At 41.0% G+C, this 144,179-nt stretch overlaps 1 protein-coding gene across 1 annotated transcript; it reads right to left on the bottom strand.

Annotated features, from left to right (window-relative positions):
- Positions 1–8,654: 8,654 nt before the first annotated feature.
- On the bottom strand, positions 8,655–96,806 carry APOB (apolipoprotein B). The gene is made up of 29 exons (XM_029595996.1): positions 96,683–96,806; positions 95,695–95,733; positions 93,812–93,927; positions 91,043–91,188; positions 87,873–88,026; positions 86,339–86,494; positions 81,119–81,243; positions 80,932–81,017; positions 80,396–80,618; positions 79,438–79,665; positions 78,509–78,626; positions 78,063–78,209; positions 75,134–75,345; positions 74,040–74,277; positions 73,546–73,722; positions 66,168–66,359; positions 65,544–65,711; positions 65,109–65,320; positions 63,805–63,987; positions 53,996–54,117; positions 52,640–52,850; positions 39,725–39,900; positions 35,562–35,761; positions 31,491–31,636; positions 30,130–30,506; positions 18,568–26,046; positions 15,395–15,509; positions 14,281–14,464; positions 8,655–10,635 (listed from the first exon to the last, which is right to left on the bottom strand). The coding sequence occupies exons 1-29, from the start codon at positions 96,738–96,740 to the stop codon at positions 8,812–8,814; spliced, it is 13,812 nt and encodes a 4,603-aa protein (XP_029451856.1). The 5' UTR covers positions 96,741–96,806; the 3' UTR covers positions 8,655–8,811.
- Between the last annotated feature and the right edge of the window lie 47,373 nt (positions 96,807–144,179).

Here is a 144,179-nt window from a genome sequence, read left to right on the forward strand (position 1 = left end):
TTCTCAAAACTGGCTATACAATTTTTTTGAAATACATAACCTCTTGCCTGTCTACAATGGTCATTTATATGATCCGCTGTCCTTGCGATCTGCTATACATCGGAAAGACTAAGCATCTTTTAAAGACTCGGATGATCGAGCATCGGTCTAATATCAAGCATTCTCAGGTTGATGAACCCCAGGTTTCACATTGCATTGCATTTAAACATCAGTTTGCAGACCTTTCTTTCTGTGCGATTGATCACGTACCTGAACACTGGCGCAGTGGTGATCAAGAACTAAAACTTTTGAAATCTGAACAGCGCTGGTTATTCAGGCTTGGCACTGTTAGTCCCATGGGTCTCAATACAGATCTTGATCTATATATGTTTTGGGGGTAAAAGATCCTTGATACAATCAGTCTGATAGGTCCAGGAACAGATCATTATTCATTAACGTTTTTCCTTTAAAATAACTATTTAACAATTCCTGATTTTTTGTGATTTTCTAATTCATTTATGAACTGTTTATATATGATTTGCATTTTTAAGGATGTCACTGTCTGACATCAAGTCTGTCTGGGTATTTAATGAGAAATTCACATCAGCCTCATTTCCTCTTTCCTATGAATAAGATAGTAGAGATGCCAAGTCCATTTTGAAATGGTAGCCTGCGGTGCCAAGGTAAGTACTTGTTCTTCCTTCTATTATTCAGAGCATATTATTAAGATTATGTTTTGTTGATACTTTCAGGCAAATACTCTTGAATCACCTTTTCTCATATGCTCCTGAGAAAGCATTACCATGAAACGCAGGCCGTGAAGGGCTGTGTTTATACTTCATAACAAAGAGATTGCTGCCAAAACCTTCTTCATGGATTTATATTGGAATTTAATGTCTATTTAGACTTTTAATGAAAATGATAATAATTTAGATATAAAAACATTTTTTTGATTTACCAATAAAAGATTTTTGATAGTGATGGTGAATGATTAAAAGACCGGTTGGGTTCTTTTTGAGAAATCACAATGTCAGGCTTGCTGACACCGTCACTTAGGCAATAATTAAAACAAATTTGGTTTCCCTCATTGTTTACAGGTAATTGAAATTTCCCATTATTATTGCACTGCCAAATAGGTTAGCTTCCCCGATTTCTCTTAGCATTTCATCATCTGTCTGACCATTTTGTCCAGGTGAATGGTAGTATACTCCTATCATTATACTCTTACCCAACACACATGGGATTTCTACCCATATAGTTTACCCTGTTCCAAGTTCCGTAACCCTGTTCTATGTAATGCCTCTAGGCGAAATTTATGTTCTGTTTCAATGTAAACCGATGTGATCTGTATTTCATACAGGAACACCGGTATAAAAAATCTATAAATAAATAAATAAATAAATAAATAAATATAGATTCTACTGAGCATTTAGTCTCCTGTATGATCTTTATCCTGTTGGACTCTATACCCTCCCGGACATAAAGTGCCACACCCCCACCAAGTTGATCCTCTCTATCATTGCGATATAATTTGTACCCTATATAGCACTGTCCCATTGGTTATCCTCCTTCCACCAGGTCTCTGTGATGCCAATTATGTCAATCTCATCATTTACTGCTATACACTCTAACTCTCCCATCTTACTTCTTAGATTTCTGGCATTGGTATACAAACATTTCAAAGTGTGTTTTTTGTTTGTATTAACAACATGCTTTTCAGTTCTTAAGGATAAATTGGAAATCATTAGCTCAGGTGACTTTTTACATATAGGCACCTGGACTATATTTGCTTTTATTGGAACCTCTTTGTTGGGATTCTTAACTCTCCTGTTTCATTAGTATCCTTCAAAGATAAATTTCTCTGAACCATGCACTGCTGAGTGACTGTCTGCTTTCCCCCTTGTTCTAGTTTAAAAACTGCTCTATCTCCTTTTTGAAAGTTAGTGCCAGCAGCTTGGTTCCACTATGGTTAAGGTGGAGCCCATCCTTTCGGAAAAGTCTCCCCCTTCCCCAAAAGTTTCCCCAGTTCCTTACAAAACTGAATCCCTCTTCCCTGCACCATCGTCTCATCCCTGCATTGAAACTCTGGAGCTCTGCCTGTCTCTGGTGACCTGCACATGGAACAGGAAGCATTTCAGACAATGCCACCCTGGAAGTTCTGGATTTCAGCTTTCTACCTAAAATCCTAAATTTGCCTTCCAAAACCTCTCTCCCACATTTTCCTATGTCATTGGTGCCCATGTGTACCACGATAACCAGCTCCTCCCCAGCACTGTCTATAATCCTATCTAGGGATGGGCTCCACCTTAACCAGGGTGGATCCAGGCTGCTGGAGCTAATCTTTAAAAAGGAAGAGTAGATTTTAAACTAGAACAAAGGGGAAAGCAGACAGTCACTCAGCAGGGTAAGGTTCAGAGGAAGGTATCCTCAAAGAATACTAATGAAGCATTAGAGTTAGGGGATTCTAACAGAGAGGTTCCACTAATAACAAAAGTAGTCCAAGTGTCTATAATTAAAAACTCACCTGAGTTAAAAGATTCCAATTTATTCCTGACAAATGAAAAGCAGAAATTAAATACAAACAAAAAACATGCTTTGAAATGTTCATAGGCTAATGCCAGAAGTCTAAGAAGTAAGATGGGAGTATTAGAGTGTACAGCAGTGAATGATGACATAGACTTAATTGGCATACCAGAGACAATGTGGAAAGAGGATAATGAATGGGATAGTGCTATACCGGAGTACAAATTATGGGCCAGATTTTAGTAGGTACGTGTGGGCATAGATTTGTGCGCGCAACCCGGCGCACACAAATCCACGCCCAATTTTATAACATGTGCACGCAGCTGCGTGCATGTTATAAAATCCAGGGTCAGCATGCACAAGGGGGTGTCCACTTGTGCACCTTGCACGCACTGAGTCCTAGGGGAGCCCCAATGGCTTTCTCCATTCCCTCCAAGGCCGCTCCAAAATCGGAGTGACTTCGGAGGGAACTTTCCTTCTGCTCCCCCCACCTTCCCCTCCCTTCCACTATCTAACCCGCCCCCAGCCCTTCCTAAACCCCCCACCTTTATTTTTTTATTTACGCCTGCCCAGTTGCATGCGCCGGCCAAGTGCCGGCACGTGATCCCCTGGCACAGTCGCTGTGCTGGAGACCTTGGTCCCGCCCCCACCCAACACCCAGACCGCCCCCCCACTCCCCGCTCCTTTTTTCAAGCCCCGGGACATACCCACATCCCGGGGCTTGCGCACGTCGCCGGGCCTATGCAAAATAGGCTTGGCGCGTGCAGGAGCAGCTTTTAAACTTTTAAAATCCACCCCTATATTGCAATGACAGTGAGGAGCATCTTGGTGGCGGACTGGTGCTTTATGTCCAGGATGGCATAGTCTCGAAAGAGGATAAAGATCATGCATGAGACTAAATGTGCAATCGAATCTTTATGGGTAGAAATCTCTTGTGTGTTGGGAAAGAGAATAGTGATAGGAGTATACTATCGTCCATCTGGCCAAAATGGTGAGACGGACAGTAAAATGCTAAGAGAAATTAGGGCAGCTAACCAAACTGGTAGTGCACTGAATGCAGTAATAATGGGAGATTTCAATCACCACCATTTTGAATATTTGCTTTTCTGTGCTGTTGATCGCGTTAAAGAACACTGGCGTGGAGGGAATCGTGAGTTACAATTGCTGAGACTTGAATAGCGTTGGATCCACAGACTGACACTTTCTCCTTCCTCATCCAATATCCATTCTTCTAGCATAGCTTCTACCATATACATTCTCCCATAACCCCTTCCCACTAACATACCAAGCCCCATAATCCCTCTTTCTCTATCTCAAACCCAGTTCCTTCCTCCTCCCAGTCAGTACCTCTGGATCCTCTCTCAGCTCCGTTTTACCCCATCGTACCTCTCTCTCACACCCCCTCCCATTACATTTCTGGCGTCCTTCTCCTTTCCATCACCACTTCTACTCCCCCCCCCCTGGTTCTTTTACCCTACATCCCATTCCTTACCTCTGGCTTTTTTCTCACACCCATCCTCAATTATCACCTCCTACCCCACCCCTACCTTAACACTATTTTGGCTTTCTTTACCCCATCACCACTTCTGGCTTTCTTTCACAGATACCCTGCCCTCTTTCTCTTGCATCCATTATCACCAGTTCTTTTGCACCCTCTCCCAAAATATTGTGCCCCTGCATTACTCTAAACTTCCCCTCCCTACTATATGGTTCCCATATAATCCCCATACCCTGCCTCTCTCTCATCACCACCATGCAGCTCAAGTTTGCATTGCTGATTTCAGGGAGATGCGTGGAGGAAATCAAATTCACTTTCCCTTCTCATGCTCCCCCCATATTTACACCTTTTCATCTATCAAACATTCATCCCCTTTTGTGCCACCTCCTGCTCATTTTTCCCCAACATTAGGTCTCTCACCCATCCCCCAAGAATTCACCCCTCCTCACTTCCCTCAACATTCATCCCCTCTAACACCACCAACTCCTCAAACCACCAGCCTTCAATCACTCTTCACCTCATCCCTTTTTAGTTTTTATCTCCTCTTCCTCCCCTCCTCCCCGTCAATAATTTACAGCTCCCTAATTGTGCTGTAGGATGTCTCATCTCTCACCCTGCCTTCATCTGAGGCCTGAGATCATAGGCTTTAGCTGTGTCTGGTCCAGCCCCCCCCCCCTCCCCCTCCCGTTAATACAAGAGGACAGGGTTGGAGAAGGTGAGACCAGTGCTGACTCAGAAGAACAGAAAACAACTTCTTATCTCCCTTATCCAGATCTTCCTCTTTCTTTTTCTCCTCACATCCTGCCTACAGTGTCTGGTCTAGTCTCTCTGTACTTTTCTCCCGTCCTACTGGAGACAGAAGTGGGTGGGTGTCTGGAGGATATACCAGAGAGAAGATGAAAATAATTACTTTGCTCCCTGTTCCAGTTCTTCTAACCTTCCTGTCTCTTGCAGACTATCATGAGGGGAGCTGTAAACAGAACAGCTGAGATTCACGGAATTAGCCAACAGAATTGGGGCACGAACCCTGCGTGTCCCTGGCTCAAAGTGCCTCTGGTCTTGGCAGAAGAAACAGCTTTCCTGCTTCTGCTAGACTGATGAAAGTGTTGGGAATGGAATGGTATATAAAGAATTAGCTGCTGCCAAAGAAACATAAGAACATAAAAAGTTGCCATACTGGGCCAGACCAGGGGTCCATCAAGCCCAATATCCTGTCTCCAACAGTGGCCAATCCAAGTCACAAGTACCTAGCAAGACCCAAACACTGAATACATCTCAAGCTACCATTGCTTATTAATTAATAGCAGTTTATGGATTTTTCCTCTAGGAGCTTATCCAAACATTTTTTAAACCCAGTAACCACTAACTGCTGTAACCACATCCTCTGGCAATGAATTCCAGAGCTTAACTATGTGTTTATTTCATCTGCGGCTCTAGAACTCTTTACAAACATGCTTTCATGTTGATTTTACTAGAATTCAACTTTATAAAATAAGCTGGTGCATTATTATTTTGGAATTGCATCAGAAGTAACATTATGTTAGTCAGCAAATACACGCACATGTTACACTAATTTTCAAAGCAGACTTGCTGTATGCACATAAGTCTGCTTTGAAATTTTTAAACCAAATCTACCAGCACACAATTGCACTTGCTAAACTGTACATGTAGATTTATCAGGAAACTTTATGAGAATTCTTTTGTAAATCCAATAAAGTATGTATGTAAATGTAAACGCCTCCCTGACTCCGCCCACCCCACTCAGTACAGCTAAATAGAATATATGCATCTGAGTTGACTTGCATATCAGGTGGGCAATTAAAAAAAAAATTTCTGCGGGTCAAAACACTTTTACTTGCAGAAATACTGTATGAGCGCTGGTATCTGCCTGCATCTGTATCTGCTAGCAATTCTTTTTCTTTAGCTTGTTTTAGCTCAAGGCACATTACATTCACAAGTTGCAATGGATTTGGTTTACCAAGAGTTTTCCCAAAGGCAACATACAGAAGAAAATCATTGATAGATCAGTCCACATGCATGCAAATTAAAGGACACTGTGTTTACCCAGGAGGTGAGATAGGATATGCCGCAGAGGAGGAGAGTAGCAGTACTATGAGACTACGGAACATCTTACAGGAAAGAAAAATATAAAGAAGGAAGGATATATTAGAAGCATAAGAGATGAAAATAAAGGGATTTGAAAAGGTGAAATGGAGAGAAATAAGCCATTTACAGGCATTGGTATCTACAGTATAAGATGAAAATGGCAACTGACTACTGTAATTAAAGGTAAAAGAGAGGAGGCATGTGCGTGGAAGAAGTAGTATCTGGCAGGATAAAAACAATCTCATAGCTAGTCAGTGAGAGAGCGTATACTGCCGAGCATGCAAGCCAAACTGGTAGACTCAAAGGTGAATTTTTAAAGCCTGACACGCACCAAAACCAGGAAATAAGCAAATATGTTTTGCCGGCACACGCCGAGCGCATTTTAAAAGACGCCCGAGTCCACATTTATCTCCTGCTGCGCACACAAATGAAAAGTTCTAAAGAAAGGACAGGGGCAAGGGCGAGGCATGGGTATTCCTGGATTTCTCAATGGAATCCGTGTGTTAATGCTTTACACATCCAAGTGCGCGCTGGGGTTCCCTACCCTTTAACTTTACTTCTGCTGTGGATGCTATGAAAGCCATAGAACAAAAAAATATAGGCATGTCAGCAGGGTTTTAAGGGTCAGGGTTAACTGGGGAAAGGGGAGGCTATTAAGCTAGGGGATTTGGAAGTCCTGTCCCTTGCCTGGGTGAACTGGGAACAAACTGGTGAAAATGGCATGCGCGCACCTTTTAAATCCCCCCCCCCCCCATTATGTGGTGGAAGTGGGATTTGCGCACACATGCGTGCACCCACTTAAAATTGTGCGCTATTAGCCTATTATATAACATGCACACATATATGCGCGTAGGTTATAAGCTAGCTATGTCCACGGGCGTGAGCCGGCAAACGTGAACACATGTGCACCCGCGCGCCTGTTTAAAAGTTACCGTCCCTGGGTTAGAAAATAAATAGAATACATCCTGAAAGGAAGTTAGTAATAGGGGTCCATTTTCTGATACCATCCATTCAGCAAAGTTAGCCATATAAACTTATTTTGCTAAGTTTGGCCTGATATTTGGTGGTGCAGCCACACAGCTAAATATCCCCAACTAGGTTAAAGTTAGCCAACTAAGGGGGTCATTTATCAAAGGCTTATCGCAAGCAATATGTCCGTATCGCATGCAATAAGCCTCTATCGCATGCGAAAAGGGTCTTTTCGCATGCGATAGAATGCAAATTAGGGGGAGGGGAGGAGCGGAGTCGGCGGTGTCTTCGCTGCTGGCGCTAATGTTACTAACATTATCGTCGGCAGTAGCACACCGAATAGCACCATCTTTCACGGTGGCCTATTCGGTGCGAAAGCTGGCAGCCGGTGCACCACCATGGTACAAAGGCTGCAGGCGTTCGCAGGCCCGCCCCCCCTTGTTCTTAGGATTCATCATTCTGTGAGGAATGATGAATCCAGGCCTTAGTTTATCTGGCTAACATTAGGACTGCTCTACAAGATAACTTATCTTGCTAACTTGACTTCTCCCAGAAACACCTCTGGTATGCCTCCAAGTTATCCTTATAAGTTTTATCTGACTAACTAAACCGGATAACCTGGGGGCGGTCAGCTAGCTGGAATTTACAAATCTTGCCATTTGTTCGGTTAAATCCAAACTTAACCAGGCAAATGGCACTGTAATTCGTGCACGTAAAAAAGAAAGTGAAGAGTAAAATGGAAAGGAGATGAGATGAAAAGAAGAAAGTGCAAAAGAAATCTACAGGCAGCAATTAGAGATTGAATAAATTAGAATAACTCCAACCTTTCCTACCAGCACATTGTCTCTCTAGTTTTCTTTTTTTTTTTATCACTAACACGCTCAATAAAATAATATTGAAAAAAGTAACTTCCACAGAAGGGAGATAAGCATGTAAACATGGGGAGGGTAACTTTCAAAGGCATTTCCATGGATAAAATGGTCCTTTACCCCCAGAAGTGACCTGTTATAAAACTGCCCGCTCAATATGCATGTAAACTTACGTATCTAAGTGTTTCCAGTGTATTTCTGGGGGCAGGTTGGGGGGGGGGGGGGGAGGGATTGCAATTACATGTATACTTTTGTATTTTTAAAAGTATGTTCAAAAGATTTCAAGACACTTCAGCATGCTTAGCAGCAGGTGTAATTGTATGCAGATAAATCTGGTGGAAGCATTTTTAAAGCAAACTTATGCGCAGGTCCCACTGCGTGTATTTTCAGGCTGCTAGAAAACTTACCCCCTTAGAAATCAAAACGAGCAAGACTATTAGGATGATTATGTTTAATGGCTAAAGTTTCATCCCATAAGATATGAGTCTTATCTTCATATGTAACTCATCTTTGCTGGGTTATGCTGATTATTTTTCATACCCACGATGGATGGAGACTCCCCTTCATGAGTGAAAGATTTTGCTGCTCCTGGGAATACTGCAAATGCTTTCTCTCTCTCTTACTTTCTGAAGTGATTTTTTTTTTTTAGTTCCACACATTGCAAGAAATAAACTATATGAAGTATTCACCATAACAGTTAAGAACAACACAAAAATATAAGACTCTTTTTATTTTTACTGAAATAATATGATTCTTTCTTTGTTAGAAACAGAAATTCATATGTAGCACAACTTTCAGTATGTTGATGTTAGCTATCTTTAAATATGGTTTTGTAAAAATAAGCAATTTGGTCTTGACCGTGTCCTTTCAGTTTTGTATGCGCTTCTGGATATTTTCAATGATTTGTTGCACATTTAATTTGCCTTCTGCAAGTTGTTTATCAATATAATTCTGTATTTCACTCCATTTCTCTGAACTTTTGTCAATCCCATCCTTTATCAAAGTGTGTACTATTTGCATTTTTTTGCTAAATTCATCATCCTTTAACCTGGGCATTTCATCAAACGACTGCCAGTCAAATGGATGAGGCATATCTATTTTGAGCTCCCCTTTGCGAAATGCTATGTTTGGTTGTAGGTTGCTGGTTTGAATGTTTGGGATCAGCTGCATGATAAAGTCAAGAATTGAATTGTACTTTTCAATGAATAGATCAATTATTCTTCTTATTTCAGCAATAAATTGTTCATATGAATCATAAAGCAGAACATAAGTATCCTGTATTCTTACTTTGATAAAATCACTGTATTGTGCTGCATTCATTTTGACAGCTGTAGACCAATCTTGGATTTTTTCTTGAGCCATGGAAGATAGCTCTGTCATTCTCTGTTTTCCTTTTCCTTCAGCATCTGCCAACATACCACCAACAAGGTTATAATATTCCTGTCCGTGATTTCCTATAAGTTCCTTAGTTTTCTTTCCTAGATTTGACACAAATGTTGCACTATCCCCAATATATTTAGTATGCAAGTCCTTCACAGCCTCTATTATGTTCTTCAGCAATTCAATTATCTTGTCTTCAATTTCATAATATTTCACTGTCCATCCAACCACATTAGGATCCAAATATTCCTCGCGCAAAGCTTTTACATATATTAGTGTCTGCTGAAGTTTTTCTGAGAGATCCTGAAACCAGTTCTGGCTAAATCCTTGCAAATGTGATGCATATTCTTGCACTTCCTCCGCAAAAGATTCTAGTTGTTTGGCATAAGCTGAGTTGAAAGCATCACTGTAAATCTGATTTGTTTGGGCATAAATGTCTTCATAGCTTGTTTGCAAGGTGTTCATTATTTTTTCTGCTCTTAGAAAATAATCTTGCACCAAGCCTTGGAGCTCCTTCAGCTTTTCTTCAAAATTGACTTTCTGAATATCATTAAATATCTTCTTAATTCTCTGCTGTAATTCTTTTAGTAAATTTTTAATTTGACGAAGCACCTGCTTGCCCTTGACATTTGTGTTGGTCCCAGGAACTTTTACCTCCAAATTATTAATATACTGAATCAAACTATCATAATATTGTTGAAGTTTTTCAAGGAACAGTTCTGTAGCTGTTTCTACTTGTTTTGTGGCCATGGAATATAGCTCTTCACCAGTGTATCGCTTAGTGTCACCGGGTAACTGAAACTGCATGACCTTCAATAACTCGATGGTTGCATCAAGCAGGGCCTTCACTTTCTTTTGGTATTCTCTTATGGCATCAACAGAAGCATCAAAAAACCTTTTCCTGTACTGACTGTAGTCTGTAACTGCTTGATCTGCTGCATCTTGATACATCTCTTGTGCTTTGTTCTTCATCTCTTGATACTTCTCATTTGCATCACTGGAAGCTTTGCGAAGTTGCTTATCTATTTGATCAATCTTTTTAGTGGCCTCTTCGTATGCTTTGTCCACATTGTTTTGCATGCTGTCCTTGATTTTCAGAGAGGCAGTTTTCATATCCATTCCAAAATGTTCACGGTGATAATTGTTAATACATTTATAGAGAGCATCAGATATTGCAGGTATCCTGTCTTTCAAGCCTGTAAGAATTTCTTCAGCAGCTTCATCTTTCCAATAGGTTTTAATTTGGATTTGCTCTGGGTTCTTCAGGGATATTTCACCTTTCAGTATAATCACATCTTTTTCAGGTGAGCTCTGTAGAAACAAGCAAAATATCAGTGGAAAAATAAATTATAAACTAGATAGTAGATGATAGCAGATAAAGAACAATTCTGCCCAATAGTCCATCCAACCCAGTCTGTCCAATAGTCTTCTTTTTCCTTTGTTTAATTGTTTTAAACACTATTGCTAGATTAATCAGTTAATAGCGAGGAGAGCATAATAGCAGATTTATCAGTCATCAGAAACTATAGGATTAATGGTTTATTTTCTCTAAGGGGCCTCTGTGTAAACATTTTCCAAATATTTTTATTCCAGTTTTTAAATTGGTGATTCTAACCCGAATTACTATAAAACGGTTTGCTTTAAATCTGAAGGTGCCTGGGTTCCTGCTGACTAGAAAGTCACAGTGGGTTCTGATTGCACTTTTACAGAATAGCTATTTTTGGAATGATAATCAGAATAATAATAATTGGTTTGCCCCATCCCCCCCATCTTCGGTAGACATTGTGTGAGGGGCTATTATAGGTACTCTTCATGCAACCTCTCCTTTGTGGTCTTCTATTTTCACTTAGATTAGATTGCCAATAACTTTCCAAAGCTCAGTGTAAAAGCGCATTGCCAGCATACCTTTATCTTTGAGCATTACATACAAAAAAACATGTTCCGTGCTGACTAAGCACTGGATTTCTTCTTGTGACTGACACTTGCAGACTGCCCAGATGCAAAAGGATCAGATGACTTCCCTGGCCCCTTTCAGGGGAAGGCTGCCTGAGGGAAAGTTATAACATTCTGGTGAAGAGAGAGAGGTGGAGCAGTTAGAGCAGCCTCTCAGACAGTCACCTGCACCTCTGTGTCCATGCAGTGGCGGAGCGAGGGGGGAGGCCAGGGGGGGCCAAGGCCCCCGGGCGCTAGGCTGCAGGGGACTCCAAGGGGGCAGGGGATCCCAACCCGGCCAAAGAAGAAAAGCTCTACATCCGCTGGGAGTGCCTATCCCACCCAGCGGCAGAAAAGGAGGAGGCCTGCGGCCACCGGGGGAGCTGCTGAAGAGAGGCAGCACTGGTGGCCAGGCCGTGCGGCTAAAGAAAGGAGCAACAGCAAAAGGCCTGTGTGGTCAAGGACAAGAGCCATGTTTGCTCACAAGGAAGAGAGTAGAGGCCTCCTGCTGCATGGAAGTCCAAGAAGAAACATGCAGCTGCCTGCATCTAGAAAGAGAGAAAAAAAGAGTGTATGCGTGTGAGCATGTGTGAGTGCATGTGTGTGTGTGTGTGTGTGTGAGAGCATATGGGGAGGGAGAGCATGTATGTGTGTGAGCGTGTGTGGGAAAGAGAAAGCATGTGTTTGTCTGTGTGTGTGTGTGTGTGCGAAAGCATGCAAGGGATCGAGCATGTGAGGGAAAATGAGTCTGTCTATGACTGTGGGTGAGTTTTGAAAGAGTGTTTGGGTATGTCTGTATGAGCATGAGGATGAATGTGTGTAAGGAGGAAGGAGAATGTTTGTGCACCTCTCTTCCCTTCCCACTTCTCCATAATAATCTCAGGTAAACCGGAAGTCAAAACTTCCCAGCTATGGAGAATGGATGATTTTTTTTTTAAACCTTATTGATTTTAATTAATCTGGTGTTATTTGATGTATATGCTGTTTTGAAATTTTGTATTGGTGTTTAGGAAATAAAAAAAATATATGAGTTTTTAATTATTAGATGTTATTCCGTTCATCTTCTGTTTTGAAATATTAATTATTTTTATTAGTATGGTTTTATTATTATGATTGATGCTTTATATTTCTTGATTTTATTGTTGATGTTTTCTGAGGAATGATGATGCTTTTGTTTTTCCTTTGTGCACTACATACGGAGTCTGACCTGTTGTGGTTTCTAGTTCAGTTTATTACTGAACTTTTCCATTTATACTTTTTGACAATTTATTCTATTTTTGGCGAGGGTTTGTCTGTGTTCTGCATGGGTGATTGAGGTTAATTATTCTGCTAATGTGTCGTTTCAATATATGGATCTGTAGAAGTTTGGTTTGTTCTGTTTTCCTTATAGGAGGTATATTGGTTTTTAGGGCCTGGTGTAATGTTTGCAGGGTCACCTTTTCATAGGGTTGTAACAGTTTGAGTGCTGGCAGCTAGTGCTCTTTTGGAATGCAAGGTTTATTATATTGTAATTGTAATTCAGTTCGCTCATTTATGGCTTTCTGAAGAACAAGCCCATACCCAACATGCGTTACAATAGTCCACTATCATATGTGTTCCAAGGGTCTTTAGCTTTTATGCAGGGTTTTCTGCTTGACACCACAGAAGCGCATGTAAATATAGGGGCAGATTTTATAAAACTACGCGCGCACGTACTTTTGTTCACGCACCAGGCGTAAACAAAAGTATGCTGGATTTCAATAGATACGCATGTAGCCGCGCGTATCTGTTAAAATCTGGGGTCAGTGTGCAAAAGGCTGCCCAAAATCGGCAGCCTGCACGCGCCGAGCTGCGCAGCCTGCCTCCGTTCCCTCCACCCCCCCCCTCACCTTCCCCTCCCTTCCCCTACCTAACCCACCCCCCCTACCTTTGTTGCACAATTTACGCCTGCCCAAGGCAGGCGTAACTTGCGCACGCCGGGCCGGCCGCCAGCACACCATGGTCCGGTCCAGGGGCTGGTCCGGAGGCCGTGGCCATGCCCCTGGAACGACCCAGGTGACACGCCGGCCGCGACATGCCCCCGACATGCCCCCCAATACGCCCCCGATGACGCGCCGACCGCAACGTGCCCCCCCCGGCACGCCCCTGGCACGCCCCCCCAGGAAAGCCCCGGGACTTACGTGCGTCCCGGGGCTTTGCAAGTGATAGGCTGGGCGCGCACAGTGGGGTTTGGGGTAGGTTTTCGGGGGTTACGCGTGTAACCCTTTGAAAATCTACCCCATAATATACATGTTGCTGTGATATTTTTCTTTCAAAAGATTGTACTTTGAGTGTCCTTTTTCACGTAATACCTTTTATTATAAATGCATAATTTGAAATTGTGTGGAGAGGGCCGTGATGGGGGGAAGGTGAGGCATAAAGCTTTAAGATTCACTTAGGATGCCTAATACCCTTGCACTGACCTTGATTAGAAAAAGAATACAAATAAAATGTAAAATATAAAAAAAAAACTGAATGTGGAAGGGCCAGCACTTTAATTGTTCACACAGGGCTGCAAAAAAGTTAGCACTGGCCCTGCCCAGCGGCACACTGTGGTAATGTGCTGGTTGGATTCCCACCCTTCTCCAGTGAAGAGAGACCCCACAGAGTGGTGCCATGTGGTGATATGCTGACAGGTGATGGTGGGGGACAAAGGGGGGAATAGGGGAGACAACACAAATGCATTGGCCCCCAGGCACTGGAGACCCTCTGTCCATGCAGCTCAGAAACCCAAAGTATTGGAATTAAAAACAAACACTGATTGAAGTTTTACTGAATGCATACTGGATGACTTTTTATCTGGAATGCTCAAAGGTATAGAAATTGCTGTGAATGTACTTTTCTATCATTGTGAACTTTAGAAAGAAAATTTGAATGATAATAAAAAAAAAAAAAGAGTTTGTCCCCCACCACCCAGAGAGTGTGTCCCGAAAGGTTTATTAGAACTGTCCTGACCCCCTCATAACATTGTTCATAATATTTTGAAGGGCACCGTACATTACTTACTGGGTATTGCATGTACAATTTTCCTTGGATAATACTAGCATCCTTTTCAATAAGCAGACCTAGCAGACCAGTAGATGGGGAAGATACATAAGACGAGATCTTCTTTTTATCATGTTGACTATGTATTTGAGCATTTACAAAAGTTGGGCTGGTGATAGCTACCATTATATTGTAGCTTGGCAACCTAAAATAGATAAAATGCATGGTGATATAGTACAATATACAGAAACAAATTTATTATTAATAAACAGTTCTTACAGAATTAGAAATAACTTTTTGTCTAAGTAATTTGCATGAGTGCCTAATCACCAGTATTCCAGTTTTATGGTATTTTTTTATTTATTATTTTTAAACATCATAATTTTATAGAATTCATTGGAATGTAGTTTTAAGATTAACTATTGTATGTGATTCATTAATTTAGCCAGATCCATCCTTCTCTGCTGCTTATAGTCCCAATAAGGACATCCCTCAGTTTCACATAACTACCTTAAAATTCAGGTAGGCAGGCAGGGGAGAAGAAGGAAAGTATTTGGGACAGAAGCATCATGGGACCCTCATTTAAAGTGCCAAATAGTCAATTCCATTTTGGTTCCCAATGTATACGCTCTTATTTTGACCATGAGCTATGAACTGGCCCATATTGAATTGTGAAGTACGGTATATTGTAACATTGTTATAGTAATTTTGTAAAGATTGATTTTGATATATTGGTTTTTTTTATTGCATGTGTGAATGAGTGAATGTGGCATAGTGATTGTAATGAGTGTTGGTAATGTATGACAGGACGTTTTTTAATGTATATAGGTATGATGACACTTAAATTGGTTTTGTATGACTCATATATATATGTACAATTTAATAAAAAAAAAAGAGGTTTCATTATTTAAATGATTAATTTCTCTTTTGGTATATTTACTATATTTGTATGTGAGAAAATACAATTTGTGCCTTCACTGTATTTGTGTCAATTTTAGAACTGCCATTTACATGCATAAAATGTAGTTTTATGTGTGAAAATGGCTTTGAATTTTCCCTTCTTAAGGCATCCAGGGACTCTGTCTAGATTAAGATCTTTAGCAGTTTCAGATCTGGAATCAGTATAAAACTTTACCTAGGTCCACTGAAACTGAAATCATCTTGCCATTCCATACTCAGATCAGGATGTGAAAAGCTGCCCTTTCCATTCAGTTTAAATGTGCTGTCTTGGAATGCACCGGTGGATAACGCTGAAAAAGAAATATTTCAGTTTTTATTAATTTGACAACGTTATCTAACAGAATAGAAAGAACAATTCTACTTAAGTCATTTACTAGATAAAATATCAAACTACTGAGTAAAGGGGCCAATTTTCAGTCCCCTGCTGGTGGTTGCAAAGTCCATGGGCACCAGCACCAATTCTCACAAGGAAAGTACGTGCTGCACACTTCCCCTTTGATAACTGCTGAGGGTGTAAAACTCTACTTTGTCTGTGGATGCTTTTACTCTGAAAAACTACCTGTATAGTTTTGAAAATGCAAAACAACAGATGTCATCTCCCCCATCCTAATCGCCATCCCACCTACCTTTCCCACTGGTAAAAGCATATTCTGCACTTCATTTTATTTGCATAATGGGTGGGCAATTTTCAAAATTTCAATTTTCATGCAACCATGTCTGAAAATGTCCCCCATATTCACCTATAAGACCACACTTTTCAAAATTTCATGGTATTTGTAAATTGGAAAGCTAATGTCTAATAAAATAAGCTATTGATGACCCTCATACTGTAAATTAACATTTGTGGTTACTTGTACTTTATAAACATCTATTTTTTAATTATTAGATAGCTATTGAAACAAAATGCCCTCAGTATCAGCCCCTTATTTTAGGTCTCTTTGTACAGTAAAATAAGGAAGTTGACATAACAGACAGGGTTAGGAACTTGGAGCCTATTGTTCAAATCCTGCTTCCCCCCTACTAACACTATGTGCGACCTTTCAGCAAGACACTTTAAGGAGTCATTTTACCCATATTGATCAGTTAATTGATAATTGTCCTATCATACGGGCTGATACAGTACAGTGCTCTCCGACGGAGAGCACTGTTAACCCACCATTGGACGTGCGTTTTCCCTTACCCCTTATTTAATAAGGGGCCGAAAATGCGCGTCCAACCCGCCAAACCTAATAGCGCCCTCAACATGCAAATGCATGTTGAAGGCCCTATTAGGTATTCCCACGCGATTCAGAAAACAAAATGTACAGCCAAGCCGCACATTTTGCATTCAGAAATTAGCGCCTACCCAAAGGTAGGCGCTAATTTCTTTGGGTACCGGGAAAGTGCACAGAAAAGCAGTAAAAACTGCTTTTCTGTGCACCCTCTGATTTAATATCATGGCGATATTAAGTCGGAGGTCCCGAAGGGTAAAAAATGTAAAAAAGAAAATTTGAAGTCGGCCCGCGGCTGTCGGGTCGAAAACCGGATGCTCAATTTTGCCGGCGTCTGGTTTCCGAGCCCGTGGCTGTCAGTGGGCTCGAGAACCGATGCCAGCAAAATTGAGCGTCGGCTGTCAAACCCGCTGACAGCCGCCGCTCTGGGCCAAAAGGAGGCGCTAGAGATGCGCTAGTGTCCCTAGCGCCTCCTTTTGCCTGTTTCTACTGCCGGGTCTCATTTAAATACAGAATTGCGCGCATAGGCGAATGGCCTTTGCGCGCGCCGGGAGAGTGGGCGTTCGCCCGCTCTCCCGCGGACTTTACTGAATCGGCCCGATGATTTGGCTACAGGTCTATGCATTATAGGACAACATGCAGACTTTTAGATAGATTGAGATGAGACATTCTCCGAAATATGTTTAGAATGGGGGAAGAAAAGTGCAAGCATAGCTTGCATGTTCAAATCTTTGCCCATATCTTTCCAATAAAATTCTAATCACAGAATAAACAGGTACAAGTAACAAGTGTGTACTTCTTCCCGTGTTGAGTTTCAAAGTGAAAGCACGTATGTACTTTTGCTTTGAGAATTGGTGCAAAGCCTGTAGTTAAAATGTACTCTCAGGAGGGAATTGTCAAAGGAGTTGCGTACATAAAAGTAGCATATATCATAGCAATCTTCATAGGCCCATTTACGCACATAAAACCTTTTGAAAATTTTCTATGGAGCGAATTTTCAAAGGAGTTATGTGTGTAATTTTCAAATTCACATTTATGTATGTAAATGGAATTTATGTGCATAAAAAAGCACAGTTTTATAAGTGAAAATTCTTTTGAATATTACCTCCAGAGTCTTTGTCAATGTGGATAGTTTAAAAATTAGCTTCTGTACCTTCTGTTGCCTCAAGGTCTTGCAATAGCTGTGTAGAATACGTTTTAAAGCAATGTAGGTTAGAGTTCTATATAATTAGCAAAAAAGATAAATTGAGTGATCTGATTGGTTTGCTGTCCCTGATACATGATAATATGCTGTAAGTAATGTGTTGGGATTTTTTGTGGCTAAGCTTGTGAAACATTTTGTTTACCTGTTAATGATTTTGGTTCAAAATTTCAATGGAACACAGAATGAATACAATCAGCATAGAACTAGGAGCTAAGGAGATCTCTGCGTCAACTCCCTCATTCATATCTTCTAAAGTAACATTATAAAAGCCACTTTCCTATGCACTGTTTTAAAACAATAATCCCTTTGAAGCAGGGATGTTACAACTACATGGATCGCCATATACATATATAAATATTACTATAGGGACCAATATTAAAATGAAACCAGCCAGATAAGGAGTTAGCCAACTAGATCCATCAAAGTGAAAATTCCACCCCCTCCCACAAAGCAGCCATATATTGCTCCTTAGTTTTACTATGTAGGCCCAGGGATGTCATTAAGTCAGAGGTACCTAGTTAGTTAAGTAGCACTAATTTTCAGCACTAACCAGGTAACTTTGCTTGCTATCTCTGTGCACAGACACAGCTAAGTTAGATCTAGCTGGCTAAATTTTAGCCAGTTAGATTTAAGCATTTTTATTCACAGACTAGCTGGCTAGGTTGCAATTGAAAATTTGTCTAAAGATACCTGGCTAAACATTATCAGTTATCTTGGTATTTCAGCTCTGCTTTGAATATATACTTTGCAGTAATGCTTTGGTACTGATGTTTTAACTCAAATTTATGGCAGTGGAACCTCATATATATAGTATCATTTTTATACTGCATTACAAATTATAAGCATTAGTAGTCAAAATGTATAATACATTAGACAACTATATTTAATGTTAGCCTATATACATGGAAGTAAAGATCATAAATTATCTCTTACCATCAAGATCGTATTCCAGAAACCGCAAGGTAGAACTGCAGCTGGCATCAATGGATGATTCAAAAGCATTTGTTATATTTTTAAGGGTTGTAGACCAGGTGATATTATATATTGGTGAGGCAATTTTGACAGATCCAGAAAAAGCACCAAATGCTGGGATGAAAAGTCCTCCTGGCAAGCTAATTTTTAGGGGTGGAATCTTGATTTTCTGTTCAGGTATTGTAATAGTTGGTAAATCAAAATCCGCAATCTTATTAGCTATGGCATTGAAATTCAAATTAGAAATACTTTTTGGAAGGGTGAACTGAGAAAGCATTATTTCAAATTTATGCATTGTAACTTCAAAGAATGGGATATTGTCTTCCTCTAGGATAGTATATTTGGTGCCAATGTCAACTTTCGGAAATGTCACTTTTGGCAGTAATGGCACAGTGAAATCGAATGGCAAACTACTTATCTTTTTTGGAATTTTTATCAGATTTAGTTCCGGAATGACCATAAATCCATCTGCAAGCTCATTCACTGGAATAGGGAACAAGAAACCATCTTTGTTTTTTGTGTAGACAATAGTTGTGGAAACAGTTAAGTAGTGCTTCTCTTTATAACTAGTGGTACTGTCAAATTTCAAGATGTCCCATACACTCTTGTCATAAATAGGTAGTACAATTAATGTGAGGAAATCCGCATGTCCTTGTAAAGATCCAGTAATGCTAAATTGTACATCTTTCTTGCCATTTTCAAACTGCATGTCATGACTGATGGCCAGTGAGTGAATATGTCCTTCACCCTTCCATCCAAGTTCCTGTTTTTCCATGTTCAGTTTAAGTGAAACAGCTTGACTTATGGAGACCTCATCTTGGAAGCGGTTTGATTGGTTAACTTGTAGCTCGAGTTGTGTCCACAGATTCCATGGAGTTACTTCTAATTTCAGTTTGCAGTTCTGATTTCCCTTGGTTCTTAAATTTGGAGGATACCATATGGAGTAGAAAACACTGTTTCCCCCATTGTGTTCCCATATAGCATAAAGGCGTTGAGTAGATACCTGAAGGGCAAGATTTTCTTTTATGTCCACGTTTAAAAATTCACCAACTTTAGAATTACCCTCAAATTTTACAGAGGAACGAACACCATCGGCATTAAGATAAGTATTTGCTTCATTAGTTAGTTTTCCAGAAAATTCATTATCGGATAAAAAGACTCCACTGATGTCTCCTTTGGTGGTTGTTTCCAAGGAAAAATATGATGTTAGACCTTCCAATTTCATTTTGTGATCAACTAATCCTTTGGCTTTGTTGTTATATATGGAATCAGTAAACTCATAATTTAGTGAAAATTCTGAAGACACAATAGGCTTGGATTTAGTATTTCCAGAAATTTTCTGCACAATGTTCATTTTCAAAATTGGCATATTAATTCTGGCATTTGTTGTTGCTGAAGCTTCCATGTTTTTCTTTGTGAGGGTCAGAGAGCTATCATGATTTCCTTCTGCATATACATTCTTCAGTGATAAACCTGTAGCTAGCTTCAATCCTCTTTTCCTTGTTAAGCTTGTTGTGCCATCCAAAGTAAACTGTAGAGCCTCAAAAATAGAAGTAGAAGAGGCACTAAAGCGTGCAGAAATATCTGACTGATTATATAGCCCAGCATTTATATTCAAATAAATCACATTTGATTTAAATGAAAAATCACATGTAAAGTTTCCCATTGCTGGAATCAAAATACTGTTTTGCATGTTAGGCATCTTAAATTTAGGTAGAGAAAGCCTACGAAGATTGTTGGGGACATGAAGTACTGGTAGCTCCATTGAAGGTAGAACTAAAGTATAAGATGGCACGGAAAAGCCTACACCTGGAACCATGAAGCTTGGAGTACTTATTTCCTTAGGGATAACATAGCCAAATTCTGGAAGCTCAGCTGTTAATGGAGAAACCTCAATATTAGCAACTGGTATGGTGTATCCAGGAATTCTGAAATGCCGTGGAAGTTTGCCAGCTGAAGCTTCTACTTTGTAATTGTCGAACTTTGCTTTGGCTTTGTTGTATGAATCCATAAGAAAATCCAATGTATAATCTCTTCCTCTCTCAAAATGATTATTAAATGATTTTATGTTCTGGTTAAGTGATTCATAAACTGTGGCTAATGGAAGAACCAAAGCATGACTGTCTTTATTTTTCTGGTATTGGAGTTTTACATTCAGATCATAAGATTGCTTAGTAGTTCTCAAAAAATTCTTCAAACCTGTCTCTTCCCACAAAGAAATATCTTTTATTTCTACAGTTTCAACTGTAATAAAAGGAATTTGAAAAGCAGGAATAGTTACAGGATGTGTTAGAAAATCAAGATTTGCTTCACCATTCATTTCAACCTGTGCTTCAATTTTTTCTTCATTGTTACCTGCAGAAATTATATGGGAGTATTTGTACTGGTTAAATCTGCCAGTAGCTTGCCATTTGACTTGCTGAACAGCTGAGTTGAGTGTGCAATCATAATTGTTTGCAAATTCAATTTTTCCTATCAGTTTCATTGGGAAACTAACTTTCAAGTTTCCATTATTATTAGTTGATAAATTGATCCCAGATAGCTGCATGAGGAATGAAACTGTATTATCAATTGTTCCAATAGCTCGTCCTACAAGTTCTGCCTTATGAGTTCCTTCTAATCCAACAGTCAATTCAATAAAATCTCCTTTTGCCTTTACATTTAAAACACTAAGGCCTACATACTGAGATTCTGCTTTAGAATTTATTTCAAGGGTACCATAAGTTGTGGAAGACTCATAATTCAAACTCTGCTCAAGTTTCAAGTATTTGTCAAGGATCTTATTTGAACCAGAAAATTCAATCACAGGTCCTTTGATAGTGAATTTGATGTTTGATTCATGGGTTCCTTCATCAGAAAAGGAAGGGTAAGTCCATTTCCAGTTTCCTTTACCAGATGAAGTATATGCTATCTTCCCTCCTTCTATTAAAACATTTGCTTCATTCTGAAATTCAAGCTGGCTTGAGAGTTCAGCCTGTGGAATATTCAATTTATGAATATATTTTGTATTCATGTCTACAGTGATTTTCTTTTCCAGTTTCACAGTCATATCATTTTGCAATTCAACCAAATTTTTTTCAGTATTCAAACTTGCCAGTGTTTTTGCTTTCCCAATGACATCTGTATCTGAAAAGGTTGTTTCACTATTATGTTCTATTCTAACAAATCTATGTGAGACCTTAAGAGATTCTTTAAGAAGCAACTGAGCCATATTTGGTGCTGAAATGCGAGCATCTGCATCAATAGTGAAGGCTAGCAGTTCTACTTTAGATATTGTTTGAGCTGACAGCGATGCCACAAATTCGGGACTCCTTTCAGAAATTGTAGCATTTTGAACAATTGAAGTGGACATCAATGTAAAAAAGGGGGATGCTACTTTAAGAGTTCCAGTAAATTTACCAAATGTAGGGAGAGACACTGTGTGTGCTATACGTGGAAGCTGGAATTCTGGTATCTGAATGTTAGGTATTTGGAAGTCATCTAAATTTAGCTTGGGAATAATTACAGAAGGCACTTGTAAGTCTGGAATGTATATCTCTGGAAATGAAATGTCAGCAAAAGGCATATCATTTATCTTCAAATCTCTGAAATATACTTCTGATGAAGGCCACTGGAATTCACTAGAGATCATTTGATCCATTATATTCACAATCTTCTGTTTGATCTCATTCAAGTCAATTGTATATGCACGAATTTTAAATGTATTTAGTACAGTAAATTCTGGAGTAGTAAACCTGGTTGGGATTTTCATGTCTTTTAGCTTCTTCATATTTATTGTCACTGATTTAATATGCAAGTCAGTTAGTGGAACTATAAAATCTGGTGTCTGAAATGTTGCTTCTCTGAGAGCTCGAAGACTTACTTCAAAGGAAGGAATATTAATAATACCAGTCTTTATTTCTGGAATAATCAATCCATTTTCAACAAATGTTTTCACATTTTCAGCCCAGTCATTTATATCAAATTTTTCAGCAAAAATAGTAATTTCCTCTGCAGCAGTGTTCCATAAGTCAGAAATGTATGAAACAAGCTGAATGTAGACACGACTCACTTGCTGTAAATACCTTTGAAATTCCTTTTGAATATCCATTGTATAAATTGTGTCTCGCGTGTGTTCAAGGTTTTCCAATATCCTTTTCTTTAATTCATTTAATGCTGTTGAATTTAAAAGATCCTTAAACCATTCTATAATTGTTGCAAGCTTGGTAGTTTTTATTTGGTCAATGTAATTTAAAGTTGCTAGCCAAACTTCCTTTATATACTGCTTTAAGGCTTCTGCTTTTTGTGGTATTTCAAATGTCTTGATTTCATCATTGATTTTCTGAGTTAGTTCTCTCATGTTTTGATTAATGTAATCTACAGATTCATTATAATCAAATGATTTCAGTTTCTTTATTACCATATTGAGGAATCTGTTCACTTCATCCAGCAACTTCTTGAAGTCATATGACTTTACTTGTTTAATGGCATCATCAACAAAGTTCACAATTTTGCCAAAATATGATTTGACATTTACGTTTTTTAGCCAATTTGTTAGGTTTTTGATTGTTTCCTTTACTCTGTATTGGTTAACCAGTTCTACAAACTTATCCATGAAAACTTGAACCTGCTTATCAATTTCAAACTTCACAATCAGATCCTGAATTCTGTCTCCAACAGCATTGATCTTCTCAATCACTTCATAATCTTCAAGCAGTGCTATAACAAAATCCTTAACTTGGTCAATAATATTACTTAATTTTTTAGTTGGAAATGTAGCAATTATAGTTTTTATATGATCTTGTATTTTGATGGCCTGGATCTGATTTTTCAAATTTTCAGCAAAACTCTGGATATCAATGTCCTGAAGCTGATTCTTTAGTTGTTGTAACTTTTCTTTTACCTTAGCTTTTATTTCATACTGGTTGTCCATATTTTGCACCCAAACTGCAGCACTGCTTCCTATCTCATTAACATCAAACTGATCCACAAATTGCTGAAGGTCTTGAATAGTATTAATTGTATTTTTGCTGATATTATACTTTTCATCTAAAGTCTTTAAACCTTCTACAATTTGGTTAATAATATTTTGAATGGCGGTCTGTAGGTCATTCAGATCATAATTATCTTTGATGTATTTTTCCAGTTCTGTCAGAAACTCTTGCAGTTTAGAAAGAATAGTTGTAAAATGGACTTTGGCATTATTCAGTACATTCTGGAGATCTTCTGCTGTTATTCTATATTCCTTTATTAAGGCTATAAATTTTTCTTTTGCACTGTGAACCTTGCCTTCTAAATCAAATTTATGTATATAGTCATTCATTTGATGAGGAATTTTATCCAGGGTAGATTTGTACTTCTTTATATACTGATCAATATTGATGCTTTTTAAGTACTTTTGAATAGCCTGCAATGATGATAAAACAAATCTTCTGATCTGTTCAAAATACACTGGTAGGTTTTCCAAAAATGGTAGGTTGATGACATGTACATCTTGGTTCTTATCATATGTCACTGAGCCAGAAATACTGAATTCTTGAAGTTGGCCTATACTGTCCCTTAGATCTAAAGCATCAATTATATTAAGGTGTGCAAACAGCAGATCAATTGGTGAATCCAGCATAGAGAGATCTACTTGTGCTACGCCATTCAGTTCCATACCAATTTTTTCTGCATTGTTGTAAGCACTAGCATCTTGATTGTATGCAGTTTTGTCTAATTGGCTCTTTAATTTCCAAGATCCAGATTGCTCAGCTGGACTAAACAATGCATTAACTTTGTTATCAATTAATGTATTGTGTATATTTCCATTGTCAAAGGTATGCTCAGTAGATCCTCGGTAATCATGGGAGAAAGTAAAAGCAAGTGGTTCTGCCTTCAAAAGAAATTTGCTATAAAGCTGACCTGCATGATCACCCTGGGTCCTAAATCTTCCATCCCCAGTGGTATGAGCATCAAAAGTGACAGAAAATGGGATAATAACTGAGGTTACTATATGACTGAAACGCAGAGATTTGGCTTCACAATTTGTACTGCTGCTAAATGCGGCAGAAAGCCCAGCAATCTCTGCATTAACTCTGTGATTGAGTGCTATGTCTTTAATATTTGCAACTGTATTGGTTTTAAAATTTGTAGTCAGGTCAGCATAGGTGATAGTGTAAGTATGCTTTATTTCATCTGCTCTATAGGCTCCTCTCATATTACCATTAAGGTTCATCTTAAATAGCTCAAGTTGCAACTGTCCTTTATTGGCAAAATGAATATCACCATATACTAAGTCATTGTTTAAGTTTGATGATAGCATGTAAGGCTGTATTTGAAAATCAAAATTGTATTTGTTAAAATGGGAATTACTAATTCTGTTTTCGAACTTTGAGGAGAAAACCATTGTGGAACCAACAATACTCAGATCATTGTTGTGCTCGAGTTTCATGTCATCATATGATCCCACCAAGTTGTTTGAAAACTTCAGTCCATCTTTATTCATTTTAAAATTTAATATATTTTTGCTATCCAGATGTAAAATTGTACTCTGATATACGCTACCCAAGGATATTTCCATAAGAGCCACTTTTCCATCCATGTTGAATTTTGCATTGTGTTCTTGATAATGTCCATTAGCAGAAATTTTCATAATGGCTCCAGACATATCAATTCCAGCATTAAATTCATTTCCAAAGATTAGTGGACTATAATTTATATTTGTAGTTGCACTGGTCGATAAACCATTTAGATTCACTCTTAATGTAGCTTTGTGAGCAGCCCGATTTGCTTGATTGTTAAAATTGATGTCAGTATTTAATTCCAGACCTTTGGAATTAAGTGAACCAGAAAGCAAGGTATAATATCGGATATGCTTATAGTCAGCCTGGTATTCAGAGCGTAATGAAGCCCTCTGTTTTGATATAGATAGATCAATTTTGTTAAGAGCCACCACATTCTGATATTTTCCCTTGGTGTTGGATTTAAAAGTCAACTGGTTACCTCTGTAATTTAATATAATTTCATTTAATAAAGTATCACTCTGTACATCAGTATTTGAAATAATTTCCAGTGCCTCATTAGCATATCTGCCTGTTATTTTGTTGGTGGCTTGAAGGTAAGATGATTCAAACTTTAGATTGGATTCAATTGTTCTATCCAAGCTGTTGATATCAAGCTCCTGTTTCATGTCGAATACACTTCTGGCAAATAAAGATGCGAATTTCAATTGTCCATCCATATTAGTTTCCGTAATGAATAAATTACTTCTTGTTGTTCCTTGTACAGAAGAGGAAAATGAGACCTGTGCTCCCAAAATGCTTGATGCATCAAATGCATAGGATCCTCTTACAATAGGATTATTTATAAAGTTGTATAATTCACTGAGCTTTATACTTGAGTCAAGGAGACTGTGATGTAGAGAGCCTTCAAATGACCAAGAGAATGCATTCTTTGGATCATAGGATGCTGCTGAATTACCTAAAACAAAAAGACAGAAAACATATTCAGTAGAATGTAAATATAAATATAAAATAGAAAAGGATTTTATCCATTATGGAACTCACTACCTTAGTACCTTGCTGGTCAAGAAAACTCTAAATCTTTTAAAAAAGACCTAAAATCCTGGCGTCTAAGCCAATCTCTTACTGACAGCTCAAACTCTTGATCTCATAACTATCAGTCTGCTGATTGGACAATTTGTCATACTTCCTAACTATAGATATCTCTTATTATCTATGAACCCTGTTTTTCAGTATACCTAAATTTTGGTATATCCTGTTTTTGTTTAGACTAATTTTATATGTCAGTTCTCAGTCTGTTTATTGTAATCTCAAAATTTCAATGTAACAGTTTGTTATAATGTAAACCGGAGTGAAGGCAACTCTGCTAAACCTCGGTATATAAAAAACGCTAAATAAATAAATAAATAAACCTGGGTCTGCTATGAATGATGGGGAACAATTAAAATAATTGTTGCACACTGATACTTTAAACCTTACATATTTTTTTGCAAAATTCACAGATAGAAATTGCTGCCAGGGCTACCCTGCTTGATAAATATGCATTAGAGCCTGACATGATTTGGACTTCTAAATTGTTTTTTCATATTAGAAAGTCCTTTTTTTAGGCCTGAAAATATCTTTGTTCCCTGGTGTTTCTAGGCTTACCCAGCAAAGATGTAAGTTATTTTTGGCAAAGAAACAGAAAGTATTGGATTGTGGTGCTATTTTTGTATTTAAATTACTGTATAGATGTTTGATTACATTTGCTGGTTCTAAATTTCTTTTTTTTTTTTTAACCTGAGCAGTAAGAGGGTTCTCTGCAAAATAGAATTCAACCAAATACCATCTTAGCTTGCAGTTTAAGGTATAGTTTATTGTTTTTGGTAGAACTTTTCTTAGAAATTTCATTCCTCTTTAATCTCCCCCAAATTTGAGGTCTAAATATGGGGATTGCACTGGTAATGTTTTTCTTTTTAAATTTTTCTTGTTTTTTAATGTTTATGCATATATAGTCATCTATGTTGCTTCTAATATCAAGAGCACTTGAATTTTATATTTGAAAATTAATAAAGAGAAAATGTTAATAAAATAGAGAAGAACATGTTAATTAATGTGCAACAAAAAAATCACTGTACTTCACTCACTCATCAGCAACTGAACTACTATTTTTACTTTATGAAATTGAATGATTTCAAGTTGATTACAATCCTTGTGACTTTGCATTATTTTCTGCAAAGAAGTGCCTTTTAGAAAATTGCCTGCCCGATAAGCAGCTAAATGCATGCACAAAATTACATGTTGTGTTCACTTGTAATTTTACCTGGCCTAAACAGAGATGTTTCTGGGGCAGAGTTGGAGTGGGGTTTGGATTATGTACATAACAGTGGCACGCCATAGCCTTCCACTTGCTGATAGCCCACACTGGCAACCCCCCTCCCAATCTAATCCCTACATGTCACCTAAAAGCTACATTGCAAGGATAATCATTCAAAGCTGTTTTAGTAGAACAAATATTTGAACACAGCTTTATTAAACAGTTACAATAAAAAAAGTACAAGATCATAGTGGCAAATACCCTTATCTAACATTCCTTCTATATATCCCAGACTCGGCTAAATCAGTATTAGTTATTAAAGTCCATTTGTCCAATCACCAAGACCAGTTTGCCAGACAGACCCAGATAGCATGACAAATCTGTGGCCTGCCAGACAGATCCCGTTACTTAATTCTACAACAGCACGCCACCTGCCAGACAGACCTGATGGGTATGCCACAGAGTTAGTATTCACCCCTAGCTCTTATCATCTGCTAACTGCTGAGCTTGCTGAAAAAGGGGGCTCCATGCTAGATGACCCCTCAAAAATTGGAGTCCTCCTTAATGGACAACCTGGGATGAGGTCTCCCATCTCTGCTGATCCTTTTTACAGCTGCTGCAACAAGCTGCTCCAAGACCCTTATTAGATGGGTGGGCAGTAAGGTCACAGACCTCTGGATCAAAGAGGGCTGCATGCCTCACCATTTATCCCGCCTAAGCTGGACAGTTTCATGCCCTTCGCCAAAGGTTTTGAGGCAACCCCCCTACTCACCCAGTTGCTTTCATTTTGGCCATGCAGTCGGTTGCTATGTGACTGCCATCATGCCCTTCTGCCTGAGCTGCTCAGAGGCAACTTACTGCTTAAAATGCAAGCATATACATGAAAAACTTTCAGAAAATGTTGTGCATGCCAAATAGCAGGTGTAACTTGGGCAGCGTAAATTTAGAGGGATAATTCTCAAAGCGCATATGCACATAAGTTCACTTTGAAAACTGGTATAACTTATAAGCGTATTTGCAGCACAAGTTATGCAGGATGTTTAAAAATGACTCTTCTTTTCAAACACATTTCTGTGGGAATAACAGTGCTTTACTTGCAGAAATAGCTTGTTATAAAATTGCAGGAAGACTTACATATGTAGAAAATGTACTTGCATTGAGTGGAGGTGTTCCCTGGGGCAGAACTGGGGAAGACCCTGGACATATGAGCATCTTTTTTTGGATTTCCTCAAATTTTTCCTGCGCACAAGCTAGCAAGTGTAAATTGTGTGCGGGTAGCTTTGCTGCAATAATTTTCAAAGTGAATGTAAGTGCGTAAGTGTGTTTTGAAAATTGGTGTAAATTGTGTTCATGTTTGCACAGGAGGTAATTTTCAAAGGAGTTACGTGTGTAAATGTAACATACTATCGTAGCAATTTTTGAAAGCCCATTCACATGCTTAAATTACACTTACATGCATAAAACCTATTGACAATTCAATGGCATATATTGTAGCAATTTTCAAAAGCCCACTTACATGCATAAAGGGGAATTTTAAAAGTCCAGCACGTGCATCAGTTAAGGGATTTGTGCACAAGTAGAGCTTACTCTTGCTGACCGAATTTTAAAAGCCATCCAGATGCGCATGCATCTCCAGCTGTATGCATATCTCACTTGGATTCAAAAAGGGGCATGGTCTGGGCGGGGTGTGGACACTTTGGGGTGCGGTCAAGAGATGTGTGGGTAAATATTTACTCACCTGGGCGCGTGCCCAGGTCCAGTGCTCCTTAATTTTACGTCCGCTATTGACGAGGTGCAAGCCTGAATAAAAGTATTTCCAGGCAACTCGGAAAGTTTGAGAAGTCTGGGTTAACTGAGGACAATGCAGGTATTAAACCTTGAGGGTTTGAAGGCCCTACCTCTAAACTGGGTGAACTGGTGGACAAACTGGTGAAACTGGTCATGATGTGGACGTGCACTGGTCACAAAATTCCCCGACTTACACAGCCGAAACATGACTTTATGCAGCTGGGTGCACACGAGTTTAAAAATGAGATCACATGTGCATGCGCCTAGGGTATTTCATAACATGCACGCATATTTGCATGCATGTATGCAGTTTTACACATACAAATCCTTTTGAAAATCACCCCTAACTTTCTTATGTGGCCTGTTAATAATTTTAAAGGTAATTCTGCAGGTAAAATAGCACTTTTACTCAGAGAATGGACTTTTACAAAATTGCCTGCCCAATACTGAGGTAAAATTAATTGCATATGCAGTGGCAATTGTCTAAATACAAAAGGTACCAGGTTGCTTCTGGTGATGGCATTCACCTTCCACTTTTTTCCCAAAGGGGAAAAGAAAGCAAGTTCAAATAGGTTCTGGGTTGATGACCTGGGAGAAAATTGCCACTGTGCATATGTCCTATATATCTGCAGGTTTATCTATACTGAAGAAGAGGTATTCCTGGGGGCAGATTTCGGGTGGATTCTGAATTTGAACACAAGCGTCTGTTTGGCCATATGCACCAGTGTTCATGCTGGAAGTCTGTTATCATGTGCTCTGTATCCAGACTCCAGGTCTGATTTTATTGATCACAATTCCATTTCCCTCCTCCCTCCCCCAAAAAGCTGTGAATGCTGCTTTCACAGCATCACCAGACCCAGCTGATCCCAGATGTTGACCATCTGATCCTGGAATCGAAACATGTCATCAGACCAGCTCAAAAACATTTAAAAATCTGTATCATTAAAATATTCTTACCATCCAGGCTATACGAAAGAAGATCCAAGACTGAGTCAGCCTTCATTTGATAATTTGAAATGAAACTATCAACATCGCCCTTTGTAGTATTGCCCCCTGTGTAAGAAGCAGACCAATTGTAGTAATTGCTGTGTACATTTGTGGAGAGGTCCAGAACGCCAAGTAAAGGTATGCGCAATTTGTAATACTCTGGAATAGTGAAGAATGGAATTTGGAATTGTTGAGGTTCTATCCTTATGTTGGTTAATGCCAAATCCATTGATGGTGTCTTTATAGTTCTTGGAATATTCAGTTCTTCTGAGGATTTTCCACCAAATGGTAGAGGAACATCAATTATGATACTATCCTTGTTAAGCAAGTACCTGACACTGCCATCACTAAAATAAATAAAACACAAAAAATGTGATTTTTTGATAAGATTATATATGTATGAAGCTTTCAGGAGTCAAAAAGGACATATATTTAACATTCTAATGCTATGAATTTTTGCAAGTCATAAACACATAAACAAGAGAAAGTAGTTTCTGGATTGGTGTATGGCCTAGTTCTATAAAGTCTCATCTCCAGATTTCATTACTTGAATCATACCTGTATTAACAGCAAATTATTGTTGTGTTGAAAATGGTTTATGACCTATCCCATATGAATTGAGCATTTTCATCCTACAGAAAAGATGTCTATGCTGGTAAAATCATATATAGATGTCTATTTAATAAAGTGTATTAGCGCTAATGCAAATGATAGCACGTTAAACACCTGTATTAGATAACAAAGGCATCTAATGCATATGAAATCAGTATTAACTTTAATTCTGAAATTAAAGAGGTTATGAGGTGCAAAACTATGTAAATTATCTCATTTATTATAGTGAGGAATCAGACATGTGTTAACTAGCACAAATGTTAACACAGAGATGTTAACACATGCATGTTAATTTGCAAAACACAGTTTTGTATATCATTGTTTTGTAAATACTATGTTAACATGCTCATTAACATGCATATTAAAATTGTGCATTAATATGCCTATTTTAATGCAGTTAGTATATAGATCCCATAATTTATCAGAGGCACTATGACTGACATGTTTAACAAGGAAACCACTATGAAAGTAGAAATGTTTTATCAACCTTCAGCAATGTTCACTTCACAAAAAAGGCTGAAAAAAATTAACAGGGGAGAGTGGAAAATCTTGCATGTTGCCAACTGAAATGTGATTTTTCCACAATTAAATACGAGGCTTATTGGTCAATGCTCTACATATGGTACTTTATACATCAGTATGTAAGGAAGTAAAAAGAAAATAAGAAACATCTAACAAGTATGAAGACATTTTAATTTCTATTGCATTGGCTTGCTTACCTTTTTAAGAACAGCTGCATGGGAAGTATGATAGGAGGTAGTCCTAGTTTCTGCAAATTCAGCTCTTGCAATGCATGCAATTTTTCTTGTAGTGTTGTTGCATAAGGAGCATCCTTGAATGCCCTTTCTATCCATTTATTGACTGCCTGCAATAAAAACAGATACATACTTTGGATTCATGAGAAATGTGCAAAGGAACATTCTGGTATAAATAGCAGGTGTATATTAAGGATTTTTAAATTATTATTGTATTTGTTATATTGAGGTCAATGAATGTAATCTGCTTTGAAGTGTCAAAAAAGCAGATTATATAAATCTAAATAAATAAATACTGAGTGGGGCAGTGACTGGCGAGTTACTTGCATAAATTTAGCCGAGATATTCAGCGGGTTCTGAAAGGAGCCCGGTTGCAGGGCCCCCAGCTCAGGACCATCACTGCAGTGACAGACTGCTGTAGCACTTCTCTCCGGGTATAAGTGTATCTGGCTGCCAAGGGAGAGAGAGGGCTGAACAGAGGACCCCTCCCCACCAACAACATCACCACCACTTAAGACTTGTGAGCATGAGCAGACAGGGTGGTGGCAGGTTGCGGGTTACCAGACAAGCCCTGTGCTGCCCACGTACACTGTCCTCCTCACACTCCCTGTTCGGTGGTGTAGAACACTACTGGCAAGAATCACCAAACGAGGGAAGAACAGTGAACTATTATTTACCAGTGAATAAATATTAGAGCAAGAAACATTAGTTGGTGAAAATATAATGTGGTTAAATCATATAACATAAGACATGGATGACATCCAAAAGGGCACAAATATGGCAAGTCTCTATATAACAAGTATATGACAATATTATATTATGCAGATCTCTATGTCATTACCCTACAATGAAACTATATGGAAAAAAAAAATGAATACATGTAGTACTGCAGGCTCCTTGTATCTGTAGCAACCTATGAAACCTGTTCCCCCCTGAGGAACTGATGTCCCCATTCACAGTCCCCGAAGTAGGCAGCATACCACTCTGTGGGTCCTTGAAGATTGGGCTAACCCAGATAGGAGGGACAATCCAATGGTTGTTTTCCATTGTGGGGTGGCAAGCTGCTTTTGCTGGCTCAGCTGTCCCCTCATTCCCTCTGTTGAGATGGGTACAGACCAAGGCCTTGGTGCCAGAAAGCCAGGATTTATCTTGCCTGCTCTGCACAGAAGGGAAGTCTTCTAACTGCAAATTAACTCAACAAGTCTGTGATCCACATAGGTAGCGGTCATCTCAACCGTGAAGATACAGGGGAAAAACCTCCTACCCCTTTGAAATGAAGGGTGTTTTGTTCCTGGACTTAACTTAAGATAAGAAACTGAAGTTTACCTAGCTTTTGTCCTGTGGCCTGCAGATCACTCCAGCCAACCTGGGGGCTGGGGATTTGCTGTGAAAGCCTTCTGTCACAGGCTGCAGTCTCCTGTTTTTCCTCCACAGCTCTAACCTCTGTCTCCTCCACAGAAAAAATATGCCTTCATGTGGACTTGGATGCAGGAACCTATGCCGTCTTCATAGAGTCAACTTATGCACCTATTTTCCCAATGCCACAGAACTTACACTTAGAAGGCCTTATTTTGAAAAGCATTTACTTTCTTAAAAATAGGTTTTATACAAGTAAATGCACTTTACCCATAAATGGAGTTTTTGAAAATTGCTACAATATATGTCATTGAATTGTCCATAGGATTTACCCACGCAACTGCACTTTACGCTGGTAAATGGCTTTCAAAAATTGCTACAATAGTAGTTACATTTATGTATGTAAATTCTTTTGAAAGTTACCTCCGTAACTTTCAAAGTTACGCACATATGTTGAAAATCGACATCGACATAAGGCATTCTTCAGCACTTCCTGTAAAGAACGACTATAGAGCTAACAATTCCAGATCAAATTTCCACTTCCTCTGTTCATATTTTAAGCTTGGGGTGGCGAGTGGCTTGTTCAGGTTTATAATACTAATGTAGGGCTTGATTTTCACAAGGATCAATGCAGTTTGATGTAAATAAATGAGCTTTTGAAAATTGTCCGGGGGATTGTGCTTGTAAAAATACCTGAAGAAGCGATTTCATGCAAACATTTACACACACTAGAGTCATTCTGAGGAGTGCACTTGGGGTGAAGAAACTATGTAGGCGCATACTTTCAATTTTCAAAAGTGTGCAAGTAAATCTACAGGTATATGTTTATATCTACTAACAAGGTAGATTGGGTTGATAGTAACAAAGTAATACACAGCAGATAAAGACCAAATGGACCAAGTCTGCCCAGCAAGTTTATGGTAGTAACTGCTGCTCCATGCATGTTCCCCCCCCCTCCCATCTTCTTTTAAGGGTAGTAACTCCCACTCCATGCACGTTACCCCTTTATGCAGAAATTCAGCACATAAAGGGGTAGATATTAAAAGGAGCGCACGCATGTCCATGTGCGTGTGGTTCCTGGCGTGTGCACATGGACCCGCGGGTTTTATAACATGTGCGCGCAGGTGCACGCATACTATAAAATCCATGGGCCGCGCGCACATGAGCCGGATTTTAAAAACCACGCACGCATGTGCGGGTGGCACGCGCCGGGGGGGGGGGGGGCGGGTTTTAGTAGGTTTTGTGCGGTGACGAAATCAGGCCTTCCCCCGTTCCCTACCTAAATCCCCTCTCCTCTTCCCCTCTCCATCCCACCCCCTTAACCCTTCACAGAAACTTACTTTTTTTTTTTGTTACACTACTTACTGCTCCCCTGGCCTCTGTCCTGCCCCGTCCCTCCCCACCCAGACCACATCCCCGGCCCATCCCCTTTTCAGGGCCTGGCAATTGTGTGCATGGCCGGGCCTTTTTAAAAATGCACGCAGCAGGGCTGAAGATCCTGGAAGGCATTTAACTATTGTGTCTTCTTCAAAATGAGTTCCAAAATTAGTTGCTCTGATGACCGAGCCTTGAGCAGAAGGAGCTTTCTTTTTTGACATTTGATAGTATTAAAGGGCTTCTGGGTACATTAGTTGTCCTCTTCATTTTCTATTGCTGGAGCATCTTCATTTTTCAGTGCAGAAAAGGCGTTTTGTAAGGGTATTATTGTGGAGAGTGGGTATCTCTTCTATACAGGTTTTGCTCTAACAGAGCCCAGAGTAATCCATTTATTCCTGAATTTCTGACTCCTCTGTGTGAGTAGGGGAGAATATCCTGGATGCTACACGCTTGAGGAAACTGGGTGTCTATGTGTCACAAGTTTTATTCTACCGGAGCCCACCATAAGCCATTTATTCCATGCTCTCACACTAATTTTCAAAATTGCCTTCTGTATGCTTTATATTCACAAACTTTAAACCTATGTGGGCCACTGAAAATTACCCGCCTAATAAGAACATAAGAACATGCCTATACTGGGTCAGACTAAGGGTCTATCAAGCCCAGCATCCTGTTTCCTACAGTGGCCAATCCAGGCCATAAGAACCTGGCAAGTACCAAAAAACTAAGAGGTAGATTTTAAAAACATACGTGTGCGCGTACTTTTGTTCGCGCACCAGGCGCGAACAAAAGTACGCTGAATTTTATAAGATATACGCGTGGCTACGCACGTATTTTTTAAAATCCAGCATACTTATAAAATCCGGGGTCGGCACGCACAAGGGGGTGCACATTTGTGCAACTTGCGCGCACTGTATCTTACGCGCGTACCCCTTTGAAAATCTACCCCAAGTCTATTCCATATTACTGTTGATAGTAATAGCAGTGGCTATTTTCTAAGTCAACTTAATTAATAGCAGGTAATGGACTTCTCCTCCAAGAACGTATCCAATCTTTTTTAAACACAGCTACACTAACTGCACTAACTACATACCCTGGCAACAAATTCCAGAGTTTAATTGATGGAGTAACTTAAAATCTTTAAATGTTTATTTTATTATGCCAGTAGTACGGAAGAAAAAAATATGAAATGCTTTATTGACTTTTCTTTCTAATAAGCAATTACATTATTATTTTTTTAATTTTGATAATAATGCTAATTGAAGTCTGAATTTATTTTTTTTCAAAATAAGTATTACTTACCACTATTGATTGTGAAGCAATGTGTCTTAAAGTCATATCAGTATTGGCAACATTGTGGTCCAGAATGTAATCGGAATACTCCTGAACATTCAGAGGTTTCCTGAACAGAGCGTGGAGTCCAAAATGATTAGGAAGATTGGCAATGCGTTTCAGGTCAGAGCTGGTGCCAGAGTTCCATTCTATTTCAATCTTGTCAGAATCTGAAAACCATAATGAATACATAAAGAACAAAATGTGGATTTTCTCATATATACAAGCACTTCAATAATTAGCAATATCAATTTGCATACAGTTTTACGATTGGTAGGATTATAGATAATCTATTGTCATGAAAGTAAGTTTACTGATTTCAGTAGGGGCGAAACTACTAAATATAATTCATAAAAATAACTTAATTCGAAGTCTGACACCATTTAGGTTTGCTTATATTCAGTGATAATTCTGGTAGGGGAAGGTAGATAAACATAATTTAGTTATAATTAGGTTTTCTGACTTTAGTTTCTAACCGAGAAACTCCGACAAATCACCCCCAATGTGAAAAATAAAATTGGTTTTTCTTATGTAAACACCAGAAAAACACCACTTCCCCTGGTATTCTGTCACCTCTCCTTTGCCTACCCTGGGTCCTTCACTTTGTTTTTGTGCCTTTTCCAAACTAATGACTCTTCAGCTGCAGAAATGATTGTATTTGATTCAACCGGAAAAGGTACCCAACAATAGTACCTGCACTGAGAAAACATTGATAAACACAGATTTTTGGTACCCCCAAAAAACCCCAGTTAGCTGGAAATAAACACCTATTATTTATTTATTTATTATGTAAAATCTTTTCTATACCGTCATGAAGTTAAGTACCATCACAACGGTTTACAGGAAGGCACATAAAATAATGATGATAAATGTATAGGAACATACATTCTAGACAGGTGCCATTAAGATTTGGTTACATAGTTTTATGATCAATACTATTTGGTGAATGTGATAAATGTCCTTTTATACAGGTATCATTTTATTTACAAGTATAATTTTATAAGCTGTATATTTTATTTTCGCAGTGAGGTAAAATAATAAAGTGCGCACAAATTAGGTGCTGTGTGCAGATGTTCTACTGCCCATCCCCTTCTACTTTCTATTCCCCATTCTCTTTGTGATAAGCTTGTTTAAAAAGCCAAGTTTTTAAACTTTTTTTTTAATTTGATGTCTCTTTGTAATCTGATCTCTAGTGGCATGGTATTCCATAGAATAGGTCCTACTAATGATAATGCCCGTTCTCTAACTTGGGTTAGTCTTGCTGTTCTGATAGAAGGGACAGTTACAAGTGCTTTGTTAGCTGATCTCAGGTTTCTATGTGGGACATGTACACGTAGTGCTGTGTTCAGCCATTCTGTTTTTTCATTCTGTATTACTTTGTGTATGGTGCATTGTATTTTGTACAGTATTCTTTGCTCAATGGGTAACCAGTGTAATTCTGCTAGAGTTTCGGTAATGTGGTCACTTTTTCTTTTACCCGTCAGAATTCTTGCTGCCGTGTTTTGTAGTATTTGTAGTATTTAAAATTTAGCAACACCTCAGAAGCCCTAGGTGTAATGAATTTTCAACAGCTAGTGGAAATGGACTTAGATCAAAAGCAATCTTGAACACTGAAGTGTAAGGGAAAGATGAAAGGACTGGTCCCTTGTATATACATGATCTGTATGCTTCATCTAGGGGTGAATTTTCAAAGACTTACATGGGGATTGTGCGTATAAAATTGGCATATGCATGTGCAAATAGCCTCTATGCATGGTAAACACATTTTCAGAAGGGCAAGAGTACAGACATATTCTCACAGCCACAAAGAAATGTACTGTATGTTCATACAAAGAGCATTTCAGAGTGGGGGGGGGGGTTTGAAATACATGCACATTTAGGTATTTTATAAATGAAGTAACATGCTTTTACACCTTTTAATCAAGTCGCAGATTTTAAATCGGACTTCTCTTTTCTCTGCAGTTTTTGGGTGGGGGGGGGGGATCTGGAGCAAATGGTGGAGGATGTTGATGAACTGGTGAAGGTCTTGGCAAACTGGTACTTGAAAGTACCCGCACAAGTACGTTCATAAAAAAGATATGTACATACATCAGCTCGCTTAATAAAATACTTGCCTCCCCACACAAACTGAGGGTTGTTATATGCACGTTACAGTTATTTAATATATAAAATATATGTGCAAACATTTAAAAAAGAGGTGTACAATGTGGATCCTTGCATTAAAAAAAATGTGTGTGTACAGAAAGTGAAACATGCACGTGTACATCTGGGATGGAGATGCACAATATCTACTAGATAAGGGAGCCCTGACCGACGTGCCGCAAATGCGCAGTAGAGAGCAGCTCTACCGCGCATGCGCGGGCGAGCACGTCAGTCAGTCAGAGCGGAGCGTGCCTGAAAAAATGGCGCTGGGAGGAGCAGTAGCGGCGGCTGTGGCAGCGGCGCTCGCGAGGGATGGAACCCCCCCCCCCCGGAGATCGTCCGTCTATGCCATCCGAGGGAAGGGGTTGTGTTTGAGCTGAAAGGGGAGGGGATTGAGAGAGGGGGAGTGACTGAGGGGAGAGTGAGGGTTGGGGGGGAGGGGAGTGACTGAGGGGAGGGAGGAGAGAGTGAGGGGAGAGGGGAAGGTGAGAGGGAGGGAGACTAGAGGAGGGAGGTGAGAGGGACTAGAGGAGGGAGGTGAGAGGGAGGGAGAATAGAGGTAGGAGGGAGAATGGGGAGGGAAGGTGGAAGGGAGAATGAGGGGAAGGGAGTGGGAAGGAGAATGAGTGGGAAGGAAATGGACCAAAAAATTTTTTAAATGTAGCCCGTTGTTATGGGCTTAATGGCTAGTTTTATAATATTTGATGCTCAATTTATAAAACACAGGCATAACTCAGACACTTATGATACATGCATGTGCTGAGTTATGAGTGAAGTAGCCTAGTGGTTAAGGTAACAAACTGCAAATGAGGGAAGCCAGGGTTGAAATCTCTCTAACCCTCTCTGTGATTTTGTACAAGTCACTTCACCCTCTGTTACCTCACGTACAAGCTGAGGGACCTATGTACTAAGCTGTGGTACTTGGTACAGTAGCTTAATAAGCCCCACAGTAAAATAGCATGGCAAAAAATACCTCAGCTTAGGCTCCTGTTGAGGTCATGGCTGAGATCTTCTTAAAGGGCTCCAGCAGACCAACACAACTCTATCCCATATGTTTGAGATCCCTTGCCCCACAAATTAAATGTGTGATGCATTGCCCCACTTTATCCTCCAAATCCCCCCTTCCCTGGAAATTCACAGCCCACACCCCAACTCCCCCCCCCCCCCCTCCCCCAGGTCCTTACCACTGAAGCCCTGGTGGTCTAAAGAGGCCTAGAAATGCTCATAGATCTGAGTCAGATCCATCATATTTCAAAATGGCAGCATCCGTCTGAGGTCCTATGAAGGGGCAAAGGCAGGACTTGGAACAGATGTCATCATTTTGAAAATCTGGCGGCTCCTGGTCTAGAGCTATAAAGGGCTCACTGGGCCCCAGTAGACTACCATGGTTTCAGTGGGGTGCTGGGAGGGGGATAGGACACAGATTCTCGAAAAAACCCCTGGGGATTTTGAGACACTTGGGGGAGGGGAGGATTGTGTAGGGCTGTTTGGGCCCTTCAAAAAGATGGATCCTGAATCACTGGGACATGCATTAGTGTCCGGATGCTCCCAGGGGAAAGTTGGCGACAACTGAGGATTTGTTGTTAAATTTAAGTTAAATAACACGACTTGCAATTTTGGAGGCAAGCAGTGTTATTTGGTTTACATCATTTTGCCTAGTAATAAGCAGATCTGCATGCTAATTGGGTCATTACCATACTCACGATAGTGTGGGGGGTGGAGGGGAATAGTGCAAGGTATTTAAAATACTACGTGTTATTACTGCATTAAGGCATTTACCATGCAGTATACACAGTTTATCATGCGGTAAATGCTCAGCATGGCATTGTAAATGACTCCCTAAAACTGTAAACCCTCTGGATACAGGGAAATGCCTACAGTACTTGAGTGTAATTTGCTTTGAAATGGCTGACCAGTCAAGAAAGGCTGAACATAAACTGAAAAAAAAAATACTATTCAGAATTACCCTCCCAAAGAGTAAACTGACATACCATATGTGAAAGCAGTCTTCTGTGAGACAGAAAAATCACCAACAGCGGCTGATGAATCAAGCTGAAAGGTTATGCTGCTGGTGGAATGCTGAAGCACAGTCTGAGTTTTAGCTTCAGTTTCTAGGCGAGGAACTGAAAGTGTGCCTCTAAGCATGGCTTCTCTCTTTCCATCATATCTGTGATAAAATCAAAGAAGAAAAATTAGATCTTTGCTTATGAGCAGTGCATGCTCAGATAATATATATTTTTAAAAATTTCTTAGCCGCAATTAGTTTCTATAGAAAATGTTTTTTACATGTCATTATGAGCAAATAAGGTAAAAGGCAATTAACTATGGAAAGGGGTGGGAGCCGGCATTTGCCATGGTGTTGTTTTATGAACATAAGAACCATGCTGACTCAGAGCAAAGGTCCATAAAGCCAAAGCATATTGCCTCCGACAGTGGCCAATCTGGGTTAAAAGTACCTGGCAGGTTCCAAAGAGTAGATCCATTCCTTGATCACTCCAGGGATCAGCAGTGGCTTTCCCAAGTCTACCCAGCTAATAATGATTATGGACTTTTTCCTCCAGGAACTTGTTCAAACCATTTTTAAACCCCCACTACACAAAATACTGTGACTATATTCTCTGGCAGAAAATTCTACAACTCAATTGTGCATAGAGTGAAAAAAAAAATGGGCGGCTGCTGCCTGCTCTGACATGGCGTGGATAAACCAATGCCGAAGATCCCCAGTATGGGACCGAGGAGACTTTGGACCTGCCAGAGCTAGAGAATGAACATCTTCATGAACATAATAGGGTGATTGGAAAGCCCATCCACCATGGACTGCAAACCTCCTCCGACTTCCTCCTTTATCCCATAATCACCTGGCTTTTGTGCAGCCCGGCCACGTCAATTCACTCACTGAGAGGAGTTGGGGGAGGAGATGGGCGCCCTCTTCGCCCAGCAGATGGCATCACAGGCAGCAGGAGGGGAAAGGAATGGCAGATTGAGCGCCCCGCTGAGCCCAGCGCCATAGTGGCTGCCGCGTGGGCTGCCACAGTCCATGACAGGATTTCCCAGCAGCACACGTGGCTGTGTGATGACACTTGGCACCGTCGGGGAGGACAGCGATTGGTCGGCCAGCAGCATCGGAGGGGGGTCAAGCAGGGGCTTTAAACCCTGTTGGTGGCAGCAATTGGCCCGTCTGTGATCGCTGCCACCAGCAGGCTCTCGTGTCACCAGCCAGCACTCATTTCTAAGTGCATCCTGTACTCAAAGAGAATGTTACTCAACTCCCCCCTTCCTAATTGGGCTTCCTATTTTGTGAACAGCCCTTTAAGAATTTCCTGAAGTGACTGCATAAAAAAATAAAATAACATTTTTAAAGCCTGTCAGTGGAATCAGAGCAAGGATTTGCTTGCCCCAGGGTAGTCTTAAAGCCAGTTCAGCACAAGGGCATCGTGATCAGAATGGCCCCATCATCACGTGACCATGGTAACTACCTCTCATTACTCCCCCCCCCCCCCAGCTCTATGACCCATAAGTCAGTGACCATGGCATAGGCCTGTCATGCCCCCATGCAGAGCTCGGTTGCCCCATCAGTAGGAGCTACCCTTGTGGGGGAGAGTGGATATGAGACAGGCATTCCCCAACCTTGCCACCGTGGAACACATGGGTACATAAGAACATAAGAACATAAGAAAATGCCATACTGGGTCAGACCAAGGGTCCATCAAGCCCAGCATCCTGTTTCCAACAGTGGCCAATCCAGGCCATAAGAACCTGGCAAGTACCCAAAAACTAAGTCTATTCCATGTAGCCATTGCTAATGGCAGTGGCTACTAGGGATGTGAATCGTTTTAGGACGATTAAAATTATCGTCCGATAATTTTAATATCGTCTTAAACCGTTATGGAACACAATACAATACAGATTCTAACGATTTATCGTTATAAATCGTTAGAATCGTGAGCCGGCACACTAAAACCCCCTAAAACCCACCCCCGACCCTTTAAATTAAATCCCCCACCCTCCCAAACCCCCCCCAAATAACTTAAATAACCTGCGGGTCCAGCGGCGGTCCAGAACGGCAGCGGTCCGGAACGGGCTCCTGCTCTGAATCTTGTCGTCTTCAGCCGGCGCCATTTTCCAAAATGGCGCCGAAAAAATGGCGGCGGCCATAGACGAAAAAGATTGGACGGCAGGAGGTCCTTCCGGACCCCCGCTGGACTTTTGGCAAGTCTCGTGGGGGTCAGGAGGCCCCCCACAAGCTGGCCAAAAGTTCCTGGAGGTCCAGCGGGGGTCAGGGAGCGATTTCCCGCCGCGAATCGTTTTCGTACGGAAAATGGCGCCGGCAGGAGATCGACTGCAGGAGGTCGTTCAGCGAGGGTTCCGGCGCCTCGCTGAACGACCTCCTGCAGTCGATCTCCTGCCGGCGCCATTTTCCGTACGAAAACGATTCGCGGCGGGAAATCGCTCCCTGACCCCCGCTGGACCTCCAGGAACTTTTGGCCAGCTTGTGGGGGGCCTCCTGACCCCCACGAGACTTGCCAAAAGTCCAGCGGGGGTCCGGAAGGACCTCCTGCCGTCCAATCTTTTTCGTCTATGGCCGCCGCCATTTTTCGGCGCCATTTTGGAAAATGGCGCCGGCTGAAGACGACAAGATTCAGAGCAGGAGCCCGTTCCGGACCGCTGCCGTTCCGGACCGCCGCTGGACCCGCAGGTTATTTAAGTTATTTGGGGGGGGGGTTCGGGAGGGTGGGGGATTTAATTTAAAGGGTCGGGGGTGGGTTTTAGGGGGTTTTAATGTGCCGGTTTTTCGATTTTTCAATTTTTCGATTTTTAACGATTTTTAACGATTTTTCACGATATTTTACCCCCCCAAACGGCAACAATACGCTTCCCTCCCCCTCCCAGCCAAAATCGATCGTTAAGACGATCGAGGACACGATTCACATCCCTAGTGGCTACTCTCTAAGTGAACTTAATAGCAGGTAATGGACTTCTCCTCCAAGAACTTATCCAATCCTTTTTTAAACACAGCTATACTAACTGCACTAACCACATCCTCTGGCAACAAATTCCAGAGTTTAATTGTGCGCTGAGTAAAAAAGAACTTTCTCCGATTAGTTTTAAATGTGCCCCATGCTAACTTCATGGAGTGCCCCCTAGTCTTTCTACTATCCGAAAGAGTAAATAACCGATTCACATCTACCCGTTCTAGACCTCTCATGATTTTAAACACCTCTTTCATATCCCCCCTCAGTCGTCTCTTCTCCAAGCTGAAAAGTCCTAACCTCTTTAGTCTTTCCTCATAGGGGAGCTATTCCATTCCCCTTATCATTTTGGTAGCCCTTCTCTGTACCTTCTCCATCACAATTATATCTTTTTTGAGATGCGGCGGCCAGAATTGTACACAGTATTCAAGGTGCGTTCTCACCATGGAGCGATACAGAGGCATTATGACATTTTCTGTTTTATTCACCATTCCCTTCCTAATAATTCCCAACATTCTGTTTGCTTTTTTGACTGCCACAGCACACTGTACTGACGTTTTCAATGTGTTATCCACTATGACACCTAGATCTCTTTCTTGGGTTGTAGCACCTAATATGGAACCTAACATTGTGTAATTATAGCATGGGTTATTTTTCCCTATATGCATCACCTTGCACTTATCCACATTAAATTTCATCTGCCATTTGGATGCCCAATTTTCCAGTCTCACAAGGTCTTCCTGCAATTTATCACAATCTGCTTGTGATTTAACTACTCTGAACAATTTTGTGTCATCTGCAAATTTGATTATCTCACTCATCGTATTTCTTTCCAGATCATTTATAAATATATTGAAAAGTAAGGGTCCCAATACAGATCCCTGAGGCACTCCACTGTCCACTCCCTTCCACTGAGAAAATTGCCCATTTAATCCTACTCTCTGTTTCCTGTCTTTTAGCCAGTTTGCAATCCACGAAAGGACATCGCCACCTATCCCATGACTTTTTACTTTTCCTAGAAGCCTCTCATGAGGAACCTTTTCAAACGCTTTCTGAAAATCCAAGTATACTATATCTACCGGTTCTCCTTTATCCACATGTTTATTAACTCCTTCAAAAAAGTGAAGCAGATTTGTGAGGCAAGACTTGCCCTGGGTAAAGCCATGCTGACTTTGTTCCATTAAACCATGTCTTTCTATATGTTCTGTGATTTTGATGTTTAGAACACTTTCCACTATTTTTCCTGGCACTGAAGTCAAGCTAACCGGTCTGTAGTTTCCCAGATTGACCCTGGAGCCCTTTTTAAATATTGGGGTTACATTTGCTATCCTCCAGTCTTCAGGTACAATGGATGATTTTAATGATAAGTTACAAATTTTTACTAATAGGTCTGAAATTTCATTTTTTAGTTCCTTCAGAACTCTGGGGTGTATACCATCCGGTCCAGGTGATTTACTACTCTTCAGTTTGTCTAGGTTCACCGTGATTTGATTCAGTCCATCTGAATCATTACCCATGAAAACCTTCTCCATTACGGGTACCTCCCCAACATCCTCTTCAGTAAACACCGAAGCAAAGAAATCATTTAATCTTTCCGTGATGGCCTTATCTTCTCTAAGTGCCCCTTTAACCCCTCGATCATCTAACGGTCCAACTGACTCCCTCACAGGCTTTCTGCTTCGGATATATTTAAAAACGTTTTTACTGTGAGTTTTTGCCTCTACAGCCAACTTCTTTTCAAATTCTCTCTTAGCCTGTCTTATCAATGTCTTACATTTAACTTGCCAATGTTTATGCTTTATCCTATTTTCTTCTGTTGGATCCTTCTTCCAATTTTTGAATGAAGATCTTTTGGCTAAAATAGCTTCTTTCACCTCCCCTTTTAACCATGCCGGTAATTAGTGTAGCTGGGTTCAAAAAAGGTTTGGATAAGTTCTTGGAGGAGAAGTCCATTAACTGCTATTAATCAAGTTGACTTAGGGAATAGCCACTGCTATTAATTGCATCAATAGCATGGGATCTTCTTAGTGTTTGGGTAATTGCCAGGTTCTTGTGGCCTGGTTTGGCCTCTGTTGGAAACAGGATGCTGGACTTGATGGACCCTTGGTCTGACCCAGCATGGCAATTTCTTATGTTCTTATGTAATAGGAACAATTGTTCCTTGCCTGATTGCAAATTCAGGCATCTATGCTCCAAGGGATTTGGTCCTCACCCCTTCCTGAGATGCCCTAAAAAGCAGGGCGCCACTAAGGGCAAATAATGAAGAAGTGATTTCTAGAGCACCCACTTCTGAGTGCTGGGATGCTATGGAACCCTGGCTGGACATGTATCTCAACAAGAAGGCAGCAACTTCTCTGCTGGCGGGTTTCAAAGTAGGCTTCATGATTCCCTACAGCAGTCCTCTCACATGGCCTGACCTGCCCAATTTCTGATTTGCCAGTCACCTAGCCAATATCATCTGAGAGAAGCTGGATAAAGAAATGCAGTTGGGCCACATAAGAGGTAGTTATGCCATGGACCCGTTTCAGCAGATGATCATCTCCCCACTCTCAGTTCTTCTCAAAAAGGAAGCAGGGAAATACAGGCTGATACTCAACCTGTCTTACCCTGAGGGTTCCTCTGTTAATTACTTCATCCTGCAGGATGATTGCTCAGTAACATATGCTTCCTTTGATAGAGGTCTGCATATTTTGAGGAAGTGTGGCCAAATTCATGGGATCATACTGCTATGATAGGTGCATGCCAGTGGGCTGCTCCATCTAGTGTGCTTATTTTGAGATGTTCAGCTCATTCTTGCACTGGATGGTAGCCTGTCATGAAACGTCAGACTCAATAGTCCATTACCTGGATGAATTTTTGTTTATGGGTCTAGACGAGTCTTTGATTTGTGATGGGCTATTTCGGCTTTTCCAAACAATTGCAGAGGAATTTGGTATACCCCTGGCCACTGATAAATCAAAGACCCCTTCAACCACACTGACATTCCTGGGGATAGCCCTGAATTCTGTGGGCATGGTATGCAGGCTCCCACAGGAGAAACTGATGGCCCTGGTGGGCCTTCTAGAGGACATGTCCCGGGCTCCTATGCTCTTTCTGAAGCACTGACATAGTGAGGGCAAAAGTAGCGCCAGCGCCATTTTGACTTTTTAAAAGAAATGGCGCCGGTGGCCCTTTGCCCTTACCATATGACAGGGCAAAGGTAGCGCCGGCGCCATTTTGGTTCCTGTCACCCAACGTCACGAGTGCAGGAGATCGCTCCCGGACCCCCGCTGGACCCCCAGGGACTTTTGGCCAGCTTGGGGGGGCCTCCTGACCCCCACAAGACTTGCCAAAAGTCCAGCTGGGGTCCGAGAGCGGGTTTTAGGGTGCCGGTTTTCCCGCCCTCCCCTGATTTACGATTTTTTACGATTTAAAAAAAACAAAAACCATGACGATCAGATTTACCTCCCCCCCCCAGCCAAAATCGATCGTTAAGATGATTGATCACCCGATTCACATCCCTAATTGTCTCTTTTGCAGCAGGTATCTGAGCTCTAGAGAGGGGAGATCATTCTGTCCAGGCTGATATAGTGTCTATTTAGATCAACTTTACTAAGAGCACAAGCAAGAGGTAGGCTCAGCAAACCACCAGCAGGGGCTAGCAAGACACAGCAGGCCCTGTAAGTTCTGCCTAGGGGCAGATTCAACCCCATTGCTAGATATGGGGCTGATGAGAGCTCACAAATGGTGGTTAAGGGCTAATGGTCCTGATAGTGTCTGGGAGACCAGGCAAGGGTCTTAGCTCACTCCCGGCCCAATGTGGGGGGAGGTCAAGAGAGGGTGGGGCATAAAGGAAGGAGATTATTGAAGCTCAGTACCGGGTTTCTCAGTTGTACTATTGTTTGTTAAGATAATAAAACTACAGCCATACTATTCCAAAGTGACTCTAGTGTCCGCTCATCCTTGTTGAGGGAAGAGGAGCAGTATCCAGCTGGGATGGCTGTCCTTGTGCTCCGGTTATATATTCTCCAATTTCTTTTAAATCTGCTACCTGTTAGTTTCATGGAGTACCCCCTTGTCTTAGCACTATTTGAAAGAGTAAGAGGTCAATATTCAAAACTAAACATTTAAATGGCTAACTTGGATTTAGATATCCATCTAAATGGCTTTGAATACTGACCTCTCTATATCCTTCCTCTATTTATGTGTTATACCTCACTAGTGATTTTATAAATCTCTATAATGCATAGTAACATATGTAGTTACACTATATTTGTATAATTACCACACTATAGTAAGTTATTCCTATATCAAAGAGAACACTAGCTATATAAAACTACAATATCATAGCTAGTTGTGCTGAAATATGCCAGGCTTATACAAAGGGCTTCTAATTTTAGGAGTTTCTAAATTGTAAAGTTAGGTGTTTATTTTCCAGCTATTTAGAGGTTCTTTGTAGATCCCAAAAATCAGTTTTTTTGCAGCACGGTTGAATCAAATACATACATTTGTGCAACTGAAGAGTTGCTAGCATGCAAAAGGCACAAAAACAAATTGGAGAATCCAGGGTAGGAAAAGGAGAGGTAAGAATGTATTAGGGGAAGAAGTGGTTTCAAGCATTTATCTAGTAAACTATTTGATTTTTTCTGCATCTGGGGATTTTATTAAGGTTTAAGGGTTAAAACCTAAAATCAGAAGCCTTAATTATACATAACTGTAGCAACACAGACAAAATTAATATTATAAGCTATTAAAACTTAATCAGGAACTATTACTGGTAATACAGATTTGCATTATTTTCTGTATGGAGCTTCATTACTTTAATGGAATTAATACACAATAATTACTATAGTTACCCTGTTCAATGAAAAGAAAATGTCTGGATAGCTTTTTCTAAGGCTAGTCAATAGTTTTCTAGTTTGGATAAAAAGTTCAGTTTTATCATACTTAAATATTTGTCAAACTTTATGGTAGTGAGTTTCTTCTAAATATACAGTAGGGAAATAATTTAATAACTGACATATCATTAGGGATGTGCATTCATTTGTGACGAAATAGGAAATATAGATGATATTTCCTATTTCGTCATGTTTCGGGAGTCCCTGAAACGATAGGGAAACCCACAAAATTTCATGTGGTTTTCTTATCATTTTTTTTTTGGGGGGGGGGGAGAGAAAGGGCCCATAAAAAAAACAAACCCAAACCCACCCCAACCCTTCAGATTTAATTAATTACAATCCCCCACCCTCCCGACCCCCTCAAAACTTGCCTAAAGTCCCTAGTGGTCCAGTGAGGGTCCTGGGAGCAATCTCCCCCTCTTGGGCCGTCGGCTGCCTCTAATCAAAATGGCACCAATGGCCCTTTGCCCTTACCATGTGACAGGGGCTATCAGGGCCATTGGCCGGCCCCTGTCACATGGTAGGAGCAATGGATGGCCCACATCATTTTTTAAGATGGCGCTGGCCATCCATTGCTCCTACCTTGTGACAGAGACTGGTCAATGGCACCGATAGCCCCGTCACATGGTAAGGGCAAAAGGCCACCGGCACCATTTTATTTACTGGCAGCCGATGGCCCTTAGATTGGGAGAACTTTAGGCAAGTTTTGGGGGGGTCAGGAGGGGGGGATTGTAATTAATTAAATCTGAAAGTTTGGGGTGGGGTTTTTTTTGTTTTGGGACAGCCGAAAAAAAAAAAACGGCATGAACTGCGGGAAATGAAATTTCCTGCAGTGGGCCAATAACAAAGGCCGAACCAAAAGGTTTGGCCGAATCACATCTCTACATATCATTATAAACCTAATCTACTAAAGTAGTTGAGCGGCTAGATGATAGAGGAGCAATAGGGCTCCTGAAGGATCAGGAAATAGTAGAAAAACTGAATGAAATCTTTGCCTTGGTCTTTACTTAGGTAGATCTTGGGAACATACCCTCACCTGAAACATTCTTTATTGATAGAGATTCTGAGCAATTAAAACAAATATCTGTGACTATGGAGGATGTATTAAATCAGATTGACAAGCAGAAGTGTAATAAATCACTGGAACCAGATAGCATCTACACCAAAGTTCTAAAAGAACTAAAACATGAAATTGCTAACTGGTTACTAGTAATCTGTAACCTATCATTTGAAACAGCCATGATTCCTTAAGATTGAAAGGTGGCCAATGTGATGCCGATTTTTTACAATGACTCCAAGGGTGATCTGCGAAATTATAGTCTGGAGAGTTCGACATCGGTGCTGGGGAAAATGGTAGAAGCCATTCTCAAAAACAAAATCCCTGCCCATATAGATAGACATGGCTTAATGGGGATGTCGAGGATATATACAAAAGGTATCGTGCCAACTAAACCAATGCTCTTCACCAACTCAACAGATGAATATAATACTGTATATATCAGAACCGCATCAGCAAGCCTGACGACGTACTTAGTGTGAATCTAAGCCGCCCGGTCTTTTCTATCATTTGCGGTTCGATAGATGGTACAGAATCACCAACCGGTGCTTAAGAGTAATCTTGAATGAACTTATTTGTCTGTGCCCATCAGATGAAATTCTACAGTCTTTTTATAATTGACTCAGCGTTACTTCATCAGGAGTCAATGTCAAATCAAAAATATATAATTTTGTATGATAATCTTTTCTTCAAGGACGCCAGGTCTCAAATTATTCTCCAAAGTGCACCGGTTGGTAAATCTGTACCATCTATCGAACTGCAAATGATAGAAAAGACCGGACGGCTTAGATTCACACTAAGCATGTCATCAGGCTTGCTGATGCGGTTCTGATATATACAGTATTATATTCATCTGTTGAGTTGGTGAAGAGCATTGGTTTAGTTGGCACGAGACCTTCTGTATATATCCTCAGCAATTTGCATACAGGATCGTATAGTGGCTCTTTGTTTTTGTATTTTTTAATGGGAATGTCAACATGGTTTTAGTAAGGGGAAGTCTTGCATTTACCAAGCTTCTAGATTTTTTGAAGGTGTAAATAAACATATAGATAAAAGGTGAGCCAGTTGATATAGTATTTTTGGATTTTCAGAAGGCATTTGACAAAGACCCCCATAAGAGACTTCTCAGGAAATTAAAAAGTCATGAAATAGGAAGCAGTGTTCTAATGTAGATTGGTAACTGGTTAAAAGGTCAGAAACAGAGGGTAGAACTAAATGGTCAGTTTTATAAATGGAGAAAGGTTGTTAGTGCAGTACCACAGTCATCAGTACTTGGACCTGTGCTGTTCAACATATTCATCAATGATCTGGAAAAGGAAATGATGAGATTAAATTTGCAAAAGACACAAAATTATTCAAATTTGTTAAAACAGCAGAGGGTGGAGAACTACAAAGGACCTTGTGAGACTAGGAGACTGGGTAACTGAATAACAGATGAAATTCAATATGGAAAAATGCAAAGTGAAGCACACAGAAAAATCAACCTTGCTACAGGTACACTATGCTGGATTATGTATTGGGAACCACTAACCAAGAAAAGGACCTTAGAGACCTTGAGGACAACACATTGAAATCCTTGGCTCAGTGCATGGTGGCACTCAAAAAAGCAAATAGAATGTTAGGAATGATTAGAAAAGGAATGGAGAATAAAATGGAAAAGTTCATATTGCCTCTGTATCGAGTCATGCTACAATGACATAGTGCAAAGACAGTGGAACTAGAAAATGTGCAGAGGAGGTCAACAAAGTAAAAAGGGGGATGGAACATCTCTCCTATGATGAGTGGTATTGCAGACTAGGGTTCTTCAGTTTGGGAAAGAGACAGCTGAGAGGAGACATACTAGAAGTTTATCAATACCTATAAACGAAGCTTGACCGACGTGCCGCAAATGCGCAGTAGAGACCAGCTCTACCGCGCATGTGCGGGCGAGCACGCGGCAGGTCTGTCAAGCTTCGTTTATAGGTATTGAAGAAAAAAAATGGCGGCGTCCAGTGGCAGCAGCGGGCGGCGGCGGTACCGGCAGCGGGCGGCGACGGCGGTAGCGAGCGGCGGCGGTGGCGACGGTGGTAGCGAGCGGCGGCGGCGGTAGCGGACGGCGGTAGCGAGCGGCGGCGGCGGTAGCGGACGGCGGTAGCGACGGCGGTAGCGAGCGACGGCGGTAGCGGGCGGCGGTAGCGGCCAATAGCGAGGGAGGGAGAAGAGAGAGAGAGGGAGGGACGGAGAGAGAGAGTGGGAGGGAGGGAGTGGGACTGAGGGAGAGGGAGAGGGGGGACTGAGTGAGAGGGAGGGAGTGAGAGGGAGAGGGGGGACTGAGTGAGAGGGAGAGGGGGGACTGAGTGAGAGGGAGGGAGTGAGAGGGAGAGGGGGGACTGAGGGAGAGTGAGTGGGACTGAGTGAGTGAGAGGGAGAGAGGGGGAGGGAGTGACTGAGTGGGAGGGAGGGATTGAGTGAGGGGGAGGGACTGGGGGGAGGGACTGAGTGAGAGGGAGGGACTGAGTGGGAGGGAGGGATTGAGTGAGGGGGAGGGACTGAGAGAGAGGGAGGGAGGGAGTGGGACAGTGAGTGAGAGGGAGGGAGAGAGGGGGGAGTGAGTGAGACTGAGTGGGAGGGAGGGACTGAGTGAGAGGAGAGGGAGGGTGGGGAGGAGTGGGTGAGGGAGGGAGGTAGGGGGTGGTGAAGAGTGAGAGGAGAGGGAGGGTGGGGAGGAGTGGGTGAGGGAGGGAGGTAGGGGGTGGTGAAGAGTGAGGGGAGAGAGAATGAGGGGGAGGTGAGAGACAGAGGGATGTAGCCCGTTTTAACGGGCTTAACGGCTTGTATAATCATAAGTGGGATGGAATGGGTAAATAAAGGATGGTTATTTACCCTTTCAAATAATATTAAAACAATCAGAAGATTCAAAACAAATTGTAGCAAATACTTTTTCATTCAGCACATTATCAAGCTGTGGAATCTGTTGCTAGAGGATATGATCAAAATGACTAGCATAGTGGGGTTTAAAAGAGGTTTGGACAAGTTCCTGGATGAAAAGTCCAAAGCACATTATTAGCCAAGTAGACTAAAGAAAGCTATTACTATCCCTGGGAATGAGTAACAAGAATAAGATCTACTTTATGGGATCTTCCAGGTACTTGTAGCCTGGATTGGCCACTGTTGGAAACAGGATGCTGGACTTGATGGACCTTGATCTGACACAGAATGGCAATTGTTATGTTTTTAGTAAGTTATCTGGTGTCATATGTCACAATACATATGAAAAAGAACACATGTTTTATACTGTACACAGTGAGGATAAATGTCATGTGACTTCTATTGGTAAAACAGTGTTCTAGTGCAGAAATTACCTTTTCAAAATTGTCTGATATGCGGGAAAACTTATGTGAATATGTTATATATGCATGAAAGTTTACCTGGACTGAGCAAAGGCGTTCCTGGGAATGGGTTTTGGGGGGGGGGGGGGGGGGTTGGACTTACATATATATGTTCGGATTTTTAAATGTGCATAGATTTTCAAGATAAAATTCTACTCACATTTTAGCAGGTATGTATAAAGGTAGATTTGATGCAATAATTTTCAAAGTGCACATATAGGCATAATTCTGCTTTGAAAATTGGTGTTAGTATTTGCGTTAATTGCCAGTTAACTTATGCATGATGCTATGAAATGTACCCTTAAAGTACTATATCAAATCTATGTATTTCATTTTAGCCATTTTTAAGGATAAAGGAATTGTGTTTAATTCTCCTTGTTGGCTCTGCTATTTCATTCAGTGTAACATTTATAGTTAGCTGGCAAAAACTATTTCCAAAAAAAAAAAGTATTTAGATGCATATAACATAAGTAAGTTTATTTGGCATGAATGAAAAGTTAAAAATGATCTATGAATAGTTCATATATATTTATTGATCCCATATTAATTTCATAATGTAACACGTATTTTCATATATATAATTTCAAGTAGGTTTAAGAAAATAGTTTTCCATACATATTATTGGTAGACTTACCTTATATGTCCAGTGAGTGTAACTTCAGGAATTTTATTTTTGTAGACCTCTAAGATAACGGCATATGACTTCTTTCCTCGACTAGATTCATCATTAACTCTAAAATTGGTACCATAATCGATGTACAAATCTGGAACCTCAAAATCACTGGAGAATATCATCTTATTTCTGTTGTATTTAAATATGAGTGTGGCTTCAGATGGATTGGTACCTGAATAAGGAAAAATTAAAATTAATAAAAAATAAGCCAACAAAGTAGAGATGATGTCATTTTAAGTCTGGCAAATTCCTAAAAATGTACCATCTTCGGGGAGAAAATGTAGTGTTAATCTTAGTAAGTAGTATATAAAATTAGATATAACTCCTTAGATAAATCTTTAATACAAAAATATAACAGCTATTAGAAAGCGGATATTTGATTTTTGTGAGTGCACTGTAAGATGGCCTGTTGAGTTTCTGTTGAGATTTTTATGTTTATAATTAATTCTGTTAAGTTATTTAAATGTTGCTTGTGATTTGATGTACATGAGAGTGTGGAAAAATTTTAAATAGAGCATATTTTTATTAAGATGGTACAGACATTTTAATAAACTATAGCTAAACTAAACTATTATTTAAAGCAAAAAGCTAACATTATTATCTACAGAATGCATAAAATGATATAAATTAAAATATTATTTTGTGAAGAGACAAATTATGAACTTTATTATATTAGAATATGGCAGTCATATTTGTTATATCCACTATCACTTCCACCCTCTTAGCCAATCCTGTCCCCACCCACCCCCAAATTCACAATATCAGAATTAAATAGGAGTGAAACCAAATTATGGAACAATAATGAGCCATAATTTTATTTCCATTTAAAAAAAAAAACAGTTTAGGGAAAAATATATTTTGGACAATAAAGGATCATGAAATAGTTCTTTCTGTACAGACCTAAGTTTAGGTAGTTTGCTGCATTCCCCCAGTGGCGGGTGTTTGATGACTTACCTGCTGCCAATATTTTCCTGCTGCACAGGGCCAAACATCCACTGATGACTCAGTTTTCAGAGCTGCAAACTGGATGGCTATCCCTAAAATATGACACTGACCACAAGTTTGTGATTTGTCTTTTCTAACCTAATCTCCTTGAAGATATTGCATTTTTGGAAGTTGCCATTAAGGCTGCTGCCTCTTTCTGTTTCTTTTTCAGCTAGGTGGGTAGCTACTGCTCTGCTTCACTCTGTGGTTTGCATGGGCTTCCAACCACAAACCTGCTTGATAACTGCATTGGGCAGGTGCCATGTTTACTGCAAACCGTACATCACACCCACAAAAAGTCATTGGGGTCTTTTATAGTTGTTGAGCACTTACCATCTGCTTGAGCTGCAAATTTCAAGATGTCAATCAGATCACCTTCTTGTTTCTGTAATTTATAGCTAGCACTTGCAGAGTACTCCTGTACTTCTCCAGTGGGCTGAAGCTCAACTTCAAACCTAATGAGTAAATAGAAGAGAAATGGCAATATATAATTAAATGAGGTACACCACAGTGCAATAATTAAACATAAAGAGGATTGCTTTGTAACTGCCTATAGACTTTGTAGCCATTTTCAAAAGGACAGTACAAGTGGGTTCAGCTCACCAGAGCCTCATGTGAATGTGCAAAGATGAGTATTGTTTATTTTGTTAGAATAATTCATAAGGATACTTTGTTTAGCATTTGAATTTATATTTAATGCTCACAGAGTGGCAAATGTTTGAAAGATAGATGTTCATGATTCTATCTAAAGCCTATCGGGTGAATTTTTAAAGCCCTACATGCGCCAAAGCTGGAAGTAAATACATGTATGAGCCCAGTGCAGATGTTAAGGGGTGCCTGGGTACCCGCGTATCTCCCAGTACGTGTGTAAACATTTTTTTCATAAAAGGGGTGAGGAATGGGCATGGTCTAGACAGGGAATGGGCATTCCAGGAAATATGAATGAAACCAATGTGTAAGTATTTATGCACTCCAGGGCACGCCAGGATCCCTATCCACATAACTTTACTTCTTCTATGGATGGCATATAAGTCATGAAACAAAAAAAACTAGGTTAGTCAGCAGGGTTTTAAGGTCGAGCTAATAGGGTAAAAGGGAGGCAAGTTAAGTAAGTAGGGGTTTAGGAAGTCCTCTCCTTTACTGGGGCAAACTGGGAATGAACTGGGGAAACAGGTAATTGCGTCAGCGCGTGTATCTACTAAAATCCCCCCCCCCCCCACACACACACTTATGCGATCGATGTGGCATTTGCACGCACATACGCACATCAATGTTAAAATGTGCACAAATGTACGCACGTATAGCCGACTTTATAACAGGCGGGCATATGCATGTGTATGCAATAAAATCGCTGTGTCCATGTGCATGAGCTGGCAAATGCGCAACCATTTCCTCCCATGTGCAGGTCTTAAAACTCAACTTTATGGTGGGCATAGGACAGCAGATTTTATTGTCAGCATTTTCCATTGTTCTGATACAATTTTTGGATAATGCTGCTAATATTTTTGGAGTAATTTATGAGTATTCTATATTTTGTTTTCCCCCTTACTTTTTCGTTCTTGATTATAGCTTATGTGAGAGATTGAGCTCTTTTTTTTTACTTATGTGTTATAGATAATTGTGTATAAGGCCATTTCTGTGCATAAACGTTGTACCCACAGAAGTTCCTTTAAAAATTATTTCTCATATATACTTTTAAATTTTCAGAGAGGGAGACCAACTTTCAAGCAACCTCAGGAGGCCCCATATATGCAAGTATATAGCCGCACAGAGATCTACAATAGTATTTTATAACCTGCGCTTATGAGGTACACGCAGAGTATAAAATGTGTGTATGTCTACCCCCAAACATACATGTATATATATGGTTACACGTAAATACCTGCAATGCATTGAAAGCACATATTTCAATGCATTGAATGCACATACTTTTCTTACCTATTTTAAAAATGTATGTATGTATATTTTGCGTGCAAAAAAAATTGCGACTTGCTCACATAAAACCTTGTTCATGTGTGGAAGCTGGTATATTTTAAAACATGTGCACATAATTGAAATCACCAGTTTACAGAACCCTCCACCAGTTCAACCAGTCCTTTTCCAGGACATTAAGACCCTCCTAGTTTTTCACTGTGAACTTCCCCCCCCACCCCAGTTCACCCTGACCTCCCAACCAACTAATAGTGAACAATAAACAAGTCTGATATCAATTGCACAAGATAATTAGCAGAAGTGAAATTATGCAAATAAATTGACAAATGTATGCATGTAAGTGTCTTATAAAATAGAAACTTGCATGCATAGCTCTTGGCTGTGCTCTGGAACACCCCTAGACTGCCCCTTTTTTCGGCATGTAAATGTGCACACAAGATTGAAAATAAGCATGCACGTTTGATGTTTTTAAAATAGTATGTACACAAGTACAGACTACTTACATTCATATATGCTAATTTTAACCACGTAAATGTTTTGAAAATTCACCTCTATGTGGGCAAAAAAGAAGGAGGATAACTTTCAAACAATTGCACTTAGCAGCATATACTCATGTATGTGGCTGCACACATATTTGCTAATATTTTATAATATTCGCATATGACATGTGCATGTTTTATAAAATACATGTTTTATAAAATACAGCCATTAGCCGCTGTCTCAGGGAAGCGCATGCCAGCAGTCAGCTGGTGCACATAAATTACTTCAGCTTGGGAGCTGAAGTAAATTGAAAAACAAAGAACAAAAAAACAAAAACATAGGGGCGGATTTTCAGAGCCCTGCTCGCCTAAATCCGCCCGGATTTAGGCGAGCAGGGCCCTGCGCGCTGGTGCGCCTATGTTCAATAGGCCTACCGGCGCGCGCAGACCCCGGGACTCGCGTAAGTCCCGGGGTTTTCCGAGGGGGGCGTGTCGGGGGCGTGTTGAGGGGGCGGGCCCGATCCGCGCGGCGTTTTCGGGGCGGGACGTAGCGTTTCGGGGGCGCGCCTGGGGCGTGGTTACAGCCCAGGGCGGTCCGGGGGCATGGCCACGCCCTCCAGACCCGCCCCAGGTCGCGTCCCGGCGCGCTAGCGGCCCGCTGGCGCGCGGGGATTTACGTCTCCCTCCGGGAGGCATAAATCCCCTGACAAAGGTAAGGGGGGGGTTTAGACAGGGCCGGGCGGGTGGGTTAGGTAGGGGAAGGGAGGGGAAGGTGAGGGGAGGGCAAAAGAAAGTTCCCTCCAAGGCCGCTCCGATTTCGGAGCGGCCTCGGAGGGAACGGAGGTAGGCTGCGCGGCTCGGCGCACGCCGGCTATACAGAATCGATAGCCTTGCGCGCGCTGATCCCGGATTTTAGCGGATACACGCGTATCTACTAAAATCCAGCGTACTTTTGTTGGCACCTGATGCACCAACAAAAGTACACCAAATCGCGCTATTTGAAAATCTACCCCATAGGGTTTAAGGGTGGGGAGGAGAGGGGAAGAGGGAGAAGGTTTAGATTGGGGGGGGGGTAGGGAAGTTCCCTCTCAGTCCATTCCTAAATTGGAGCAGACTGGGAGGGAACAGGGGAAGACATGATTTTGTCACTGCTTGTACTTTTACAAAATTAGGCCACTCTGAGCGTGCCGTCCACACATGCGCATGTGGATTATAAAATCTGGCGCACATGTGTGCATGGCCCATGGATTTTATAACATGCACACACTAGCATGCACATCTTATAAAATTGGCACGTCCATGTGTGTGCACTGGGAAGCACATGCAAATGGATACACGTGCGCACCTTTTAAAATCTACCCTTAAAAAATTCCTGCCAGAAAACCTGTGTTTGAACCAAGAATACTGCTCTAGAGTATGTGGAACTAAAAGGGAATTTTTGTTGAGGGGTTTATTAAGAGCAATTGTACGGTTAAACCAAGAGTACTGCTCCAGGCTGCTTGAAACTAACAAGGATGTGTTGAAGGATAATTTATTAAGAGAAACTGCATATTTAAACCCAGAACACTTCTGCAGGAAGGTTGCAGTTTGCAGAATTGCACTAATTGGTAGTCTGCTAGGAAAAACCCAGAGTGGGGAATGGAAAGAGCTAATTAAAATACCTTCATGTTTGATTAAAGAAGTACACTGGAATAAACCCACAGGGTGGGGCATGTTTGTGAAATCTTAATCTGTGAAGGCAGTTTTAGAAGGAACTGTGAGTTTGATTAAAGAAGTACACTGGAAAAAGAAAGATTGGGGAATGTTGGTGGAATCTTAATCTGTGAATACAGGTACCAAAGATTAATGGAAATTGTTTGTAGAAAACTTAAATGTTTCTTTCAGCTGCTAACTCTGTCTCCGGCCCTAACAAACAGTAAAGCCTTGTATTGAAGCCAAACCCTGTGATATGTTGAGATAAATTCTTAACCCAGTTGTGGAGGCAAAAGACAAGGAAATAAAAGTTGTGTTTTAATATATTGGAGAGGATGTGTGATTACTGGGAGAACCCAAGGATTGATAAAAGGGTTTAGAGCTATAGGACCAGATTTTAAAAGGGATACGCGCGCCGGGCCTATTTTAAAAAGGCCCGGAGACGCGCATAAAGCCCCGGGACGCCAGTAAGTCCCAGGGCTTGCAAAAAGGGGCGGGGCCAGGGCATTGGCAGGGTGGGGCAGTCTGGGGGCGAGGTGGGGCAGGGTCAGGTTCCCGGCATGGCAGCCATATTTCCTGCTGGGCCGGGGATCGCGTGCTGGCAGTCAGCCGGCGTGCACAACTTACTTCAGCCCCAGCGCTGAAGTAAGTTTTACAACAAGACCCAAAAAAAGAAAAGGTAGGGGGGAAAGGGCGGAGGAGGTAGGGGAAGGGAAGGTGGGGTGGGGGGGTAGGGAAGTTCCCTCCGAGGCCACTCCGATTTCAAAGCGGCCTCAGAGGGAACGGGGGAAAGCAGCGTGGCTTGGCACAGGCTTGGCGCATGCAAGGTGCACGATTGTGCTCCCCCTTGCACGTGCCAACCCCCGATTTTATAACAGGCAGATGCAGCAGAGCTTCGCCACAGTAAGTTCACATGAAACTGCGTATATCAATGCATTGAACAAACATACTTTATCCACCTATTTTAAATATATATGTGTATTAGGGATGTGAATCGTTTTTTGACGATTTAAAATATCGTCCGATATATTTTAAATCGTCAAAAATCATTAGGGCCACGATACAATACCAATTCCCCCGATTTATCGTCAAAAAATCGTAAATCGGGGGAAGGGGGAGGGCAGGAAAACCGGCACACTAAAACCCCCTAAAACCGACCCCCGACCCTTTAAATTAAATCCCCCACCCTCCCGAACCCCCCCCCCATGCCTTAAATTACCTGGGGGTCCAGCGGCGGTCCGGAACGGCAGCGGTCCGGAACGGCCTCCTGCAATTGAATCGTGTTGTCTTCAGCCGGCGCCATTTTTCAAAATGGCGGCGCAAAATGGCGGCGGCCATAGACCAACAGGATTCGACTGCAGGAGGTCGTTCCGGACCCCCGCTGGACTTTTGGCAAGTCTTGTGGGGGTCAGGAGGCCCCCCCAAGCTGGCCAAAAGTCCCTGGGGGTCCAGCGGGGGTCCGGAAAATGATCTCCTGCCGCAAATCGTTTTCTGTACGGAAAATGGCGCCGGCAGGAGATCGACTGCAGGAGGTCGTTCAGCAGGAACCCCTGCTGAACGACCTCCTGCAGTCGATCTCCTGCCGGCGCCATTTTCCGTACGGAAAACGATTCGCGGCAGGAGATCGTTTTCCGGACCCCCGCTGGACCCCCAGAGACTTTTGGCCAGCTTGGGGGGGCCTCCTGACCCCCACAAGACTTGCCAAAAGTCCAGCGGGGGTCCGGAACGACCTCCTGCAGTCGAATCCTGTTGGTCTATGGCCGCCGCCATTTTGCGCCGCCATTTTGAAAAATGGCGCCGGCTGAAGACAACACGATTCAATTGTAGGAGGTCGTTCCGGACCGCTGCCGTTCCGGACCGCCGCTGGACCCCCAGGTAATTTAAGGCATGGGGGGGGGGTTCGGGAGGGTGGGGGATTTAATTTAAAGGGTCGGGGATGGGTTTTAGGGGGTTTTAGTGTGCCGGCTCACGATTTTCACGATACTCACGATACTTTAAACACCCAAACGGCAACAATACAATTCCCTCCCCCTCCCAGCCGAAATCGATTGTTAAGACGATCGAGGACACGATTCACATCTCTAATGTGTATATATTTAGAGACCTTCATTTTTTATTTTATTTTTTTTTAATTTACAAAGAAATTTAGCAGGGTTTATTATGACAAGAACAAAAACAGGAGAAAGTCAGTGGAAAAATGCAAAATTATTTTGGGGGGTAAATATTGGAGTTCATTTTGGTGGACAGAAGCCAAGGCAATAAAAGAACATTAAGCAGATTCTCCCACTCAACAGCATCCCTATCTCTATCCCCATCACCTACCTAGCATGTCCTTTTCTTTCTCCTCACCCCCAACAAGAACCTCTCTCTTTCCCTCGGAGGGAACAGGGAAAGCCATCAGGGCTCCCCTAGGGCTTGACGCGTGCAAGGTGCACAAGTGTGCACCCCCCTTGCCGCGCTGACCCTGGATTTTATAACGTGCGCGCGACTGTGCGCGCACATTATAAAATCGGGCGTACCTCTTAAAATCCGGCCCTATGTGTGTAACTGTTTGCTCTGCCCCCAAAAGCCCAGAGACTTCCTTATTTTTCACATGCATATGTGTGCGTGTGAAAGTAAACACATGCATGTATGTTCTATTTTTATAATGAACCCACACCAAATCGGTTATATAAGGCTTCAAGATCCTCCTTATATGAATCTATCAATCAAACAAATCTCAATCAAGGAGGAATTGCATTTTACCAATACTATTTCAAAAACGATTTTTGGGAAATTGTATCAGAATAAATGTGCTTTCACAGTCGCCTGGCTCTTGCCCACATAGGGCTACAACCAGTATCGTGTATATAGCACACACAGTCACCTCATTTACTCTTTCCCAAAAAACACTATTTTTTGTTTTTTTAAAACCCCATCACGTGATCCACTACTTCTCACTCCATGAGAAGCGCCATTTTTGAAATAGTGCCGGGGAGAGGAGCCGGGTACGGCCAACACTGAAAGAAAAATCCCCTGAAGAAGGCGGGTGTCACCGCCGAAACATCGTCGATGTTGAGAGGCACAGGAGTGTATATATGACAGCGGCACCGTGAAACAACGAGTTAAATGAATAGTGGGAGTGAAGGAGAAAAAGAAAAAAGATAAGGATTTAAACATGTCAATGATAAAAAAAGATGTGATAAACATACTGTGAGAATTAATTTGGAGCACTTAGGTGTTGGGAAAGAGTCTAGTGAAGTGAAAAGTGATTGGTTTTTAGAAAGTAGTGGATCACGTGATGGGGTTTTAAAAAAACAAAAAATAGTGTTTGTTGGGAAAGAGTAAATGAGGTGACTGTGTGTGCTATATACACGATACTGGTTATAGCCCTTTGTGGGCAAGAGCCAGGCGACTGTGAAAGCACATTTATTCTGATACAATTTCCCAAAAATCATTTTTTAAATAGTATTGGTAAAATACAATTCCTCTTTGATTGAGATTTCTTCTATTTTTATAAAATATGGAATATGCAAGTTGAGGCTACTTATGTGCCTATATGATATATTTTATGTGTACAATGTTTTGTAAACTCACCTTTATGTAAAGAAAAAGTATCTGCACAAATAGGAGGTGGACAGTTGTGTAGATAGGTAATTTTCAAAGAGAAAGATTCAAAGTGCAAATTTGCTGATTTTGCAATGCCGCAGGCAGCTTGAAATTTGCCCTCATAGAGGTCAATATTCAAAGTGTTTCTCCAAGTAACATTTGGAGTTACCCAGACAAAACCTGAGATTTGAATATTTATCCCCATTCCCTGTCTGGATAACTTATTACCCACACAAAATTTACCCAGCTACAAAGCAGTATCGCTCTGGGCATTCCTGGAACATTTTACTTTGTATGGGCAGTGCTTCCTATCAGCGCCAATTATTTGTTTGCATGCTGCCCAGACAAAATTAGATGGGGATGTCTGGTCAGAAAAATACCTGTTCTAAATTTATCCACATAATCTTATCAGGGTAAATTCAGCAGAATACATATCTGGGTATGTTCTGCTGACTATCCAGATAAAGTTATCTGGCCGACTTTACTCAAATAACTTTGCACTCTCTGGCTTACTAAGGGCCTCATTTTCAAAGCACTTTACCGCGTGCGATAAATTCGCGAATCGCGTTAACAGCTGTTAACGCGATTCGCGAATGCAAATTAGTCATTTGGTATTCAGGGGGCGGAGTTGGGGCGGAGCATATGTAAAGCGGGAACCTGTGTATCGTGTGCGGCGAAACAACTGCAGTGGTAGTGCGGCTGCTATCGCGGATTTTAACTACAACTCCAACTTCGCGTTATGGACTGCCCTACGGGCCAGAAAAGGATTATCGCCATCCACGATAGTTCCGGACAGCCTGTTTCAGGAGAGAGAGAGAGAGCCTTACTATAGTGCCTATGCCCTACATAGGTATTTGAATCCCTATGGGAGGGCTACCTACTAACTCGGGGTGGGGATTAGGTATGAGCGTCGGGGGTTGGGGGCCACTTTTGCATTCCACATGAGACCTACGGACAGAACAGTGGTCTCTAGTGCAGATTTGCTGGCCGTCAGAGTGAGGACGCTCACTCCAAGAAGTGGTTTGGGCAACGTTCTCTCTACCTAGCTTGATGGACACTCTACCTGGGCAACAACATGCTAGGTGGAGAGAATGTTAGCCAAATCTCCGCTTGGAGTGAGCGTCCTCACTCCGACGGCCAGCAAATCTGCACTAGAGACCACTGTTCTGTCCGTAGGTCTCATGTGGAATGCAAAAGTGGCCCCCAACCCCCGACGCTCATACCTAATCCCCACCCCGAGTTAGTAGGTAGCCCTCCCATAGGGATTCAAATACCTATGTAGGGCATAGGCACTATAGTAAGGTTCTCTCTCTCTCTCTCTCTCTCTCTCTCTCTCTCTCTCTCTCTCTCTCAAAAACATTGCCACACACTGCACGAAAGAAGCCTCATTTGCATTGGTAATGCCCCCTAATGTGATATTGGAAAATAAGGCCCTAAATGTCCACCTATTACATATCCTAAGCTTATGGAAATATTTCTTGAGCTTGATTAAAACTTGATAGGACAACTTAAAATGGATTTATTCTCTAGAAAAGAGTAAAATCAACCAATCTATGCAAGAGATACTATTTTGCCAAACAATTTTGAATCCGCTCAAATTTATAAGAATGTATTTTAGGGATATGCTTAAAAGAGGAATCTACTATAATACCAAAAGCAAAATAGCAAATTAAAACTAAGTCATATTTATTTATTTATTTATTTCACATTTTTCTATACCGAGCTTCATGGTTGAATACCATATCAGATCGGTTTACATCGAACGAGGGATAGAAACTTGTAACAAAAAACGGAGCAATAAGTTATAATCAGAAAGAGAGCAAGAAAGTTACATTGAACAAGGACTATAAACTTGGAGGCTTTACAGCTTGGAAGTAAATAGAGTAAAAAAGGCCCGAGTAGGGCCATAACTTAAAATCAAAAGTCATAAGATAGTTTAATTGCGGAGGTATTGGATAAGAGGCATCTCACAAAGAAGGCATGGTTCATATAATCTTTTTAAATCTTATTATAACTTAATATCCATGCCCCTATTAACAAAACTGAATTAATTCAAAGGACAATTGTCAAAGCCATTTACCCAGAGAAATAGGCCATCTGAAAACTACCCCCACTCAGTCCATCTTACTGCACAAGTGGGGTTCCATAGCACACTTAATTTGAGCTGGATTGATGCAAGGTGTTCCTGCGGATGTCTTTTGCATGATGCTGGAAAGCAATGCACATAGGTGGGACTTTCATATCTATATTTGCTGTCTTCCAGCAAAAGTCTGCCTGCTGAAAAAGCAGGGGCAAAGTCCGCAGATCCATGTACCCATAAGCAATTTTGAAAGGAAAAGCTGGTTAGGTGGACTGCTTGAAAATTGCCACCTTCCCCCCCTCCAAAAAAAATAGAAAAAAATATGGAGAAAATTAAATGCAAAAACTTAAGCCTAAAGTGTTATTACTGACCTGGTTTCTCCAGTCAATGGATAATAAGGTGCTGAATCTGAAGAGCTGGCATTAGAGTAGCCTATATTGGTGCAGTAATTTATACCAATTAACAAAGGGCTGCAAGATGTTGATGACTCCCTGTTCTCAATGATAGATGCCATTGCTTCAGTCTTCAATGTAGAGACCAAATTCAGTTTATTACTGTTAAAAAAAAAAAAGTGCATTTAATAATTGATAAGGATGTATTTTGCCTGTGTCCTAAGTTCCATGGATTGATCTGTGCTCTTTGACCTTGTATGTTTCATTATAGGAATCTTTGTAGGTTCAGCTAAAGGAACTTCTATAGTCTTGAAAGCATAGGAAATACATCTTTTATGATGTTTGTTTAAAAGAATTCACAATCTGCAAAGACTCCAGTTTTCTCCAGGACCAATAAGGTTGCTAAAATTCTCAGGCCAATGCAATAAAGTGCACCCAGCTTAGCGCACAGGTAAGCGATCGGTTGGACATGCTCCATTAGCCCCCAATGCAATAAGGGGGTCAGCACATCCAAAATGCATGCTCAAACACTGGCTTAGCTAACACTGCTTATCACATATAAATGCTATGTAGATGAGGCTATTAGCATAAAATCGCCATGCGCCCAAGGTGCACTTTTTAACCCGTCAAATTTTATGCCTGCCCAGAACAGGTGTAAAGTTTTGCTGCTCATCAAAAGATGTGTTTAAAAACAAAAAATATTGCTTTTCTGGGGTTCCTCCTACTTTTCAGCATCATAAAAAAAAAAAGGCTTGACAGGAAAAAAATAATTCTTGGTGCAAAATATACACACTCCAGGCCATGTATATTGTGCATGTATATTGTGCCGTTAAATTCACTGCCGCGGGTTAAAACGGACACTCATATTTTGAGCGTCCATTTTGGTAACCCGCACACAACTATGTCTCCTGGGCACTCGATGCCAAGGACACGCTAAGTATGTACAATATATTCTTAGCACATCCAGCAAATTTGGTTTCTCATTGGGCACCTAGGAGAGATGGATGTGTGCATGTTCAAAAAATGGGCTCCCAATATGGACGCATGTCTTTATGTGCATGATATTGCATTGGTCCGTCTGTACTTAGGTTATAGGCAAACAAACCTTTATTAATGATTTAGACAATAATCTGAAAATTCTTTCAAAAGTGTGAATACGTTTTCTTTACTCACAGAAACTTATTCTAAAACCGATCAAAACATACAAGTTCATCAAATAAATTCTCTGAAAACAGGGACTTATAGACATTTTTAGAACAAACCAACAAGATCTATTCTTATACCTGATGCTGAAAAGTTTGATTGGCTTTTTAGGAGCTGGAATAGTAAACTTGAAAAGGCCTTCTTTAACAGAAATTCGAGCTTCGAGTCCAGACTCATGGTAGATATTGGAATTCATCTGGATACCAGTTCTTGTGACTTCAGGTATGTGAATGCCCATATGAGTCACAAATTCCACTGCTACTGCTGGTTTTACAGCAACTTCTGCTTGCAACTAAAAAAACACACAATTATGTACTATTTACAGTGAGGAACCATCCACCCCCCACCCCCACCCCCCCACATTAGACACCAGACAAACAACATTTCTCTTGATTTCATCAGAATATTTTTGTTGTTTGATATCTACTGGTAACAAAAATATAATACTGATCTAATCTCTTACACTAGAGCTGTAAGAAGTAAAATGTTAAAAAAATATGCAGTTAATTACTTACATTCTTTGTTTGAATCTTTAACCCAGTTTTGGCTCCAGGTGTCACTATTCCAGATAAAGAGACCTGAAGCTGGAAACCTGCTCCAGTTGGGAGATTAAATTCATTGTCCATAAAGATATAGTGAACAAACAGGTCATGCTCAGTGCCTTTAGACAGAGCCTTCATAATCTAAACATTAAGTAAAGGAAAACCATAAGTAAAATGCAACAATCAGAGAACAAACCCTAATATTTTAACACAAGTTGTATGAATATAAAATGTCTAAAAGTAAAATTAGAAAAATTATATAAATTTCCTTATTTGCTAAAATAAAGCTATCAATAGTTATGATATGTGGTTTCACTGGTACTGCAATCATGCAAAGACCAAGCAAATGCAGTTAATTATTACTTTGGTTGAATTATTACTGCATGCAAAAATATTTTATAGTATATAGTAAAAGAAAATATATTTAAAACGTTCCTTGTTAAATATTAATATTCAGAAGAATCAATTAATTCAATTAGTTTCAGGATGCTGAATTTAGTTTTTACTTCTAAGATTTTTTAGATAAGAATGGGTTAAGACCATGGCTTTATTAAAAATAAATGTGGAAAACACAGCATGCTCATTTGAAACACATACCTGTCCAGGAAGCTCCTGTGAAGCATGTAGGCTTTTGAAAAACATTTGTCCTAGCATGTAAAAATCCATAAGTTGAATGTACCCAAGCTCTTCTCCCAGAATTCTCATATAGGCCTTAGCTTCAGGGGCATCACTGGACCTTACTTCTTTCATCAGTTTTTCTACATTAAACATGATTTCTCTCATCAGATCCTGGGGATTAATTAAAAAAAACTCCAAATAAGAACAAAATCAGTAAGAGCCAGATGCACTAAGCATTTCCCAATGGATGCAAAACAACATGAACCTGTAGAACATCTGGTCCTAAATTCAGATAACAAAGTAATACATAAAATGGTTAAAAATAAAAGGGAAAAAATATACAAAATAGTGATAATAACAGTTTGATAAAATTACAGGTTACAAAAAGGTATAATTAGGTTCCTTACCTGCTTATTTTCTTTCCTGGATTCCTATCAGAGCAGTCCAGTTACATGGGTTTTTCTCCCCTGCCAGCAGTAGGAGACAGAGAATGAAAGCTTTGCTGAAAACAGCCTTATAAGGAACAATGCCATCTGCAGCCTTCCGGTATGAATTTCATAAAGCAATCCCTCCTTGTGAGCAGGGGTAAACCAGTAAAATGAAACATCCAAAACTGATGAACCTTTCAAAATGTTGAACCCCCACCCCAGACCAAGAGAGCTCGCAAGCCCAGATAATACTCTGAAGCAATACACTGAATAAAACTGTACAGGTGGGTCTCTGGAGTAGTCTGGAAGGACTACAGGAAAGAAAATTAGCAGATAAAGAATCTAATGGAACCTTCCTTATTATCCTTACTAGACCAGTCCAGATGTGTAGGATATTCCCAAGCCAGCCCTAGACTGGGACTTTTCCTGAAAGTCTTGCTCTCAAGACACTCACCCCAAAGGCAGCAGCATTTCAAGCCTGCAAATCCAAACAATAATGTCTGGAAAAGGAATGCAACGAGGATCACACAACAGTCCTACAAATCTCTTGTGGTGACACAAAATGACACTCTGCCCATAAAGTCGCCTGGGCCCTAGAGAATGAGCTCTATACCTTTACATATGTACACAGATGCTATGGCTTCTTTAATCTATCTAGCGATCATATCCTTTGAAGCCATTTACCTGTTTTTAAGCCCACTAAACATCACAAACAAATGATCCAACAAGTGGAAATGGTTAGTAACTTTCAAAGACCATAACAGCTTTCTAAGAACATCCAGAACATGGAGCTCTCTTGCACACACTCTCAGAACCACACTGTCTGAAACCTGACAATTCCACTAACTGCTCCACATGAAAAGAAGATACCACTTTTGGCAAAAAAAGAGAACACCATGTGAATGGAGACACCTTCCAAAGTAATCTGTAAAACGGATCCCTGCAGGATAAAGCCTGCAGTTCCAAAACATGCCTCACCGAACAAATTGCCACAATAAAAATCACTTTCAGCATAAGATCTTTCAGCAACACCCTCTTAAGGGGTTCAAATGGAGCTGTTCCCAACACCTTTAAGAACCAGATTAAGATTCCAAGAAGGGAATCAACCCTCTAACCAGAGGACACAGTTGTTTAACTCCTCAGAGAAAACAAGTCACCTCAGGATGAGATGCCAAGGAATTACCCCAAATGTTACCTCAGTAATAATCCAATGCCATCGTATGCTCTTTGAGAGAATTCAGAGCCAGACCCCTTTGTAGCCTCTCTTCTGCAAAACGGAAAGGATGTCTGTACTTGATGCTTGTAATGGGACTAATCCTGCATCTTAACATTAAACTTCGAAGACTTTCCAGAATCTGACTTAAGCTAAGGAAGATGAACATTTCTGAGCCTGAAGTAATGTCGCAACCACCTCCGATGAATAACCCTTACTTCTCAATCTTCTCCTCTCAAAAACCAGGCCATGACACAGAAGAGAACCTTCTGCTTGCAAACCACTGGTCCCTGACACAACTCCCACATGTGATTGAATCTCAAGGGCCTCTACACCCTGAGCCATACAAAATCCACAAGCCATAGTCTCCTGAAGCACCACCAATTTTAAGGCCTCTGAATCCATCATATAAACTGGCCTACTAATGGCTAAGGAGAGAACACATCAAGCATCATTCCCTGTGAGCACTCCTGAGACAAAGCATCGAGTCCTCCCAACCCTAATTCCCTTCTCGTGATAAAAAACTATAGACACGTGGAATTCTAGCTATAGACATCAAATTCATCTGAGGAACCCTCCATCAGGTCTGAATCAAGGCAAACGCATTCAATGGGATGCAAGACATGCCTGCTCAAAAAACCCACCTGAATATTCTCCACTTCAGCAATGTGTGCCACTGAGATCTTCTGCCCACCAGAATAACAGCTTGAACTCCACAAAGACTGCTACACTCTTGTTTCCCCTTGACAGTTTATGTAGGCTACTGCTGTAGCATTGTCTGAAAACACTCTCACCACTTTCCACTGCAATAGAGGAAGAAATTCCAGCAAGGCTATCCTGATAGCTTTTGTATCTAGACAATTGATGGGCCATGACTTTTCCACTAGATTCCAGAAACCCTATGCCATTCACAACTGGCAATAAGACTTACATTTGTCATAATCACTGCCCACTCTGGAGCATCTAGCTCCATTCTCTTGAACAAGTTGCAAATCAAGAGTCACCAGGTCAACCTGCACCTGGTCTCCAAGGATAGGGCTAAGCGGACCTCTTAGTCTTGAGACTGAGAATTCCAGTGAGAAAGAAGAGCCTTTTGCAATGGGCATGTAAGCCGCCCTTATGGAACCAAATCCAGGGTTGATGCCATCGAACCTAGGACCTGATGATAATCCCATGCTCTGGGCACTGGTATCTGAAGAAACAGATGCAACTGAGACTGAGGTCTGGCCATCCTGAACATCATAAGAAATACTTTACCCTGCAAAGTGTTGAAGCGGGCCCTTAGATATTCCAGGACCTGAGAGAGCTGGAGCTTGTGTAAGCTTGCAATATATATATGTGATATGAGTTTCTGGTTGTAGGTTATTACTCCAGAGTTCACCAACTTCAGACTATGCAAGGTTAAGGCTGTAGAGACCTACATTTCTTCTGGTCCAACACTAATAATGAAACTACATACCTTATTAGCACGTAACAGCATTTGCTGAATAATTAGCAAACTTGATCAATCTGTTCACTACACAACACATGAATTCTGTAGAGGTTTAGGCATAAAATCCTGCTCAAAGATTTCAAATTGGTATTAAATCTGCAGCTAGCTCCAAACTTTACACAGTCCGTGCGCTGCTAACAAAGTCCCAGCTTGTGGCCTACTGTGGAGCTGTTTGAATGCTGAAGGGTGGGAGATGATATCAGTGTTGCTCATGTTGCTAATGGCTGAATCCATGTTACAGCAGCTTCTAGCCAAGGGAACCCTCGATCTCCAGCAAAGCAAATGGCTCTAAGTCCTTCACAGCATGGATCCTTAATTGTAAACAAACAACAAATATTTTAGCTTCAGGGCAGAGCAGGGGACCTCCTCCGTATTGGGCAAAGAAAACAGTGATCTGCCTGCATTTGCTCCATACTGACCACAGCTCTGCAGTAATTTTTGCAGCCCTTAAAGAGACAGCATCCAATTGGCAGTCCTTCAGTGTCACAAGGGATAGCTTTGATATTGTTATTGTCTTCTTACTAAAGGTGGTTTACACTTGCTTTGAGAAAATGAGTCACCCAACCCAGCCTCTGAAATAGCTGAATCACCCTGGAGGTAACCAAGTGACTTTCATCCTCAGACTTTGCTCAAGTCCACCAGTCATCGAGATATAGATGGACTAGTACTCCTTCCTTCTGAAGCACCACTGCTACCACTGTCATCACCTTGGAAAAGGTTCTGGGAGCCATCATGAGTCCAAAAGGTAGAGCTTGAAACTGAAAATATTTTCCCAGGACTGCAAAATGGAGGAAACTTGGGTCCTTTCAGATTGGAATATGGAAAAATGCCTCAAAAAGATCAAGTGATGTAAGACACTCTCCTTTGTGAATTACCACAATCACTGAGTGGAGAGTCTCCATATGAAAATGAGGAACTTTCAAGGCCACATTCACATTCTACAGATCTAGAATAGGCCTGAATTACCCTGACCCCATTCTTTCCTTGGAAATCAGAAGAACTGCCTCCAACTGAAGAAGATGGTGCAAGGTATCTTGTACCACAGCCTTTTTTCCTTTCAAATAACAAAGGGAAACCATGAAAGTGTCCAATACCAGGTAAGCGAAGTATAAAATGTAACCATCTCTTATCAACAGAACCCACTGATCTGCCATAATGCAGGTCCATTCTTTGTAAAATTGAGCCAACCATCATCCTATTCTCTGAAGCGAGGAGTGGACCCACTAACCTTCATTGCGAAGATTTGCCTCCCCCTGAGGCTTTGTCAATGCCAACACCCTCTTGAGCACATTTCTGCTTAAGAAAAAGGATGTGACCTGTTCCCCACTTGTTTCTGAGAATAAGGAATAAACCTCCCTGGACAATAGTTTCACATGTCTCTAAATCTTGGTCTGCTAGGAAGCCCTTTCCAAGAAACCATGAGTTTATCCTCTGGAAGCTTAAGAGGCTTGGAATCACCATAATGCTTCACCAGCCTTCTTCCAATCCTCCCCAAATAGAAGTTTTCCTTTGAAGGGTAATTTTCCCATGCAAAACTTATTCCAAATATCTGATGACCAGTTATGCAGCCACAGAAGAAGCCTGGCTGACAGTGAAACAGCCATTCTCTAGCCAAAGTCCAGATGAGATCATTAAAGGGTATCAGCAAGGAAATCAAGACCAGACTCCAACTTTCCACCTCTTTTTCCATGAGACTCTCCTCTGAAAGTCCCACCAGCACCTGCTGTACCCAGAGCAATCAGGCCTAGCCATATAGCTGCCATAGACCAGCGCCCAAAGAGCTAAAGCAGATGCCTCAAAATTCTGCTTAAGGAAAACCTCAATCTTTCTATCTTGACCATCCTTCATAGCAGCTGCACCCGCCATAGGAATGGTGGATATTTTTAATGACCGCTGAAACCAATAGATCCTTCTTTGGATATTTCAACACCTCCAAGGCTTCTTCCGACAGAGGATACAGCTCAGCCACAGCTCAGGCCACTCTAAGACCTGCCTCCGGAGTATCCCATTCCACAGAGACTAGAACTTTTGGGACTCTATGGAAAGGAAAGGTCTGTGCCAGGCACTGAAAGCCTCTAAATTGTGTCCTCATCCTCTGGCAAAGGTTCCTAATTCTATCAGAACCTGTATAATCAATACTGACAGTTCCTCCCTTTTGAAGAGCCAAATCACCCCGAGATCATCCCCTTCTGCCACCAGAATCTCCTCCTCCTCTAAATCAGCTTGTATCTCCTTCTCTGGTCCAAACCCCCTCAATGAACCATCCCTAAACCTGCTAATCTGGCAACCCAGTTCAGGCCAAGCTCTTTCTAGTCCTCTTCAGCTGGCACAGCACTGTCAAAGGAGCAGTGTGGGGAGTCCTCTTGGAGCACCTCGCTTCATCAAGTATTTCTGGTGCAATAATAGAACAAACTCTGGGGGAAAGGGCTCCTCTGGAGAGAAGTCCCAATTCCCCAGAGCTGCCAACTTTCCCCCAGGATCTTCAATCTGAGAAGAGCCTGCTCCAATGGGGATGGCACCGGAGGATCCTCGGAGTCCTCCCTAACATCTGAGATATTGCTCTGAGGTGCATGAAATAAGGAGCTATCGGAAGCCTGCAAATGATCCTCTCCCGATGTCACTACCATAGATTTCAGCTTTGTACTCCTCTTTTCAGCACCTGGAAATTCTCCAGAATGACTTCCGTCCTGCCCCCCTCCAGTACATGCATGACAAAGCTCAGACACTGACACGTCACCATAGTGGACCCCAAATGCAGGACATTTTTCCTGCATTCTGGTACAGCCACAATCTTCTCCATGCCATGAGGCCCTGAGACATCCTGCCACAAGCTAAATAGCTTCTGCTTTGCTGTGACTGCAAAATACTAGCCTGACTCACCTCCCCACACCTCAGGGCTTCCAGGCCTCATCACAATTGCCCTGATGCTGCCGACGTAAGCCCTCACTGATCGCTAATCAAGTTCTAACTTCATTCCTTTTCTTTTTTTCTTAAAGGTATAGGAGGCCAGGAAAATCAAGAGCTAGTAACAGCCCAGAAAGAAAAAAATGGTTATTTTCCTTAATAAAGTTTTCATCCAGAGGTCCTGGGGCCAGGGCACAAGGAGGGAGGAGGAGGGAGAAAAAAACAACCAGCACTACTTGTTTTCAAAGCCCCTCCAGTACCAGAACTCAGCCAAAAGAAAGGATCACCGTCCCACCCTCCCTGTTCACCATTTCACTCTATGAGAAGGTGTGGGGGGGGGGAGGGGGGAGAACAATCACCACCATGCTACTCCCTGAGACTCTGTCCACCAAAACTACTGAATTGAGTATTGTGTGCAATTCTGGTCACATATCTAAAAAAAGATATAGCAGAATTAGAATAGGTAAGAGAAGGGTGACCAAAGTGATACAAGTGTTGGAACAATTTCCCTATAATAGGTTTGCAAAAGAGGTTTGCTAAAGAGGTTAGAGCTCTTCGGCTTGGAGAAGAGATGGCTGAGGGAAGATATCATAGAGGTCTATATAAATAATGAGCAGAATGGGTGAACACAAATTAGCTGTTTACTCTTTCAAAAACTACAAAGACTAGGGGACATGCAATGAAGTTACTAAATAATACATTTAAAACTAATAGGAGAAAATATGTTTTACTCAACAAATAATTAAGCTCTGGAATTCATTACCAGAGGACATGGCAAAAGCTGTTAGTGTAGCTGGGTTTTAAAAAGGATTGGACAAATTCTCTAGAGGAAAAGTCCATAAATCATTATTAAGGTGGACCTGGTGAAAATGTACTGCTTATCCCTGGGATAAGCAGCATGGAATCTATTTACCTTTTGGGATCCTGCCAGGTACTTGTGACCTGGATTGGCCACTTTTGGAAACAGGATGCTGGGATTAAAGGACCTTTGGTCTGACCCAGTATGGTAAATCTTATGTTTTATGACTTCAGGTTTGGCACCTCTACCATCTGCAGGAGAGAGAGATGGTACTGCAGGTGTCAATGCTCTTTATAAGGCTGCTTGTAGCAAAATTTTCAATCTGTCTCTCTGTGCTGGTAGGGGAGAAAAAAACATGTGTCTGGACAGGTCTAGTAAGGACAATAAGGAAGGACAATTTTACTACCTCTAGATATAAAGCAATAAATACAGGAAAACAATATATATATGCCCTGTAGAAATATCTAGAAGAAATTATTCAGTACTATAACATGCAAAATCATAAATTTCAGTAGATATACCTGATTCTTGTTGTTCTTCCTGGAGACTCCAAACCAACTGTAGAGAATTTCTGAGACTTCTTCAGGAACTTTACCATCAGTCCAGTACAATGCTTTCATGGCACTGTTGGGAAAGAAGCCTTGCTGTCCAAATAAAGCTTCCAGAGTGGGCTCTAAACCCTTTCCTTCCCAACCAAACTGCAAAGAATAAAAATAAGATTTATAAAAAATTTCTCATCAAATATGCTTAAGAATAAAACAGCTTCCGACAAATCTGTAGTACAGAAATATTTCCATTTCAAGTATTCTGGACATTGCCTTGTTTTACAAATATAAGAAATGCAATTCAAGTTATAAACTAAACTAAACTAAACTAAAGAGAGAGCACATAAAATAGAGCCTAAAATACTGTTGATGAAACTACTAGTATAATACATTGCACTCTTTACAGACTGCTATAAATTATCTAAGATATGCAAAAATATTTTAATGAGATAGGTTTGCAAAGCACATACCTCAAACATATCAAAAGCTTCTCCAAAGATACTGAGGGTGGCCTTCAGCATAGCGTCTTCGGGCATATAACTGCCAGAATCAAATATCAGATTCCCTTCTGCTTTGGCTGCCACTGATTCGTCTAAGCCTGGAATGGCAATGCTTTTAGAAATCTGATAGTTGCGTGAAAGCTTTCTGAAGTCAATGGCTGTTGGAACTGAAGATCCTTTAAGAGCTTCTTCTACTTTGCCTTTTAGTCTGAACAGACAGAAAGTTAGTTTTATTAACAAAATACTGTCTTCCAATCATGAGATTAAATCTAATTCAAGAAATCCCTTTTCAAGAAAGCTAATAGTTTTCTTTACGTACTGAGGTGATTAAATCACTCTATATTCATATTTTTAAATCTTTGAATTACTAAAACATTTTTTATATATCACATTTTTATGTAGTTTGTTATAAAGCACAGAATGCAAATAAACAATTCTGCTTACGCATCTACATTTACCAAGCTGTTTGCCTTTCTAACTAAATAATGGCATTAAACATAAGATCTAGGGTAGAACAGAGCACTTTAGGGATAACAACACTTAGGTGCTAAAAATCATCACTTGATTTATTTGCATGAGTTAACTGGATAGCTTTAAGGTCATGCCTTCTCTGTTTAATAGTTTGTGCATTCAATTAGTACTCAGAGAAATGTTTTAGAAAAAACAAGATGATTCTTTTCTGATATTAAGTCTAGAAAAATTCTTCTTATCCACTGAGCAATATTGAAGTGATTTTTGTCACCAGAGGTCCACTTTAAAATATGATTGCCAAATTAGGCCAGTTATATCAACATTATCCAGTTTACCAAAGTTTATTTTTTTTATTTACAATTACATTCAGTTCTTAGGTAATTTATAGTTCTAAACTTGCATAATTTCTCATTTAATTAACAAAACATAAATGCAAATTGTACTTACAACACACTGTTATTTATTTCACTTTTCCAAGTATAAAGCCCTTAGAAAATGCAATACAAAATTTTATTGTAAAAAAAAAAAAAAAAAAGAGAGATCAGAAGGTCAGACCAGCTGTATTCAAACTATATCACTTTGACTCTACTTACTCTTGAGCCTCTGGGGACACAGAACTCAAAATATTAGCAATATGGGATGTCACATAACTTTTCACTTGCTCATTTTTGTCCTTCACAATAGCTCTGGTGACCTTGCTAAGATCAGACTGTGACGGGTTTTTCATCAGCATGAGATAGGCTGCCAAACGTTTATCAGCTGGGGCATTATTGTCTTGGAATGTCTGAAGCATGACAACTCGGACCTGCAGAAAATGTATTCAATTAATTAGCATTTATTTTTGACTGATAAAATAAACTTTGTGTGTGTGTGTGGGCTTGGAAAAAGGAGCTTTTTGTTTTTTATTTCTTATATATATATATATATATATCACTTCATATACATATATATCACTTCAATATTGCTCAGTGGATATATATATATATGTATGACAAGATAAAGGAACGCTAGTGTATACATTTTATATGACTACTTTATTTCAAAAAAGCTTTTATTCTAATAGATGCATGAAAAGAAATACAAAAGTACAAAAATACATTACAACTACATATACAATCTATGAGGTCGATTTTAAAAGGCAAGCGCGTCCATGTGCGCGCGGTTCCCAGCACGTACATGGATGCGCCGATTTTATAACATGCACGTGTCAGTGCACGCATGTTTTAAAATAAGTTTCCCGTGTGCAGGTGCGGGTGGGTAACCTGCTCCATGCATGGGGCAGGGGGGTAATTTTAGAACAATACATGCGGCGACTCGAGTAGAACTTCCCCAGTTCCCTCCCAATCTGCTCCAATAAAGGAGCGTACTGGGAGGGAACTTCCTTACCTCTAACCCTATCCTTCCTCACCACTAAAATAACCCCACTTATCCATACTGGGGCAGATTTTCAAAGACTTTGCGCATAACCCGAGAAAATCTGCCCCTGCGCGCGCTGAACCTATTTTGCATAGGCTTGGCGGCACGTGCAAGCCCCAGGATGCGCGTATGTCCCGGGGCTTGCAAAAAGGGGCGTTCCGGGAGCGGGTCCGTGGGCGGGGCGCCGGCCCAGGGGCATGCCGGGGGCGGGACTGAGGCCTCCGGCACAGCCGCCATGCCAAGGGATGGCGGGCCGGCAGCTGGCCGGCCCGCCCAAGTTACGCCTGCCCGGAGGCAGGCGTAACTTTCGAGATAAAGGTCAGGAGGGGGTTTTAGAGTTGGGGGGTGGGTTAGATAGGGGAAGGGAGGGAAAGGTGGAGGGGCGGAAGGAAAGTTCCCTCCGAGGCCGCTTCGATTTTGGAGCGGCCTCGGAAGCAACAGGGAAAGCCACCGGGGCTCCCCTAGGGCTCGGCGCGTGCAAGGTGCACTCCCTCGTGCGCGCCAACCCCAGATTTTATGACATGTGCCTGGCTGCGCGCACATGTCATAAAATCGGGTTCAGATCTGTGTGCTGGGTTGCGCGAACAAATTTACTCCCTTGCGCTGTTTTTAAAACCTGGCCCATTATTTTTATTTTTGCACTTACTGCTCCTCCAGAGCAGAAGTAATTTCTGCGCACCGGCCGGTTATCGGTGTGTGCTTCCCCAGGACAGGGTCTAATGGCATGCCGCCCCTCCCCGGCCAGACTCCGCCCCCCAACCCGCCCCTTTCAGCAGGCCCAGCATTTGTGCATGTATCAGGGGTTAGGCGCATGGCTGGGCCTGTTCTAAAATGTGCACGGAACGCATAAGGTCCAGCCACGCGTGTAACCCCTGATTTTTACACGTACAGGCCTTTTAAAATTTGGGCGTATGTGTACTGAAAAAATCATATCATAATAGCTTGTTGCAAAAAATGTACATGAAACTAGCAGACATGACATGTCTTGTATTAACAAATGCTGGCAAAATTGAAAAAGGGAATATGCCATACTAGACCGGCATTAAGTCAATATATACATACACACACACACATATACAGTTTATATAAATATCTATAGCTATATCTATATCTATCTACAGTATATACTTATGTTGTCTATATTCAAAACATAAAGGGCCTGATTTTCAAAGGCTTTTATACATATAAAACTATTTTATGCAAGTATATGGCTGTTATAAAATAGCTCAGGGCTAAGTACATGTAAAATTGCACACATAATATGGTTATGCATTTACTTTTCTGCAAACTGGGGAGATGCATTCAGGGGGTGCAGTTGAAACACACACATAGGGGGTACTTTTCATACAGAAAACTGGGTTTTATATGCGTAAATGCACTTTACACATTTAAATGGGCTCTTGAAAATTTCTGTAATATATGGCATTGAATTGTAAATAGGTTTTACATATGTAAGTGCATTTTAAACACTTAAATGGGCTTTTGAAAATTGCTACTGTACTATGTTGTCATTTATATGTGTAACTCCTTTGAAAATTACCTCCATACTTTGAGGGTGAATTTTCAAAGGAGTTATACATGTAAAATTAGCATATATGTCTGTAAGTAGCTTGTACTGATGCATATACTATTTTATAAACATTTGAAATATGTACATATTTTTTGTTTTGTGCGTATATTTACAGGCACAAAAAATGGGTGGTTTGGGGTGTTCCAGAGTGGGGCTTAGAGTTACACATGAAAGTTGCTATTTTATAAGAGACTTACATTTGGCATCTTTTTCGTGCAAGTTTACACCTGCTAATTATCATGCACAATTGATATCAGGTTCATCTATTGTCTGCTATTGGTTGGGTGGGATATCCAGGTGAACTAGGGGGAGCTTAGGGTGAAAAACTAGGCGGGTCTTGATGACCTGGAGAAGGACTAGGTGCAGATATTAGCATTAAAGCAGGTAACAAATAACATTTCAAAATACAATCATTACAATAATCCCTACCCTTACCTTCACCACCCACAATTAGCAATGATATGAAGAAGGTTCGTTATAGAGGTGAAGCCTGTTCCCCCCAAAATATAGCAAGGTTTTGAAAAATGTAAGTTTACCTCATCTGTAATAGACATTTTTCTGAATGCTTGAATAGCAGCTTTTTGAACTGAAAGGGTTGGGATTTGACTTCTAATGCACTTCAGAAGAGAAGACTTCAGTTTCGGGTTAGCATCTTCCATCGCTTTACCCATATTTCCAATAGCCTGTCAATAAAGAAAGAGAATTTATGAATTCATTGTTTCAGTTATCGATAACAAAACCTATTAGGTATGATCCAGCCTAATATATAGGATACAGAGCTAGCAAGCATGAAATGGATTGCAAAGAGTGCCTTTCATACAAATAAGTCCAGAGTCAGCCAGTCAGATGATTGAATTGTAATCATATGTATTTTCATATCATCCTGTTTAGTTCAGAATTATTATTGGATAGATATACTTTTAATAATAACTACAATTAATAAAGTGCAATAGCTCCTCTGAAGAACAATTTAAAAAATTACCTTAAGTGTTAAGTAAGTCTTATCTTGATCTCCAGAACACTCATTTTCAATTAATGATGCCATGAAATCACTAACATCCCTCACTTCATCTGTCACAGTTTTTCCATCTTTATGGAAGCTGTAGAGTAATAAAACTGAGTAAGAACTCCCTTCAAAAGGTGTGCATTTCTTGTGTACATGTACTCAAACTCTTCATCATAATGAAATTTGTATTAATCATAATTCTAAAAATAAAAATATGCATGCTAGCAACCTGGCTTTTCTTCTCTAATAGTTCCACAGTGCATAGAATATATTATTCCTTATATTTTTCTAGGGAAATAATAGAAGTAGGTTCATGCAGTTGCTTAGGATGCTGTGACCATATGTTAGCATTATTAGGTAGAATAGGTGAAATGATGTTTTAGCATGCAGTTCTACCAATACAGCAGCTTTTCCTTTATACATATCTCCACACTCAGTAATGGGTCAGAAAAACCATAATCCACAATCCTGATCTAATACCCCTGGCTACAATCTGAATAGTTTCCACTGGGAATAGTTTAGTAGGTTTCAATTCAAGATCAGATTACAATGGTCCCCAAGAAAATGGGTAAAGCAGTGTGGTTGCCATGTTAGTCCACCTGATTTGTTAACCTTTATTTCTGTTCAAAAAGATGAGCTACAAATAACTCAGTCCCTGTTCAATCAATTGGAAGGAGAGGTTATTGAACACTCAAAAGAAAATGAGCAGGGATTTGGACCATAATCTGAGCTCATGACTTTTTTGGAGCATTTCTAATGAAAACACAGTCTGAGAAGTAGCTGGCTTCATGATCAGACAATAGAGTGGGAGATGGTGACAGAAGAGGCTACAAGTTATTTAATCTATAGTTCACAATGCCAATTGATTACATTTATGGTACACTATAATTTGTTGGTCTACTCACTTGTTGACAGTGTGACTCAAGGCATAAAATGCAGCTCGGCTTTGCTGGTACTGGGCCATATTGAAAACTTCTCGTAGCCTTTTATTGCATGGTGAAGGCAAAAGTCCCAAAGTGTAGGTGACTACATCAACCACAACAGGAGAAATACTTCCAGTTCTCATTATTTGAAGGATAGCACTGATACACTCCAGGGTGCCACATTGCACTAAGGCTTGTAATGTAATAGGGCTGAAAAATGGAGAAAAAAGGATCACATCTATTGATTGTGATTTTAAGGTGACAAATTACATAGATGTACATCTTTTTTAATTGGTTATCAAAAGGTGATTGATCAGTTATATTTATTAATCTGGGTTTATAAAAAATATTTACATTAATAAGATTGGAATTACTTATTAATTTATGATTTATCACTTTGTGTCTATGAGGAAAATGTAGCACATATAGTTTCTGGGTTACAGGACTCCTAACTCAATAGCAGGTTAGGAAAGTGAATGTTTTCTTAATTTCACTGGGAAGATATACATTAACCAAGTTAGATCATATATCCTGCATGGGAGTTTAGTCAGAAAATTGAATCTAACATTGCCATTTTTGCCAAAAAAAAGTCTAATATTTCTAGAACCCAAATAATCTTGCTTTAACATTTCTTTGAGTGACTGCATCTCTTATCTCAGGACCCTGGTATAATTATATCAAATAATTATTATGTCAAAGGACCTGACATGTCTACCCAACTGTCCCTTGCAGTTCTGCCATTCAATTAATGAACAGATTTCACTCTGCTTAACTCATCAGGATACAGTGAAATTAATGCAAACTGGCAGAATTCAAGATGCCAGTTTAAAAACCCAATGAATTGTATTGTGAACTCAATGTATTAGTTTTTGATTACTTTAAAGATATTTTCTGTTTTTTTTCTCTCCCCACAAAGTTGCAAGCATATTATATTTAGTACCTTGAAGTTTCTATCAGCCTCGGTACGAGAGAACTGAGGGTGTCATTGTGTAAACCTCGAAGTCCAGTCACAAATTGGTGGAACAGACTAGCCCTCTGCTGGTTTTGTTCAGACACTGACAGTTTTTGCAACTCCTGGAGGCTTTTCAGAATAACGTCGCCATTCTTAAATGGGAACTTACTATCAGCGCTCTCCAAGGCAAGACCCCTCTTTATAGATGCATCTATATAATGAAAAGAAATATCCTTGACCATTTACTGATTATTTTGAAACTGAAAACCAATCTAAGTACAAATTATATTCTTCAGTTTTATAAACATAGGCTTTACAATATATTTTTGCAATCTTTTTTTTTTTTCTTCATGACAAATGCCTAGACAACAGCCTCATGACAAATGCGTCATGACAACAGTCTGAGACCTTTTTTTCCTGACCCATGTGAGGATTTGAATGCTGGCATAGTCAGAAGTGGTAGCCTAGTGTGCTAACCAACTGCATCTCAGGATAACTATTACTGGATTTTAATTCTACTTTACCTTCATCAAAGTATCTGCTGTTGATCTTAGGTATTTCTTCAAGCTTTAGGGTCTGTGTGACTTGTGCATTTATGCCATACTGGTTTCTGTTATAAAAGAGAGCATGCAGTGATTTGTTAAACTAAAAACATTGAAAATGAAGAACATTCAGCCAGATTGCTGTACGTGAATGCAACGTTTAACCTACTTGTATGAGAACGGAAGGAACAAGTGTTTTTCAGTACAGACTGCTTCAGAGACATGACGTCTTTTAGCATCAATAGTGTACTTGCAGGACTGGCTGCTGCTGATCAGTGTGGATAATGGGGAGTTCTGTGAACAATAATTAAAATGGAGATATGAATTATAGAATATACTCAAACTTGTACTAATAACATTTCTTTACTTTTATAGCTGAAAGTTGCTGTAGATGTGGCCAATACACTGCATTTTGATGTATATAAAGCACTGAAGTCATTGTAATAGAAGCAAAATGATGACTGCATAGACATCTAGAGAAATTTTCATATTTTCTTGGGTAAATACTGATTTTTCCCCAGGTAAATTGGCTGGTCTGGAAATTGCCCTCCTCTATCCAGATAAAAGAGCATGTGAGGATCTGCAATTTAAGCTGAATTTTCATAATTTGCACATGTAAAAATCAGCAACTACGTATGTAAATAACTTAGTCACGTATATACTATTTTTGAAAGCAACAACATTCATGCAGCAGTAAAGGTAAACAAATAAACCTAAAAAAAATTGGCAGCTCAGGGGCATTCTCAGGCTTAGGGGGACCAACATTTACGCACGTTAATTGCTATTTTATGAGATTTACGTGTGTAAAGTGAAATACTGACTAGATGGGGTGGGGGTCTGAGTAAAATGAGAGGAGTTGAGGCTGAATTGCCAGTAGCATCTTGATGACCTGCACATGGAATGGGTGAACTGGTAGACTAATTGCCGCATACCTGTTAGAAAATTTCCTGACATACACATATAAAACGTAAATTACGGGGGGGACAAATATATGTAAATTACATGAGTAAAATCTCTATATGTATATTTTTAAAATCAGAAATAAAAATACATGGGTATAGCAGTTGAACGCTACTTATCCAGATAAATTCCCACTTATCAAGCTAAGAATCATCTTTGCCACTACTTAAGTCTTAAAATTTCTACTTCTCTGGGTGATAGGAAAAGGGGCATGTTTTATGGTAATAGGCAGTTTATCACCCAAAGATGAGATTTGTGCAATGTTCTCTCAACCTAGCTTGATAGACTCTCTACCTGGGTAACATCAAGCCAGGTTGAGAGAACATTGCACAAATCTCATCTTTGGGTGAGTTTCCTCACTCCGAAGGTCATCAAATCTTCACAAGAGAGCATTATTCTGTTCGTACGTCTCATTTTGAATGTCAAAGTGGCCCCTATCCCCTACACTAATACCTAAACCTCACCTCGAGTTACTAGGTGGACCTTCTATAGAGATATAAATACCTGCCTAGGATGAGGGCATTATGGCTAGTCTCTCTCTCTCCCCCCCTCTCCCCCTGTAGCTGTAGAAGGGCCCTGACAGCTAGGCTGGCTCTCTAGGAGCTTAAGACTACTATCACACAGCTTTACACAAATGAAAAGGGATTAGTTAAAATTCACCTTAAAGCCATGCAATATGGCTTCACAAAACAGTGAGCCCAGCCCACTTGGCCACAAATCCCACCCCAAACTCCTCCTATTTTTCTCATTTGCATCACTCCATGTGTTATGGTGCTTTTGCATGTGTTATAGGCATTTTCGCATGCGTTAAGGGTGCTTAACGCATGCGAAAACGCCATATAGCACTTTGATAAATGACCCCCTAAGTCAGATACCCAGATAAACCTTAAAAGCACTACTTATTTAAGTTCGATAGCCTGATAAGTCTGAAAAGTGCTACTTATCCAGCTAAGTAAAATAGATAGGTAAGTCTCAAATAAAGCTATTTAGCTGGATAAGTTGCACTTTTAAAACTTATCCAGCTAAGCAGCCAAATAAATTAGAACTTATTCAGATATGTGCACATTTTTTTACATGCACACGTAGATTGCTACAGGAGAAGATTTCCTTGTGCCCTTATACATACATATATGGGTGCATGCACTGCTGTTCTAAAGTTATCTTCTTATATGTTTTTAGACAGGCTAAAAATAGATAAGGTCCCTGTAGAAGTCAGGGAAGAAAAGCAGCATGCGTACAAGGGTTTTTTCAAAAGTGCGCACAACATTTTACTCCCCTTCTGATACAAACTATATGTGAGTGCATGAGCTTGCATACTTTATGCTAATTAATTTTCAAAGAGAAACTACCCAAGTAGTTAGCTACAAAATACATGGAGTAAAAGTAGCCATATACATTACTTTGTACTCTGCAGGCTACTCCAAATTGCTCTCAGGGATGGTAACTTTCAAAGTGGTGCATGGGCGCACATGTGCATGCATTCAACGGCCCGTGCCCAGGTACACAATTATAATATTCACGTGAATATGCTTGCACATTATAAAATAGCCTCGCCACACATACATGTGCCCTCAGTTTTACGTGGACGCATGCATGTGTTGTGCATGCAAATTCCACTTCTACTGCATAAGTGGGGAAATTTTAAAAGGGATATGAACTGACGTCATTGGCTGTTTTCCCAGTTCGCCTAGTTAAGAGATAGGACTTCCAAACCCCCCTAGTTTATTAGCCTCCCTTCCCCTGTTAGCCCTAACCTATAAAACCCCACTGATCAGTCAACATTTTCCATAGTAGAAGTAAAATTATGCCGCAGGTGATCCTGGCACACCTCAGTGCACGTTTATGTGCAAATTTCATGGTTAAATCCTGGAATATCAATGCCCCACCCCATTTTGGAAGATTTTCATTTGTGCGTACATATCCAGACGTACATTAAAATCCGCTCGGCATGCACCAACCCGACATATTCGCATATCCCCTAATTTCGGAATGCATTGGGCTTTTAAAATTCACTTTTAATAGTTTAAATATACTGTGACATGCACAGGTTTTTCAACAAGAGTTTTCAAAGACCTGACCTTTTCAACAGTGCTTCTCAACCTAGTCCTTGGGGTACACCTAGCCAGTCAGGTTTTCAGGATACTTACAATGAATATGCATGACATAGATTTGCATACAGTGGAAGTAGTGCATGCAAATCTATCTCTTGCATATTCATTGTTGATATCCTGAAAACATGGCTGGCTAGGTGAATCCCGAGGACTGGGTTGAGAAGCACTGCCTAAGTACCTAGTTTAAAATTAGTTTAGATCCATGGTTGTCAAACTGGGGTCCATGGACACCCAGGGGTCCACAAAACCATCCCAAGCTGTCCGCCAGAAGGGATGGAAGAAAGTTACCTGGACTTCTGCTACTTTTGTTAGCTGAGCTGCTGTCACAGGCCAGGAAAGTGAGAGTGGGACTTACTGCCGCCCCAGAAACTTCAAACCACATTGCTGCAGGTGTGAGGAGATGTGACAGAGAAGGACCATTTTTACCTAGGAATCTCAAACTGCCACTACTGCATGCCCAGCAAAGGTCTGGATTGCAGCCCTCAAGAGCCAAAAACCCCACTTCTGCACAGTGAGGATATTGGGAAGAGAGGAGCATTTCCTGCTACTGCCTTGTGCTCTGACACTGGCCTGACAGAGAAAGAGGAGAAGAGATGTGCACTAAAAAAGCGAGTAGAATGAGTGAAAGGAGGAAATGGAACTGGCAGTATGAGAGGAAACCACTCCTATAATGGAGTCACCTGTTTAATCGTGCACACACAAACAATGGCCAAAATGTTATTCTCAATATATCAAGTAAACAGATATCTCTATGGGACCATCATAGGAAACACTCCCAGTCTACAGACCTTGATTGTATGACTTGTAATCATAGGTCCTGTAGTTTAAGCATTTTTTTGTCTCTTTTGTATTTTGCAAGTAAAAATCAATGGCTTATCTTGCATAAGCATTTCAATATCATTCTCCCAACGTGCCATGTTTCGAAATGTTTGTCTGCACCAAGGGATAGTGATATTCAGCATATTTCCTTTTGCCTTCAACTTCATTCTTTTGGCTACACAACCTGACAAATACTGTGTAGCCAAAAGAATTTTGAAATCCTTTGTACACTTTCACACCTGTACTTTCTACTGGCTTAAGAAGAACATGCCACACTGGGTCAGACCAAGGGTCCATCAAGCCCAGCATCCTGTTTCCAACAGTGGCCAATCCAGGCCATAAGAACCTGGCAAGTACCCAAACACTAAGTCTATTCCATGTTACTGTTGCTAGTAATAGCAGTGGCTATTTTCTAAGTCAACTTAATAAATAGCAGGTAATGGACTTCTCCTCCAAGAACTTATCCAATCCTTTTTTAAACACAGCTATACTAACTGCACTAACCACATCCTCTGGCAACAAATTCCAGAGTTTAATTGTGCGTTGAGTAAAAAAGAACTTTCTCTGATTAGTTTTAAATGTGCTCCATGCTAACTTTATGGAGTGCCCCCTAGTCTTTCTATTATCCGAAAGAGTAAAAAACCGATTCCCATCTACCCATTCTAGACCTCCAATGATTTTAAACACCTCTATCATATCCCCCCTGAGCCATCTCATCTCCAAGCTGAAAAGTCCTAACCTCTTTAGTCTTTCCTCATAGGGGAGCTGTTCCATTCCCCTTTATCATTTTGGTCGCCCTTCTCTGTACCTTCTCCATTGCAACTATATCTTTTTTGAGATGCGGCGACCAAAGCAGATAAAAAGTACACAGTTACAAAAGTACTGACTTTCCCCAGCCAGCCTGAATTTTCAAAAAAACTCCACAGACAATTTCCCTTTGGAAATTAGATTGCAACTCTGAAGGATCTGGTGCTGATTTTCTGTCAGGTCCCCCCAAGGTGCCAACCTGGGAAACCTCTTAAACTTGCTCCCCTTTCTCCATTGTCCCTGGAGCGGGAGGTGGAAGCCACTATAGGCTCCAGTCTTCAATTATGAGGGCAATTTTTAAAGAGCTTAGGAGATGTCCCTCCCTATGTCTTCAGTTTGGGTCAATATTCATCATTTAATATTACATTTTATGCATTCATAATGATTATGGAGTGCATATCATTTATTTGTTTTGTTATGTCATGCAAAATTGAAAAAGAAGTGTGTGGGAGGGGGAACACAAAAATGTTTGAGGTTGAAAAGGGGTCCATGCTCTCTGAAAAGTTGAGAATGCCTGGTTTTAAGTTAATAAGTAAGCATTAGGGTCGAAGAACTTTCTAATAGCTATCTTGTATCACAGATTAGCAATTGCAAAGTCATTACTTTAGATGAAAAGCAAAATGTTAAGTTGATAAATAGAAAAAATCTTCACAGGAGAAGTGTTTTTTTGCAAAGAATCCTGCCATATTTACCAGTCCTTTGATGAGAGCTATAGGGCTGATGTAGTCTCTAATGGGAGTAAAACGATCACATGTTTGCAGGTTTCTGTCTATTGTGACTTCTGTTGCTGTATTTCCTTTTTTGTTCTTGAATGCAACTTCACTGGAACACTTTCCATAGACAGTATCCTTAAAGGGGAAAAAGAGGGAGACAAAAATATCATTAAAATTCATTAAACACTACTAAGTAGGAGAAAATGATTTTATTGAAGTCTGGTATTTTTTTTATATATATATTTCACTTTGAGGTTTTTTTCAATCACCTATTTAATGTATTTCCTTATAATATAGATTTACCTGACGTTCAAAATATGAAGAAATAGATAGGAATTATTTTTGTCAATAAGAAAAGTACCTATGAAAATATCTTCTAAATACACCTACTCTTGACCCAGTTAAAACATGGGATTTGATTTAGTAGACAGGCAGCTCTATGGTGAAATGTGGCAGCCATTTTGTGGCTACTTTTTACACAACATTCTTTTTCAAATCTAAAAGGTCTAGTAGAAAATACTGAATGCACTTTAATTGACTTTATACTGTATCATTCTTTCCAAAAGTGTTGTAAAATTTATAGGCGCTAATTTTCAAAACCATTTACAGTGTTTTATGTATGCAAATGATCATTTGCATACATAAAATGGGTCTGTGTGGGTAAACGTATTTGCAAAATGCTATTTTGTGCAGACTTTTATCTGACTGTGCAGAGGCATTCGGGGGAGGGGGGGACAGAAGCAAAGTTTGGGCAGGGTTAGGATTTGTATGCCAACTTTTTGATTTTCAAATGTATGTGCATAAGTTCCCTTGGAAAATCTCCCTGTGTCTATTAGCAAGTGTAACTTGTGCAGGAAGTTTTATCAGCATCATTTTCAAAATGAACTTACATGTGCAAGCTTGGGCCAGGATTCATCATTCTTCGCAGAATGATGAATCCTGCGAAAATGGGGGGCAAAGGTAGGTGGGCCTGCAAAAGCCTTCAGCCTTCACACCACGGCGGTGCGGCGGCTGCCGGATTTTGCACCAAATAGCGTCACCGTGAAAGGTGGTGCTATTCGACGCGCTACTGCTGACAATAATGTTAGTAACATTATTGCCGGCAGCAAAGACACCGCCGACTCCGCCCCTCCATGCCCCCTCCCCTCCCCCTAATTTGCATATCACATGCGAAAAGGCCTTTTTTGCATGTGATAGAGGCTTATCGCACGTGATACAGCCTTATCTCGTGCAATAAGCCTTTGATAAATGACCCCCTTGCTTTGAAAATTGGTGTGATCTTTGTGGGTTGGTGCAAAATTACCTTCTTAATGATTTAGAAGACTGTGTAGTGGGCAGGCCCTTTGATGTATCTTTGTAAAAATGAAATAAATCTCACATAACATATATAATAAAACACAATGTAGGTATATATTCTTTTGATTTTTACATAGAGAAAATGCATAAAAAAAAATTTCAGTGGAGCAATCACAAAGTAGAAAAACATCAAATTGACTTGTTCTAGTGTGTTTACCATAGAACCAGCTTCTCGGGTGTTTTCGGTCTCCACTGGAACGACCAGGGCTGAAATAATGCCCCTCTTGATATTCAGGATGTTCACAGGCTCATCCTTTTCTGGATAAAGTAGGACCTCTTTTCCATCAGGAATGCTAAATTTAAGCTCATACCTGTCACAGAAAAAAAAAAGTGCATTAGAAAAAAATAAACCAAAATAAGCAAGCCAGCAGATCTTCCAATCCTGGGTGATAATGTAGGGTTTTATGTTTCTTCATTCTGGACTCCTTTTCACCCCCACTGTAACTTCCTCCACATTCTTTTGTAAAAACCACTTTTATTCCTTTGACTACTGGTGCTCATCATGAATGAAAAAGCATTGGCTGATCTATCTCACCGTTCTCCTTTAATGGGGTCAGGCAGTGATGGCTACTTTTAGCAGAGACAATATCTGTCCCGAGAAGCATGAAATGCACGCTAGGGCTGTATAACATAATCTGGGTAAAAACAAATAAGCATGGGTGTAGCTTGCTTATTGCGGCGGTTACTACCCCTACTACCTCTAACTAATCAAGCTAGATATTTCACTTGGATGCAGCTCCATCACCGCTCTCTACATTAATGGTGGGGGTGGAAGGGAATTAGAACCAAGAGCTAAGAGAAACAGATAAGTATGAGAGAAAAAATGAGGGAAGCTTGCTGGGTAGACTGGATGGGCCATTTGGTCTTCTTCTGCCGTCATTTCTATGTTTCTATGTTTCTATGTTTCTTAACTATAAATCTCACAGGGCCTCGTTTTCAAAAAGCATTTACGCAATTGTATGTGCGTAAATGAGCTGTAGAAAAATTGCTTGGGGGTTGTGTGCATAAAAGTATGTGCAGAAGCAATTCTGTGCAGACTTTTATGCATACTGGAAAGAGACATTCTGGAGGCAGAAGGGAGGGAGGGGATGGAGTTAGAGTGGGAACAGCATTTGCATACACTTTCGATTTTGGAATGTATGCATGTAAATCTACCTGCGTGCATTTAAGCCTGCTAACATTTACACCTGCACTGCATTCCACATGTGCCCACTAATTTTCAAAGAGGACTTATGTGTAGAAGTCCACTTTGTACATACATGCTAAAGTCTGTGTTTATCTTTTGTACACACAAATGTTAGTCCTTTGCAGACTGCTAAAAATTGCCCACACTAAACAACTTACTTTTCAAATTCTGGTTGGTTTTATGCATGCCTGAAATTATGTGCTCTATTAAAAATTTACCACTAAGTCCCTACTGCAAAATTATTCCAAAAATAAGGAGCTATATCACTTTCTTTGTAGTTTATTTACATTTTTAATTTATTGAGAAGATAACAAAAATGCATGCCTGTGCCTAAGTCAATGAGCTCCCAATCTACTAACTAGGCTTTACAACACCAGCACATTACTATTGTATTTTCTTATTATTTTATACAAAGGAAAATATAGAATAATTCTGTTTTGAAAAGGATGCTATTCTATGATTATGTGAAATGAAGACTACACAAAATTATAAGATTATGTAATAAGGTCAGAAAATTAATGCTAGTGAACAATGTTTATGTACCTGCGGACAATTCAAAGCATCCCCTGCATCAAACTTTGGAATATCACTGACACATACTGAAAATATGTGCCTTCCAGGGCACAAGTCCAGTTTATTGTATACATCTATACCTGCTACCCCTTCCTCAACTCTTTGGCTATATAAACTTAAGCACACCCATATAGTGGATACCTTAGTAGCTCATCCCTCTAGCAGTCAGACCTAACTAACAATAAGCATTGGAAGTCAATATTATATCTGTGTGGAAGAATAGTTTGGATATGTATGAAAGTGTATTTGTACAAACAGTTCTGTCCTTAGCATCCACTAGTTGCATCCTATGGAAGGGGAATTTGCAAGCCTTCCCTGTAATGTATGAAAGACAAGAGAACTGAAAAATTTTTTTTAAAGCATTCATGTAGAAGATAGGAATAAGGTGACACAATGGCCTTTTAACAAAAACCCGAGTAATTTCATGCACTTAAGCCCCTAACCAGGAAATTGATGTTCTGCCTTACCCCTAGATTCATCAAAATGCTATAAATATAGTGGATTTCTGCAACACATTTATTACACTTGCACTATTTTCCACATTGCATACTGATTAATCCACTGCAGGCACATTACCAACTGAAAAGGTTTTGAGAAAGAAAGAGCACACCTGTATACAGACAAACATGTAAGTTTACTATTTATACCACTGCAAGAGGGAGCACTATTAACTCACGGTGAGATATGGGGGGGGGGGGGGGGGGAGCAAGTTTTGGAGGACAGTTGACCATTACAGTCAGAGGTTCAAACAGCAAAGTTGACATCAGTGCAGATGTCAACTTTTTCTGTCCTTTGGAGCGGTGAAAGGTAAAAGAGGAACTGATTTGTACAATGTACACTCTACCTAGCTTGATGCACTCTGTACCTAGCTGCAATCTTCACTAATGTCAACTTTGCTATTTGTACCTCGGACTATGTATGTAAAACTTCCCCCCAAAACCTACCCTACCCCCAAACCTCACCCTGAGTTAATAGTGCCCCCTTTTACAGTGGTATAAAGAGTAAACTTACATGTTTTAATGTAACTTCTCTTTTCCACTTATACGTTAATTGATTTTTCCCCTTGTTCTAATGTAAACCGGTACGATAAGACCTGGTCTTGAGTGTCGGTATAGTAAAAGAAGTTAAATAAATAAATAAATAAATGTTACACAATGCTGCTTTTTACAGAGTCTCTCTCTTTCTCTGTCTCTCTCTCCCATGTTATATGTTAATGATAAATAACCCAGTCAGTTTGCATCTGCTTAAGTTCAGAAAAAGCCTACATATGATGAAATGTAAAAGTAATCGACTGTGACTTTTTCATACTGAACATTAATTAAAATCAGTATTTTTAAAAAAAGAGATGAAACCTTGAGTTTAGATGGCATCAATTCCTGTGAATCCCAACATTTAACAAAAACCATTTTAACTTCCTGCACTACAGTGTAAGCCAGTTATAATTTTATAATAATACTAGTAATTATGGCTGCTATGATTATAAACCAGTTTGCGGTTCTGTTTGTCAATACTGTAAGACAAGAAAGTATCCTAACTCTTATTAATGGAAATTCATGTTTTTCACTTACTTGGACATAGCATTTGAGAACTCATCTGAGTTGAATGACCTCTTTAGCATAGCCTTTCCCTCAGGGTTGATGCCATGCACCTCTCGCAGGGTGCACTGGCTTATCCGAAGGACAAAACTACACAGTTGTGGAACCTCCAGTTCAACCTGAAAATACAATTACTGCATCATTAACACTGAAAGTATTTACCATGTACAGCATGACTTCATATTTTCTGGACTGTACAATTTGCTATAACAGAATAGTCTATATTTTGAAATCTGATCTTTGTTATGATTTAGTAAATAAATAATGGTTTCATAAAAGTTATGGCACAGAATCTCTGCCATAAGCAAAAAGAATAACAAGTCTGCCATTCAAACAGTATAAAATTAATCTAACAAAAAATTAAATATACAAGTGTTATTATTGCAATAATCATGAGAGAAAACCAATTGGCACTATATTTAAACATTTTCTTCACCTAGAATTCATTCCATTTAAACAAAAGGAGAAAAATGCTTGTTGCTGGCCCTCACAGGTTTCCTGCAGATTCTACTGCTGATGGTAGATCTGAATGGGGCTAATGCACACTTTTACATTTTTTTATTGGACAGCAAAGCAAATTTAATTTTTTTAATTTAATTATTTAGATTCTGCTTTTTCAGGCACTTCAGTAGATTACACTCAGGTGTTGTAAGTATTTCCCTAGCCCCAGGGGGCTCACAATCTAGCCCCTAAATTCATCAAATTGCTATAAATATATTGGAAATAGTGCCCACAATAAAAAAAAAAAATGGGTGTAGTTAGGAAAATTGTAGAGTTACTGCATTGATAAATAATGCAATGCATGATACATTATCATGTTGCATATTATTTGTTTTTAAAGCACATGGTATATTATTGCAGGTCCTAACACACAAATACAGCTGTTACTGTAGGGGCGGGGAGGGAGGGAGAGAGCACAAGAGAGACAGAATAGAGTCAATATGACATGCTAAAAATTTACCACTGTAAGAGGGGACACTTTCAACTCAGGGTATGTTTGGGGGGGGGGGGGGGAGGTGGTTTTATGTACACAGTCAGAGGAATGAACTGCAAATTTGATATGACTGATGATGAATTTCTCGCATTTGAATCAATGAAAGGTACCAACAAGAGGAGTTGATTTGTACAAAGCAGTCTCTAGCTACAAAACCTGGTACCTTTCATTGATTCAAATGCGAGAAATTCATCAGTCAAATCAAACTTGCAGTTAATTCCTCTGACTGTGTATGTAAACCCTCCTCAAGTTGAAAGTGTCCCCTCTTACAATGGTAAACATATACCATGTCATATTGACTCTATAAAGAGTCGCTCTCTCTCTTTCTCCCTCTCCCCCCCCCCCCCCCCACACACACACACAGAAAAAAGGTGTAGTTATTTCTGACATTACATCCGGCATTAGTGCGTGCTACTCTACTGCAGTCCGTACTAGCAGACCCTCGTTTCCATTAACTTCTCCCATTTTCATACTAAATGTAAAATGTGCGTGCTAATGTGTATTGTGATATTTATCACACATGTTAGGGCCCAGTAAGTTTGTATCTAAGCCAATGGAGGGTAAAGTGGCTTACCCAAGGTCACAAGGAGAAGGAGTGATATTTGAACTTTGCTTTGCAGTCCACTGCTCTAACCACTAGGCTACTCCTTCCAGCCCTCCTCTTTCATCAATGACAGGTACAATTAGTGATGAAGGAGGAGAGCTGGGAGAAAAACTGAAGGATAAAGGAAAGTATTGATGGAAGGAAAAAAGAGGGGAGATAGTGGAGTGAAGCAGATTATTGACTGAAGGAGAGAGAATAAAGGGAAAGTAAGGAGAGAGGTAAGACTGAAAGGGGAACAGTTGGAAGAAATGGACTGAGGTTCAAAGAAAAGAAAGGAGGAAGAGACAGGAAGGAATAACAGACTGCCTGAGGGAAGGAGAAAAAGAGAAACTGGATGGGAGAAGGGGAAAAAGTAGAGAACAGAAAAGTGAATGCAAAGAAAAATGTAAAGGGAGAAAGATCAGAAATAAAAGGAAAGAATTTTAAAAAGTTTCAGGCATACACAGAAAAGGTTGGAACACTATTTTTATTATGGGAGCAATACTCAAGGTGTTTTATGTAGGGACATCCATGTTTACCCACATAAGAATTAATTTTGAATATTGTTCCCCAGTGCATGTAAAAGCACATATGCTGTTATATGCATATAAATCTCACTTTGTAATTCAACATTGTGTTTCTGTGGGTTAAATAATGAAATTCAATTTCACAATGTACTTTGACCTGCAGTTGAAATAGGCATTTTGAGGGGGCAGAGGTACATATTTTTGGTTTTTAACAGTATACATATCAATCTACACACAGAAACGTGCATCTGCTCTGAGCAGGATGAAATTAACTTTCTGTATGTACATTTAATTAAAGACCAGCCAAACTCAGTAATTTTCAAAGTGGAATTAAAAGCTTAAGTCACCTTTGAAAATCTTGGTTAATGTCTGTGGGAAAACAAGTGCCTGCAGACTTTAGCCCTACACATGGGGTTATAAAATGACCCTGCCTATGTGCAAGTATATGGAATTTCCATTGGACTACTATAGAAAACTGTCCTGTAATGCTGTAGAACTCAGTATCAGATTTCCGAAAAAGAAGCCAGTGAAAACTTATCATCTGGCTTAGCTCTAGTTGCCAGTTGTTGAGGGCCTTGTTCACCAGGATCATATTCAATCAACAAACAAACTTTATAGGATTTTATTTTTACTGTTACCTTGCAGCTGATTTTTGATCCACTTTGTGAGTCTGCAGTACCAGCCACTCCATTAGAAGTCTCTGCTTCATAGTTGTACACATATTTCCTCAGGTGCTTAAATCTAGTTGAGTCTTCTACAGATTTAATATAATATGCTTCAGAATTCATGCAAACATTATAAAATCATGAGTGGGGTGGAATGAGTAAATAGGGAATGGTTATTTACCTTTTCAAACAACACTAAGACTAGAGAATACTCTGTTAAACTAGCAACCGGCAGATTTAAATCAAATTGTAGGAAGTATTTTTTCACTCAGCACATAATCAAGCTATGGAATCTGTTGCCAGAGGACATGGTCAAGGCAACTAACACAGTGGGGTTCAAAACAGGACTGGACAAGTTCCTGAAGGAAAAGTCCATAAACAGTTATTAGCCAGGTAGACATTTATTTATTTATTTATTTATTTAACGCTTTTATATACCGAAGTTCGTATGGACATCATATCGGTTTACATAAAAAGGATAGAGAGGAGGAAATGGAAAAGGAAGGGACTTGGGAAAGCCAGTGCTTATATATGAAATAAAACAACTATTGGTGATTTGATGGGTACTTATGACCCACATTGGCCACTGTCAGAGACAGAATGCTGGGCTCCATGGAACTTGGTCTGACCTAGCAATGCACTTCTTATGTTCTTATTTTCTTAAACATGACTACCACCTAGCAGCACCTTCAAATAAACGTCAGTAATAAAGGTATTCTTAGTATATGAACTGCATCTATCTTTTAACATGAAGTTCAAAACAAACACAAATTTCAGAATAATATACTATAAAATTTTGAAAAAATGACCTTCTCCAAACTAGAAATTTCTGGATTTGTTTGAGTTGGCTGCATTAAACCCAGTCAGCTCCAGAGGGCACTGGAGCATCAGATTAGAAAAGTAAATGGCCATCCTGTACAAAATACCAGCTCACTGCATACTTTGACCTCCGCCTCCTCCCTTGTCATTCCATGATTAAAGAACAGTCTGTAACTATGTTAGGTGTACTGCGGTGTTCATTACAAAGGTTAAGCACACAGTCCATTTTTCCTGATGTTACCGAGATTATCTTTAATGAATTATTATCCATTGCTAATAGGAATGGCGGAATATAGCTGCATGATTATCATGCATTCAATATAAATGGCAAACTTTATGTTCTTATGTTGATATCTTAATGCAAAAGTTTGTGAAAACTCTTATTAGGTACATAAAAAGTCCTATTCTGTAAGTTGTTTGTCCACTCAATGTCTATGGAAAAACAATTTTCTATATAGGATTGTAAACTATAGGTGATTTAACATACTCATTGGATCACATCTGATACCTTATCTTAATTCAGTAAGAATTCCAACAAGTAGCTACCCGATGAGAAAACTAAAAATAATTCCTTTTTTCAAGCAAGTAATACCTAATAGTAACAAAAAGAAGAATTTGTAAAGCCCAATCCAATAGTTGATCCCTAAGTTTGATTGCTGGTTATGGGACAATTTCACTCCCAGAGCAACTTGGTAAGCAGGGCATTGTCTGAGGAGATAGTATCAGCAATAGGAATTTAAAAGAATGAAAAATGGTAGTAGGATGAAACAACAGGGGGAAAAAAAACAGGCTCTCTTTCTTTCTTTCTGATCTTTCATCACTATAGTTAAGACAGGAAGGAAGATACAAGCCCTTTAGGAATTAAGAGCAAGTAAAACAGATAATTTTATATATGAGAAATAAATGAATCTCTCTGAAGTAGAAACAACCTGAGCTAGAAGAACTAAACAGCCTACACTGCAGTATCGGCACGCACCTAAGACATACAGACACAATGCTCCTAATTTTAAGTGTTGATGCAAAGTAAAAACCCTTACTTGAACAGCTTGGAGAATGGCTTTCTGAATGATCATCCTCTGTAGAAAAAGTGCAAAAAATACAAGCTTTCACATAAATATATAATAAACTATATATATATATATATATATATATATATATATATATATATATAAAAATGTGTGTGTGTGTGTCATGTCTTTATAAAGAAACTATGATATTTAAACCAAACACTGAAAATTCCAGGTTTTACTAATATTTTTTTACTTGTAAACTTCATAACCTTAATACTTGTTCCCAACAAATTCTGTGGAATTAAAAAAAAAGTTGTTTTACAGAAAACCTGTTCTTATACCACTCATAGCTACAATAGGTAGCAGTAAAATAAGACTGTTACAAAATGTCTGTATACAAGGTGTTCTTAAAATACATGTTAAAAATAGGACAAGTTGCATAAAAGTGTGCAGAAGTGCTTTTAACAAATGGAAGAGCGAAGCAGCTTCTGAATTATGAAAAGCAAGAATAGTACAATTATTCTGAATGACCCTTAAGGGCCTGTTTATGAAAGGTTTTCTCCCACTTTGTATCCATCACAAGCACACATAGTAAATAAGGATCTAAGCAATGCGTGATGACCAATCACTTTATCATTTCACAACAGCATAATATTTGTTTTTTCGTATAACTAAAATGAATAAATCACTTCAGATTCCAAAAATGCTCATCTTATCCTATGGAGGAAGCACTAAAATACAAAGAAATACATAGGAAATCTGCTTTAATGCCACCTTTTTATATAACTAATAATTTCAAAGATACTAAAGACCATTTACAGAAGAAGGCCTAGGACAAACTGTAAGGGAATCCAAGATCCCTCCTTGGCAAAAGCTTCATCAATGTATGTATAAAATAAATTATATGATTCCCCATATTTCTACTCATTATTTTCTATATATGAATGTTGTGAGATCCTCTAACTCTGACAGAGTTTTACAAATCAGCATAAGAAAATCAAAATCAGTTACTTACGGGCAATGGTGCAGCCGCTGGCAAGCAGCACCAATAGCCAAAGTTTGGCAGTGCCCATGATGGGCTGTGGAGGCTCACCGTCACTCCCTTAGCTCCTCTCCCCTTCCTTTTTATTCTCTTTAGCTTCACAAAGAGACTGAGCATCCTCACTTGGACCTTAATTTATATAGTCCGGGAAACCAGCTGAGCTGTTCTGTTTAGAAGTTCAGGGCAAGCTGCAAAAAGTCCAAAGGTTGGAATCTTTCCCTGCAGTTTCACAGAGGGCTGCATGTATGCCCCGAACTGAATGAAAGGCTACAAGAGAAAGGTGTTTCTATCACAACATGTACTGTATGTCTGCTAGTGTTTGGGTTTGTTTTTTTTAGTTCAAATCATTTTTATTGATGAATAAGAGAGTAATTATGGTACATAAGAGTACACATGACCATCAGCATCAATAATAAAACAAAAAAACCCCTCTTTGTCAAAGACATGTTACATACATGCATCAATATTTATATATACACTTTACTGCATCAGAAATTAGATATCTAATCAGAAAACTTTAAACTGCATGCTTGTGAAAAACATATCAAATAACAATCCACAATGCACATTAGGGATTAATATCAAAGTATCCACTACTGCTAGTGTTTTTTGATTTTCCATGATATTTTCCTTATACCTGGAGGGAAGTGAATAGTACTGTTTAAATGAAGGATCTGTGTAAAGCCCTAGGTTTACATTAGGTGTAGATTTAAAAAATCATGTACTAAAATGAAACCTCTCTTCTAATGTTCTTTCTGATTAGAGTCACTGCTAATACTGTATTCAAAAAAAAATGTTTTCCAAATGTATATAGTATTTCTAACATTTTAATTTTTTTTCTGCAAATGGAAATAGTAACAATCTAGAATATCTTTCAGCTTCATATACCAAAACATGCAAACAGTGCTGTTTCTGTCTGAAAAAAAAAAACAAAACTAAAATTGGTGAGTTTGTTATTGCTACTATACAGCACTAACAATCCATTTTATGTTGGAGAAATTTCTGGTTTCCTGGCTTAGCTAATTCAAACCTTAAACATCTATGAGAAACTGCAGTAGCATACAAAAAGTTAGTGCCATAAATATTTAGTACTGTTACTTGCACAATGTGTACTAACTTAAAATTATTACATCATTGTCACCTAATATATAACAAAACCTAGGCCAGAGGGTTGCTGGGCTGCAGAGAGCAAGGCATAACCAGCAGGAACAAGTAGTTGATAATGCTCTTGTACAGGTCCTTGGTGAGGCCTCACCAGGCTTACTGGGGCAGATTTCAAAGGGGTACGCAATACCCCCCCGAAAACCTGCCCCAAGCTCCCCCTGCACGCGCCAAGCCTATGTTGAATAGGCTCGGTGGCGCGCGCAAGCCCCGGGACGTGCGTAAGTCCCGGGGCTTTCCTGGGGGTGTGTCGGGGCATGTCTGGGGCGTGTCGCGGCGGCACACCATCTGGGGCGGGGCCGCGGGCGTGGTTAAGGCCCGGGGGCATTTCGGGGCATGGCCGAGGCCTCCAAAACTGCTCCTGGGCCGGGTATTCGCTGGCCGGCGCTCGAGTTACGCCTGCCTCAGGCAGGTGTAACTTTTATAATAAAGATAGGGGGGGTTTATATAGGGCTGGGGGGTGGGTTAGGTAGGGGAAGGGGAAGGGAGGGGAAGGGAAGGTGGGGGGAGGTGGAATGAAAGTTCCCTCCGAGGCCGCCTTGATTTCGGAGCGGCCTCGGAGGGAACGGGCAGCGCGCACAGGGCTCGACGCGCGCAAGGTACACAAATGTTCACCCCCTTGCGTGCGCTGACCCTGGATTTTAAAAGATATGCATGGCTACGCACGTATCTATTAAAATCCGGCATACTCTTGTTTGCGCAGGGTGTGCGAACAAAAGTACGCGCTTGCGTATGTTTTAAAAATGTGCCCCATTGTGTTCAATTCTGGAATCCATAACAACAGAAAGGGCAGGGATAAGATAGAAACGATCCAGAGAAAGACAATCAAAATGATGCAGCATCTGCTATATGAGATGAAACCGAAGGACCAAAATATGTATAATCTAGAGGAGAAAAGAGCCAGTGGAGATGAGATGCAGACTTTTAAATACCTGAAAGGTATTAATGATGCACAGGAATCAAACCTTTTCCAGTGGAAAGGCAGCTATATATCTTTTTTTTTTCATGGAAAGAGGTTGCAAACACAAGTATGGGAACAGAATTCAAAATGGCGTGGGATAAACACAGAAGATCTGAAACGAAAAGAGTATGGAAACGAAGGAAGATATGATACAACCTTTTGGAGTAACATTTCTGCATGGGTTTAACTTGCACAGAGCAGCAGTTACGACTCTAAACTGAAAGCCTGGGGGTACCTTGCATGGAGAGGAAGTTACAACCTTAAACACCTTACTGGGCAGACTTGATGGACTATTTTGGTCTATATCTGCCTGTGTGCGCGCTCTCCCGGCGCGCACACAGGCCAGTGTCCTGTGTGCGCGATACAGTAAAACAAAATATTTAAATTAGGGCCCGCGGTAAAAAGAGGCGCTAGGGACACTAGCGCATCCCTAGCGCCTCTTTTTGGACAGGAGCGGCGGCTGTCAGCGGGTTTGACAGCCGATGCTCGATTTTGCCGGCGTCAGTTCCGAGCCCGCTGACAGCCATGGGTTTGGAAACTGGACGCCGGCAAAATTGAGCATCCGGTTTTCAACCCGCGAGCCACGGCTGATTTAAATTTTTTTTTTTTTACTTTTGGGACCTCCGACTTAATATCGCCATGATATTAAGTCAGAAGGTGCACAGAAAAGCAGTTTTTGCTTTGGGTAGGTGCTAATTTCTTAAAGTAAAATGTGCGGCTTGGCTGCACATTTTACTTACTGTATCACGCGGAATGACTAATAGGACCATCAACATGCATTTGCATGTTGTGGGCGCTATTAGTTTCGGGGGGGTTGGACGCGCGTTTTCGACGTGCTATTACCCCTTACTGAATAAGGGGTAAAGCTAGCGTGTCGAAAACGCGCGTCCAAATGCGGGTTAACAGTGCACTCCACCTGTTAGAGAGATGTTCTTTGGAGTCAGCACACCCTGATTTTGAGTTATTACTGGAACTTGAATGAAATTCCTCACCCTACCTATCCACATGCTGTGGGCCCAGGCAGGATTTCTTCCCCTTCATACCCTATTCCCATACTTCCAAGAATTCTGTTCAAATCAAGAATGACTAGGATAACCTGCGAGTTCAAGAATTACATGACCGCAGCTTTATGTTTACTACATTTTAACTTTTACTACAGTAACAGATTGGGTCTATCTGGGTTTGCATATATCTATTACTTGGTACAGTAGTTATTGCTGGCATCAGCCCACTGTGGGATTTATTTCCTCCTATTGGCAGTGATTACATTTTGTTATTGTAGCAAGGTCCCATTCTAGTTTTAGAAGCTGGGAATTGACAGAGGCTCCAACAAAGTCATGGAAGCTGGGAATGGTTAGATCCCTACTTTTAAAGCTTTTCTTGTATGCTTGCTAAGGGTAAGGGCCCCCATTTGAGCCACAGAAGCACATAATGTCCAGGATCACCCTCAACACACACACTTTTATTTTTCTTTGGTCAATTTCGTGGTGCACAGATGGCAAAACCCAGCTGTAAAATTAAATGAGCAGGCTGCTTCTGCCCTATTTACTTTTCTTACTTATCATTTCTATAGCGTTCCTCAATGTGCACAGCGTTGAACAAAAATACATAAGAGACAGTCCCTGTTCAGTAGAGTTTACAATCTAATCAAGGCAAGCATACAGGGCAAAGGAGACTTTGAGAATTTCTTTTATTAAGAAAATGGATCAAATTAATCAATAGGCTTATAAATAGGATAATCAGGAATTAAGATTTATAAGCAGCCTCAAAAAGGTGGCTTTTTAGATTGGAGTTGAATAAGACAGAGAGGGAGCTTCACACACCAACTAAAGGAAGGAAGACCATTTCAAGCATACGGTACAGCCAGGTGGAAAGCACGGAGTCGGGAGTTGGTGGTAGAGTAGGACATATATAGGAGTTGCTTGCCTGATCAGCAGAGTTCACAAGAAGGGTTGTAAGGCGAGATAAGAGAGGAGAGGCAATGAGGAGCTGCAGAGTACAGGCTCTTACAGATAAGTAAGAAGAACTTGAACTGTGTACGGTAACGGATATTGAACCAATATAGCGAATTGAAAAGAGGGGTTATAAGAGTGTAATGACTTTAAAAAATAAGTCACGCAGCTGAATTTTGGATAGATTGTAGAAGAGAGAGAGTTCACTGGAAGACCTAAGAGGAGCAGGTTGAAGTAATCTAAGTGGGAGGTGAGGAGAGAGTAAATATGAGTTATAGTAGTGTGTTCAGAAAAGAAGAGGCAGATTTTGGTGATGTTATAGAAAAAGAAACACCACATTTTAGTAGTGTTTTGCATATGTGTAGAGGAAGAACGAGAGAAGTCGAAGATGACCTGGGCACGTGCCAAGGTTATGGACTAAGGGAGACTGGGAGGATGACAGTGTTATCCACAGAAATAGAGAAAGGAAAGAGGGGAAATGGATTTGGGATGAAAGATACAGAGTTCTATCTTGGTCATGTTGAGTTTAAGATGGCAGTGCTGCAACAAGCAGCAATGTCAGTCAAGCAGGCTGAGATTTGGGACTGAATTCCTGATGAAATTTTTGTGTAAAGAGGTAATTCTGGAAATCATCAGCATAAAGATGGTATTGAAAGCCATGGAGATGATACAGAGCACTAAGGGCCGGATTTTAAAAGGGTTACGAGCATAACCCTTTTAAAAAAAAAACCCTGCATGCGCCGAGCCTATTTTGCATAGGCTCGGTGGCGAGCGCAAGCCCCGGGACGTGCGTTCCTGGGGCTTGCAAAAAGGGGCGGTCGGGGGCGTGTCCAGGGGGCACGGTTTTGGATCGGAGGGGTGTTCGGGGGCATGTGGGTGGTCTGGGGCGTGGCCAAGTGCCCCGACACAGCGGCCTGTGTCGGGGCCTGCCGCACTGGCGCGTGTAAGTTACTACTGCCCGGAGGCAAACAGGTTGCAGGGGAACAACAGGGGCGTCTAACCAAGGGGGAGAAAAAGGAAGGCAATAGGGAAGAGGAGGGGGAGGGGGAAGGCAGCGGGGGGCAGGGAAGGGTTACAGGGGGAGAAAGGGAGACAAGAAACTGGAAGGAAATGGGAGTAGAAAAGTTCAGGGATAGGGAGGGGTCTAAGTGGAGTCCAATTCCGGATATGCCTGTTTAAAGAGCCAAGACTTTAGCTTTTTTTTTTAATTTCAGGGTACAAGTCTCTAGTCGGAGATCATGGGGCATGGTGTTCCAGAGGGTGGGGCCTGCAACAGATAGGACTCACTCCCTGGTGGTGGAGAGGTGAGCGATTTTGAGGGTGGAGGTATAGAGGGTTCCTTTGTGGGCTGTTCTGGTGGGACGGTTGGAGGGGCGGAAACAAAGGACATCGTCAAGCCAAGGGAGATTGTGGTTGTAAAGGATCTTGTTAATGATGGTGAGGGTTTTGTATATGATACAGGAGGAGATGGGGAGCCAATGAAGTTCCTTGAGGATAGGGGTGATGTGGTCAGCTTTGCGGGCATTAGTTAGAATTCTGGCCATTGCATTCTGCAACATTTGTAGCGGTTTGATAGTAGAGTAGAGGAGGCCTAGGAGTAAGGAACTGCAGTAATCCAATTTTGATAGTAGAGTCGCTTGTAAGACTGTGCGAAAGTCTTGTGCATGGAGCAGGGGTTTAAGTTTTTTTAAGAATATGGAGCTTATAGAAGCCTTCTTTTAAGGTTGTGTTAATGTATTTTTTAAAGTTTAATTGGTGGTCTATGGAGACCCCAAGGTCTCGTACAGTGTGTGGGAAAGAATTCATGGGGAGGGTGGGGTCACAGGGGATGGGTGGCATATGGTTATGGTGGTTAGATATGATGAGGAGTTCATTTTTGAGGTGTTTAAGGCCAGGTGGGGGTTGGTGAGGAGTGTGTTTATGGAAGCAAGGCAGTTTTCCCAAAACGTTAGGGATTTGGGGAGGGATTCTTGTATAGGGATGAGGATTTGGACATCATCAGCATATAGGAAAAACTTGAAGCCAAGGACGGAGAGGAGATGGCAAAGCGGCAACAGGTATATATTGAAGAGGGTGGAGGATAGGGAGGAGCCCTGAGGGACACATTGGGTAAGGCGGATGTGAGAGGATCTGGATTTTGCAATTTTTACAGTGTAGTCTCTTTTATTCAGGTAGGAAGTAAACCAATGGAGGGTTGTGCCTGTAATGCCAATTTCTGATACTGTAAAAGGGAGCATTTCCACTCCCTGTATGTACAAGTTGTGTGCGATGTGCACATGAAGATCATCAATGTTGTCTCAACATTTTCTGGAAGCAGTCATGACTCCTTCATCCTTGTTAGGTTGACGCTGGCTCAAAATTTTCGTTGGTGAAGGCTGGTTGCTCGGTAAGTTTGAAATAAAAGCCAAACAAAAGTGTAAACTAAAATTTTAAAATGTAAGCTCTCTTGGGTGGGTACCAAAAGCGGAATAGTGCACATTTTCTGGTGCTTGGTGCCAAAAGCAAGTACTATTTCACTATACAATCAAATTTTAGCTGTCTGGGGTGAGTACTAAAAGAAGAATAGTACACACTTTCTAACACATGGTGCCAAAGTTTGTACTATTCAGCTATACATGTAAGCTCCCTGGGTGGGTGCTGAAAGCATTAGCTGAAAATTTAAAATTACAGCTATGTACCTGAACATCATCAAACAATTATTAACGCAAATGAAACTTAGTCTAAACATTGATAAAACAGAAATTATTCTGCTTGAAAGGAAAATTTCAATTTCTGATCAAAAGCTGACAATGCAACATGACAATCTCTCGATTAATTTAGGAGACAAAGTGTGAGATCTGGGAGTCTAGATTGACCCTGAGCTCAATCTTAAAAAACACATTTCCATTAAAATTAAAGAGGGATATGGTAAACTTTTAATGCTTAGAAGTCTAAAGCCATTATTAAATCCAAACTATTTTAGAACAGTTTTGCAATCCTTAATATTTTCTGGTACTGACTATTGCAGCTCACTATTTCTTGGCCTCCCACAATCCACCATTCGTCCCCTCCAGAGTCTGCAAAATTCAGCTGCTAGGATACTCACGGGTTGTAGAAAAAAAGACCACATCACACCCATCTTGAAATCTCTGCACTGGCTACCCATTGAGTACTGAATTCAATATAAAGCACTCTGTATCCTCCACAAAGCAATTTACAGTGAGCGAGTAGTTGGATGAATGCTATCATTCGACTTCACACTCAGCAGTGAAACTTAAGATCCGCTAACAAAGGGCTACTTTCAGTCCCTTCAGTCTCTACAGCTAGACTCACCTCGGTTAGAGAGCGAGCCATAATCACTTCTGGGACCTCGATTATGGAACACTTTACCAGTGGATTTAAGATTGCAAGCTGGTTTTAAGCTGTTTAAAAAGCAATCAAAACCTGGCTATTTGAGTAGGCTTTCAAAGCAGGCATTGGTTAAATACTTACATTTTCTTCATTTACCACAATTTTATAGACTATTACTTAATTTATACACTTTTAATGGATTTATTGTTCTTAAGATCATCTTTTACATAGCATTTTTTATGTTTTATTATTGACTATTTTATTTAATTTGTACATTCTAATTGATTTATTAATTGCTTTTTAGGATCATAGAATTACATTATGCTTTTTATGCTTTCTTTACTGTGTTTTAGATAACATTTTGATTTTTGTTTGATATATTTTACTCGAATTTGTATATGTTTGAAATATTTGTAAACCATTGTGACGGCTAGTCTAAAACAATGGTATATAAAAGCCTATCAAATAAATAAAAATAAATAAATATCTCACCCAACCAACACCCAAAAACCATCCGCACCCTGGCAAGATACCAGCAAAACTGCCCCTTGCAATAAACTGTAACCCCAACTGACATTGGCAGTAAGCAGGGATAAAAAAAGAATAAGAAGAGAAACTACACACAAAAAAAGTAGAGGTAGAATAAGGAAAAACAAACCAACTAAAAATAAAAATAAAAACAGAATATCCACAAATTCAATTGCAGAAGAATGCAATTAATCAGATATTAAACAAGGTATACATTCCATAAAAGTCCAGCTTTCACTGCATTGATCTTCATGGTCCACCAAATCAGAGTGACATTGGAGCAGGCATGCCAAATTGCAGAGGCCAGTGTACTCCTGGCGCACAAGCAAACATATCCAAGAGAAAGAACAAAGGAAGTCGACACAGGAACCAAAATAAAAGGTGCAATCGCTCCTGAGCATTGTCACAGTTACAAAAAATCAAAAGACAGAGGCCCTTAGACTTCAAGCTCGCTTCCCATAAAAGGCGCCGGAAAAATGAGCAATCATCCAATAAAAAAAGGCAAATGAAAAGAAAAAAAACCAAATAAGACAGAGCCAGATCCGGCCTCCTTAGAAAGACCTAGGTACCCACAAAGTCCAAAAAAATTGCATCCAGAAGAACAGGGTGATAAAAAACAAGAGAATACTGAACATAAAATAAAAAGGAGACTGCCAGCATTAAAGAAAGAGTCAGCTGTGCAAACTGCAGAAAGTCAACTTCCTTAGTATAGGAAAGAGAAACAAGAAGATCAAGACACTACTCATGTTAACCTGCCATATATATCCAGGTAGTTTGCCTGCAATTAGTCAAGTCACCGAAGCACCAGTGTCTTGCTGCTATGATCGCCATCTTTGCAGCCAAGTGTCAGCTTCTTTAGCCATATTGAAGGTCATATATTTTCCCCGATAGCTGACCCGCAACTTAGCTGGGTACTACAGGGCATATTTAATCTCATGTTTCCACAGCTTTTGTTTCATGGCCGCAAAGGCTTGCCGCTTGCATTGTAATTCAGCCGAGAAGTCGGGAAATAACATAAGGCGGCTCCCTGATAGCAAATGTCCACCATTTCACGAGCAGGCGACAAGATCTTCTGCTTATCCTGGAAATAATGCGGTTTGATAAGCATGGCTCTTGGCTGACCCTGGAGGGGGAGCCAGTGCCAGACTTCAGTGGGCCTGATCGATCTTCAAATGGCCCTTCGGGCTGGGAAATTTTATTAACTCCGGAAGCCAGGTGGAAAGGAAAGTGCAAGAGTCTCTATCTTCTGCCTGCTAGGGTAAGCCAATAATATGAATATTACAACATCTGGACTGGTTTTCCAGATCATCCATCTTTTTGTGGAGCATAGAAACATTATGTTCCAGTTTCTCTATCTTTGCCCCGGCAGCAGTTGCTGAGTGCTCAAGTTCGGAGATGCATGACTCTGCCTCATCAATCCGACCAGCCATTTCCGGTGCTGTTTTGACTAGTTCGGCAACTATATCCACAATTATAGTCAAACATTTGTCCAGTTTCTGAGATATGTGATCAGCAAACTTCTCCAAGAGGGAATGCATATAGTAATCCCGTTCCAGCGTCCCAGCGGCCTCAATGTCCACCTCTGGATCTCCATCCAAGACCAACTCATCAGAGCAGACCTCCTGGTCCTCCCAGGATTTAGTGACAATTTTCTCGCCCTTGGAAGCCGTATCGGCCCACATCGAGGGAAGCGATTGACTCTTGGAGCTTTTAGATTGCAACATAGTTAATTATTCTGGCAAAGAACCACAAAAAATAGGGTGAAAAAGCAGATCTGAGCGGGATCCCGATTGAGCAGCAGCCACCTCATTCACCAGATGACTGGAAGTCCCTTTCTAACTATATTTCCCATTTTATCAAAGTTTCCCTTTTGAAAGTGTAGTGCTAGAGCCATGGATTCACTTACTGCCCCCCTTCCAGTCATTAATTCAGATTTGATCATGTTATGATCACTATTGCCAAGTGGTCCCACCACTTTACTTCTCTCACCAAATCCTGCACTCCGCTAAGAATGAGAACAAAAATAACTCCCTCTCTCATCAGTTTCTAAACTAATTGCTCCATACAGTTGTCATTTATTCAATCCAGGAACTTTATCTCTCTAGCATATCCTGATGTTACATTTACCCAGTCAATAGTAGGGTAATTGAAATCTCCCATTATTACTGCACTACCAATTTGATTACCTTCCCTAATTTCTCTTAGCATTTTATCATCCATCTCATCATTTTGACTAGGTGGTCGGTAGATACTCCTATTACTATCCTTTTCCCCAACACACATGGGATTTCTACCCATAAAGATTTTATTGTGCATTTAGTCTCTTATAGGATGTTTATTCTGTTGGACTATATACCATCCCAAACATAAAGCACACACACACCTCCCTCCCCCCTCGCCTTATCAAGTTGCTCCTCCCTATCATTGGGATATAATTTGTATCCTAATATGGCACTATCCCATTAGTTATCCTCCTTCCACCACGTCTCTGAGATGCCAATTAAGTCTATCTCATCATTCACAGCTATACACTCTAATTCTTCCATCTTACTTCTTAGACTTCTGGCATTAGCATACAGACATTTCAAAGTGTGCTTTTTGTTTACATTAACACCCTGCTTTTCAGTTGATAGGGATAATTTGAATCTTTTAACTCAGGTGATTCTTTACTTACAAGCACATGTACTGCTTTTGCTTTTATTGGACCCTCTCTGCTGGGATGCCCTAACTCTTCTGCTTCATTATTATCCTTTGAAGATACCTCCCTCCGAACCATGCACTGCTGAACCACTGTTGGCTTTCCCCTTTGCTCTAGTTTAAAAGCTGCTCTATCTCATTTTAATAGATTAGTGCCAACAACCTGGTTCCACCCTGGTTAAGGTGCAGCCCATCCTTTCAGAAAAGATTCCCCCTTCCCCAAAAGGTTCCCCAGTTCCATATAAAACTGAATTCCTGTTCCTTGCACAATCGTCTCATCCACACATTGCGAATCTAGAGCTCTGCCTGTCTCTGGGGACCTGGAACAGGAATCATTTCAGAGAATGCTACCTTGGAGATTCTGGATTTCAGCTTTCTAGCTAAGAGCCTAAATTTAGCTTCCAGAACTTGCAGATTTTCCTATATCATTGGTGCCTACATGTACCACAACTGCTGGCTCCTCCCCAGCACCTCACACCCACCAGCCACCCAGCTCTCTACATTCCTATTAATCAAATCACCAACTATGACAGCTGACCTAACCGTTCCCTCCTGGGCAGTAGCTCTGGGAGGCACATCCTCAGTTCAAGAAAACAATGCATCACCTGGAGAGGAGGCCTTGCTACAGGATCACTTCCTGCTGTACCAGATTGATGCTCTCCAACCAGGAGACCTTCCTCATCCAAGGCAGCACGAGGGCTGCCAGACTGGAGTTTGGACTTGCTCTATGCCCCTGGTTTTCATTTATAAACCTTTCTGTCTGCCTCAGCTCCTCCAGATCTGCCACTCTAGCCTCCAAAGATCAGACTTGTTTTCTGGGACTTTCCCACCGCAGGGAAGTGGCATGCAGACGTGCCTAGGGAGAGGCGCACTGTGCACTGGCAGCGTCCCACTGGCAGCATCCTGCCACATCGAGGAGCGATGTCCTGCTGCGTGGCTGGCTGGTTGGTGGCGCTTGCCACATCAGAGAGGAGCAGGGCCAGCCCAGCCGGGGGAGGTAAGTGCAGCAGTTTGCCGGAGCAGCCCGCAGACTGACAAAAGCAACAAAAATAAAAGGTAAAGTCATTAAAACTGTGGGAAATAAATCACATGAGGGCTATAGAGCATCTGATGGGAGGTCGAGAACCTCAGACAAGACTTTAGCATATAAAATATATTAAATGTATAGTCTAACCTACGAACTAAGTTTATAAAATGATAATATCTATGTATTGTAAAATGATAATATCTATGTTAGCAACCATATGAACCTTTTTGAAAACTCTGTTAAATATCGAAACTTTGTAAACCGTTTTGATGGCGAAACCGAACGATGGTATATAAAACTCGATAAATAAATAAAACAGGGAAGCAGATTTGGCACCAGTTCAAAACAGTCCGCTTTTCTGGTAAAATAGGTTCAAACTAGAGGCTAAAATTGATGAAACATATCAAACACTATTAAAATGTCTAACCAACATTTTTGGAGGGAAAAGTCATTTTTAAAATACAAATATTTGGTTACAAAAACTCCAGTCTGTACAGTTTCTTCTGGTCGGGGCTGGATTTTTGGTGTGTAGAGGCCTGGCCTGGCAGAATTCCAAACAGTTCAAAACAGCTACAGAATCTGATACTTAGGCAACCTGGCTGCCTTAAGGAGATGCTGACAGAAACAACAGGGTGTGACAACTGGTGTAATAACATCTAAGCAGTGCTGTGACGGTCTCCCTTGGGGTTTCTGGGGCAGTGCATCTAAAACTGTCATAAAAAAATTATTCTTCTCAATTTCACCTCTGGCAGAGGGGACAGCAGTGAAAATAAAACATCATATCCCCACTTTCCAGTGTGGATCAGGGACTAATCTTCTCTGCAACATAAGAGGAGTAAGGATCTTACAGTAAGAGGAAACTCTTTATAGTTATAGAATTCACGAGAGCTACAGTTGACCCTGTCAAGAGCAAGTCCTCTTTCATAAAGAGAGGGCTAAAGTGTCAAATTTAAAGTAAAAACTGAAAGGAATACTTGTAGATACACTTGTGAATGAATGTGTAAGTGAGTGGGAGTAGATTAAATTGTCTATTTTGAAAACTGTCCAGATAAAAGAAGAAGTAGAGACAGTTAATATTAATTATAGCTAAAAGCTTGGAATTCTATTCAGCTTTATAAGAATTTGAGTGAAAAGATAAATTGAGAGATAGAGAGTTGTTAAGACAAATATAACCTGAGCATTAATGTCCAACTCTAACTGCATATTTCTTCAATGAGGAAGGGCTAGAGTGATGAATTGCTCCAAGGTGCAATAAGCATTGCAGGAGATTACATAAGTTTTAGCGAGTTCTGGATTGAAACAAATTTTAGTAAAGGGAAATCCCTGCTTACTGGAGAATTTATGTTTTTGAGACAGGAAAATTTTAGGTTTCCCTGAATGATCCCTGTGGTAGAAAACTCTAAACTCAAATTCTAAGATTCAAGAGGCTCATGTGATTTTGGCAATGCTCACAGTTTACTAATAAACAAGTGCTGAGAAAAGTCCATAGGAGCACCTTGTCCTGCAGTGAAACAGAATTGAAGTTTAAGGAATTCTTAGTTTCTTAAGTGAAGGGAACTGAATTTATATGTTCCCATACATATTTTCTTGAGATGCTTTTTGATTCTCAAGACATCTTAGCCTGAAGTAGTATCTAAGTGCTTAAGAGTCTAAAAAGTGCAGAAAACCTCAATATTCATTCTTACAGTTAAAAAGGAATTCATTTACTCATCAGTCACATCTCAGAAATATTAAGAGAGAGAGAGAATGAGACTGAGTGTTCTGTCATCAATATCATTCCATGCTCTACATTCCCTCTGTGGCATCCTAGAGTAGGAGAATCACAATTATCTTAGCAGAACACGTTATCTGGACAACATTAAGGGAACATGCTAGCTTAACTAACAGAAGATATACATAATAGTATAGATAGGTTCTCTCCCTTTAATTTGTTTAAAGAATAGAATAATAGGTTTACAAAAGGAGAGTGAGAAGAAGACCCACAGACCCAGGAGCAGAGCAAGGATTAAACTGTACTTCCCTGCTGTGCAAGTTACAAACACCAGCTGCATTTTCAAACTGCATATTCAAGCCTTGGATTGGGAGAGATGAATCACCGATCACAAGCTGTAAACCCTATCATCATTCTCAAGCTGCTTTCCTGGTTGAAATACAGACAGACCGAAACACAAAAGTGAAAAGGGCCTAGTTAGACAGGAACGCACACAGCAATAGAGTGAAAGAACAGAAGAGAGCAACCAAACACAGAGACACCACATTTATAAAGAAAAGAAATAAACATCAAGAGAGAAAAGAGGAAGAGAAAACATGCAGACCACATAAAGATTTTAAAAAACTTATTTCATGCTCATCATTTCCATCCGGTGACACCAATTGCATCTGGTAGAGTCAGGTGACAATAAAGAGAAATTCAGTAAAGAGCAAGTTAATTGATTATACTTTTACAGTAATACAACATCCTAGTTTGACATCAGTGATTAAAATTATAAACTATACTTATCAGATAGTCAGTTCTGCAGAATCAATTCTAAGATATGTAACCTAAAAAGAAAAGAGCTCTTATCAGTTTTTTTTTATATTATTTGCCTGAATCTAGATTTGATTTGTATTACATAATTATTAATTGCAAGTTTACAATTGTTTATGCAAATTTTGAAATTTTGAAATTCTTAACAATGGATCATTTTAATTCTATCTGATTTTGATTTTGAACTCTGCCTCTTTTTTCCACCCCTGTGGGACTGTCTGGATGGGTTTCAAACCCCTTTTCCTTTATATGAGACCCAACTGGAAGGAGGGCTCTTTTCTGGCTCCCGATCTTGCACAGTACATCTAATGGCTCAACTACTGAACATCTGAAATCCCATTAAACATATTTCTGCTACCTTTGCCACCATTAGTAAGAGAGCCACTGCCAACCAGAGTGGTAGAGTTAGACTTGGGAGATAATTTTTTTCAGTGATTTCTTAGGTAAAGTCACAAAATTGAAAAACACAACCTGTAAAGGAAGCCTCCTTATAGGATACCATAGCTGAGACCTCTCCCAAGGGAGCCAGCACAAATTATATTTGGTTGGGGGGATGGGGGGGGGGGGAGAGAAAAGCCAAAACAGCAGAGAAATTCTCATCACTTTTTCCTTCATTAAAACTATGGTTGGATGTACCTACCTCAGGCTGGTATTCCCCCATAATACACTCTCCCATACACTAGTTCAAAGAATGAGATATAGCTTCCACGTGAATGATAATTGCAGTATTAATGGCTTCCTTACAAGCTTTCAGAGTTGGGCTCACTGCATTATCAGGCTGTGGAGGAGAAGGGGGAGGGGGGGTCTCCCATTGTAGCTCAAGGACATCTCAGAGGAGACAGAGGCATACTCCATCTCTCCTAACTGCTCACCCACTAAAGACATAAGCTGCAAGACACAACAATATACAAATCAGTAGGACTGACCACTGATAATGATGTATCTGGGTAGCTTCTTTGTTTCCTTTTCCTCTTGACCATCTTCAGAATCAGACTAAATTCTGTCCCCTGGAACTCCAGCTTCCAGCTACAGCCTGCCCACTTGACTCCACCCACCTAGGACAGTAGCATTTTATGAGTGTAAAGACCCTTTGGTTCTCCACTACATGGCTCTAGTTACACCTTGAGCTAGAGAGCTTAGGAGAAGTGGCATATCATTTGTAACAGAAAGAGGGATCCAAATTTGTTTTTTCCAAATTTGGCTTTTTTCCTCCTGAGATCAGAGAAGGAAGTTCCTATTTTCTGCCATCCTTTGTTACCCTACATATGGGAAGTCTTAACAACTTTCTTCCAGAGAAGACCTTTCCTTCAGGGAGGTCACCTACTAAAAAGAGTTTGGAGTGGAGAATTGAAGATGGAGGAGGACATTTGGAGACCTCCAAGGGAATCTCCATTCTGGGACACAGCATATAGACAGGTTTTGAAGAGCTGGAATACCCTTGGACCTTAGGTACTGTGGGTAAGGGCTTCCATCCACACCTAGGACATCCTCAGACAACCTGAGACACTTATCATTCACTCCCTGGAGTTTCAGTCTCAAGATCTAGCACTGAGGGACACTTCCATACAGATAGAGAGACCTTAAATCTGTACTCCAATATGACAGTTAAACCTGGATGTAACCCGATATAATCTTGTTTATGCACCTTAATCATTTTGCACAAAATCATAGGAAACTTTTATTTGACTATCCAACTAGTGATTCTAGCCATTTCTATTAAATGCACCTGACCCAAAGAGCCACAGGAACACACAAGGAAGGGATTTTATGACTTGGGCCTTGAAGGATATCCTTCCCCTCAAGAGTTCAAGAACCCACACTCTTGAGCAAAAAGGACTGGTGACAGTAAAATTGGGAATCAGCCCCAGGATTTTATGGCCCCCAGCAAGATTCAACCTTTACCCTGAATTGTGGTAAGGGAAAGGGCAAGCAATATATATTAGAATGTTGAATACATGGCTTAATGGGGCAGAACAGTGTGGGGCAGATTTTAATAGAGTTACACACAAAACCCCCGAAAACCTGCCCCTGCCTGCCCCTGCATGTGCCGAGCCTATCTTGCCTAGGCTTGGCGGTGCACGCAAGCCACGGGATGAGCGTATGTCCCGGGGCTTGCAAAAAGGGGCATTCCGGAGCGGGGCCGTGGGCACGGCGCTGGCCCGGGTGGCGTGCCAGGGGCCGCACCGAGGCCTCAGGCACAGCGGCCTTGCCAGGGAATGGAGAGCCGGCACGCACAACTTATACCTGCCTTGAGGTTAAAGGTTAGGAGGGGGTTTTAGATAGGGCTGGGGGGCGGGTTAGATAGGGGAAGGGAGGGGAAGGTGCGGGGGGGGGGGGGAAGGAAAGTTCCCTCCGAGGCCGCTCCGATTTTGGAGCCCTTTTGCAGCAATAGGAGTCATTAGTTGTGCCAAACTGCTTCCACTTTTTGATGATGAACCTAACCATTTTCCAAGGGATATTCATTGATATTTTCTTATAGCCTTCCCTCATTCTGTACCTTTGAATAACATTATAAGAACATGCCATACTGGGTCAGACCAAGAGTCCATCAAGCCCAGCATCCTGTTTCCAACAGTGGCCAATCCAGGCCATAAGAACCTGGCAAGTACCCAAAAACTAAGTCTATCCCATTTCACTGTTGTTAGTAATAGCAGTGGTTATTTTCTAAACCAACTTAATTAGTAGCAGGTAATAGACTTCTCCTCCAAGAACTTATCCAATCCTTTTTTAGACCCAGTTACAACTAACTGGCAACAAATTCCAGAGCTTAATTGTAAGCCTCAGGCCCCCAGTGGTTTGAGGTCCTGGTGACAGTCGCAATTTCAGTCCGAACAAAGGATCCTCAGGAAAGATCATGGCTGCTACTAAGAATGTTTCCCTAGAAGAAAATTGAAAAATGATTTCTGGGATGGAGGCTACCTTATCTGGGTATGGTACACATCACTTTGGACTCAGCTGCTAAGTTTCATCATCATGACTCATTTTTATAGTGGCATAATTCTAAGTTATCTGATGTTGGAACTAGGCAGCATTATTTCAAGTTTCTGACTTTGCTTTCATTAAGTATTATTTTGTGCTCCACAGCAAGGTCAAGTCATGGAAACCTCTGTTAGATCTAAAAATATATTATTTTATCAATTTTCCAAATCTAGTCTAGTCTCTAGTTGTGCCTACCAATATGTTTAAAAGATATTTGGTGAAAGTCCTAAAAGTTTCAGTGGAATCAATGTCTCTGGCTTCTAAGGAATACAAGTTAAACTTAAACTAAAAAAAAAAATAAAAGGGGTAGTTTAAAGAAAAAGAAATTACTTCAATCCAGTGATGGTTTGGGTGTCTTGGCTGAAGATGGCTGGGGTCTGTTCATAGTGCTATTGTGGCCAATGGAAGAATTTTTTTTTTATGTTTTCAAAACAATGTTAGGCAGCAGAGGTAATGATGCCATGCAGTGAGCCAGTTTTTAGCGGTGGTGCTGCCAAAGGTGAATTGCTGCCTCCTGCGGTGGTGCGCAGGTTGTAGGAGAGCAATTGCTTTTCTCCCATGGCTGTAAAGAGGCGGAGCCAAAAGTGAATTTCCTCTGGGCTGTGGTAGTGAGAAGGGTGGCAGTCATCACAGATTGATTTTGGTTCACAGTTGCAGCCTTAGGGAAGCTGCCATTGCTTGTAGACAGCATAGCGTGGCATCTGAGGGTCTTGGGAAAGCCACTAGTACCAGGAGGAAGTCAGGCTGTGACTCCAGTGATACCAGTGATATCATTTCCAGGTCCCACTGTTCTGCCATAATTAGAAACAAAAAGTTAAATAAAAGTGAAAATAAGATAAAATAATGTAAAATAACCCCTGATGCAAGACACAAAGCTCTAGAATTTGTTGTCAGAGGATGTGGTTAGGGCAGTTAGTATAGCTGTTTGTAAAGAGAGGTTTGGATAAGTTCCTGGAGAAGTACATTAACTGTTATTAATCAAGTTGGCTTGGGGAATAGCCTCTGCTACTATTGGCATCAGTAGCATTGGATGGTGGTATGAAGGTCCGTTTACAATAACTATTTATTGCACTTATGATATGGTTGGTCTAGCAACACGTTTCTATTTTTTTTTTTTTTTTAATTCTTGTCGGTTGCAGCATTATTTGAACTTTTTTGTTTGTGATTTATACTGCTCTAATTCAGCCAGTGTTGTACACAGCATCCAGTGTTAGCCAGAACAAGTTGATGTCCCGGAGATGAGGGAGTGCAGCCCAGTGCAGCCAAGCTTCCTGTTATTCCATTGGGGTGCCAAGAACCAAGGCTGTGAGTAGTGGACACCATCCTCCATTATTGTGGTCTCTGTGATTACATGCATCCATCAAAATATGTTGAACCCTCCCTGCCTGAATCCATGCGTTAAGAGCGAGAGAGGATCTGCAAACGTAACAATATTTCACTACATAAATTCAGCTTAGTGAAACGATAGTACCTTAATATATACTTTGGTATATCACAACCTGTAATTGACCATGCCCTTCAATTAATTTGAGCTACCACTTGTAACATATGACAATGCCAGCCACATTATCTATTATAAATTAAATATGCATTATCTAATTGAAGCTTACAGGAAATCTTGATGATTAATGTCTAGAATTTTACAAATGATATCCAGTTTGTTACTAACGTATTCTGTAGCCCTTACTTTCCAAAGAACTTTTCAATAGACACAGAAGCCTTTGTGAGGCTGGAGCAGTGGTGTAAGAGTCTGAAAGTGAAGTGTGTCATGTCCATGATCTCTGATAGATCAGTTTATTATTTCATGAACAAGAATTTAGCTCTCTCTTTGTGATTCATAATTGCTGAAACTAATCTGCCCTTTTAGGAAGATACTTAATGTCATACTGCTGCATGACAAATGAGAATAAACTAGTTCCTAATCAATATAAATGTTGTCAGCAATTTTGCAAGCTGTGCCTGGGATATGCTGATAGTGGGAATCACATGGAAAATTAAGATACAGCATTGTAAGTCTGAAGGTTATTGAAAAATGCAATCTGTCTTTTGTTTACCCCTCAGCCCTAAAATCAATTCAATTGATTCCAAGAATTAGAAAAATATGCAAAAAAAATATTTGCTAAATAAAAATAGCATGCTAAATTCAAAAAACATGGCTAGAAGCCCTGCATAAATCCTCTTTATCTGAGTATTTAGATTAGCCCCTTTTCAAATGACCTATTTAAATATGCATAAACCTCATTAGCATTTTTAGGATATACAGAGTTGACTTGATAATGTGATTATCTGGAAGAGGGTAGAAGAAACACATTGCAGTCTGAAAGGTGAATTTTAAAAGCCCGGCGCGCAAGAGATTCGCGTACATGTTGGGCCGGTACATGCCAAGAGGATTTTAAAAACGTACTTGCCGCTACGCGCACAAATGAAAAGTTCCAAAAAAGGGGCAGGGCATTGGGCATTCCTGGTTTTCACATTGAAATATGTGTGTAAATATGTGTACTATGGATAACGTAAAAGTTATAAAATAAAGACAAAAAGATTGGCAGAGTTTTAAAGGTCGGGGCTAACAGGGGAAAAGGGGAGGCTATTATACTAGGGGGGGTTTGGAAGTCCTATTCATTACCTGGGCAAACTGGGAATGAACTGAGAAAACTGGTAATGGCGTCAGCATGCGTATCTTTTAAAATCCCCGCCCTTACGTATTAGAAGAGGGATTTGCACATATAAGTGTGCATCCACTTAAAATTGTGCACACATGTGCACACATTCAGGTTATTTTATAATATGCATGCATGTATTAAAATGGTTGCGTCCCTACATGCAGGCCAATGAATGATGCACGTGTGTGCCTGCACACCTATTTAAAAGTTACCATCCCTGTAAGCATGATTGTCAGTGAAAAGTAAGCGCAGGAAGAAGAAAAAAAAAGCTTCCTCAGAACACAGTTTATTTGAGTCTATGTAGAAACAAGTACAGTCTGCATCCTAACTCCATAGTAATCAATGGGAAAGTCTTCCATACTCAACTACTGTAAGAATGAAATAAAATCTATTAGGGGTGTGCATTCGTATTGAACATAAATGTAAAACGCTACTTATTTTTTTTTTTTAACTTAAAAAAGTGATGAGACATAAACGATCGGATTTCCAACTTATTCAACATAGCTATGTTGAATAAGTTGGAAATCGCGATTGTTGATCCAAAATAAAAATTTAAACCCCTCACCTTATTTATTTATTTATTTATTTAACAGTTTTATATACCGACCTTCATAGTAAATAACCATATCGGATCGGTTTACAATTAACAAGAATAAAAACTGGGGTAACTATTCAAGTAAACGAAAGATAAACAGTAGGTAGGAATGAGTCAAAAAGTTACAATCAACAGGGAAAGAACTTGGAAGCTTGCAACAAGCTGGAAAGAAGATAAGGCAGGAAATAAATATGAAGTGATACCATAGGGCGTACGGGTTAAAGCTTAATGGTGCTTTAACCTGGGAGAGTCAGAGTCCATTCGTGAGTATAATCACCATAACGGGTAAGCGTGAAGGACAACTCGTTCGGCCCAAAAGGAACTTTTGGCCAGCTTGGGGGGGCCTCCTGACACCCCCAAGCTGGCCAAAAGTTCCTTTTGGGCCAAACGAGGATCCCGGAAGCGACCCCGCGGGGAATTACGTGACGCCGCGTCACTCCGACGTGACGCCGACGTCACGTGCTCCTTGCAAAGTTGGTCAGAAATGGCGTCCTGACCCCGCTGGACCACCAGGGAGTTGTGGTAAGTCTTGGGGGGGGGGGATTAAGGAGGGTGAGGGGTTTAAATTTTTATTTGCACATATGGACATATACTCAACTCATTGAATTCTGTTTATGTCCATATTGACCGCAAATGGGACCCCCTTTGGACATATGGACATATGAACTTAAACTTTTGCTCTGCACATCCCTAAAATCTATTATATCTGCAGATTTGAAGTGAACCTGCCTAATATCTACCATATAAATGGGCTCTGACCGACGGCCCGCAAATGCGCAGTAGAGAGCAGCAAGAGCACGCAGTAGAGAGCAGCAAGAGCACGTCGGTCAGAGGGGAGCAACATGGCACTGAGAGGAAATGGAGCAGCGGAGGGCTGCCTTGGAAGCGGCGGGGAGGAGCAGCGGCGGCACAGACACAGAAGGTCTCCGGGGGTCTCTCTCTTGCGCTGGGAGAAAATGCCTTGGAAGCGGTGGGGAGGAGCGGCAGCGGCACAAACACAGAGATGGGAGGTCTCTGGGGGTCTCTCTCTCACGCGTGCCTCGCCACCGAGCGTCGGGCGGGCCAGCAACGAGCCAGGTGGTGAGGCGCATGTGAGAGAGAGAACCCTGGAGACCTCCCATCTCCGTGACTGTGCTGTCCAGTGGCCACGCTTAACGGGACCCTGGGGTGGCGGGCAAGTGGCCAACGTCTTGCAGCAATAATGAGGGACCGGAGCTGCTGCCGCCGTTGGTGCGAAAACATCGGGAAAGGGAAGGGGCTCTGGATGAGGTGAGAGAGGAAGGAAAGGGAAGATGAGAGGGGATGGAAGGAAAATGGAAGAGAATATGAGTGATGTTCTGGAGAACATAAAAAGAAGGAGTGGAGGAGGGCTGAGGGAGCGGCAAGGGGTTGTGGATGAGGTGAGAGGGGAAGGAAAGGGAAGATGAGAGGGGATGGAAGGAAAAGGGAAGAAGATGTGAGTAAGTGGGAAGGGTAAAGTTGTGGAGAACAGAAAAAGAGGGAGTGGAGGAGGGCTGAGGGAGAGGGAAGGAGTTGTGGATGAGGTGAGAGGGGAAGGAAAGGGGATATGAGAGGGGATGGCAGGAAAAGGGAAGAGGATAGTATGGGGGGGAGGAGGGAGTTGGGACGGGAGGAACGTCAAGAGCTCTGACCGACGTAGGCGTGAGACACATAGCGTAGTGTCTGAGAGGGGATGGGAGGGAATGTGAGTGAGGGATGGGATTGGGAGAGGGTGGGGAGAGGGTGGGGAGTGACTGAGGAGTGGAGGGAATGGGAGTGAGAGTGAGGGAAGGTGGTATCAGTGAGAGGGGAGGGAGGCATAGGGAGAAAGAGGGTGAATAAGATTGAGGGAAGGGCGTTTGAGTGGGGGCAGGGGAGGGAAGGGAGTTTGAGTGGGGGCAGGGGAGGGAAGGGAGGTGAGTGGAGGAAGGGGGGGTGAGTGACCAAGGGGGAGGAGGATGAGTGACCGAGGTGAATGGGAGAGGGGAAGGGGGAGTGGGGAGAAGAAATGTAGAAGAGTGCCGTTTCCGAAAACCGAACCAAAAAAAAGTTTTAATGTAGCTCATTGTTACGGGCTTAACAACTTGTTAGAAATATAAAATAATTGGGAAAGTCTCATTTTTACTTGAGAACTGTAGCCAAAGGCATGCAAACTATACATACATTTCTCAAGGACTAATCAACAATTATACTCTGAAGAGAAGTTAAATAGAATCTTCTTGCATATATATTTTAATTTGAAATCAGTTGTAACCTTTCAATGACTTTATACTTTGTTAACCTAGAACAATTCCTCCAAAATATTACTGCTACCTTCACACATCTTACACCTTTTCCTACTGGAAAATGGAAGCATGTAACAGAGCACCAGAAAACCAAGAACCCATTCCCTGAGGAAATGGCTTGTTACTTCTAGCAGTCATGGTCTCAAATTCTCAGGTTCTAGGGACAGTAGGGCAATTCAGATTTCTCTGGCAACATACCAAAGAACAGGCAACACAAGGCCAACAGTCATCCCATAGAAGCAAGGTCTGTGCAAGGTTCCTGTTTGCCCTGGGCCACCTCTCAATTTGTCCCTCTCTCCCACCATATTTAAAATGTTACTATATGTTTTGGTTTTGTAATCCGCTCAGCATGATGTTTCAATATGGGTGCAATAAACAGGATTTTAAATAAATAAACACACAAATAAATAAATAAAATAAAATAAACTGTTGATGATACCGTGGTTCCCAGCCTCCCTCCCCTACTGATGCTTCCTGCCAAGTCTCCATTGCCTCCCCTCGCCAGCTAGGGCCTTCACCACTGATCACACATCTACTCAGCTCCAAAAATGTACACTGAACAAATTGCCTGGTGCCTGTACGCAGGAACTCTGGAAGTGTGCCCAGCAGGGGGAGGAGCAGATATTGTGAGTATGCTGCAATCCCCAGCCTGATCCACGGCTGACCATCGTGTCAGTAAAGCAAAACAAGAGTGGCAGTGAACAGCGAGAGACAGAAGCCAGGAGCAGGAGCAATGTTAGTAGGGAGGTGGTGATGTAACAACAGGAGGCGATTAGCTTGCCACTTGGGTAGCTCCAGCCCTGAAAAGAGCATAGAAAGTGCAGACAGTGAGAATAAAATACCTATAAAGTAAATCAGATACTTAAATGGAAAATAATAATTTTTGTCACATAACACTTCAGCATTACTTCTTAACGCCCTCTCAGGGTTAACTCCAGGAGGGGGCTCAAGACAAACTGCTGCTTGAAGCCAAGGATGAGATAGTGCTCCCCCACCCCAAAATAAAGGCATGGCACAGCTCAAATCATCAAGAGGGCCAAGGGTGGGGGGGGGGGGGCCTTTTTGATGATTTGAAATGCTGCAGAAGGCAAAAAGCAGAGGGCAGAATTTCCAGAGGAGAAGCAGATAGAGCGTCAGTGACAATATTTCCAGGAAGCTGGCCATCCTGCCACTCTCCCAGGAGCCCTCAGGCCTGCCTCCCGCCTTTTCCCCAGCATTTTGTCTCCTGAAGGAGATGGGTGAACGGTGGCACACTTTCTGGGCCAGTCCAAGGCTATTAGGTGCCCTGGGCGATCCTTACAGTCTTGCAACTCCCCTCCCTTCTGGCCCTCACCACACACACACAATTAAAAATTATGAATTTATAACAGAACCTTCAAAGCATACTCTTCTGAAGTAAAAATGTCGCAACATATATATTATTTTTTACATGCATTGCTATGGTGCCAACCACAGCAGTGCATGCAGAAAAGACACTTAGAACCCATATGGTATTTATCATATTGTAAAGAATATTGGGTGTGGACTTGTCCTCAGAAAGCCATCAGTAAACTCAATTATAATATAGTAAGTCTCTCATACCAAAACAGCAATAAGTGCCAGCATGCACACAGTAGCAACCTTACCTATGAAAAAGCAATACTGCAATTATTTCACCAGGCCCTAAAACTCCAATACAGCTCCCATTAGGAAAAACAGAACAAGCTAAACTGCAAAAGAAACTGCGCAAAAACCTCACCTCAGTCACACATGCAGAATACAGACATTCACCAAATATACAACAAACTGATCATAAAGTATAGACAGAAACATGCAGACAAAAACTGAACCGGAAATCACAAGAAGCCAGATTCTATGCAGTGCAACAATGGAAAAACAGAAACAATACCCCTCTTCATAAAACATAATAATAAATTCAAGAATTATAACACATCAATCATAATAGTAAAAACATACTACTAAAAAAGAATACATTTTTCAAAACAGCTGACAAATAAATCATCATTCAATAAATTCATAAAAAGTTTTTTAAAGTTCTGAAAAACCAATAAAATATTTCAAAACATCAGACACTTCAAACACCATCCAATAATTAAAAGCAATAAGAATTCTCTCCATATCTGAGAACTTTGATTTCCAGTCACCCCAAGTGTGGATTAGTGGGGGAAGGAAGCTACACAAAAATTGTGTCCCCTCTCAAATACACATACTCGCTAACACACATGAGTACATTCTCACACACACATAGGCTCGCACTCTCTCCGATGTTTCCTCACACATACACACTCAGTCATTATCTCTTCTTCCCTCTGGAGCTCACAAGCAGCAGCGGAGGTTCCACCTTCCACCCACTCAGCCGATGAGACTCCTCTTTCCTCCTGAAGAATGGGCTGATATAGCTCCTGTTCCTTTTTTCTGGCCACATATGCTGGCACTACTCCTACTCTTTATGGCTGCAGTGATTGCGCCTCGTTCTTCCCACCTGGGCAAGCCCATACATTATAATTTTCCTTTAACAGGCCTATGCAGAGAGGAAGAACAAGGAGGCACAATCGTTACAGTCCTGACACAGCTGTGCTGCCCCCAAAACCGTAGCATTTTAGGCAGCCCTGCACTCTCTCCCACTCACATACGTCCATACATTCTTGCTTCCTCTCCAATTCCCACCCTTTCCCTCTCACTCACCTCTTTCTCCTCACGTATATCCCCTTCCCTTTTCTTACTCACCGCTTTGCTTTCTTTTCTCATTCATCCTCTTTCCCTTCAGTCTCCTCTCACTTATCTTTTCCTCCACTCCCTTCTCACTCAACCACCTTTCCTCACTCACCCCCTTCTTTCCCAGCTCATTCACTCCTCTCTTCTCACCCCTCCACCTCCCACCCTTTCATGCTCATTCACCTCTCCCACCTTTTTCCTTCTCTTTCACCCCTCTTTCCTCCCCTCCCCACTCATTGACCCTTTCTTCTACCTCCTCATCAGTCTCCTCTATCACATCTTTTTTCTCTATTCTTTCTCACTCACCCACTTATTTCTCCCTCAGGCCCTTCCCTCCCACTGAGCTCCATTCCCTTCTTCCCCATCTACAAGTCTTCCTTTTCTTTCTGCCAGTGGCATGGAAATCTCATCGATACGACATAATCAAAAATACCCTGATATTTTTCTGCTGGCCCAAGAGGGGCTAGAACCCTGCAGGAATGAGTCTCCTCTTTAGGCCCAGGGGTGCATCATTGAGCTGCACCATGCCAGGCTCCTCTATAGGCCCACGGATGGGGGGACGGGGGGGAGGGGGAACGGGAACTCCTGTGAGTGCATTGCTCCACTAGAGCCCTGTGAGGGAGTGTGGGAAACCCCATGGGTATGTCATCAAGCTATTCCTTGCAAGGTTCATCTGCAGACACACGGGAGGTGGTAACTTGCTGCGTGTCACCCTCAGGGCTCTTCTTTCAGTTCAAAGGTTCTGAACCTTGTGGGTTATTTTCTCGTGGCAAGGTGAGTCAGTCACCACAGCAGCGTTTTGGGGGGTACTTTTTGCCGCTCCCAAAATGTTGCCATCTGAGGTGGACACCTCACCCTGCCTCATGTTAGAACCTCCCCTGGTTAATCCTGTGGCCATTTGGAAAATCCTGCCCATCCCCACCTGCACCTAAGCATGTACACAGACAGGGTCCTACACACCACCTGGGTTCCTGCTTGCCTCTAGGAAGTACCCCACCTGCCAAGTTATTCCCTGGTGCATTTTAGGGATATTCAACCTCCATACAATCTAGGATCACACAGTTCCTAGAAATGCACCCATAGACCAAATACAGAGAATACCGGGATAATTAATCAGTACAAAACATGGAGGAGCTAACATAACTAATTAGTTTATTAACAAATAGTGGGAACAGTGAATGGAAAAGGATTCAGTCTGGAAGCAGTAACAGGTAAAATAACATGTGTTAAATAGTGAAGGTTAGCTAAACACTTTTCCACTGAACTTGTGCAAAAAGATGTAAATTTATTCAAATGCATCACACAATTGCAGCAGAATTTTCTAACTCTTGTTGCAGAATCTAATCCGAGGTGCCACAGGAAGCTGGGAGTAGTGATTAATGTCAGGGGGTATTGTAGTGAATGAACATGTTTACTAGAGTTTGCCTACTCTTCCTTAAGGAGGATGTCATGTCCCGAAAAGTCACTTCCCAACTCCTCTTATTGCTCACTGTCAGGCTGATTCATTAAAAAGTGCGAGAGAGCCAGTGCTTCGTGTTGAGCGCCCACTCTCCCGACACGCGCCCAGGCACCTCTCTTGGGTTCGTGATTTTGTATTTAAATTAGGGGCAGTTTTTTCTGCTTTTCTGTACACTTTCCAGGTGCTTTATATGGTTAACATCTGCCTTTGGGAAATGGCCTGTATGAGGGAATCTACAGGAAATTCCATCAGACCACTTTAAAGGATCGGACACAGCTATCTGGCCTGGTCTTCCTTAAGTCCCAACCCAACAAGGGATTCTTCCAGCCTAGCATAAGAAGACAGGGCCCAGAAGGGTTAGGGAGGTCCCTGGGAGAAGGCAGGAAGCCATGCAGGCTAAAACCTGCTATGTGTCATGTCTCTGTGCTAACTGAACATTAAGGTGAGCTGTATCAATTTTTGTTTTGCTTTACACTTGGTTTGTTCACTGTAAATAAATTACAGAAAAGGAAACAGCCAGAGTCTGCTTCCTTATTCATTCTGTCTGTTTTCAAGCCACACTGTAACAGTCTGTTTTTAGGCTTGCCTGATACCACCTTAAAAACTCTGCAGCAGATTCAAAATGCTGCAGCTCGCTTACTGACAGGATCACCAATGAGACATCACATTTCCCCTATTCTATTCAATTTACACTGGCTCACAATTAAATTCCGGGTGAAATACAAAGTATTATCATTAATTCATTCATTAATTTACGATCCCGATTCAACCTGGCTATGTACCACACTGCGGCTCTACAAACCAACCAGAAACCTAAGATCCGCTAGTAAGAACTTACTTGATGTTCCCACAATCAGGCTTGCAAGATTGAATATAACCAGAGAGAGAGCGTTTTCTGTAGCAGGCCCCTTGCTTTGGAATTTGCTCCCTAATGCTCTAAGACAGATTGCTAACCACAAAGAATTCAAAAAAATCAGTAAAAACATATCTTTTCAAAGTAGCTTTCACAGAACATGAAGAAATGAATACATAATCTTTCTGAGATCTCATATACTGTTTTATGACCATCCGGTTATTCATATTGCTGTAAACCATATGAAAACTCTGGGAAACCTAGCTCTATTTTATTTTAAAAATTCCGACTTTACTCTATTTTTTGTAAAACTTAGCATAGTTAATTTTATTTAATTAATTTAAGAAGATATTAGTTAGAATTAGGGCTTAAAGTATACATTGTATTTTTTTTCCTTAACTTTACTTTCTGTTGTTTACTTTTTGTGTTTTTATTTTTATTTATTTAATTAGATGATTTTTTTATTTCTTTTCTTTTCTTTTATCTTATTTTGTTCTGAAATTTGTAAACCGTTTTGGTCAAATTATTATTTGTGAAAGACGGTATAGAAATGTTTTAAAATAAATAAATAAATAAAATAAATGTTACTACCCTCACCCTCTCCCCATCCCTTCCCCCAAAAATCATCCTTTCCTATATATATACATCATCTCATCCTATATGTTACCCTACCTAGCATACTACAGCAAAATACCATGTAAAACATTTGAACGTTTTTAGACACCTCTTTCCTAAATAGCCCAGTTCAAGTAAGGGCTGTCTCTTTACCTTGGGAAAAAGCATATATTTTTCTACACCTCCACATAAGCCACAGGACATTGTTGCTAGTACGGAGACATGGTTTAGGATTCTCATGATTGGGATCAGCCATAACGGGCTATACCATGTTAAAGAAGGACAGAGAGGACAGAAAAGGGGAAGGAGTAGCTCTGTTGTAACCGTGCCTTTCCGACGGCTTCACTCCGCCTACCTCTTTTTGTTTGCCCCTCCTCATGCTGCGGATGAACACCTGGCTATCATGGCGTCTGCCTGCCGTCCTCTCCGGCGTCCCCAGACCGGCTTGGGCGCTGCCTCCCGCCATGTTCCACTTGTACCATAGGGCGCGCGCGCCGCACAGCCCTTCTTCTTATTTCCTACTTGGCGCGAACCTCCGGGGCGTCCCCCCATGATGATGTCATGCTGCCTGGATATTTAAAGCCTACAATGTTTGCTAGCCTTTGAGTTAGCAAGGATAATCCTACGGGAATCCTACGGATGGGATTCGCTCTCCATACCCAGCTACTCTGTCTCTCCAATCTCTATTGGACTCTCTAACGCTAACGGGGTACCCGCTCCTCGGGGACCTCACTTGCTTTCCAGGTCGCTATCGGGAAACCGGTACTCGCTCCTCGAGAGCCCATGTTCCCTGACTCGCTGCCTACTACCTTCTCTTCTGCCTGGAAGGATTTGCTAATCTTCAACATCAGTGAGTACTACCATCTTCACCTCAGAGCTGTTCCCTAGAAGCAGGCACTCGCTCCTCGAGGGCCTGCCTCCGTTCCAGCCCCAGTGCCATCTCCGTGGAACCGCTGTGTGAGTACATCATCAGCAAGCCTCCCAGCTCTCAGGGTTCAGAAACTCACTCTCGAGGGTCTGCTCTCCCTACCCTGGGGATCTCCATACTGGGGTCTTGTATATTCGCCACTGTACTCATTCTCTCAGTTCTTCCCACTACAGCACTGCTACCCGGAGGAGTCGCTGTTCCAGCACCTGAGGGATACCAGCCCTGCCGGCCTATTCCAGCTGCTCAACCTCTGTATTTGTGTGTCCTGAGCTAAGCCTGACCTGTGGCCTCTCATGGGACTTCCCCCTGTGGGTGTGGTCAGCTGCCACAGTGTCCAAGGGTCCACCCAAACCTCACAGTTTACAACAAGCTCTTTATGTCAAAAACAATATCCAAGCAACTGAACTGCAAGGAAAGTGGGGTAGAGAAGCATTATGGGCCATCCTAGAAAAAGAAGATAGTGCATCCATTTTTACTGGAGTGGTTTATAGGCCTCCAACTGAAACTGAAGAATTAGACAGAGATCTGGTTGAAGACATCCAAAAGGTGGGAAAGAAGGGAGAATGTTGATTGTTAGAGATTTTAATCTGCCAGGCGTAGACTGGAGTATCCCTTCTGCAGAATCTACCAGAAGTAGATAGTGGATGCCCTGCAAGGAGCTCTGTAAAAACAAATGGTAATGGAACCCATGAGGGAGCGAGTTATACTTGACCTAGTTTTCACTAACGGGGATAATGTCTCTAATGTCTGGGTGGGTGCCCACCTCAACACCAGTGATCATCAAACAATATGGTTTGATATTGCAAGTATGATCTGGAGAAATCACACAAAGGCCCAAGTTTTGAACTTCAAAAAAACAGATTTTGTGGAAATGGGGAAGTATCTGGAGGCAGAACTTGAAGACTGGGAGAAAATAAGAGAGGTGGAACAACACTGGTCCAAATTAAAAGGAGCAATTACAGAGGCAACAAATCTAGATGTTAGAAAAGTAAACAAAAGCAAGAGAAATAAGAAACCAATCTGGTTCTCAAAGGAGGTGGCTGATAAAATAAAAGTAAAAAGAACAGCATTCGAGAAATATAAAGGATCCAAAAAGAGGAACACAAGGGAGAATATCTGGTGAATCTGAGGGAGATGAAGAAAGCAAAAAGTCAGGCGGAAGAAAGAATTGCCAAAGAGGTAAAGAGTGGGGACAAATCATTTTCAGATACATCGGAGAAAAGAGTAAGCTTCAAAGTAGTATAGTGAAATTGAAAGGTGACAGGGATCAATGTGTGGAGAGAGACAAAGGAAAGGCAGAAAAATTAAACAACTACTTCAGTTCTGTGTTCAGTGTTCACTAAAGAAAAGAAGACCCTGGAGGGGGACTGTCGCTAATTAACAAGACAGAAGATAATGGGGCCGATGCAATACAGTGAGCTCACATGAGCGCACTGTTTAACCCGCTGTCGGACACGGGTTAAAAGGCGCTAATCCCCCTATTGCATTAGGGGGTGGATTAGAGCCTATTTAACCCGTGTCCAACGTGCATCTGACGCGGAGTGAATGAGTTAGTGCTCATCACATGCAAATGCATGTGAATGAGCCTATTACTCATTCACTCCGCATTCAAAAAAATAAATGTGGGTCTCAGATGTTCATTTATCGCTCAGATATTAACGCCTGCCTGCATAGGCCCAGTGATGCGCGCAAGCCCCAGGATGCGTGTATGTCCCGGGGCTTGAAAAAAGTGGCAGGAAGTGAGAGGGGCGGAACCAAGGCCTCCGGCACAGTGGCCGTGCTGGGGGATTGTGTGTGGCACTCGGCCGGCAGGCGCAACTTTAAAAACAAAGTTCGGGGGGGTTAGGTAGGGTTGGGGGGGTGGGTTAGGTTGGGGAAGGGAGAGGAAGGGTGGGGGGGGGGGGGCGGAGAGAACAGGGAAAGCCATCGGGGCTCCCCTAGGGCTCGGCACGTGCAAGGTGCACAAGTGTGCACCCCCTTGCACGCGCCGACCCCGGATTTTATAACATGCGCGCGGCTGTGTGCGCATGTTATAATATCAGGCGTAGATTTGTGCGTGCTGTGTTGCGTGCACAAATCTACGCCCACGCGTACCTCTTAAAATCTGGCCCATAGTGTAATACATAGTATAAAGGAAAGACTTTAAATACCAAGCCTAGTGTAATGCAACGTATAAAGGATAGGCTAAAGGAGGGAGGATTCCATGTGTACTTGCAGAAAAATATAGTCTTAAAAAAGTCCAATATGTCTGATAAAAATGGTAAAATGAAAAGCTTTAAGAGGTGAAAGTGTATTATGGGAAAGTGTAGTAAATGAATGGGTGGAAAGGGAACATAATAGGGGGGGATAATATAGACCAGGGGTTCTCAAACCTGTCCGGGGTGACCCCCAGCCAGTCAGGTTATCTACAATGAATATGCATGATCTAAAATGTGCATGCTATGGAGGCAGTGCATGCAATTTAACTCATGCACATTCATTGTTGATATCCTGAAAACCCTACTGCGTGGGCTTCTCCAGGACAGGTTTGGGAAGCACTGATATAGAGGAAGTAAAAAAAGATGACAAGAATGATAAAAAAAAAAGGGAGGATAGTTTTCAAAGGGACTTTTACAGATAACACAGTGCTTTACCTGAACAAATGGCCCTTTTAAAAATTGCTTGGCCGATATGCATGTAATTGTAAGCAGACTGGGGAGAGACAAACTGCGGGGGAAGGGGGGAATCTAGACAAGGTTTGCAGTTGCATGCATACTTTTTGATTTTGAAAAGAATGCATGCAAATTTCCCTGAACACTTTCCCCATACAAAGTAGCAGGTACAAATTTGTGCAGGTAGTTTTCATGGGATAACCTTAAAGCAAATTTACATATTTAAATTTGCCTTGCAAATTGGCGTAAGTTAGGTTTTTAACAGTTCTCACTGGCTGTTATAAAATTATCTCCTTAAAGGAAATTTTCGATAGCCCATATTATTTCTAATGTACGCAGGCCCTTTTTAGTCCATTTGCATTACAATTTTCAAAGGGCAACAAGTGTTGTTTCCCTTTAAAAATTAGCATTCGCAAGTATGTGTCCTGAAATCAACTGCATACTGCATGACTCCTACATCTGCGGGTGACTGAGAGGGGTAAAATCGCACATGTACTTGTGAAAATGTCAAGTATGTGCACTTCATTTTAAAAAGTAGCAAATATGCTTTTATAGGATTGTTTGTTTCCTCCATTAAATCGTCAGTGTGAATCATAATTCTCATTAGTCAGAATTTTCTCTGTGTTTTTATTTTTATCCAGTTAAGTTGAGAAAGTTAGTTAATAGATTGCCACACTGGTTTGTTCTTGGTGATTTTTTTTATGGAATACCTAGAAATGACACAGTTTAAACCAAATATTGACACACAGGAAGCAACCTGAAATAAAAACAAATGCATTGAACTTAAATTGTTCAAAGCTCTGTTTCATCTTGTGAACTGTGAATAATTAGTAGATAATTCTCCAACAGTCCAATGTCCCCTATGTTCCTTGCTACTCTCTACTCAACATAAAACTTCTACGCAAGATTTTAACTTTTACTTTTTGTTATTCAGAAATAGGTCATAGGCGGTTTTCAATATTAGAAGTCAGTACTGAAGGCTAGGGACAGAGGATCTTATTAAGATTCACCTGGGAATTTGGGACAGCATGATTTCATTTCACCTAGAAGAACCAGATTGTACCTGTTCAAACTCAGATTTAATCTGAACCTCCACATTTTCACCATCTCAGATTTGTACCTAGGATTTGTGAACTCTGATGACATTTCAGAGCTGGGTGGTTACATTTTTAGCTTCTGCACTTCTCTCTAAACAGATGCTTTCCTTAACACCCTATTCACAATATTTCTAACACCTCCAGCAACTAATCTTCTGTTAATTGTTACTAATCCAATCATCACTTGTCATCTCCTGAAGACCTCTACTGTGGGAATTCCCATCCCATATCATTCTCTAGTTCTAATGCTTTGTGCCTTCATCCTCGTAATCACATGTAAAAACAGGACCAATGTGAACTTGAAAATGTACTTTATTTTATTTTTTAATTTGTGAATTAATTTCCAGCCAATCTGAATTTCCTTGTTCTCAGTGAGTTACAATGATATATTTGGAGGGATTTGCATTTGTTTCAAATGAAATAGACAATGTCAACAAAATTGTCTATTTCAATTCATTTTGTTGGAACTGTGACATGAAAGAAAACACACCGAAAGTTCAATGTTTTTCGAGCTTCATGTTAGCGTGCACAGGGGCGGCAACTTTCAAAATTTGGCGCCCCTGTTACAATGTAACTTTTGTTTCTTCAATCTGTGTCTCTTGTTATTTGGTTTCGGTTAACCGTTTGTTCGATGTAAACCGAGTTGATTTGATTTGTATCAAGAAAGTCGGTATATAAAAGCCTTAAATAAATAAACCAGCGTGCGGGAGCACATTGGTGCGCGCATGTTGGCATGTGCCCAGGGATGCGGCAATTTTATAACACGCACTTATATGCGCATATTTAATAAAATAGCCTGGTTGGATACACATGTGCACCAAATTTTAAGTGGGCATGAGTATTTTTAAAGGGGTGTTCACCGACGCCATTCCCAATTTTACCAGTTCACCCAGTTACCAGCTAGGACTTGCCAACCCACCTAGTTTGATGGTCTGCATTCCCCCCTCACAAGCCCAGATCTCTTTACTTTTGAAGTCTTTTCAAATTACACCTCATCCCTAGCAGAAGTAAAGTTATGTGGCAGGGCACCTTGGCACATGCAGGGGCACATAAGGCTTTACATGCACATCTCTAGGCCAGGTCCCGAAACGCCCATGTCTCTCCAGACTCTGCCCAGATCACGCCCCTTTTTGAAAACAAATGAGATGTTCATGCCACAGGAAGGACATGGGCATTTTGGCAGCTTTTAAAATTTGCTTGACGCACACCACCCCACCCTGTGCACACTAACAGAACTTCAAAGTGAATTTTAAAAGCCCAAAATGTACATCAATTAAGGGTTCCGCAAATATCTCAAGCTGGCACACGCCGAGTGGATTATAAAAGCCGCCTGGATATGCACGTAAATGCTGCTGAGGGCACATCTCAGAATTTATCAAAAAGAAGCGGGGCATGGGTGTGGTCCTCTGCTGCATAATTTTACTTCTGTTGTGGATGGCGGGTAAGTAAAAAAAAAGAAAACCTAACAAGCCATTTCAGAGGGCTGAAAAGGGTATACATCAATTAGGGGGTGTGCAAGCTATCAAGCCAGGGGGTTTGGAGGATCTAGTTGGTAACTGGGTAAAACAGGTAATGGCATTGGGGTATGTCCCTTTTAAAATTTCCCCACTTACACAGTTGAGTGGCTTTTGCGCACACAGGCATGCATCCACTTAAAACTGGGCCCACTTGTGCACACAGCTTGCCTATTTCATAACATGCATGCACGGATGTTATAAAATGGCCACGTCCCTGGGCACAAGCCAACAAACGCACACACTTGTGCTCCTGCAGGCTGGTTTAAAAGTTACCATCTTACTGCCCAATTTTTAATGCCCCGTGCGTGTAAAACAAAGGGGTTACGCGTGCGGCCTGGGCCTTGCATGCGCTGTGCGCATTTTAAAATGGGCCCAGCCGCATGCGTAACACATTACACGCACAAGAGCTGGGCTTCGGCAAAGGGGCGGTCCGGAGGGTGGAGAGGGGTGGGGCTGGAGGCACCGGTACAGCGGCCATTTCCACTGTGCCGGGGAATCGTGTGCCGGCACTCGCAACCTGCTACTGCTCCTTTAGAGGAGCAAAATGTAAGTTATAAAAATGGGGGGGACCTAGGATAGGAATAGAGGATGGGTAGGGGAAGGGAAGGGAAGGGAGGTTAGGGTAGGGGGTAGGGAACTGAGGAAGCCCGACGATGCATCGCTGCTTGATTTTTGCTTTGGTCTGCTCCCCCTTGTGCGCACCACCCACGATTTTATAACATGCACGCACCAGCGCGACATGTTCTAAAATCGTGCGTCCATGTGTGCGTGCCGGGTAGCACATGCACATGGACGCGTGCGTTTTCTTTTTTAAAATTTACCCCTTAGTGATTACTAACAACAAAATTAGGGGAAAATGAAAAAAAAACAAACTATTTTAAAAACAAAATCCAGCAAAAAATGACACAAAACAAAAACACACAAAAAAACCCTTATAAATTTGGATGTAAAAAAATATATATAACAAGTGCTAAGACAACATACAAACACAGCAGTTGGTCCAATGAAATGTATCATACAATGATTCCATCTTTTATCCCTCATATACTATCCAGGTTTTCATATGTAGTTATGGATTAAAACAGAATTTCCCTTCCTCTGTTTACAGGACCAGGTTGACTGTGACCAAAGAAATCTGAGCCAAGTCCAAAGTCAGGTCAAATCTAACTTGCTCATCCTTGGCACAAATACTTAAAAAGTCTTAAATTCTGTGACATTTTTGGAGATGATTTTATATAACTATATAATGCAAGAGAAAATGTTCCTAAATGATCAAAAATGGAATGCTGAAGATGATACATAATAAAAATGAGTAAAGACTGTGGAAAAACATCATTGGATGCATGTTTGTGCCAAAAAAAATCCTAGAGCAAATTTATCTTAGTTAAACATTAAAGAGGGAGTGATATGGAGGATGGTATAATGATTTAGTGATATCATCATTAACCATTGACTCCCAACAGTAAACATGCAGGTTTAATAGAGCAAACACATTGGTTATATTATTACATATATATCTAGGAAGACAAATTATTTTAGGTTAAATCCAATTAAGCTTCATAATGGCCACCATAACAACCAGAAAAAGGAGAATTCTTAATTCAGAGTTAAATTTCAAAAAATCCTCCACACCCACACACTCTGCCCTGACTGTTACTACCCCCAACATCCTCCTTCCCCCATACAATCACCTAATCAACTTGTATTCAGAGAAATGCAATGATTGGTGTTGAGGAATATACTTTTAATATTTCTTCCAAAAAATCAGAAATGCTGCCTGATGAAGTGACCTTAGAAGTCTTCACAGTTTACAAAATTAAAACATTTTCTTTTAACAGATGGGAATAGATCAAAATCCTTAACATCAGCGGGTGTAATTTTTTTTTTTTTGACCTGGCAGTTTCTTCCTGTTCCTTTGCAGTTCCAGACCAATCAGGACCAGGACTGGAATCTAGCACCATGTGTCTTCATTCGCAATGACACAGGAATTTTTTTTTCATCTATTTAATATGCCTTCTTTCCACCAATTTCAAACATGCTTAGAGCCTGATTCACCAACAGGCGAACTTTAAAAGCCTGGCATGTGCCAAAAGCGGGAGATACGCGCACGAGCTGGGCCAGCGCGCACCATGCAGATTTTAAAAGCCGCCGGGGAATGCGCGTATCTCCCGCTGCACACATAAATGAAAAGTTCTGAAAGGGAGTGGGGCATGGGTGTGACTCAACCTCAAATGAGTGCGTAAATACTTACGCTCATAGGCGCATGCCAGAGTCTTTGGATGTGTAACTTTACTTCTGCAAGTTATAAAATAAAGATAAATAGATCAGCGGGCTTTAATGGGTTGGAGTTAACAGGAGAAAAGGGAGGCTATTAAACTTGGGGGGGGGGGGAGGGAGGTTGGAAATCCTATTCATTACCTGCACAAACTGCGAACTAACAGGGAAAACTGGTGATGGTGACGGCGCACATGTCTTTTAAACCCCCTACCCCCACTTACATAGCAGAAGCAGCATTTTCCACATAGGCGAGCATCCACTTAAAACTGAGTGCACATATGCACGTGATTAGGCTATTTTAGAAAATGCATGCATATCTGCGTGCATGTTTTAAAATGGCCACATCCCTGGGCGCAGGCCGACAAACGTGCACACATGTGCGCCCATATCTCTGCTTAAAAGTTACCGTCAGAGACGGTAACTTTAAAACAGCCGCACAGGCTTACATGAATGTGCATATGCTGGCTCGCATCCATGGATGCGGCCATTTTGTTACGTGTGCGTTTATGTGCGCATCTTATAAAATCGGCTGGACATGTGAAAATGTGTGTGCCATTTTAGATGAATGCGAGCATGTGTTGCTTCTACTGCGTAAGTGGGGGGAATTTTAATATACACGTGAGCCAACGCAATAACCAGTTCCTACTTTGCCCAGTTACAGGATAGGACTTCCTAATTAACCCCCCTTTTACCCTACCTGCCCCAACCCTTAAAACCCTACTGACTAGCCTAGCTTTTTTTTTTTTGTTTTCTAACTTATACGCCATCTGTAGCAGAAGTAAAGTTAAACGTTACAGGACCCCAGTGCACACTTATGCACGTAAATGCATACTGGTTTCCATTTAAATTCCCGAAATGCCCAGACCATGCCCACGCCCTGCCCCTTTTTTTGACTTTTTCTTTTGTGCACATACCAGAAGATACGCACATCCATGGACGCGTCTTAAAATACGTACGCCATGCACCGGCCAGAAAAACTCACAAATCTCCCTGATTTGGCACATGAAGGGCTTTTAAAATCTACCCCTAAGGATTTTTCAAATAGACACAAATGGAATAAAAGCCTTAATGAATCTGGCCCTTAGTTTGGCCATTGCATTGTCCTGAGCTTGGGCCAAGATCCAGAGCTTCTTCCAGAAATGCTACAGAAATCTACACCGGCTGCACTGGCTCCCTATAAAATCCAGGATCACCTTCAAAACGTTAATGATGATCCACAAGGACATTATTGGCAGCGCCCGCCTCAATCTCAGCACACAACTCCGCCCCCACTCATCACAAAGACCGATCAGATATGCTTACAAAGGATCTCTATATGTCCCTCCAGTCAAAACCTCACTAAGAAAACGAGCAATCTCCACAGCCGGGCCCACCCTCTGGAACTCAATGCCTCCGGAACTTCGACTAGAAACATATCATCAAACTTTCAAGAAACACCTAAAAACATGGCTTTTCCGACAAGCCTTCCCGGAATCTCAAGATCACTCGGACACCGGTCAAAGGACATAACAACCAACTAGAAGACCCACGATCACTCGCACTTCACTTAGGGACCAACTACGACTGGCTTGGACAATTCTTATGTCATCAAAGAACCCCGGGTAGATGCACCAAGTCATGACATGCCCATTAACATTGTTCGCTGTTACATGTAACATTTAGATTTGTTCCTTTTAATTCTTTGGTTACGTCTAACCATCCTGTTTATGTTTATTAACGTTGTTCGTTTCATTCAGTTACAACAGTTACGTTCTATTGTTCGGACACCTTGTTATAATGTATCGCCTTAGCCGCGCCTGTTTTGTTATAATGGAAACCGATCTGATTTGATATTTGTATCAAGAATGTCGGTATACAAAAATTCTAAATAAATAAATAAATAAATAGATAAATCTGCAATCATGAGCACTGAATTCAGCCATTACATGTTGCTCTTAAGCTATGATCTCAAACAGTGAATGAAAACATTTTTAACTGTGACTTTCAAACATTCGCTCCATGAAATTAACAACTAATAGATTTAAAGCAAATTCTAGAAAGTACTTTTCCACTCAATGCACCATGACACCACCTAGATGTCATAGTGGACAATACTTTGAAATCTTCAGAGTGCAGCAGCACTCAAAAAAACAAACAAAATGTTAGGAATTATTAGGAAAGGAATGGAGAATAAAATGGCAAATATCATAATGCCTCTGTATCCCTCCATGGTGAGGCTACTCCTAGAGTACTGTGTGCAGTTCTGGTCACCGCATCAAAAAATGTATAGTTGCATTGAGAAAGGTACAGAGAAGGGCAACCAAAATGATAAAGGGGATGGAATAGCTCCCCTATAAGGAAAGGCTAAAGAAGTTAGGTCTGTTCAGCTTGGAGCAGAGACAACTGAGGGGAGATATGATAGAGGTCTATTAAACCATGAGTGGAATAGAATGGGTAAATGTAAATCAGTTACTTACTCTTTCAAAAAATACAAAGACTAGGGTACACTCCATGAAGTTAGTAAATAGCACATTCAAAACAAATTGAAGATTATTATTTTTCACTTAACACACAATTAGGCTTTAGAATTCATTGTCAGAGCATGTGGTTAAGGTAGTTAGCACAGCTGGGTTTATAAAAAAGGTTTGGACAAGTTCCTGTAGAAGTCAATAACAATTATTATCCAGGACACTTTATCCTCCATTGTCTCAGGTACAAACTTAGGGGTAGATTTTCATTTTTCAAAGGCCAGGTCACGTGCGTAAATCCCCGGGACACACGTAAGTCCTGGTGCCTCGGGAAAGGGGCGGGGAAGGGCAGGGCAGGGCGGTCCGGGGGCGAGGCAGGGCTGGGCTAAAGGCCACCAGCACTGCGGCCATTTGCCGTTGTGCCAGGGGACCGCATGCCGGCAGGGTGGCAGCGCGCGCAACCTGCGCTTGCCTAAGGCAGGTGCAAAAGGTAAAATAAAGATTTGGGGCTAGGGGGCAGGTAGGTTAGAGGAAGGGGAAGGGAGGTTAGTGTACGGGGTTGGGAAGTTCCCTCCCAGTCCACTCCGAAATTGGACTGGGAGGGAACTGAGGAAGGCTGTGGGCTTCAGCGCGCGCAGGATGCATAAGTGTGCACCCCCTTGCATGCGCCGACCCCCGGTTTTATAACATGTGTGTACCTGCGCGTGCATGTTATAAAATAGGATGTCTATGTGTGCGCGCCGGGTAGCGTACGCACATGGACGCGTGTGCGCATCTTTGAAAATCTACCCCTTAGATTGTAAGCCCTCTGGGGACAGGGAAATGCCTACAGTACCTAAATGCAATCCGCTTTGAAGTGCTTAAAAAGTGCAAAAAGGATAATATAAAAATCTAAATAAATAAATAAATAGGTAGACTTAAGAAATAGCCACTACATACAGTATCAATGTGCAATAGCAGCATGGGATCTATTTACTTTTTGAGATCTTGCCAGGTACTTATAACTTGTATTGGCGGTGTGTTGGAAACATGATACTAGGCATGGTGAACTTTATGTCTGACCCAGGGGTAGATTTTAAAAAGCCTACGTGCATAAATCCATTGGATTTACATGCGTAGGTGGGATTACGCACGCCAGGCCTATTTTAGAAAGGCCCGGCAATGCGCGTAAAGCCCCGAGACATGTATATGTACCAGGGCTTTGAAAAAGGGGCAGGGCAGGGTGGTCCGGGGCAGGGCAAGGTCAGAGGTTCCCAGCACAGCAGCCGTTTGTCGCTGTGCCGAGGGATCGCGTGCTGGCAGGCTGCCAGTGCATGCAACCTGATAGGAGGTGGTGTCCTTTCGTGGATTACAAACAGGTTAAAAAACAGGAAACAGAGATTAGGATTAAATGGTCAATTTTCTCAGTGGAAAAGGGTAAACAGTGGAGTGCCTCAGGGATCTGTACTTGGACCGGTGCTTTTCAATATATATATATAAATGATCTGGAAAGGAATACAACTGCTGAGATTTTCAAATTTGCGGATGATACAAAATTATTCAGAGTAGTTAAATCACAAGCAGACTGTGATACATTACAGGAGGACCTTGCAAGACTGGAAGACTGGTCATTCAAATGGCAGATGAAATTTAATGTGGACAAGTGCAAGTTGTTGCATATAGGGAAAAATAACTCTTGCTATAGTTACACGATGTTAGGTTCCATATTAGGAGCTACCACCCAGGAAAAAGATCTAGGTATCATAGTGGATAATACTTTAAAATCGTCGGCTCAGTGTGCTGCAGCAGTCAAAAAAGCAAACAGAATGTTAGGAATTATTAGGAAGGGAATGGTTAATAAAATGGAAAATGTAATAATGCCTCTATATCGCTCCATGGTGAGACCGCAATTGGAATACTGTGTACAATTCTGGTCGCCGCATCTCAAAAAAAGATATAGTTGCGATGGAGAAGATACAGAGAAGGGCAACCAAAATGATAAAGGGGATGGAACAGCTCCACTATGAGGAAAGGCTGACAAAGTTAGGGCTGTTGAGCTTGGAGAAGAGACGGCTGAGGAGGGATATGATAGAGGTCTTTAAGATCATGAGAGCTCTAGAACGGGTAGATGTGACTCAGTTATTTACACTTTCGAATAATAGAAGGACTAGGGGGCATTCCATGAAGTTAGTAAGTAGCACATTTAAGACTAATCGAAGAAAATTCTTTTTCACTCAACGCACAATAAAGCTCTGGAATTTGTTGCCAGAGGATGTGGTTAGTGCAGTTAGTGTAGCTGGGTTCAAAAAAGGTTTGGATACGTTCTTGGAGGAGAAGTCCATTAACGGCTATTAATCAAATATACTTAGGGAATAGCCACTGCTATTAATTGCATCAGTAGCATGGGATCTTCTTAGTGTTTGGATACTTGCCAGGTTCTTGTGGCCTGGTTTGGCCTCTGTTGGAAACAGGATGCTGGGCTTGATGGACCCTTGGTCTGACCTAGCATGGCAATTTCTTATGTTCTTATGTAAAACAAAAATCAGTGGGGGGGGGGGGTCTAGTTGAGGGCTAGGGGGCAGGAGGGTTAGGGGAAGGGGGAAGAGAGGTTAGGTTAGGGGGTTGGGAAGTTCCCTCCAAGGCTGCTATGAAATTGGAGCGGCCTCGGAGGGAACGAGGGGAGGTCACGGGCATCAGTGCATGCAAGTTACACTATTGTGCACCCCTTTGCGCGTGCCAACTCCTGATTTTATAACATGCGCGCACCTGCGCGTGCATGTTATAAAATCAGGTGTCCATGTGTGTGCACCAGGTAGCACGCACACATGGACGCATGCACGCAATCTTTTAAAATCTACCCCCCAGTGTCCAAGAGGTCCATATTCAGCCGCTGAGCTGCTCTTCTAGTTAGTTGGTTATTATTATTTATTGGCATTTTTAATTGCTTTACAGATAAAATCTATCACCTAAAGTGATGTACAAAAGATAAAATTTACAAAAATAGCATAAAATAATACCCATTAAAATTTGAAAGACAAATAAATATACAGACAAATAAAATGCAGCTCAATCAATTTTGTCCCCACCCTCCTTATCTCGACAAGTCAGTTCTGCTTAAAATGTCAAAATAACCAAAAGAGCAATACCATAGATGGACATTAGACATAAACCAAGTTTTTAATTTCTTACAAAATTTCATTGTTTACCTCTTCTCTCACTTCCAGAGGCAGACTATTCCATAAACTTGGAATAACATTGGAAAACGATCTGCTACCCAAATGGGAATTTTTAAATTTTTTCACTGGTGGGAGACGGAAATACCATCTTCTTACAGAACGTAGATTTCTTTTGGCCACATGCCATTCTGAATATCAGAGTTAGCTGATTAACTTAACCAGCTAACTCAGCTCCTCCCAGTTATGTCCCTGGAATGCCCCTTTCTGGCATAATTAGTCCCCTAACTTATTAATCAGCTAGATTTTAGCCAAATATGTGCCCAAATATTCATTTAGCCAGCTAACTTGTCAACTAGCCAGCTAAATGCTTTTGAATATGGACCTCCAAATTAAGCTGTGCAATTTGTTGCCAGAAAATGTGGTTAATGCAACAAGCATAGCAGAGCTTAAAAGTGGTTTAAACAAGTCTCTGGAGGAAAGATCCATAAAATATTATTAGTCATGTAGACAAGGAAAGTAACAAGAAATAGATCTACTTTCCGGGATCTGCCAAAATTAACCTGCATCTTTTTGGAATCTGACCTGGACTGGCCACTGTCAGAGACATGATACTGGGCACAATAGACTATGATCTGACCCAGCATGGCATATCTTCTGCTTTTAAGAGCAAGGAGAAAAGGATAGAAGGTAAAAGCAAGGCTGCAGGTGGTGGCCTAAGTGAAATTGATATTTTTTTACAAAGGTGGTGCCTGAGGGGGTGCCAATTTCAGTTTTCTCACAGGAAACAGTTACCTACATCTGGCCCTGTTAACATGTGACCATTATAAGCATGAAAAGGTGCATCTTCCTAAGGAATTTACAAGATCTAGTTAATAAGCTGAAGGAAAATTAAAAAGTTACTAGAACATCACTTTTACTTGCTCAAAATATTCATACTTCTCTACTAGACTCTTCTACTCTACCAGATAAAAATGTGAACTTTGAAAATGACTGAAACAATGGTGACTAATAAGATCACTGCGGAGTTAAAGACTTTTTTTCAAATTGGTATAATTGTATTAACACTTTACTACATTTAGACAAATTGTTTATTTTCCATGCCCTTAAATATTTTTCCTGGCAATGATAAGTATACTTAATTGCATACATACTTCTCCTGACCTATTTTCTTTTTGTGGTTTTACAACTGCTATCCAAAAATTTCTTTTGTAACGCATTTTAAACTCATCTGAGATTTATCAACTACACCGCATGTACTTGTTGGGTTCATTGTACAGAAATTCTATTTGTGATTCTTTTATTTTTTTGTACATGTTATAATCCTGATATTGGCATTTTTAGTTTAAGGTTGGTTCCAGCATATGGTCTTACAGCCGTCTTTGATATTCTAATGTACTTATTTGACAAAAAAATCAAGTCTTCCTTGTTACTCATGAGCAAAATATTGCATACAAAAAAAGTAGTTTATAAGCCAAATGTAATACCATATTATCTTTGACCAAACTACTGAAATTTATTTTTTGCTTGTTCTTTTCTTAATTATGAAATCTGAGCAAAAATCATAAACAGGAAAGCAGTTGGCAGTTTTTTTTGTATACAGCAGACAGGGGAATGAAATTAAAATGCAAAACTGCTAGTTTACTAAATGAGATTTGCACAAATTCCAACTGCTCATCAGAAATATAATCATTTTCTATGAGCAAAAAGAACATTTCTCAGTGCTGCTAAGACATTTGCAAGAGAATTGTTTAAACTCTGCCAAAAGGCTGCATAAAATTGATGTTTCAGTCTGCCTATGTAAAGGTAGCCTGTCTTAACACAGACAACACATGACCATGAAGATATGATTGTGCTTCTCACTTTACGGTCAGCAGAATGTAAAATGAAACTGTATAACTGGCATTTTTTTCAGCCCTTCTAAATTGTTCTATATGCATGACTAAATAAAATATGTTCTTTGTTCTTTTGGTACTGATCAAGTGAAATCACTGCCACGCAGCACATAGATTTATGACACCGTGCAAAGGTTATAGCCAGCACACATTTGTTCAGTGCAAAGTGCAGCTTGTGCTCTGAGTAATAAAAGCAGTGCTCCTCTCTCAGCGTCTTTATAATCCAAGGGATACTCAGACACTGCAGTTTCTTTATAAAGCCTCAGATAAAGGATGGGAAAAACAGGAAAACAAGGAGATACTCGTTTCAGTGGAACAGTTGCTCCCTGTTACTGACATTAGTTTGACCTGCCTCTACCTGTCTAATGTGGATTAGCTGAAGAATCAGCATTCTTTATAGCACTGATAAGGCACTATGTGTCTAAAATACCTTTCTGTCTCACTGAAAAATATCAAAAGGATTAGTAAGCACTTTTCTGTCTAACTTAAAACAACAAAAATGACTAGACTGCTCAAAATATCAACTTAGCTCTGATTCCTCTTTGAATTCCTATATCTATTCTCATTTTTTTTTCTCCTGAAATACTACATATGCACCCTTTTCTGGAATAAAAATCATCTACCTTTTATTATAGCAACATTTCATTAAAAAAAAATAAATCAAATGTCCATAAATCACATAGCTCAGTCTCTGTTACAAACATACTTCACATGAATTAGTACAATATTTGCAATTTGATTGGATGAAGATTAATACAACAGTCATCTAATCTAAATGTATGCAGAATGGTAAAAGTAGATAACCATGAGACTTCAAACAATTTAAACAAATATATTTTCAAGTATAAAGCAAAGTAAAACAAAAACGTAGTTATTAATGATTCTGTATAACTACCAACCACTAACAAATATGATCAATAAACTTAGGGGTTTATTAAAATCTGCTTTCTGGGCAGTGGAAGGTCTATTATGACATTAAGAATGGCTAATCTGCCCTTTGGGTCTGCAAGGCTATGTGCTCACTTTGCTTAGGGTCTGGAAGCACTGACAGCAGCATCTCCTTGCTAAAGGCTAAAATACAGCAGGTCCACCATCTCACTAATGTTACATAACATACAAATCACGCAATTCTGGCATGCATAGATTCTATATCTCCAATTGTCAGTGAACAAAACACTATAGCTAACTGAGCCTCCTGTGTAAATGCATTTATTTTATTTAAAAACATGTCTATACTGCCAGCTCTATATAAATCACCGTGGTTTACAAGACATCATTTATATAACAAAAATTTTGAAAACAATTTACATCACTTAACATTATAGTTATAAACACATAACATTACAATAGTCTCATTACTACTGAGAATTGATAATTATATTTTTTTTCTGTTTCCATATCCCCACTAAAAGCTTCACTATCTGTTCTTTAAACTCTTGCTTAAATAACCAGGTTTTTAAGGATTTTTTTTAGTGTCAGATTTGACCCTTATCTGCATTGCATCTTTAATAGCAGTATTTATTTTTAAATCAGCATTGAAGCTCAAATGATTTTTTGCACAGTAGCAAAGATAGTGATGCAGATTTTTTTTTACCAATGTCATTTCTTGAATAAACAAACATGGGCTTTCCAAGGGAAAATTGCAAATGCAAACAGAAAAAAAATCCACAATGATAACTAGGGGCATTTTCGGAGACAGTCACTGAGAGAAGGTCACATGCCAACATAGAAACTGTTTACTACAGCTGCTTTGTGAAATCATTTATCAGGGTAAAAACACTGCACCAATGATATGAGTGGCTAATGTGCATGAGTGCACAGGTGCCACCTATAATGAAGCTACCTGTGCACCTAACAGATTAGGCCATGCAGGACTTACCCCACTCTCTCGTCCCTAGGTCCAGGGAGTGGAAAAAGGGCATCACTGGGCTAGTGTGCAGCAGTGATGGCACTGCCCAAAGGCCGGGACGGAATAGTTCTCATGGCCTGGTCTGGGCCCAGATGTGAGTGGGGGGCTCACTGCCAGTGTGGTGCTCTTGCAGTGAATCTGTCTTGGCTTTTATTCCTTCAGCTGTTGTGGCTCAGACATAGAAGGAGCGCTGCAGTTGAGGCGGTGTGTGGGAGTCCTCGCTGGTATTCTACTAGATAAATGCCCATGAGGTTTTGCCTCTTTGTTTAGTCTGGTTGTACTGCCACTGTGCCTTTAAAATAAAAGCGGGGGGCTTTGATGCTCGGTGGGATGGCATCTGGTGACCACCTCTGTCCCTTATATGGAGGTGCCACCCTGACAGCTGGTCTAGGTCTGGCTGTGTGGATCGCTGAATGAGATGTCTCTCTAACTGCCATAAATGTTCTAAGCTTGGAGAGAAGGGTCATTCATTGTTCCAGCGTTCAGGGGCAAGATCTGGGCATAGTTCTGTCTTCAGCCTAGATCTTGACTCTGAATGCAGGAGCAATGAAAGACCTTCATTGCTCCTGTGTTTGTGGGGATAAAAGCAAGGAGGAAGCTGCTTCTGTTTCCATTGCTACCATGTCCAGAGAAAGGTCATGAAGGGGTGTCTGCTGCTCCATTAACCTCTGCAGCATTATATAGGTGGAATTCCACCGGGTTGCAGTGTCTTGAATGAGACGCTTGTGAGGCATCTCCAAATCAGTCTGTTTTTGTCAGAGAACCTGCCCCGCCTTCACACTTCCGTGGAAGTGCGCTGCTATGTTCCTGCACTTCTGTATTAACGTATGCAGGTATTCATTCTCTTGGTGATTGGACTCCAACCCCAGAGCTGACTTCACTACCAGGTGCAGAGCGTGTGCAAAACATCAGATGTTCTGAAAGCCCCCATTGCATATTGCCTTTACCATGTTTGCAACATGTCTGTGACAAAGAACCCTGCCTGAAGATTCCTGTCTCGCTGGTGTAGCTGCCAGCATCTGTCTGATACATGCTAGAATATTGGCTGAGCTATGGGCCCCGTCTGTCAGGTGGGTGTGCAGTAAAGCCCACCTCCACCCTGATACTTGTTCACTAATAGAGCTGCTGCCTACCCCTGCCTCAGCCAGGTCCCACCAGTGTGCTGTCAGGGAGAGGTAAGAGTGTGCAGCATTCAGTGCGGTCCAGATATCGCAGGTGAAATGCACACTCTCCTCTGCCTTAGCTAGCAGCAC

The sequence above is a fragment of the Rhinatrema bivittatum genome, chromosome 3 (genome assembly GCF_901001135.1).
Source record: "Rhinatrema bivittatum chromosome 3, aRhiBiv1.1, whole genome shotgun sequence".
Taxonomy (NCBI): Eukaryota; Metazoa; Chordata; class Amphibia; order Gymnophiona; family Rhinatrematidae; genus Rhinatrema; species Rhinatrema bivittatum.

Excerpts from the sequence above, each read along its gene's own strand:
- APOB (XM_029595996.1), bottom strand. The coding sequence starts at position 96,740 with ATGGGCACTGCCAAACTTTGGCTATTGGTGCTGCTTGCCAGCGGCTGC. Across the intron at positions 30,507-31,490 it reads ATGCAGCTGTTCTTAAAAAG|TGATGGCAGTGTCAGGTACT; the intron begins GTAAGCAAGCCA and ends TATTTATTTTAG. Across the intron at positions 15,510-18,567 it reads TCTGGAATACGATCTTGATG|CGTTATCCACCGGTGCATTC; the intron begins GTAAGAGATAAT and ends TTTCTTTTTCAG.